Source organism: Ursus americanus, chromosome 2 (assembly GCF_024610735.1).
Source record: "Ursus americanus isolate L20-20 chromosome 2, mUrsAme1.1.p, whole genome shotgun sequence".
Taxonomy (NCBI): domain Eukaryota; kingdom Metazoa; phylum Chordata; class Mammalia; order Carnivora; family Ursidae; genus Ursus; species Ursus americanus.
The window spans coordinates 100,550,974-100,672,464 of NC_142128.1; the positions used below are offsets into that span (position 1 = coordinate 100,550,974).

The window sequence follows — 121,491 nt, forward strand, 5'->3', positions numbered from 1 at the left end:
AGAGTGTGACTCGATGTCAGGGTCATGAGTTCAAGCCCCACCTTGGGCAGGCAGCCTGCTTAGAAAAAAATACAAAAATAAAACATTACAGTGGAGTGTGCTGTATGTGAGTGTTGAGTTCTGCTAGAGCAGACAAAAATCAATAGGAGCGATGAAACTCATGAAGTGTGTCCAGCATAAAGAAGCAAGCTAGTAGCAAGAGAGGTGATGTTGAGTATTGAGTAGGCAAGCTCGTCGTGAGGCACAGGCAGGAATCTTAAGTTAGGTGTGTTAGTGGTGTCGAAGGTGAATAGAATAAGGGGTATGTGATGAAACATAAAATAATTTTACTTAGGGAGTAACCAAATCAAAAGACAGGATCGTTCGACCTCTGGGTTCACTCATTGGTGCTAACAGCATGGTCCCATTCTGGCTCCCGTACGCCCTGCCCAAGAATTGCAGATAAACCCTGTCTGTTCAGCAGGCTAACTGGCGAGCTACAGCTGTGGCCTGGCACACTTGCCCCCGGGTCTCTGCGAGTGGCCTCCAGGCACTTAGAGTGGCCTTGAGCACCCTTGGCTCTGGTATTCGTAACCCCACTGTTTGGCCAATGCAGTGGAGAGCAACAGAACATACGGACATACAAACATTGCCTAACCCTGGATTTAGATGGTGTGTCTTCTACCTAGCCTCTACCCGGTCCTGCGTGTGTCATCGACCCCATGTTGTGTCTCTTTCTGCAGGAAGTTTAAATCAGGGTTTCAAACTGATTCAATGAACCCTGTAGTTCAAGCATCTTAATTTGGTCTGTGAGGCTTTTTCTCTTTCGTGACTTCGGGGATACCATGCCTGATGTGTCTATGGGAGCTGCCACCGCAGTAGAGGTCCACGGACTTCACTGGACCGTCAAAGGGGTCCTGGGCACCCACAAGGGTTAGGAATTCCTGCCCTAGAACCCCGAGGAGAGCCAGCTAGATCCCACTACCGACTCAGTATTTTTGCTTGGATGTCTTAAATGTTCCTCTCGTGATGTCCAAAACCGCCCTTAGTACTGCCCACGCAGGATGTGGTCCCCGGTTCCCCCATTGCTTAGACCAAACACCTTGGTGTCAACTTGACTCTTTTCTCTCTTCTATCTCACACCCAATCCAGCACCAAATCCTAACTTCTGATTCTAGTAGTTTCTTTTATTTTTGATGTTTGGCTACTCATGTGCCCACAGCCCTGTGACCCTGGCACATGCCACATCTCTACCTTCTCATCTGCAAAGGGATGCCCACGGGACCCCTGAGCCCACACCCTGCTGTCTTGCAGGGGCACAGGGTGTGAGAGACCGAAGCTCTGGATGAGCTCAAGGAATTTACTGTGATTCTCTTTTGATAAAGGTAAACAAACAAAAATGATTAACATGACTTAAATAGAATGATGAGTGAGAATTTTTCTTCCTCTCCATCACTCCCCAATCAAGAGGCCATCACTTGTCCCTGTGTACCATTTGGGCTGTGTCCTGCGGGACACACACACACACAGAGTTTGAAATCTTTTTATGGACGCACTGTACCCTAATTTGTTTGCAAGGATGAAGTGTTATCTATATGTATTTTATTCATACAGTTTTCATATTTCCCACATGATGTACGTCCTTTTTGTGGCGGATTCAGACCCGCTCTCTGATACGGCGGCCACAAGAACATACACTACTGAGCACAGCTGAACAGAGATGTGCTGTCGAGTGTAAATGCACAGTGAATTTTGAAGACTTGGTAGAAAAAAAAATGAAGGAAAAGATCTCATTCGTAATTCCTTTATATTAATTACATGCTGAAGTGATAATATTTTGGGACTATGGGGTCAAAGAGAATATACGACTGAAATTAATTTTACATTTCTCTTGACTCTTTAAATATGGCTAATGACAAATTTGAATTATGTGTGAATCTTGCATTATTTGTCGTCTGGGCAGGGGTCCTTGAGCAAAAACAAAAGTGTGCCGAGCAAGAGAGGAAAGTTCTACCTCGTCCTCCAGCCCCACGTGCCGCCCTGCATTGTCACTTATTTTCATTTTTTTCCAGTGTGTATTTTTTTAATTATTTTTAAAAGATTTATTTACTTATTTTAGAGAGCGTGAGGGATAAAATGCTCGTGCATGAGCGGGGGAGGGACAGAGGGAAAGGGAGAGAGAATCTCCAGCAGACTCCCCACTGAGTGCAGAGCCAGACATGGGGCTGGATCTCGCGACCCTGAGATAACGACCTGAGCCAAAACCAAGAGTCAGATGCTTAACTGACGGGGCCACCCAGGCGCCCCTGCTATTGCCTGTTTTTAATGCTGTTTTTACTGATACAGTTTTTTTTTTTTTTAAGATTTTGTTTATTTATTCGACAGAGATAGAGACAGCCAGTGAGAGAGGGAACACAAGCAGGGGGAGTGGGAGAGGAAGAAGCAGGCTCCCAGCAGAGGAGCCCGATGTGGGACTCGATCCCATAACGCCAGGATCACGCCCCGAGCCGAAGGCAGACGCCTAACCGCTATGCCACCCAGGCGCCCCTACTGATACAGTTTTTGATTGCCGATGAGATTGAATATCTTTTTATATTCCATTGGTATCTGAATTTCTTCCTCTGTGAAGTTCCTACAGTACCATTAAAAAACATTCCCCATGTTGTTTACACTTCCCAGCTTTTTTTAAATGACATAAACATATCTTACTTTATTTCCCCGTTTGCTCCAAACTCCCAAATGCTCTTTCCCATACGTAACATTGCCTGGTTTATTAGCAAGGAGAGGAGAGAGCTGTTGCTGGAGGAAGGGAGAAAGAGGCGCTCAGGGAGGATGGGGGGGCGGGTGAAGCAGGGTTTTCGCCAGGGAGAACCAGAGGCGGCTGGGCCCTTGATGTCGGCTCAGGTCAGGATCTCAGGGTCCTGGGATGGAGCCCCGCTTGGGGCTCTCTGCTCAGCGGGGAGTCTGCTTCTTCCTCTCCCTCTGCTCCTCTTCCTGCTCACTCTGTCTCTCTCTCAAGTGAATACATAAATCTTTACAAAAATAAAATTTAAAAAACCCCACAATAGAAACAGCCTCGTTGTTTCTCCTGATTATATAAGTACATGCAGCATGTAAAAACAAAACCAAGCCCCATGACTTCGAGGATGGGGAAGAAGGTAGAACTCGCACAATGTCACTGCTGATGGTCTGGGGGCCCCCTCACAGGTGGTATCCACGAGTAGGGTTCGGTGGTCTGGCTCTCGGTCTGGCTGCGACCCTGATGCTGGAGCAGTGTCTGGCCCAAACGTGGCCGTGTGCACCTGCAGGCTCCCCCTCTTGGGGGGCTGCCTTCTTAGCCAGTTTGAGCTGAAGGAGCACCTTGGGCATTGAGGCCTCAGGGGCCCGGGGCAGTGGGGGTGGGGATGGGGGTGGGGGACAGGAACGGCAAGGAGAGTCTGGTGATTTAGTTCAAAATTCAGGCCACAAGTTGTACTGAACGGGCACCCCTCCCCAGTGATCTGAGCGCTGGCGTCCTTGGTGCCCTTGTCACATTGTTGCCCGTGGACCTCAGAGAGGAACCGTTCCCAGAGAGAGTGGGGGTGGGGGGCGGGCGGAGGATTGGGGTCCTGCCTGTTTCTCCCAAGTCTCCTGGACCCTCTGGCAGTGTAGTCCCCACCCACCTGGAACTGGGTCTATGTGCCAGGGAGCACTGGGCAGGGCACCTGTGTAAGCCATATGTCAGCAAGAGGTGACGGGGGTGGGGGGTGCTCTGAACTTTCCGAGTGGTGGACACACCTGAACATGGACCACTCCTAAGGGACACCTGAGACAGGCGATTAGAAAAAACAGCTTCTCTAGATAAGAAAGGGAGGGAGGGAGGGAGGGAGGGAGGGAGGGAAAGAGAAGGCCCTTATCGTGAGCATTGCCTTTCCTACTGTACATTCTTGGATAATGGCACTTGCTCCTCCAGACTTTTACTCCTTTATACGCCCAGTGCCCTGTGAATGAATGAATGAATGAATGAATGAATGAATGACACAACCCCCCTACTCGGCAATATACCTAAATTTTAACACATGAATTCTTTTGTATTCTTAACCCCTAGCTAGTACCTGGCACATGATAGACAGTAAACGTTTGTCGAATGAATGAATGATTGAATGAATGATTGAAGACACATAAATATGAAAAAAAAAAAAAGGTTTTCAACTTGCCTTGAAAACTGTGCCCCCCCCCAGTCCACTAGGAGGATGTGGAGCCGCTGGGGGTCCCTGTGTCTAGGACAATGAGCTGTTTTGAAGATTGTTACATAATTCTCACCAGTGAGGAACTCCCAACCATGTTTATGTCCTTATAGTTTATGTTTCAATAACTCTTCTTTTATTATTTATTTATTTTAAAAGATTTTTAAATTTATTTATGTGACAGAGAGACAGCCAGCAAGAGAGTGAACACAGCAGGGGAGTGGGAGAGGAAGAAGCAGGCTCCCAGCGGAGGAGCCCGATGTGGGGCTCGATCCCAGAACGCTGGGATCACGCCCTGAGCCGAAGGCAGATGCTTAACAACTGTGCCACCCAGGCACATCAATAACTCTTCTTTAAAAAAAAAAAAAATAGCATCGGGGCGCCTGGGTGTCTCACTCGTTAAGCATCTGCCTTCGGCTCAGGTCCTGATCCCAGGGTCCTGGGATTGAGCACCGCATCGGGCTCTCTGCTCGGTGGGGAGCTTGCTTCTCCTTCTCCCTCTGCCTCTATTGCTCCCCCTGCTTGTGCTCTCTCTCTCTCTCTCTGTCGAATAAAGAAATAAAATCTCTAAAAAAAAATTTTTTTTAATAGCATCAAAATGCCATGACTCTCTTTCCTCTGCAATTTCAGAGGGCGTGACCATTTGGTTAGAACTAAATACGCACACATCATTTCATGTTTTCAGATCTGATTTTTTTGAATTATGGGAGAACCCTATGGTGATGTGATTTATTTGACTTATTGAGAAATAATTGAGTGACATTTAATCCCCTGGAGTACAATACTGTTCAGCAAAACCGCTGGACTTTTTAAACAGGGAGGCCTCTCGGAGCTGTGTCTGGTCTCCCGGACTTACAGCTGGGCAGAGGTCATGTGATTTCCTGAAGGTCACCCAGCTAGCGAGTGGCAGAGTGGGAGAGCGCCACTGTCCTGCCGTGTTCCCCTGTGCTGCCCAACAAGGAACATGGTTAACCTACACCCTTCAAGAGGGATCGCATCCTGGAAAGAGGTATTCTCGGAGACGAGGCCGGGGACAGGGGTATAAGGAAGCATCAGTGAGCAAACCCTGATGATTCCAACTCAGGAAGCAGGTCAACCGTCCAGAACCAGGGACTATGCCCTGGGGACACAAGCAAAGCGCCTTCTCTCTAAGCGGCCCAGAACCTAATATAAACTCGTGCCCTCTCCCACCTAACCTGCAAACCCTGGAAGACGGAGGCAGGATCTGGCTCGTTTCTGAAGCTCTGTACCTTGCACAGTGACTCCATAAATGGTTGTACACGAAATGGCAACGGCCCCGTTGAGAGCCAACCCCAGGGCAGAATAGAATCAGGACCAGCCATTGCCTCATTCAGTTGAACTTGCTCGCCCCCCACCACCCCTACCTCTATTGCTGGGTGTGCTTGCGTCTGCGTCAGGAAGACCCGACATGACCAAAATACTTAGAGCAGGATTGCTCACAACAGCCCCCAGTGCAAACAGCCCAAATACCCACAAACGGCAGAATGAATGTGTTGCGGTAGACTCATTCAGGGGAGTACGATCCAGCAGGGTAAAGGAATGAAGTACAGCCCGCACATAAACGTATATGGACCGCAAAACACAGCCCTCGGGGAAAAAATTAAATCAGAGGGTAATTAATTTAGATTAGATCCATTTATATAAAATTCAAAATGAGGGCAAACTAAACCATCTATTGTTTAATTTTTTAAAAGATTTATTTATTTGGGGTGCCTGGGGGGCTCAGTCTGTTGAGCGTCTGCCTTTGGCTCAGGTCATGGTCCCGGAGTCCCTGGATCGAGCCCTGCGTCAGGCTCCACGAAGGAGCCTTCTCCTTCTGATCCTCCCCGGTTTTGTACTCTCTCTCTCTCACACTCTCTCTCTCTCTCTCAAATAAATAAATGAAAACAAAATCTTAAAAATTTTTTTAAAAGATTAATTTTTTTAAAGATTTTATTTTTATTTGTTTGAGAGAGAGAGCGCGAGCATGCACATGGGGGGAGGGTAGAGGGAGAAGCAGGCTCCCCGCTGAGCAGGGAGCCTGATGCAGGGCTCGATCCCAGGACCCTGAGATCGTGACCTGAGCCCAAACCAAGAGTCTGACGCTCAACTCTCTGCACCAGCCATGCACCCCTGAACAATCTTTTATTTAAAGTTCCTCACGTATGTTATAATACATTAAAGAAAAGTGAGGAAGTGATATAAACACATTTTCAGTAGTAGCTGTTTCAGGCGGATTGGAAGGAAGTACGTCTCGGCGAGATTTGAAGTCACTGGTATTACTCTATTTCTCAAGTCAGATGAGGAGCACATGCCCAGTACTATTCCTTAAAAGGGTTAAACATAACGCACGTTCACACCCATCATGATGAACACTTTCAGATAACGTGTCACCACCAAGAACTAGGCGGAAGTCCTCTCTAGCGCTTGACCTGGTCTGTCCTCAGAGGAGGGAAGTCCGTGGCCCTCAACAGTCGGACTCTACACAGAATGGGTTTGTCTGGGAGGCGGGGTCCATTTCAGTGCCAGTGTGCGGAGCGCTGTCCCTCTGATGGAAGGGGTCTGCCCTTTGGGTGAGCAAGGACCTGGAAGGGCAGGGGTCCCCGGTCCAGGGGGAATTGTGGGTCTCCCCATAGGACCATTTCTTTTGGAGCATCCTTAAAGGAGGAATGAATTGACAATCCCCCGACCCCATCACGGGGTGCCAAGAGTCTGTGGTTAGTAGGCACCGGGTCTCCATGAGCAGACAGTCTCCCCGGGGCTCAGCATTCACAGCTCTTTCCTCTGGGAGATCACAGAGCTGATCTGTAACAGGCCAGGCACATCATTTTCTCAGAAAGCAAGGGAGGAGGAAAGCTTTTGACCGGGTCCCTCGCTGCTGGGCCACATCCTCTTTCCGTCCCGTGAGGCATAGTAGTCAATGGCCCAGGTTCCCGAGTCCCAGGAAGACCTGGGGTTGAGCCTTGGCCCTGCCTCTTGCTCGCTCTGTCTGCATGCAAGGTGCTGGCCTCTCTCCTCTTCCATTTGCTTCTCTGTGGAAGTGATAATAGTACTAGCACCTGTGAGGTGCTTTGGGGAGCAAGACAATGCATGGGAAGCCCCTATCCTGGCCCACAGAAGGAGCTTAGTAGGTACTTGCTGAACGAATGGCCTCTGGCCAGCGCTGGGCCTCCTGGGACGAGCCCATGCTCTGGGCACTCACGTTCATGGGCTGTGACTGAAGAAGAGGTGACAAGATGGCCTTTCTACAGGGAGGCCAGCTTGCCAGTGCCCAGACGGGGAAGGTGACCACACCCCGACAGGCTCCACGCAAGGGCCAGTGTCTGTGGCATGGACAGAGGGTCTCCAGGGCCAAAGGCCGCAAGCTGTGAAGCCACAGACGGCCCCGTGTTCTGCCTCCTCCGTGCTCTGGCCCCATGTGGGGTCTCGGCAGCTCGCCTGCACAGGTGGGCAGCCATCTGGCGTTCCCTGCTGACTTCCCTTCGGCAGGTGGCAGGAACAGAGGTGTGTGTGGGAGTGGGTGGGAGGGGCCACACCCACAGCCTGCCCTGTGGGTGCCAGGCTGTGATTAGAGACCCGGGCCCAGCCAGGCCAGCGTGCTCCCTATGGCCAAGATGGTCCCAGCCGGTGCCCCCAGATCCTCCAATGTGCCCACCTCCGCCCTTGGTTTCCCAAGGTCATTTTGCATGCATGGAAAACAACACCCCGATGAGCACTGAGGAGTGTTACCTTTTGGGGGGGCAGGGTGTGAGTGGAAGGGGGGGATGCAGGAAAGCACAAAATCCTAGTTTGGCCTCCCTCTTGTCTGCGTGTTCCAGAGATTCCCCAGTAAATGGCTCCTCCCCTCTTCTCTACCCTGGGCTTTAGAAACGCAGAAAAATAAAACAAGAGGAAGGACAAATATCCCCTTTCTTACAGATGGGGGCCAGTGGCCCTGCTAACAGCGAACCGCAGGAGAAAGCAGACTTTGGACCTACCGTGGGGGTGAGGGGGACAGGGGACCTCCAAGTCCTAGGGACGGAAGTGTGAGGAAGGGAGGGGAGAAGGGCCAGGCCTGGGCTTAGAAAGTCATTCTCATGGGCAGTGAGGAAGAATCCTTCCTCCTAACAGGGATGGTGGTGGATTTGGGGGTGGCTCATGGGATCCTTTTATCCTTACAATCCGACCCTCCATCTTTTTCTTTTTAAGGATTTTATTTATTTGACAGAGAGAGAGCACAAGCAGGGGAGTAGCAGGCGGAGGGAGAAGCAGGCTCCCCACTGAGCAGGGAGCCTGATGCGGGGCTCGATCCCAGGACCCCGAGATCATGACCTGAGCCGAAGGCAGACACTTCACCGACTGAGCCTCCCAGGCGCCTCCCTCCATCTTTTTTTATCTAAGCATCAGGCAAAGCTATCTCTTCTTCCTTCCTTTTTTTTTCTGGAAACATTGCCTATGTGATACAGTGAAACCTTCCCCAAAGCCCAGCATAGCAGACTCTGTGGGCGCCCCCCCATTCTCTTGTATCCCCCACTCGGTTCATGCCCCCACCCCGTCCAGCAGTGGGGATCTGCTCCTTGCTGGTGGTTCCCCTGCTCTGTTCCTGTCCCACAGCTTTGGCACTGCCTTGCCCACCTGAGGGGCAGCCCTGTCCCCTCCACCCCCGGGAGTCCCCATAACCAGCGCTGCTTGATGATGTACAAACACCCCAGCTCCCTGGCCCGGGGATGGGATCGTTGTGGAGCTCCCGGGGTGTCCCGTCAGGACTCAGTGTCGGCTGCCCTCAGAGGTGACAGCACGTATGATGACTGTCCTGCCCCGTGTCACTGCGTCCCCACTCCCCTCCTGCTTCGCAACAGACATTACTCGCCTCCTTTCATCAGGTTTGCTTCCGGGGAACACAAACTAAGGCATTCTGGATGGAGGGACTCTTGCCCTTCTCATTCTGTCCTTGGGATGAGCATGGGAGGGCATTGGGTCTTGCCCTCATCCTGCGAGTGGCTGTCACTGATGGTTCCAAAGAGCTGACTCTTTACGGGGTGGGCGGCCATTCATCCCGGTTTACCCGGACAGTCCAATTCACACCTGCTTCGAAGTCATCAGTGTCCCGTTGATCTTACTGGGGGGTCAAGAGCATCCTTGTTTTTAAAACCTCGCTATGCTCTAAAGGAAGCCCCGCTAGAGCTTGGGGGGGGGGTGGTCCTTCCTTAGCCTGGAAATAAGTTGCCCGCTGTCCACTAGATGGTGTCCAATACTCACACACATCCCCACACGTGCAGAGACGGAACCCACGAGAGCAGATCCTTCCCGGTGGCGTCTGGTCTTGTTTGCCGGCCTCACACTCTGGAAGGGGTTTGGGAACTGGCAGGAGGGCAGGAAGGCATGCCTGTATATGATCCCTCTGGAGGCCAGGTTGCAAGACGGGAGACGGAGAAGTTCAGGGGCTGTCCTGGTAGGAGGGGAGGGTGGCCTGGGCCAAGGCTATGGGCACCAGGGACAGAGAGCAATGGACAAATGGAGGAAAGACAGGCCCCCACGGCTGAGTGCACGTGCCATGATCTGAATTCACTGGTTTCCTTTACAAGGTGTAAGGCCCAGGGGGTCAGAGCGGCTGGCTTCTCAGGGTGGGTACATCTCGTGCTGTACAGAGTGCGTATAGACTTTTCGGATAATGGGAAATAAAATAGCCAACATTTATTGAGTGCTTATGTGAGCCCTTCTAAGCACTTGACATGTATTAATTTCCTTTATTCCCCTGAAATGCACATCTTGGGTGCCTGCCCAGACCAAAATCTCTGGGACAAATGGGCCTGAGTCGGTGTGTGTTGAAAACCTTCTAGAGCCCCTGCCTGGTTTGGAGGAAGCCGCGGAGGCCGGGCAGGCTTGTCCTGGGAGGGTACGTGGGCTTCCGGCTGGCGGAGCTACGGTTCAGGGTCCACGGGTGGCCATGGGCCACGTTTCTCTCTTGCGCTCTGAGCTGCTGATCACTTCCGCGCTTCCTTCCGCTTTCTCCCTCTCTTGTGTCCAGGACACCTCCAGGCCCCCTCACTCTCTCCCTGTCCCTTGTCCCTCCTGTGAATTGTGCACAGCGTGTGTCTCTCCCCACCAGGGCCTGGAGCACGCCTGGGTCCAGACAGCAGCCGGTGCGGGAGGCGTGGACCCACAGAGGCCGAAGCTTGGGGCCGTGGGAGACTCTCTAGCTTTCTGCTCCGTCCCCAGCAAAAATGAGAACGCTAAGTCGACAGCCGTTCATCGGGTACCTGCTGGACACCAGGCGCTGTGCCAGGTACCGGGGTGAGGAAGACCCCTCCTGGCACCCCAGTGCCTCACCTCACCGCTCCTCGGCTGGTGGCAACAGGTGCGGTGTGCGGTGCTCACGGAGGCCGTGAGAGTCTCGGAAAGCACCCAAGGAACGCTGCTGCCCCTTAAAACTTGGCTCAGTGTCCCATCCTCCCAGGAAACCTCAAGCCCCCTCGGGCAGAGCCTGGGTTGATCTAAGAGCCCAGGGCCCCTGTGGCTTACTGTTCTGCAGGAAGAGCCCTGATTCCCAGGGTCCCTCTGCTCTGGGAGGGCTCCGGGCAGGAGCCATGGCTCCACTTGTCGATGCAGAAACCGGGGCCCAGCGCACAGTGGGTGCTGCGTATTTGCTCACCCATTCAGTGAATGGATCGGAGGTGTCTTTACAAACAGGGAGGATTTAGAGGGTGAGGGTGGTGGGGGTGCAGGGAGGGGGAGTCTTATTAGGAAGAGAGGAAGCAAAGCCAAGAGGCCTTCTTTCCTCCCCTCTCCCATTACTCTCTGGGACATCTGAGCAGCAGGGACCCCCTCTGCCTCCAGAAACCCTGAGCTTTGCAGGAACACCTCCTCCTTTAGGGCTGGGGACACTTGCCCAGGCCCTACACCTTGTCCCTTGATTCCCTGGACTTTTGCACGGCCTTACATGGGAGGTGTGTGGCAGGCCTGACACCCCTTTGCCCAGGGGTGCCCCCCACCCAGCAGTCACAGCTGGGCCTGTTGCTCCCTTCTCTGAGTGAACTTCATTATCACCAGGGAAGCTTTCGAACATACTGATGGCTTTATTTAACTGGCCTGCGGTGGTCCTGGGGCCATTGTGGTGGTCTCGGCCGATAGGCCAGTCTGAGAAGTCCTGAGCTGGCCCCGCAGGGGAGGCAGCCCTCCCTCCCACAGCGCCTCTCCCCAGTCCTGCCCCCACCCCCCTGCGTCCCCGCAGCGCATCCCAGAGCCCTGTGGGCACTGGCTTATACCTCCCAGCAGACTGGTGCACTAATGTCTCCTGTCAAATAAATGGAAGTGTTCAGTCATTCAGCCAAGAGTCACACAGAGAGACAGAGAGACTCTCAGCGCCTGGAGAGAAAGACTGTAGGGGGCGAGGGGGGCACAGGGCGAGTGAGTGCGGCGGGGGGGTGGCAGGGGGGCAGAGAGAGAGAGGAGAGTAAGCTGGCAGGGGCCCCTGAGGCAGAGGGAGCGAGCAGGTGTGCTAGGCACACCACAGCGACTGAAGAGGAGCCGTCCCGAGAGCCCCTCTTGGGACGACTGGGACAGCAGAGCCGCTCGGGAGTGGAGGCCACAGGCAGGCAGCCCCAGACGGTGGACAGGCCTCTCGGTGCGGGAAGTATGTTTTTAGCCCCCCAAAAGTGGGATGTTTGAATGCCACTTCCCGTGGAGGCCCTTGAGGGCCGGGGCCAGACATTTCCTTCCTGGGGACCAAGGATCTGGCCCCCTTGTCCTGAGGACACAGGCTTTTGGCACTCCCACAGGCAGGGGCTCCTGGGGGCTCTTTCACTCTTTCATTCACGCACTGCGTGCTGCTGACTGACACCCCCATAGCGGCCCTGGCTTTGGGCAGAGGACAGGGACATGATAGGAGGGCTTGGCTTCTCAGTGGGGGGCCCCGAGCTGTGGCCCCAGTTAGGCTCAGTGGTGCTGTGTGGACCCTTATGGAGTCTGAGGCTCGTGGCAGAGGTGGGGGGGTCCCCGTGGGGCAAAGGGACCGCAGGAGAGTGGTGGCGGCACGTGTGCTCTCACTGGGACACGTCTTTATTTCCTAATTTATTATTATTATTATTATTGAAGATTTTATTTATTTACTTGACAGAGAGAGAGAGCCCAAGCAGGGGGAGCGGCAGGCAGAAGGAGAAGCAGACTCCTCGCTGAGCCACCAGCCTGACATGGGACTCGATCCCAGGACCCTGGATCATGACCTGAGCCGAAGGCAGACGCTTAACCCACTGAGCTCCCCAGGCGCCCTGTTCGGAGGTTTAGATGCCAAAGTTCAGATTGCCTAATTGTTACACTGAGTCACAACTCGGATTGAACCACATTGAAGAAGTTTTTTGTTTTTTAAATAAGTGAAAGTAAAAAATATCAATCCCCAGATGAACGAGGAGGTGGGCTGTTCAAGTCCTCTGGTTAAGACTCGAATGCTGCCCTGCGTGTCGGGAACCATGCTGGGGGATGGTGGCAGCCGGAGGAGGCCGTCAAGATCCCTCCCAGTTTGGGCACCTGGACCCCCTGGGGGTGGGTTAGTGCTGTGTCCCTGGGATGGACTGGAATGGCTGGGACGACACAGTATCAGTCAGGAGAGGGAGCAGGGTTGCGGGAACATGGCTTGGAGTGAGGCCCCGAGGCCCTGGGGCTGGGCAGAGCCTGTCCCTCACCCAGAGGCTGTCATCAATTTTCAATTACCCGGAGGCTGGGCTGGCTCCTGCGGGCTCCAGACGCCAGCACAGTAATGAAGATGCTGTCCCTGCTGGAGACGGTGCGGAACAGGGATGGGAGTCAAATTAGGTTATCCCTGTGGAGGGACAGCCAGGCTTCGCTTTGGAGCTGTTGGCTTACCTCTGCGGGGCTGGGCATTTCTTTGGGCTCAGAGTATGAACTCTGCCCATCATTTTCCTCTGGGCCGAGTGCTGGGGGTCAGAGATTTTTACCCCAGGAGGTGAGCCTCACGGCTCTGGGTCTTCCTTCTGGAGGGCCCCAGAGCTGTGGGGTTTTCTGTCATCTTGGGCTTGCAGCAGGGAGGGGATCGCGGGGGTCCCAGAGCCTGGGAGGGCTCCAGGTGGGCGGCTGCATCCACCGTGGATGTGGATGAGAATGGCTGGCCCGCCAGAGTGATGGAGGTGGCCCAGACTCCGTGATGGGAAGTGTGTCCGAAGGCAGAACCAAGCAGGAACGGGAAAGAGGGACCGGAAAGCCCTGTGTCTCCATTCAGAATGTGGGATGGTGGCGGCAGGAGCCGGAGCAGTGGCTAGGGAGTCGGCAGGGCAGGGAGCAGCCCACACTCCCTTCTTCTGAAGCAAAGCCCTGGGGGGGGGGGGGGGTATCAGCTTTCCTGATGGATTTGCCCTTGCCTATCAGAGGCAAACGGGTTTTCATAAAACTCAAGGAGACGTCTACTGAGAAGAATTAAGTTAATGGCCGATCTACTGTTTCTCTGGGGAGCCCCAGGCCTGCTTTTGCTGCCCGTCGCCCCCCCCCCCCCACTGCTCAGGGGGGTCTGAGCTGTGCTGGAAATATGACTCCTGCCCCTCTGGGTTTGCCACGTGCAGGGCGGGGGAGGGGGGCAGGTCCAGCCCTGTGCCTTTTGCCTGCATCCTCGATGGGGTGCTGACATGCGGGACGACCTGGCTGAAGGGGTGGGCATGGGCTCGTTGTAACCCTCGGCACCCAGGTCACCCCCACGACCGTCACAGACCCACCCCCTTGCCAGGTGTGTCCAGCACTGGACCGGGAAACACGGGAAGGAGGCAGAAGGGAATAATGCTTCTCTGCTGTGGGCCGGCGGGGCTCGATTCCCCCAGGCCTGGCTTCCCGACCCCCAGAAAGTTATAACTCCCTGAGGTCCGGTGAAAAACCAACATCTATGGAACACACCTTTTCCCTCACGTGTCATGGGATCTTTACGATGTGTCCTGGTGCTGGGACAGGGGCGCGTGGGCGGCTCTCAGCCTGCCGGGCGTCAATGCATGAATGGGTGACCCTTTAGGGTGGATACTGCATTCTCTCCAGTTCCCAGGTAAGGCCTTGGGGTTTAAGGAGGCCAAACAATGCGCTGGAGGTCTCACAGCAGTAATGAGATTCGAGTGCCCATCAGGACTCCACCTCTGCCCTCTAACCGTCCTCCAAGTCTGCAGTCCTGGCCCACAGCCACCTGCTACGGCCACTTCCCAGGACGCGGGAGTTGCTGGGGGATGGTCTCCTGGTGGCGCAAGGGGAAGGGGGGGCTGGGAGCCCGTGTGAGATTTGCTATGTGGATTTTCACTAGTTTTGCTCTCCATGGACCAGAGAGGGTAAGAGGGCGGACAAGCTATATTCACTAAATTCTCTAATTCAACATACTCCATTAGGATACTTCCAATTGCTCGAAACAAAACCCACAGCTCAAAATGATCTAGACAATATGATTATTTCATGTAACAGGAAAGTCCACAGCTAACCAGGCTCTGCGGTCAGTGGCTCCCAGGGCTCTTGGCGTCACATGCGGATGGGGCCACTGGGCCTGCATCAGACCCTTCATCTGGGCTGGACTGGGGGTCGAGGAGTCAGCTGGGATGTACCCAGTCATTAGGGTGCACAGGCAGCCCAGCCTCAGGACCTCCCTGGAAACATTCTGGAAGATGCTGTCCTTCCCGCACGGCCACAGACCACTGCCCAGCGTGGGCAGCTTGAGGGGCCCAGCATATCAGCCACATCAGTAATGGCAGACCGAGCAGTGGCCGCAGGGGCCGTGGGGGCAATGGTGGGTGCGTGGCTCCAGCCACAGCACCAGCGAGGCTCCCCCACGATGCTGGGTCGTCGGCCGAGGCCCCAACAGCAGCCGTGCCTGGAGAGGCCTGTCCCTGGAGAGCAGGAGAGGGAGGAAGAGTGAGTAGCAGCTGGCATGGGACAGCCAGCACTTGCTCACTAGCACATCCGACACATCCCTGGCGAGCTGGGAAGTCTCGGCAGGCGGCTGGTGTCTGAGCAGAACAGATGGAACGGGCCGAGCGAGGGGAGCTTGGCTCTTCTTGCCCAAGTGACTGACTGGGCCCTGATACTGGGCACATGTGTGATGCCTGGGAGGGTTGGCTGGGGGAGCATTGCACCCCCCCCCAGCTCAGGCCCTCCCCGAGGGAGGACTTGTCACAGCCTGGACACACAGCTTGACCAAACCCTCTCTGTGTGCGAGCTGGTGGTCACATAATGTTAACACTGGCTGGGGGCCCCTGGGTGGCCCAGCTGGTTGGATGGAGTTCCGCCTCGAGCTCCCTGCTCGGTGGGAGTCTGCTTCTCCCTCTGCCCTTCACCCTGCTTGTGCGCGCTCTCTCTTTGTCAAATAAATAAATAAAATCTTTAAAACAAAACAAAACAAAACAAAACCACACAAAAAAACAAACACTGGCTATTCCTGGGTGGTGCCGGGAGACCCGGAGAATTTTCCCTCCCCTCCCTTCTTCCTCTCCCTCCCCTCCCCATACGCTTTCGTTTCTTTTTTTGTAATTACTAGAAGTAGAATTTCTGAGTAATACAAAACATGTATGTTTAAGCTGATAAGAAACTAGCCAACTGCTTTCCAAAGTAGGTGTACTGTGTTACACTCCCAAGAAGATTCCAATAGCTTCCCATACTTCTCGACACTTTGTACGAGAAGTGTAAAATTGTAGCCATTCTAGTGGGTCTGGTGGCTATCTAATCACAGAGTCGGTCTGCATTTCCCTGATGATTAAAGACGTCAAGCATCCTTTCGTGTGCATATTGGCGGTTTGTAACCTTTTCCGAAATGTCTTCTCAAAGCCCTGTCTCGTTTTTTTTTATTGAGTTATTTGTCTTAAGACAGTGTTATGAGAATTCTTTATGTATTTCTCAGTGAGGATGTATTTTGCATTTTTGTTTGTTATGCACGAGGTGGAGGCTGTTTGCCTGCTTAAGGGCCAATAGTATTTCCTTTTCTGCAAACGTTACAATCCTTAGCCCCTCTTCTACTGAGCTGTGAGTCTTCGTTTTGTTGATTTCCGGGTCTTTAATACGTTAGGCAGATTAAGCCCTAGTCTGAATAAGAATCGTAATTACTTCCCTGAGTTTGTTTGTGGTCTGACTTTGCCTAAGCCTATGGTGTTCTTATTTTTATGTATTTAAATTAGCCAATCTTCTCTTCTACGGCTCTGGGATTTTGAGCCCTAGCGGGAGGGGCCTTTCTCACCCCAGGATTACAAAGGAAGTCCACCAGGCTTTCTTCTCCCTTGTCTTAGCCAGGTTACCTAGTGAACAGCAGGAGGCAAAGCTAGACATTGCTTTATCGGGAGACGCAGCCCACCCTACCCCCCAGGCCAGGAGAGGGTGTGAGAGGAAGAAAGGCAGAAGGCACAGGCTAAAGATAGCATGGTATCCAGGGGCGCCTGGGGGGCTCGGTCGGTTGAGCGTAGGACTCGATTTTGGCTCAAGTCAAGATAAGAGGGGCATGAGATTGAGCCCCAAGTTGGGCTTTGTGCCCAGTGGGGAGTCCACTTGAGATTCTCTCTATCCCTCTGCCCCTTCCCCCCACTAAAATTAATAAAAATAAATTTAAAAAAAAAAGCATGCTATCCAGCAGACCACGGTACCACAAGAGACAGAACTGGTTGCCTCCCAATGGGGGCTTTCGCCGCCATGCTGCAGAGAAGCCCTTGGAGGGAGAAGGGAGAGACCTAATCCCCTGGGTCCTTTGTCTGTTATGTCTCATCAGTCCACGGCCGGCCTGGGGAGGTGCCTGAACTGGGCCCAGGACGTGTCGTCTCCTGGGTCCTTCTGTTGTCTTTCACGTCCTTCGATTTAAGCTTTTACATACAGTGTGTTTGGAATTTCTCCCGGCCCATGCTGTTGTGCGGTGTGAGGCCTGCCTCCGACTGAACGTTTTTTCCAGACGACCATCGAGTTTTCCCAGCCTCTTCACCGACTGGTTCATCTTCTCGCCTGTCCATTTCAGGGTCTCTTGTGTAGTTTACAAAATTAAATCCCAGTATTTGACAGCCCAGTGTCAAATGTCTTTTCTGTTCCATGTCAGTCTGTTCAAGTTGTTTTCATTATTGAAATTCTCCGATATGTGTCAGTATCTGGTATGTTTCAATAGCGCGTGTCCCCTCAGTGCTCTCCTTTCCAGCATCTTCCCAGTCACCTTTGTTAATATGTACTTTTTCTTTTCTTTAAGTAGGCCCCACACCCAGCGCAGAGCCCAGTGTGGGCCTTGAACTGATGACCCTGAGATCAAGAGTTGGTCGCTCACCCGACAACGGAGCCACCCAGGCCCCTCACTTAATGCTTTTAAGAAATGAAATAAACGTGGCTTCCCATAATCTGCTTACGTGCATTGGTGAGCCACCTTTGTTTTATTCTGTCTGTTCCCCAGTTTTATTCTTCATCACAATGTTTTAAAGGGATTTTGGTGAATATTCACATGTTAGGATTTTGCACATCAAAGAGAGTTTGGAGCAGTCTTATCTGGGAAGGGTGAGGCAGGCATCCAGGTACATTGGGGCTGGCTTTGGACAGTTTTGTGAGGTTTTTTTTCAAGATTTATTTTTTAGTGAGAGAGAGAAAGTGTGCGTGCACATGTGTGTGAGTGGGGGGAGGGGCAGTAGAGAGAACCTTGAACGAACTCCCCGCTGAGCATGGAGTGGGACTTGGGGCTCGATCTCATGACCTGGGATCATGATTGGGGCTGAAATCAAGAGTCTGACGCTCAACCGACTGAGCCACCCAGGTGCCCCTCGACAGCTTTTTTGGATAATGTAACTCTTGGTTTCCCTTCCCCTCCCTCCTGCTACCTCAGACAGAGCAGCAGACCCCTAGCCCAGGCCTGGAGCTCCTCCACCCCACAGGCTTTCTGAATCAGCCTTCTGGTGAGCTGCTTGTTGGCTGGAGCAACAGTTTGACCCCAAAGGCCACGCTGTCCTATGGAAAACCCTCCAGCTCTCCCTAGCATGAGTCTTACTATCTCATCTTTCCTCCTGTTCTTTTCCTCTTGGGTGTGTGCAGCTGGGATGGTGGAGGGTGAGACCACCTGCCTCTGGGGTCCCAGACAGAGCAGGTTTGGCCACTCCCCACAGACAAAATCAAAGGCAGAGAGTCGGGTGATGGTGAAACAAGAAAGGGATCTATTTCAGGGAGGCCAACACCGGGAGGACAGCAGACTTGCGTCTCAAAGAAGGTCTCCAAAGTGCTGAAAATACTTCTAGGTTTATATAAGGAAAATGTGGGACAAAGGTCCGTAGGTCTGTGCAGGTGGGTGGTGAGGGTCAGGCCCGTCATTGTCTTGGGATCCGCCAGGAGGCCCAGAGCAGTCCCTATTGCTAGGGGGTAGTTTCAGTTTCCATCAGCGATGCTTTGCCTGCCGGGTGTTTGCCTGAGTTAAGAGATAAGTTGGAGAGAAGAACAGTATCAGTTAGAAAGTACAGACCAAGGTCAAAATGGAGGTGGCTGACATCCTCTTTTGTTGAGAGGCTTATGAATGGGAGGAAATGAAGGTTATGAGCTAATTAGGGATTTGGTCGCAAGGGTCCTTGTTCTACACACATTGGCTCAGAGTTTAATGAAATAGCTCTGTGAAAGGAGAGGAGCTTATTATGCTCTGCCCTAGGATACCAAACAAACACACCTGTCTCCCCAAATAGTCCTCAAATGAGGGAATGTTTCAGCTAGGTTGCCTAGGGCTGCAAGTAAAGAAAAACACAGCTCCGCTGGCTTGAACAATGAAGACAGCTGCCGTCCTGTGTGCGCCTGTCCCCCGGCCCCGATATCCTGTCCATGTGGACACCACCCAGAAACTCTGGTTCTGTTTCCTCTCCCTTGGCCCTCCCCTGGGCTGGCTTCATCTTCAAGCTGGTGCAAGACGGTAGCCCCAATTCAGCCTCATGGTCAAACAGGAGAACATCCCACGGGAAGAAAGGGAGGCTAACTTCCCAGAAGCTGTGTACCTCTTTGGCTTAAATTAAGTCACAGTCCCTTTCTAGAACCAACCACTTCGAGGGAGACCAGAACACGCTGAGATTAATCAGACCTGCTCCTAGAGCTGGTGGTAGTTGGACTTCCTCTAAAGCATGTGGGTGGCATGGGGTCAGCACGACACCTGAGCTACGCTGGTGTTCTGTTGGGGGGGGGGTGAGTGCGGGGCAGGCAATCAGCAGTGCCCAGCAGAGAGGGGTTTGGGTCCTTCTTATTCTTGGTTGCCTTCTTCTGAGTCATGTTGAAGCCGGCCTTGGATGATGAAAACAGTCGGACGCACTGGAAGGAGGCAGAGGAAGGGAGCTGTTATGTGACTCTGTCTGTTGGGGCGGGGGCTCTGACCAGAGCGAAGGACCGTCTGACCACTGCACTAACACCGCTATGTGGTTCTTTCAGCTTGAAGAAAATAGGCCACGTGACCATCCCACACCACGTGTTTTGCTTTGTATTGATCCGGTGGCTTTCTTTTTCTTTTCCTTCTTTTTTTTTTTTTTTAAGATTTTATTATCATTTTTTTTAAAGATTTTATCATTTTTTTAAATTTTTTTTTTAAAGATTTTATTTATTTATTCGACAGATAGAGACAGCCAGCGAGAGAGGCAACACAAGCAGGGGGAGTGGGAGAGGAAGAAGCAGGCTCATAGTGGAAGAGCCTGATGTGGGGCTCGATCCCATAACGCCGGGATCATGCCCTGAGCCGAAGGCAGACGCTTAACCGCTGTGCCACCCAGGCGCCCCAGATTTTATCATTTTTTTAAATTATTTATTTGACACAGAGATAGAGAGAGCCAGCGGGAGGGAACACAAGCAGGGAGAGTGGGAGAGGAAGAAGCAGGCTCCCAGCGGAGCAGGGAGACCAATGCGGGGCTGGATCCCAGGACTCTGGGATCACACCCTGAGCCGAAGGCAGACACTTAACGACTGAGCCGCTCAGGCGCCCCGACCCAGTGGCTTTCTTAATTCAATGTCTCAAGTAGATTTGCTTACCAAGAAGACGATGTAAGTTTCTGAGCTTCTCGTCAGTTAAATCTTAAATGTCAAATTTCTCATTTTAAATTTAGTAACAGTCCTTCTGGTTCCTCAAATAATTCCTTTGGGATTTTGGTTAAATCCATTGGCCGAGGCCTCATGACCTCTGGAGAACTGGGGACATCTTGACCTCCGGAACTAAGTAACAAAACTGGATGTTAAAATATGCAGGTAAGTGTTGGGGCGCCTGGATGGCTCAGTCGGTTAGGCGTCTAACTCTTTTTTTATTTTTTTTAAAGATTTTATTTATTTATTCAACAGAGATAGAGACAGCCAACGAGAGAGGGAACACAAGCAGGGGGAGTGGGAGAGGAAGAAGCAGGCTCCCAGCGGAGGAGCCTGATGTGGGGCTCGATCCCATAACGCCAGGATCACGCCCTGAGCCGAAGGCAGACGCTTAACCCCTGTGCCACCCAGGCGCCCCAGGTGTTTGACTCTTGATTTCGGCTCAGGTCATGATTGTGGGCTCGTAGGCTCGAGCTCCGTGTCTGGCTCTGCGTTCACCATGGAGTCTGCCTGTCCCTCTTCCTCTGCTCCCCACCCCCACCCCCACTCCCTACTCTCTCTGTGTCTAGGATAAATAAATAAAATCTTAAAAATAAAAAGAAAATACCTAGGTAAGACTAAATATGCAATATTGTCCTGCTCGTGCTTGTGAGCTGTTGGTGTTGGGTTCTGGGTGACCCTAACAGAGTGACCACAGGCTGGGTGGACCCATTCTAAAAAGGATTTCCTCCTCCCAAGCTGACTACACAGACCTGAGTGGCCAAGGGGGCAATTGACAAGTTAACAGGTAGTAATACTGTCCGGGAAGCATTTGGACATCGTCTAGGTACACGTTTCTGACGAGTGGGGCAGGAGCAGCGGTGACTCTTTGGTCCCGCAGGGGTTAATTCAGCCGCCTTCCGAGGACAACCGTGGGGGCAGAAGAGGGCTTGCTGCTGTCTATCACTTTAATTAGTAAGTCAATGAGCACGTATTAATCATGGCCAAGTGACCACCATGAGGAGATAGGAGAGCCACAGCACGGATACACAATTATCAGAACTTTGGGTTTGGCAGAAAAACCGAGCTGCCTTGTAAAAAGAAATTCCGTTTGCGTGCGTCACAGGGTTCCTGTGGCTTTTGGCGCGGCGGGGTCCGGGTGCCCAGATAAGGTGCTCAGGATCTCCCTCTCCATTGGCCTAGCTCACCCCTGCTCATGTCACTTGCTCTGTGGCCGCTGACTGCCTTGCTTGGCAACTCCCGATGAAGGAGGCTCTCTCCCGGGGTTTATATATTAATCTCAGGAAGCCTAATGAGGTCCTGTGTCCCTTTCTAAACCAATTGTTGTGGCCAGGGGACAAGGAACACTGCCTGGTCCATTGTGGGCCAGTGGCGCCCAGACACACGGGCTTCCGGTAGAGGACGTGCTTTGCCAATATCGTCTGAAGCCATCTGGTGCCCCTGAGCAGCTGTTTGCAGGGGATGCCAGGCTGGGGATGCGGGAAGCCGGGCAGACGTGATCGCTGCGTGCTAGGGGTTTACATGCTCTGTCTTGGGCTGGGGGAGACCTGATTAAGGTCTGCTTTCATTCCGTGCTCGCTAAGGGGCTTGTCGGGAAGGGCAGCTTAAGAAGAATGAAGAGGGGCGCCTGGGTGGCTCAGTTAGTTAAGCGTCTGCGTTCGGCTCACGTCGTGATCCTGGGGTCCTGGGATTGAGCCCTGCATCGGGCTCCCTGCTTGACTGGGAGTCTGCTTATCCTTCTCCCTCTGCCCCTCCCCACTGCTCTCTCTCTCAAATAAATAAAATAAAATAAAATAGAAGGAGAACTAAGAGAACAAGACTTCCCTCAGAATTCTGGTTCTGTTCTAAGGGACAGGAGGACATTTGCGTCGAGCGCACGTGTCAGTACCAGCCCCTGAGGGCTGCCTGCGTCCTGATAAAATATCCTGTCTGCAGGAATATATTTGGGTACCTAATTTGCATGCCTGCAAGACCCCCAGCCAGACGGCGGGGTGACAGGGCCAGCACATACAGCTAGGGAACCTAGGATCAGTGTACCTGCGTTCGCTGTTCTCCGTGTGATCCACGGTCTCTGACGAGCATCTTCATACGGGACCCAGTCCCCAGGCTAGCCTCTGCACCTGCTGTGGCGGGGGTGGGGTGGGTGAGAACCTCGTTTTACAAGGTGACTAAGGAACCGTCCCAGACTTCACAGAAGTGTGTTTTAAATAAAGTTAGTTGAGATGACTTCATACTGGATGCTTTTTGTTACGTTGAACCAGTCCTGTGACAAACAGAAGTAATTTGAAAAGGCTGCCTCGATTGGTGTCCACGAGTGACATCAAAGCTGGTGACTGAAGAGGGTTCCTGCAGGTTGACCTGCACCAGCCCCCACCCCTGACTCAGCTGGGCCCCACCTGACACCCATGTTGGCTGGAGAGGGGTGTGACCAGCTCTCCCAGGAGAGAACAAAGGCCCACTCAGGGGGGTCCGGGAGTTCATCCCCAGCATTGTGGGTGCCCACACCCCCTCTCAGGAGGCTCCTTTCCCAGGAGGCACAAAGATCAGCATCTCCCCCGGGTTTTCCTGGGGAGGGCAAAGCTCCTGCATAACCGCTAATTCCGGTTTCTATCTCTCTTTGCAGATGCTCAGCAGGGCTGGGGGCATTTAGGAGACCTGTCCTTTTGTCCTCCAGGCAGCTTTAGATGAGGGTGGAGGGACCGTCATTGCAGAGCTGAGGCACCCGGGTGGGGACAGGGCGGTGCTGGTAATCAGTGTGCCTTACGCCCAACCCCGAGGGAGGGAGAAATCCCATCTGCAGCAGCATCTGGGCCCCTGAGGGCAGTTTTGGGAAAGCAGAAGGCAGCCTCGGGTCAGCCCTGCCTTGCTCTGCGCCCAGGCCCAGGCGGTGCCTCCGGCGCCCATCAGCCGCATTTCCAGGTGCTGGACCCCGTGAGCTCGCAGCTCTTACGGAGGGCGGGCCAACTGCACTGCGACAGAGCCGTGTCGGCTCTGCAGACCTCCTGCCTCCGGCACTGTGGGACTTCGAGAAGAGAACACACTTCAGGACTTGTGGGATTGGCTATTTTTACTTCTGCGTTGTTAGCTTTCGGACCTGCAGAGCGTTTTACCTTCACGAGAGCTGCAGCGGTCGTGACGCCTGCGGCTGGCCTGCACAAGGCGCCCTTTCTTTTGGGCAAACCCCACATCGATCCTGTCGTGTGAACAGTCCTGGTCATCCTCTCTGAAGCCTGTCCAGGGCATCCGGAGTCGGTACCGCGGCGGCCCTTGGAGTCCCAGGACCCTGGGGCAGGGGGCACATGTGTCCTGTGACCAGGGTGGACTCTTCCCTGGATCTCTCTCAACCCCAGCCCGGAGGCAGCTTAACGAATCAAGATGCTGTTTTCTTGTTCTGCCCTGAAACCCTTCAGGGTAAGGTTTGCGTGGTTTCTCCCCCCCATACTGTGGGATGGTGGGTCTATTCTGGGCCTGGGTGCCTGTGTGCTTGCAAGGCTGGTGTGCGGTGGCCGCTGGGACCGTGTCAGTGAAGACCCTGAGCTGGTGGGGAAGCGCCTCCCACCCGCTGCACCTGCCTCCACCGCCGACAGACAGACAGACAGACGCGGGCGACACACAGAGTAGCAGCAAGCTGATGCTGCGCCCATCGGGCCCTTGAGGAAAAGTGAAATAAACAAGTCCCATTGGAAGGAGTAGGGGAAAATCGGTGGAGAAATGAGGAATTCTTTAAGTGCGTTTTAAAAACAATTATTTTTTATTTATTTTTTCAAGAGAGCAGGAGAGGGGAAGAGAGCATGGGGTCGGGGACAGAAGGAGAAGCAGACTCCCTGATGAGGGGGAGCCCAACGTGGGACTCGACCCCAGGACCCTGGGATCATGACCTGAGCCAAAGGCAGACATTTAACACACTGAGCCACCCAAGCATCCCTTTAAGCGCATTTTTAAAAAGCAGGTAAGTGTAGGTGGCTGGGGAGTGAGTGAGCCAGATACAGTGACATGTTCAAACAAGGCTGCACACGCCCTCGGGCCCACTGGGGTGACGCTTGGAATTTGTGCTCCCGAATCACAGAGGCAGCGGTCAGGCACATGGAGACAAAAGCACACTTTTCCTGGGAGAGGAGGACGGGCAAGATCGGAGGGTGGGTGGCGAAGAAATTGAAGTGACTCTCCGAGCCGTGCAGAAGGGTGCCAGGCGCGTGAAAATCAGGTGAAAATGCACTTGACCCCGGGGGAGGGGGGGAAGCCCTCGATGAGGTGGGGCACTTCTCTGGAGCACAGCCTGGCTGGGAGCAGAGAGGGTGGTTAAGGACTGGGGGTGGGTAAGCTTGTGTCTGTCCAGGGAGCTACAGCTGCTGCGACCAGTCAGTGGGGCAGTCAACACGGGGCAGTCAGCTGGGCTGTTTTCCCAGGAGATTTCACTGCTGGATCAGAAAGGACCCCGTCCAGGTTCTGTTCTGTTTCTGCACGGGACAGAGCAGCTCCCGGAGACCTGGCCCGAGGCTCAGCTCACCAGAGCAGTCCTAGCTGGCATATACGGCACTGATGCCCAGCTTGGCAGGCAGGGCTGCCCGGAGCACTCACTGAGGAGTCCAGCCTACCGTTTCCCACTGGAGCCACCGGTCCGGCCTTTCTGCTGGGTGTGGAAAGCCTCGCGCCATCCCTCCCTCTCCCAGCCAGCACCTTTAAGGGACAGGGGCTAAAAGTGCCCCCCTGCGCACCTCCCTTTCCCCCAGCCCTCAGAGTTTTGGGAAAGGTATCACATACTTGCCGTTCCTGGACAAGCAGTTATTACATCTCCTTTGTCAAGTAACTTCATGTCCATAAGGCACTTTCAAGGATAAAGACAGCAGTAACAGCTTGTGCTTACAGGGGACGATTGCTCTCAGGGCACTTCTTTTTTTTTAAAGATTTTATTTATTTATTTGACAGAGAGAGACAGCCATCGAGAGAGGGAACACAAGCAGGGGGAGTGGGAGAGGAAGAAGCAGGCTCATAGCGGAAGAGCCTGATGTGGGGCTTGATCCGGTAACGCTGGGATCACGCCCTGAGCCGAAGGCAGACGCTTAACCGCTGTGCCACCCAGGCGCCCCTCTCAGGGCACTTCTAGTTCTATGATCTTGTGATTCCCTTAAGGAAACACCTAAGGCGGGAGAGGATGGGTGGCCCTGGAGTTGTAGATGGCCCCAGGCGCTGTGAGGCGCTTCTGGGGTGTTCTCATCCGGTCGCCTGCCCCCCTCCTGCCCGACACTGGGTGTCAGGGGCCCAACTGTCAGATGAGGAAAATGAGATTCGGGGAAATTAAAGCACTTGCCTTACCGTGGGTACTTTTTCTTCCTCCCTTCCTCCCTTCCTCCCTTCCTCCCTTCCTCCCTTCCTCCCTTCCTCCCTTCCTCCCTTCCTCCCTTCCTCCCTTCCTCCCTTCCTTCCTTCCTTCCTTTTTTTGCAAAGAGGCAGATATAAACTAATCAGTACTAACACAAGCCACTTGCTCACAGCGACCCTGCATTGTCCTCGTCCCCCCAGTCTGATCCAAGCTGGGTCACCTCCGAAGAAACACGAGAATAAGGAGTGAATGATGGAAGAGTCACTGCACCCAGTACTCGGGTCTCTTGGAGGGCATTGTGGACGTGTAGTTCCCAGCTGTACCTCCCGTGGCCCCTTCCCACTTCCCCAGGCCCTCCCTGGCCCCCCCAGCACCCCATGTTCACCGCCCTGCAAAACCCCACACTCCCCTCCGCTCTCCTTCATATTCTTCTTATTGCTTAGGCTTTTTCACTGAAAACTTATTGAAAGAGTTCTTCCGGGCGTAGGCAGATTTCCGTCCTGTGTCACTCTGTGCATATGTCAAAAGGAAAATATACACGAAACATACAAGCAGCGACACCACCATTGCCCCCCGGGGACAGCAAGTCTGTGGGCAGAGCTGGCGAACACCTGCTGCCCTCTGCCTTGCTTTGGTGTAATCCCCAAACCACGCCTCCTGACCTTCTCTCCGTCCTTTCTGCCCCAGCGGGTCTCGCGCTCATCACTCCTCCATTTTCCCTGCAGTTTCACCAAATAGTACCCTACACGATACATTCTTTGGTCTTGTATTTGAAAGCCTTCCTAAATGACCTATAGCACACCTCTTCTTCTGTGAATTACCTTTTGGTTATTTTTTAAAATTTATATTCAGTTAATTAACATAGTGTGTTACTAGTTTCAGAGGCAGAGGTCAGCGATTCATCAGTCTCCTATAACACCCAGTGCTCATTCCATCACGTGCCCTCCTTAATGCCCGTCCCCCAGTTACCCATCCCCAGGTGCCTGGCTGCTGGTGTTTACCCGTTCGGTTTGACTTACCACCTCGGACATCCCCCACTGCCGCTGATTTCACATGTAGAGCATAGGAGCTAATTGCAATGTGAAATGTTAAAAAGACAAAACAAGCATAAGGTATTGGTATATAAAGTACCAGTGGAGTCTCTGACTTAAAGCTCATGTTAAAAACAAAACCAGAGTTAAGGTACAGACCGACTTGAAAGCAGTCACTTGTGTTACAAGAATGTCTTCATCTCACAAGTCAACAGAAGTGGCTTAAGTAATCTCTAGGGGCGCCTGGGTGGCTCAGTCGGTTGAGCGTCTGCCTTCGGCTCAGGTTATCATCCCGGGGTCCTGGGATCAAGCCCTGCATTGGGCTCCCTGCTCGGTGGGGAGTCTGCTCCCTCTCCCGCTCCCCCTGCCTGTGCGCACTCTCTCTCTCTCTCTCAAATAAATAAAATCATAAAAAAAAAAGGAAACGCAAGGTAAATTCTGGATTTTGTTACTAAAAGAAGGGGGAATGGACATTGGGTTGGCAGATCTTGTCCTCAGCAGTTGGGTGATATTTCCAAGAAGAAGCAAGAGCTCACTGCTAAATCTGGTGATTTTACAGAAAAATCCTGTAGTTCAAAGCTGCAAGCCAAGGAGGTATTTCTAGGAGCTGATACTGCAGGTCCCATCCAAAGGCTGCCTGCTGCAGAATTGCATCCTGCTTAGGGGAGGTCAGTCTTTTGTTCTGTTCAGGCCTTCAACTGATTGGACGAGGCCCACCCACAGGATGGAGGACCGTCTGCTTTTACTCAACGTCACTGATTTAAATGTTAATGCCATCCAAAAACATTCACAGAAACATTCAGCAGAATGTTTGACCACATACCTGGGCACTCTGGTCCAGCCGGGATGACACGTAAGATTAACCGTTACCAACCTCAAGGTAAATTGCAACCCTAATCCTAATCTCTTCTGAAAATAGAACCCATTTTCTCTTCCATGCTGCCTTTTCCTCTGCAGATGGGCTGGTTGACAGGAGGCAAGGAGCCCGTGAGGCTGGTGGTGTGAGTGTGGACACCACAGGCCTCATGCAGCCAGCCTGTCTTGGCACAGAGGGCTTACCGGCCAGCCGGGGAGAGGGTGGCAGGACCACAGCAGGCGTGGAATCCGCTCAGACCCTGGCCCACCAGGTCGTGTGACCCCTGGTGGTATGTGCTCTGCAAGGAGCAAGTTCAGAATACGATCTCACCGATCTGGCCTTTACATGGAGTTCAGTACAATGGCAGTGAATTACACTGATTTCTACTTCCCTGGCTTGCATTTACTGGCTTTTGAATTCATCTTCTAAATGTATGTAAATGACCCACTCTGCTCCCAAATCCAGCGATTTGTGTAAGCGGACGGTGGTGTTTTCCTTGACGACTGTGATTTCTGGAGGAGGACTTTGTACCAGCTCCCGCCAGCCCCGGCTCTCTGGCAGGGGCCCCGCAGAAGATTCAAATGGGACCCAAAGAGCATTTGTGAAATTCACAGGAACGGGGACTTCTTCTCAGAGAGCGGAGGAAAAGCGACAGTCATGATGCTGGCGAGCTCAGCAGGTGAGAGAGAGCCGGGGTTCGCCCTGCAGGGGAGCGTGCGGGAGAGCCAGGGTTGACAGGCTTGGGGGTGGTGAACCTCGGGAGGACCGGCGAGAGCAGCACACACATCCCTTGTCACTCATGCTCAGTGTGACTGCATCAGCGAGGCTGTCCCTGTCGCTCTGGCGAAAAGGCAACCCTCCTGGGTGAGTCCGGGCCCCACGGGAAACGGGGTGCATTGCACGGGAAACTTGAGGGGCGCTAATGAAGAGCCCGAGCAGGGAAAGGACCTGACTAGGGATAGCGATTCCCAAGCTATTCCCAAGCCTGGGCCTGAGGAGGTGGGAGGAGGAAACGGTAGATAGCAGCTCCTTAGAGCCCTAGTGGTCTGAGCCGCACTGTTGCCAAGAACTGCGGTCCTGCTGGGAGAGAGGAAGCGGGACGACAGTCCCAGACCCCTCTCCCCTCTCCGCTGGTGTGTTGGGACTCACTCCTATTGGCTCATGAGGGCCGATCTTCCTCATGTCTCCAACCCCAATGTCAAGTTGGTCATCTGAAATCTCTCCAGGCGGAGTATTTACTCCACGGAAGCGGGTAAAAGCCACAGATCTGGATGTTTCTCCCCAGTGAGCTGGTTGATAAATATTTACCAGCACACCCCTGCCCCTCTCCCCTTCTCATCTCTGCTCGCTGTCTAATCCAATGGGAGGTCGGAGGCCAAGGGAGCTTTCCTGCTCTCAGCCTGCTGTTTTCAGGAGCACATCGCCACCTGCCCTATTGCAAAGTTCAGCGTTTACCATCTCTCTCTCTCCCCGGAATGGAAGCTCCTGGGAGAAAGAAGGGCCTTCGTTTTCTTCTCTTCACGTGCCCTTGGCCCTTCGACAGCTATAGCGGACGCGCACCAGCTTTCGCTGAATGAGGACGCACCAGGCGGCGTTTAAGTGGCGTGGTGGGAGCTGCGCGGCCTGGGTCACGCAGGGGAGAGATTCCACCCCGTGGGGGACGCGTCCACGCAGACAGCTGGAAGCAGGTCGGAGCTGAAGGTTCACGCTGCTCCTGCTGTCGCCGGGCTGCTGGAGGTGAGGGGGAAGACCCGGGGAGGGCACGCGGCCCACGGCGGCCTTGCAGAATTCCCGCCGTCCGAGGGAGGAGGAGAAGGGGAAGGCACGGGAGCCGGCCTGGGAGGCCAGGGCAGGCGAATGGCACTGGGGGGTGAAGTGTGGAATTTAAGGGAGGGGCATTTCAGGGAGAAAGAGATGAGTGACCCCCGCGAGAGCTGCCAGGGAGTCCACGCTCGCCCAGGCCTCATGCCGAACGCGCTCGAAGGGAAGCTTGAGGAATGGCCCCTAGACTGTCCAAGGGGGCGACGGCTTGGGACCAACACGGGTCATTTCAATGAAGTGTCGGGTTCAGCAGCCAGATTCCAGGGAGCTGAGGAGTGGATGGGCCACTTTGGAAAGGAAGTAAAATGCTACCGCACAGGGCAACCTTGAAAAGAGGCTAAGTGACAGAAGCCAGTCCCGAAAGACCGTCTGCTGTCCGACTCCATGGATGTGAGACGTCTGGAACAGGTGGGTGTGTGGCGACAGAGAGTGGGTTAGTGGCTGCCTGGTGCTGAGGGGGTCGAGAGGCATGGGCAGTGACGGCTGGAGCATGCGGGGCTTCTGGTGGGCGTGACGAGAACGTTCTAACATCAGCTGTGCTTGCACGGCTCTGTGAACATATTAAAAGCCACGTGACTGCACACCTTCCACGGGTGAATCGTGCTGTGTGTGACTCATAGCTCAATAAAGCGGTTACGTAAACACTTCTTAGGAAATACTTTTCCTTACAAATACATACCCTGGGTTTCCTCTCCTCGGAGGCACCTCGATTGCCAGAAGCATCATTATTTTCTGGGCCGCGAGGAAAGACAGCGCCTACCACGGAAATTATGCCACAGGACTGTTTTGTTCTGAGCAGCTGTGAGTTGCATCCGGATTTCAGAGAGATTAAACTTTAAAAATGAGCGTCTTAGAATCAATGAAACAAGATACATGGCGTACATATGAGGCTGTGGGGGAGGCAGGTGTGGGTGGATCAGGCAGTGAACTAGACAAGTCTAATAGAATGAACCCCGGTGCTTCCCGTGGCGCAGTTGTGCCCTTTATGCACCCCTCCCCCTGCTGTGACGTCATCTTCCTTTATGCACCCCTTCTGCTCCCCCTGCTGTGACGTCATCTTTATGCACTCCTCTCTCTACTCCTGTGTGACATCATTTTCCTTTATGCACCCCTCCCCTCCCCTGCTGTGATGTCATCTTCCCTTATGCACCCCTCCCCCTGCTATGACATCATCTTGGGATTTTTTTTTTGAACACGTGGTACAAATACCATCTTTTGCTGGTAAAATAACTGGCAATATCTATTTTTAGGATGAACGGTTCATAACATAAAATTTACCATTAGACCATTTTTCCGTGTAGGGTTTGGCGGCATGAAGCACGTTCACGGTGTCGTGCAACCATCACCCCCATCCATCTCCAGAACTTTCTCCTCACCCCAAACGGAAGCCAGAGGAGTTCAAATAAACATAACTCCTCTTTCCTCCCTTCCCCAGCTCCTGGTGACCACTGTTCTACTCTCTGTCTCTATGAATGCGACCACTCTAGGTGCCTCATGTGAGTGGACTCAGACAGTATTTGTCCTTCTGTGACTGGCTCCCCCCCCCCCCCCGGGCATGATGTCCTCAAGGTTCATCCGTGTTGCAGCGGGTGGCAGATTTCATGCCTTTTTAAAGCCGAATAATATTCCGCTGTAGGTACACAACATACATTTTGCTGACCCACTCATCTGCCGACGGATATGTGGGTTGTTTCCTTTAGGCGATTGTGAATCGTGCTGCTGTGAGCGTAGGTGTGCAAACCCCTGTTGGAGTCCCTGCTTTCAGTTCTATTGTGTATATACCCAGAATCGCAATTGCAGGATCACAACGTAATTCCATGTGCAGTATTTTGAAGAAATGCTGTGTGGTTTTCTGCAGTGGCCGCACCATGTTTACAACCCACCATAAGGGGCCCAATTTCTCCACATGCGGGCCAACACTTTTTTTTTTTTTTAAGATTTTATTTATTTGAGAGGGGGAGAGAGCGTGCAAAAGCAGGAGGCGCGGCAGGCAGACGGAGAAGTAGGAGTAGACTCCCCGCTGAGCTGGAAGCCCCTCGATCCCAGGATCCTGGGAACACGACCTGAAGGCAGATGCTTACCCACTGAGCCACCCAGGCGCCCCCCAACACTTGTTATTTTAATAGCGCGTGACCACCATCCCGATGTTTTGAGTGTGCGGTACTTCCACTCTTAGTAGGTTTACTAAATGCATGTACCTCTAAACAACACATCTTTTAATTTTGCAAGTTTTAAACCTTTATTTCAAGACGACAGTTATTCACGGGGTATCCGCTGAGTGCAGGCAGCGGGCAGGTGCTGGGGAAACACAGCGGTGGACTGAAGGGGCCAGGACCCCTGCCGGCGGGGGGGGGGGGCGTCAACAGCCTGGTGGGCAATTCCCAGCAGGTGCGCGCTCCAAACCCGACTCCTGGGAGTACGGTGGTGGGCCGATTAACCCAGTTTGAGGGGCACGGGGAGAGCTTCTGAGGATGGAACTTCCGAAGTTTGACCACAAAGCAACACTGCATGGAAGGACCATGTGGAGGGCAAGCAGGCTTTAGAGAGGGCTTTTGTTTGGGGAAGAGGGACTCAGCCCCAAATGGGGAGCAAGGGGAGAGGGGCGGGTTGCAGATGCTTGGCCCCCACTGCCAGGTTCCAGAGGCTGCAGGTGGGCTGGGGTGCAAGTGGCCAAGCAGGCCCCCCCCCCCGCCAGGCCACCTAGGCCCCCTGCCCTTCTGCAGCAAGAAGGGAGTTCTCCGCCCCCTTCTCCCCTGCCGTGCAGCCCACCCTGGCGGGCCTGGGCAGGACCTCGGGGACCCTGATGGGGCAGGGGGGCAGGCCGGGGGTGGAGAGCGGGGGCGGGGGCTCCTGTAGCCGCGATCTCTCACCAACCCCCCCAAAGCACGACTGAGGAGCCGCTCCGCCCACCCCTCAATCTGCCGCCTGGTCACCCTCTGCCGCGTTCTATTGATAGGCCCCCGGGAGCGTGTTCCGCCTCGGCTGGGAACCAGGTGGCGTCTATTAAAAATCTCCAGCAGACAGCGGGGGCTGCGGGCAGGAGCGGCTCAGGCTTGCAGGGGCCCCTGCTTTGACCTCCTCCCCTCCAAGGCCATTAAAGTCCTTAGCAACCACACCAGTGTCGTTCTGCTGGAGCTGATGATGTTGAGGTGTCTTTTTCCCACCACAGCCCTCCCCATTTGGAGAGGATCACCGTGCTCAAAGGAGGTGTTCCCCTGCAAGGGGGGGGGGTTCTGGAATATTCCCTTACATCTAAACATCAGCAGACTCCTCCAGGGTCCTAGCAGGGGAGAGCTTTGGAGACAAGTGACACCAGGGAAGGTTCAGAGGCTGCTTGGATGCAACCCCCCCTCCCCAGAAGAACTATGGGCAAAGGGAGCGGAAGGGAAGGACACCTGCTCCTCTTGGGAGACGTTCCCTCCCAGTCCCGCCCTGGTGCAGGGCACAGGCCCCTGGGAGCTGCAGGGGGTCACTGCTGTCCCTTTGACCTGGAGGCAGTGGACCAGCAGACTACAGCTATGGGAGTTCTCTGGGCTTCTTTACAGCTGAGCTTCTCTTCCTCTGTTTCTGCTTCAACGCATCGGTTGTACCCGCTGCCACCCTCACTAACAATGGTGGCCACTGCGGTCATGGTCTAAGGCAGGGGGTCCGAATTCCTGAGCCCAGGATCGGGGGTTCCCATCAGAGAAGGTGAGAGGGGAAGGGCAATTCAAGCTGTATTTGCTCAGGGGAGACAGAGTCCCAGGGCAGCTGGGGGGCTCTAATACTCCATAGTGGGTTCCTGGGGCTCTATCCACCGAGCACAGGTGGTCCCTCATCCCAGCCCCCTGGCTCTCCCTCCGAGGCTCTGCTTGCCAGCTTGGAAGGGCAGCTGGCCCCTTGTCAGGTGCAAGGGCTCAGCGGGGGGTGCAACATCCCCGGGGTGCTTCGGGGTCTGTGTGTGTGGAGGGTGTGGGACCCAGGAGGCTTGGAAGACTGCCATGCCAGGTTCCTAAGCCCCCAGGTGAGGGACGGATTCCTGGGTGTCAGCACTTCAGCCGTGGGCTTAGGGCGGGGCGTGCAGCCAGAGGGTGGACCACAGGCTCATTTCCTCAGATCCACACGTGTGTTGGGTTTTTTCCATTGCATTCATTGCCAGTATGGAAAAAACTGGGAGATTTCGATCAGAAATCTAGAGTCCCAGCTTCTTTGCCAAACCGGGAGATCCAGCATCATTGTGTCCACTTTGCTGAAGGACCAGAGCTGTGGGGGGCTGAGCCACACCTGTCCCTCTAGCAGGAACCAGTGTGGTAAGAGCTCTGAATGTGCCACAGTTCCCATGCGATTCATTCGCCCCCAGGACCTTCCCCTCCTGGTTGGGGTCTTGGCTTGAGGCCTGCAGGCTTCTGTGTGCAGGGCAGCTCCGGAGGAGGGAGGGAGGGAGGGCCTATGGGGGGAGCCCGGTCCCATGGACCGACCCGTCCTCCAGGCTGCTGCCCTGGCTGGTAAGCCAGCACGTCTCCCCAGCGCCAGCTGCGTCCAGATTCATCTTAATCTCACTTCCGCCACTTGGCAATGGCCATCACGTCCCCCTCCGCCTCCTCTGTACTGCTCTTTGTCACTTCCAAGCGACAGCGCCCTTGTGATCTGGGTTTCGGGAGGACAGAAGAGCTCCCCGACCAGGGCCAGCCCCACCGGCCCCAGATGGAGCAGGGGCAGGATGGGTGGGGGCCTCGCTGGGCTCCTGGGGGTGCTCTCCAGGGCAAGCCTTGATGGGCTCTCAGGTGGCAATGCAGTCTTGATTTCGGGAAGGCCTTTGAGGACGCTCTTGCAGCCACGCCGAAGACACGTGGGCCAGCAGATAGTGCCACCAAGTGGACTTTTACAATTGGGGAGAATGCACCTGGACAATTGTGGTTGTTGGACTAATGTCAGTGTGGGTCATCAGCAGGGCCAATGCTGCCTAGAAGGAGAATGGAAAACATGCTCGTTGCCCATCTACAGGATGAGCCCCACGACGCTGAGAGTAAGAGCCGTGGCCCTGGAGACCTGCAGACCCAGTTTAAATACAGGCTCTGCCACTTATTAGCCGTGTGACCGCAGGTGGATTGCGGGCACTGCCCAGAGGTCTAGTTTGCTCATCTATAAAGTGGGGATAATGGCGAGACTGTCTTGTAGGGTTGCTGCGAGGATTAAATGGTCTGATGCCCAGGGGGGCACTCAGTAAACGTCACTGACAATGACCGGGTTCATCCTGCAGCTTTGCTACGGAAGACCGGGGACAGGCAGCTAAGCAGGGAGGCCTGGTTCCCCAGCGAAGATGCTGCGTGCCTGCCTCACTCCTGCAGACGCTACTCTGTCGTCCACTTGGGATGGAGCCTGGTGGCAGATGGAGGGTCACAGGGTCACGCCCCCGCCCCCCCCGAAAATCAGGGGCTGTGTCATTGCTTGGTTCACAATCAAGAGGGACAAGTGGGGTGTCTTGCCTCAAAAGAGGCTTTTCGCTGGAGTCCCGGCCTGCAAGTGCCTGGCACAGAGCACATGCTCAATAAATGTTGAGCCGTTGAGAAGAAAAAGGCCTGAGTGAGACGGGGGCTGGCAGCTCAAAGCGACCCGGAGTCTTGTTCTAATGGTGGCGAGGCCAAGAAGGCTTCTCCACGTAGTCAGCCTCAGCCCCTGAAAAGATCCCATGGCCCTTATAGTTATCAAAGTAATATATATACAGAGTCAAAAAAACAAATCAAGTGGCAGTAAAAAGCTTACAATGAAAACAGAGGATCCCGTCCTTCCCTGTCTCACTCCGCAGAGGCAGCTCTGTTAGCAGAATGACCTCCCCTGGAGATATTTTTCACAGCAGCTTTGTTCGCCGCAGGAGAGGGCTGGAAACGAGCTGACTGTCCGTCACATGGTCAATGCATGCTGTGTAGCCCCAGCAAAACAATGAAGAAGTTCTTTATGTACAAATATAAAATGATCTCAGGATATATTAAGTGCAAAAGGTGAGGGTTGGATGCATTTGCATGGCATGCTACCAGGTATAGAAAAGAGATGCACATGGGTCTCGGGGAAGTCGTGGCTGACCACGTCAAATGTGGGCAGGGGGCTGAGGGAGTGAGCGGCGAGGAGTATGTGGACCTCTGTGATATACGCAGACTCGTGTGTTAGGTTATAAGAGAAACGGATTATGTTTGTTGCCTCCCAGGGTAGAGAGCTGGTTGGTTGGCTCGGAAATGGGTGGAAGGGGGTCATTAATACTCTTTAAGTATTTCAGATTACTCATTTATCAAAAAATAAAATAGTAATCACTTCTTGGTGGTGGACAGAATGTGGGGTGGTCCCAATGATCCCGGCCTCCTGGCATTCACACCCCTTGAGCGTGGCAAAGGTGATGGGTGCCGCCGCCATGTTTACTGTTGTGGGAGGTCCCATCATAGTGGACTAGAGCAAAAGGCTCTCCTGCGGCCTTGACAAAGGCAGTGGCCATGGTGGAGAAGCCCACATGGCAAGGGACCGTGGTGGCTTCTGGGGGCTTTCCATAGCCTGTAGGTCTGACAGCAGCAAAAAGCTGGGGCTCTGAGTCATGCAACCACCAAGATATGCTTCTGCGGACAACCTGAATGAGTTTGGAAGAGAATTCTTCCTAGGTTGAGCTTTCAGATGAGAATGCAGCCCAGACGATGCTTTGATCGGAGCCTGATGAACTTACAGAGGCTCTATGCCAGCCTCCTGACCCAGGGAAACTGCGAGATCACGAATATCTGTGGTTTTAAGCTGTGAAGTTTGTGGTCATTCACCATGTAGTAATGGGAAACTAATAACACATGCTTGGAGCTATTTCTTCTGGTATTCACCTCTGTATTTCTCAGCAACATGTTTATATTGCTTTTCTTGATTTATCAAAGTTAGGAATTATTTCTGGAGGTGCTGGGTTGCCAGACAAGGATTTGTTCCCCTCCCCCCTTCTGTCCTCCTACCCTCCCAGGATAGTGGCTTCAGTACTCCTAGTTAATATCAGCAGTCAGTGTTTAATTATTATGACGGTGCAAGTATGTTTATGGCAGAGCAAGCAGTATGCTGTGATTATATTTCCTTTTTATCTCAGGATTAATAATTATCTTAGCTAAAAATTTACTGAGTTGTCTAATGTACCTTGCCTTATTTGTCCCCCAGGGGCTCCTTCAGCTCTCAAGATCTTATTTCTGAATGGTAAGACTCACCGAGTGGTGTATGGATCCCATTCTCTCCGGTGGTCTCCCTCCCTCCCACTCCAGACTGCGCTGCACGCTCACGAGGTCTGCTGCCCAGCTGCCACTGCTCTGCTCACCCCCAGCTCTGCTGTCTCCCTATCCTCACTTCCTTCCTTGGCTTACAGGCCTAGTTTTGCTGGAGCACATCCTCCAGGAGGTTCTGAAGGCAGGGTGCAAGGGAGGTCAATTTGTTTGAGTCCATTTATACCTGGAAAATGTCTTTATCTACCCTCATGCTTATTGATAGTGGCCGAATATAGAATTCCAGGTTGAACCCCATCTCCCCTCCCCCGCCTCCTCCCTGCCCCATGCTGGAGTGTTGAAGCCGTTGTTCCTTGTCTCCTGGCTTCCAGCACTGCTGGAACTGCTTAAAAGCATAAGTTGAACAAAAATCAAAACGGCTGCTTTAATGCTTCAGCGAGGCTCAATTTTAGGCTAAGTAGCCTTTTCCCTCTCTTCTGCAAACCTCACCTCCTCCCTTCTCAGCCGTTTGTTTCAGGAACCCTGTACCCTGAAAACATGATGAAGGAGGCTGGCAGCATTCCCGTCAAAATGAGCTCGATCGTGTATTTCCTTATAAACCCCCAGCGCCTTCCTCTGTGTGGGCTTGCAGGTCGGAAGGCCTTGGCCAAGCCTGCTGCAGCCTTCTTTGCCTGGCAAAGCAATAAAGCTGTTGTTCCTCTTTACACCCAAACTCTGTCTTGGCGTTACATGTTTTGGCTCCAGAGCACAGAGGAGAACCACCGGGCTCCTGCCTCAGCCCTCTGCAAGCCTCGTGGTCCTCTCTTTATCTTTGGGGTTCTGAAATTTCAAAATCGCCGTAGGTCTTTTCTCATTTGTCATAATGAGCCCTCAGTTGGCCCGTTCAGTGTAGAAATTCGTGCTTGCTGTTCTGGGAATGTTTCTCACACATCTCTTTCCCATGATTTCCTCCCATCTGTTTTTCTTGTTGCCTCTTGGATTCTTGAGTGGTCTTCTCTCCCTGGTCCTGTTTTCCTCTTTGTCTTTTACTTTTCTTTTCTGGCAGATTTCCTTTCTTGCATTTTTATTTCAACTATGATTTTTTTTTTTTTTTTTTTTTTTTTTTTACTGTCTGAGAGCTCTGTCTCGTTCCCGATGATTTCCTTTCTCAGAGAGGGCAAAGTTTCCCTTCCTTCGCTGAGAATTTTCATTAGAATTCTTTTTGAAATCGTGTCTTGGTCCCCGCACTGGGTCTGGGATCCTGGGACCGTCCCAGCCCTGCCTTGGTTTTTATTTCTTTTTCGTGTTGGAGTCCTTCCTCAAATGTCCGTTAGTCCTTGACTGTCTGTTCATCTTTCAGAGAAGCTCTGGGAAGCCAGCTGCTCTGAATGCTTGGGAGAAGCACGAGGGCTGGCGGGCTTTTATACTGGAAACCACCAGATGGTTTTTAGAGATCTTTTAGAAGTCTTTAGAGATCTGTCTCTCTGGGGTAGTTCAACCACCCGAGAGAAGCCTGTAACTGCTTGCCTGGGGATAGGGTGCAGAAGACGGGAACCAGAAGCCCACTGAGACATGTTAGGATTGCAGTCTTGAACCTCACCCCCACCCTCACTTTGCCTGGGACCCCCCCAAGTTCAGAGCCATCATTCTGCTTCTCCAGGCTGTGGGCTTCTTGCCCGGTGTGTGACAGAGGAGGGAACCTGGGGTCCAACTCGGTACAGACGTCCACGCGAGCCTCCCCTTCCCGGCCCCATGCGTGACCACAGCTCTCTGCACCTGTTGCCCGCAGGTCCCGAGAGTCCCGGGTCTCCTGCGGGCGACTCGGTTTGCTCCTCATCTGGAGGCTCCTTTACAGAAGCCCTAGCTTCAAGCCTCCTCTGCCAATTTCCCTCCTCCATCTGCTTTCTGTCTTCTTAAAGCTTTGTTGAAATCTCTTATCTATAATTATCTCCTCTCATTTTCCCCTAGTCTTCGGGTTTACTTTCAAAGAATGCGTTTGCGTTCATCTGCCAGGGCGTCTTTGGAGGAGGACAGGACGAACACCTGTGGTCTTGTTCGGGGGGACTGTATCTCCTGTTCTCAGGGTGAGGTTCCAGGGCATCCCCCCATCTCCTGATGGTTCTGAGCAGTGGCTGAGCCCTCCCCGCACTCCTGATGGTGTCCTGTCTTTGGGGGGGGGGGGTCTCATGTCCGGAAGTTAGAACCTGTAAGAAATAAAATGCTGCCTCTGCTCCAGCACTGGGGACATTATGACAGTGACTAGCAGAAGCCAGAGCCTTTCCCTCTCGGGGCCACTTCTAGGCCTTCTTTGGTCCCAGGGCGATGACGAGGTTGCTCAGGAGTGTCCCAGCCTGAGTCTGGTCTGGCTGTGGGGGTGGGGGGCAGACAACAGAGGCGGGCTCAGAGTAGGGGACACTTGACTCTCCGAGTCAGGCATGGGGGGCAGCGGGCCAGGCTGACAGGCAGTTGACCTCAGGGACCTCCGTCCCCTGGGAGTGGGGGTTAGCCAGATATTTGGGGACTGAGTGTTGGGGAAGGTAGGATACCTATTCCCAGGGCATGGTTCAGGTGGGGATACTGAGGCAGATTGTGGCTATACAGTTTCGGGGACTGGGATATAGGAGGAGGGAGGGACAAGGGGAGAAGCCAAGTGTCCGGGAATCTGAGCTGGAATACCAGCAGGTCAGACACTCAGGCCTCCTGTGACAGCCTGGGATGGGATTGATTCTCAAGTGTGGGTCAGAGCAAGACCCTGGAGGTGACATCAGGTGGACACGGAGACCTGGAGGCCAGGGATCACAGAGGAGTCTCATCCACCAGCAGGGCTTGAACTCAAGCAGGTTGTTCCTCCTCGAGGACCTTTCCGGGGGCGGGGACTGACCTTGACCCCTCAGTGGCCCTGCGGTGGAGTGAGCAGAAGGCAGGTGCACCGCGGTCTGCTGGCAGCGCCGACCGTCTGGAGGAGCTGGGCAAGGGGAAAGGAGGGGCCTCTGTGGAGCTGGCCCTTTGCGGGCACTCTCTCATTTCATCTTGCCATCAGCCCTCTGAGGTGGTCTTGTCGCCCCCATTGTGCAGACAAGGAACGAAGGCTCAGAGAGGTGCATCGCACAGCTGGTAAGTGGCTGACCCAGAGCCAGCTCAGGTCTGCCCGAATCTCTCTGCGCTGCACCTTGCTGCCTCCCGAGAAGTGACTCATGCTCCTTCCAGGGATGGCGGGGGGTGGGGGTGGGTCGCAGGCCTCGATTGCCAGCCTCCCGTGCATGCTCCGAAGCTGCTGTTGAAGTTGAACAAGGCTGGGATTCCCTGGTGGGTGTCTAATAACCAGGGTGCCAGAGGCAGCAAGGCAGGAGCCCTGCGTCTGCCTCCCCTCCCCCCCCCACCACCCCCACAGCCCTGGGAGCAGGGCATGTGCCCTCTGGAGCCAGGAACAGGATTTAATTCGCAAGCCTGTCCTGAGCTCTCCTAAGTCTGCTGAGTTAATTGGGTCTGGAGCCGTGATGATGCATCTACTTTACCCAGAAAGGCAGGTCCTGTGTCCGAGTACCCCTCCAGCTGCTGCCTGGGCCGCCTCGGCGGGGTCTGAGCTCAGCGCTCGGCCGCGAGGAGGATTCCAACGGAGAGGGAGAAAATATGGACGTAGAGAGGTCGCACCCCAGGTGTGGAGATATAACAGGCATACGGACGCGGATGTGGGTACAGCCAGAGACAGACAGTTGGACACCAAGCGTCCAAGCAAAGGCACACTCCGCAGTCAGCTGCCGCTCACGGAGTTCACTCAATCCTCTGACCAACCCTGTGACCAACTCCGTGAGGCAGGAACTTTTATCCCCATTCTACAGAGGAGGAACCAGGGCGACTTGCTGCGTCACATGGCGATGAAGATGGGGGGGGGGTGGCTCCCGATGGGTCCAGGTGTGCTTGTCTCAAAGCCCCCACGGACCCCCAGCCTGTTGCTCTCGGCCTCCCCAGGCCTCGCTCAGCCTCCCGGGACAGCAGGGAGGCAGCCCCAAGCCTCATCTCAGTCGCGATCCCTTCAGTGCTGCTTTGGTGGTGGGGATGGAGACCCTGGGTTTGATCTTCCCCGAGCCCTGAGAGCCCACCCTGACCCGGCCCACTGCCAGTCCTCCCAGTGAAGCTCCCCATGCCCTGAGCCACCTCTCAAGCCTCTCACCAACTGTTCTTACACTTCCAGCTTCTGTCTTTGAGGCTCCTTTCCCTGTCTGGCCTTGCCCCACTCTGCAGACCCACACTCAGAGCCAATTCTCCAGCTTTGACTTCCCGAACTTTTGGTCCCTTCCAGGCCCCGGTAGACCCACAGCCGGACCCCTGCCCTGGCCCCTTCTTCCAGCCCACCTGGTTCACCAGGGTCCCGCAGCGGGTTCAGGGATGTATGGGTGTGGCCCTACCTGGTTTCCTGGGTTTCTGGGGAGAGACGGCTGGCCCAGCCTACTTCCTGCCTTGGGGACCGTCCCCACTGCACCAGCCGAAGCTGAGCCCCCAGCTGCAGCTTCCCTAGCGGACTGGGTGACGAGGGGTGAATCATCCCAGGGCTCGGGGCTGTTGGCAATACCCTTTCGGACCAGCAGCTCCCTGAGAGGTCAGTGCCCAAAGGAGAATTGCAAAGTAATGAAAAAGTGGTATGCACGGCCCGGACCCGGCACCGACCAGGCTCCCCTGCAGGGGGGTTCTGGGGGCAGCATGTAGGGCTGGCCGCTAACCCCTGGCCTGTGGGACCCAGGGAAGCTCCTGGGTGCCAGTGGGGGCTCCTGAGTGGCCAGGGTGATGGGGCCTTGGAGGAAATATCAGGCTAATAACACTTCTCACTGGGGACCTGTAAGGTCCATATGTTAGTCTATAATGCACTTGGTGCAGAGGAAGTGCTGAGTTTAACGGTAACTAATACTCTCTGTGAGGCCAAGAGGAAGGAGGACCTATGTCACCCAGGGTCAGGGTCCACAAAAAGGCGATGGGCGATTGGTACTGAGTGGGGCTTTGACCCTCCTCGAAGGTGGTCAGTCCTTGGAGAGGGGCTTTTCAACACTGAGCGGGGGGGCGGGGGGGTGACAGCAGGGTTCTCTGAGCTGGATCCCAAGGACAGACCTCCAGGGATCAAGGCAGCGTGGGTCCTGCCTGGAGGAGGGGGCAACGGAGGCTTTCTTCACCATGAGGACAAGCTGTTTGTTTGTGGTTTCTTTGTGAAGGAGAGCCGCTTATATTAGAGCTGATAGAGTAGGGCTGTTTTATTTCAAAAATGTGTGTTCTTACACAGACTACCCACTGTGTCTTCGCAGCTCCCTACCGAGCCAGCATTCAATCAGAGATCACAACTCCAGTCTGATCTCCCTGCGAAAACTGATGGTGTAAACCCTGTCGCGCCTGGAAGTTTCTACCTTATTTCCCGCAGGGCTGTTGGTACTTACAAGCCTGAGGCTGCTCAGGATGACAGCGGCAGGAAGAGTTCTCATACCTTGGACATGGAGAGAATCGCTTGATTTTCTAATACTGATAATCTGTAGAACGATATTCCTCTACACAGCCTGAGGCCGATGCTATCGGCAGACCACATCCTTTTAGAGACGCCCTGGCCCTGTCTGCACGTGCACCTGTGACCTGTGCGCGCCCCGGTCCTGGGTGGGAAGTACGTGCTGGAAGGCGGGGATGCGGCCAGATGCGCGGAGCCCCTACGTTTCTCACATTGGGCATGGAGACAGATGAGGCTGCATTTACTTCTTGTCAAGCACTAAAGCTTAATTGGGCCAGAAATACTCCCCAGTTCCTGCTTCTGGAAGACAGATCTCGGCTGTCACTAAGCATCTGTGGTACCCGGAAGGACTCGCGGATTTCTGTGGGCTGGAAGCTTTGAGAAAATTTTTTTTCCCCTCTGGGCCAAGTGTGTGCATGGCGTTTGCTTTTCTTTGAACCCCCGTGTCTGGAGCTTGGGCCCTAGTGGTGACGTTGTGAGCACGCCTGAGTCCCCGAGTCCCCACGTCCCTGGCACTGCTGCGCCGGGACCCGCCGGGAAGTGGGCCCACAGACCCCTGGTGCTCCAGCTTTAGAGCAAAGGGGGCTCCGTGCGGGGGGGGGGGGCTGCTCAGGGAAGGCTTCCAGAGGCAGGTGGGGGACTCTGAAGAGCTGGCGTTCTTGGAGGAAAGGGGGGCAGCCAGGGGCAGGTGCGGTGCTAAAGGGTGGAGGTGGCAAGTTCCTGCGGTTCCTGGTGTGGCGCATACCAGGCGCATGCGCAGATCCTGCCCTGCCGTCGCGCGGGTTGGGGGGGGCGGAGGGGTCGCGCACCCAGCAGAGGCAGGCTTGAAGGAAGAGCCAGAGAAGGCGAGGGGAGGGGCGAAGTGGGGCTTGGTTTGGGTGGACAGCCCCGGCAGACTGCACAGCAAGAGCAGCAGGGGTGAAGGGCCTTGCCAGGCCAGCGACGGGTCTGGAGGAACAGGGAAGGGGGCTGGCGAGGCGCCGTGCTGGGGAGGGGGGTGTAGACTGCACAGTTTAGATGGAGCCTGATGCGCAGTATGGGCACCCGTGGGGCACGAAGGAGGTCCCCGGAAGTCTGGGCCGAACCCTCTGTCCTCATTCCCCCAACCCCCCAAGCATGCCCGGAGAGGGGACATGACTCAATCAAGGTCACTCGCCCAGAAGAGGGGGGCAGGAGCCCACTCTCCACACAGATGCCTCTGCCTGGGAGCGGGGAGGGACAGGCCCCCCTGGAGGGCTGGCCTGAGGAAGGTGGAGAGAGAGAGGGAGTGCACGTCCTGGGGCCCTGGGAAGGTTCTCAGGGGGCTTGGTGTGGCAGGGCCGCCCCCGGCCAACTGACAAGAGACACCTTCCATGGTTCCCTCCCCGTTTCTGTTTGCCCTCCTCAGTTCTAGCCCCTTCTCTTCCCTGAGTCCCCTTCTGCCATGTCCTCCCTGCCCGGCAGGGCCCGAGGCTGGGGTGAGTCTGCGGACCTGGGCGCGGGTACTCCAGGCAGGTGCAGGGCTGGCTTCCCATCGTCACTCTCACGAGGCTGTTGGGCAAAAGACCGGCCCTGAAGCTGCCAGTGTCTTGAAAGGCCTGTTAAGGCCGCTGCGGGCCCAAGTCGGGCGGCCCCTGGCCTTTTGCTGCCGGCTCAGGCCATCCTTCAATCCACATGAAAGTCTAAAGGCCTCTCCTCAGAGACATTAATTAGCCCCCAATTAATGTAAGACAGAAGCTCACCCAGGATGGAGAGCAGAGTTAGCCCCGGCTCTGGAGTCTGTCCCCCGCCGGTCTGCAAACTGGCCAGCCAATCATGGTGAGGCCTCAGCTTCTTCTCTAAACAGCAGAACAGCTCAGTGTGGACTTTAGAGGGGCCTTTGGAGGTTCATTTGTTTCCTTGGCCTGTCGCTGAAGACTCCCCCTAGCACGGACCCACTTTGCTGGGCTCACACGGGCCCTCACCCCCGCACGTGGAGAGCCCCCGCCCGCAGCAGCTCGCGGCTTTAATTAGCAGCTTTGCCGCCAATCAGAGCACCTCCCCGGAGTGGAGATGCCAAGGTTTCTCTGAGAATTCTCCTTCGCGGGCTGTGCAGGGGTTTCTGAGGTGAGAGGTGCTGTCATGGTCACCCCTCTGCCCCAAGAAGAGAACCTTGCTGGCCAGTTCAGGCAGCTGGGGTGCCAGTGGGACTTGGGGGTGGGGGGTGGAAAGAAAGCAGGATGTGGTCCCTAAGTGGGCTTTCGTTCACAAGGCAGGCAGCTTCGAGACCCCCAGACTGCTCTCTGCGCCTGAGGGGTGAGCACTGCAGAAGCTCTCAGCCCAGGAGGGCGTTAGCCCTGCACACAGGGGGCCCAGGACGAGGTGGACCCGGACGGCAGAGCCTCGGGGAGGAGAGTTGCACTTCGGCCAGCTCACCGGGTCCTCCTTTTCCCTCTGCTGCCCCCTGCAACAGGTGCTCTCTGGACCCTCTTTCCTGGGGTGCGGGAGGAGGGAGCAGGAGCCCACAGAGGCCACCTCTGTGCTGGGCAGAAAGCGTTCTCCTTTCCCACCTGCTCCTGCCCCAGGCATAAACACATGCACGCACACACGCACACGAGCATGCACGCACGCACACATGCACGCACACACGCATTCTCAGATACAGCCGGAGGAAGGGAGGAGTGAGAAAAGAGGGAGACAGGCGGATGGAAGGCCGTGTGATGGGACCCTCATTCCCTAACCATCACTCAACTCTAACAACAAAGCAGACTGCGGGTCTTTTCACTGTTTTGAAATAGGATTGTAGTTAGCGAGCATCGAGAATCTTCCATGCTGGCTGTTCTGGGGAGCGCTGGGTGAGAGAGGTCTGCAGTAGGCCATCTGCAGTCTCTCCGGGGGAGAACCATCGTGAACTATAGTCAAGCTCACCCACCGTGAGTGCCGGGCAGGCAATGCGCTACCCAACAAAGAACACGCCTGCACTGAGAAATAGCTTGTCCTTTTGGATTTTTAAGCGTTGCCATTTATAGGGGCGCCTGGGTGGCTCAGTCGATTGGGTGTCTGCCTTCGGCTCAGGTCATGATCCCAGGGTTTTGGGATTGAGCCCATGTTGGGCTCCTCTCCCTCCGCCTGCCACTCTGCCTACTTGTGCTCTCTGTCTCTACCAAATAAAGATAAATTAAAATGAAATAAGATGTTGGCATTTATTTTAAAACAGGGGTTTATTTTCCAACCGAATTCTGAAGAAGGGTTTCGGTAGTTTCCTAGGGGCCAGAAGGGTCTGAATCATTTCCCTACTGTCCTGACGCTGCGGGTACCCTGAGCCCGGGACCAGAGGGGCTGGGCTGGCGTTCCCTGCCACCACCGGTGGGGGGCAAGTCACTGGTGGTCCTGGATTAGCAGAGGGAAGGGGAATCGCCTGAGCTGTCCCTCATCCTGCAGCTGCCAACAGAATTCTCCAGTGTTTCAGGTCTTACGACCTGTCAGCCCCAGAGACAGGTCCGAACCGGCTTCTCCTCTTATAGACCAGGTGCCCCAACACTTAGGCGACCAGCCTTGCTGCCCAAAGGAGGGGTGCTGAGCCTCACGCCCATTTTCCTGCCTGGTGGGAGGGCATCTCTCCCTTATTTATTATTTGTTTGTATTTAAAGATTTTATTTATTTATTTGAGAGTGAGAGAGAGCGACAGAGAGTAAGCACGAGCGTGAGGGTGGGGAGGGGCGGAGGCCCAGGGACAAGCCGACCCTGTGCTGGGCGCAGAGCCAAGACCCCGGACCGTGATCTGAGCGGAGATCAAGAGTTGAATGCTTAACTCACTGAGCCCCGCAGGCGCCCTGGGTATTTCTACTGGGAGTGTAACACGAAGCTGTGTGCAGAAGGCATGCAAACAGATTGACAGAGCACAGGCTACTAATGTAATCAGGACCAAGATGAGATTATCCTAAATCTTCGACGGTATGAGCAATCTGTGTGTGTGTGTGTGTGAGAGAGAGAGAGAGAGAGAGAGAGAGAGGTTCACAAAAGCGGCCAGTTCAGTGCTTTAACCACCACCCTCCGGGGCTCTTGGTCCCCTTCGCAGGCTCCCCTCCACACCCTGCCCGCTGGGGCTGGTCCGTGCGTCCTGGGGCCGGGGATGCCCGGAGCTGAGCCCTGACCTTGGGCACCAGTGCAGGCCCCCCTCCCACCAACCCAGATCCAGAATCTGGAACCTGCCCTGCTGTTCCTGAGCCCCCTCGTCACCTGAGTCAGTGATGGGATGTCTTTATGGCTTATCGAGTCATGGTGCTGGGCACGGAGACTTACCTCACGACTGCCAGCCCTTTGTTTTGTCCCGAAGCCCCTTCGTCCTCCCCATCTCCTCAGGCCTGAGACCGTGTGGCCAGTGGAGGACAGGTTTCCATCCCCAAGCAGGTCCGAAGGTTGCTTTAGCTCCCGGTGCCGACCTGTGCCTAGATGGTGCGCCACCTGTTTGCAGTGACATGTCTTCAGCTCGCTGGGGTCTCCCCGGCTCTTGACACGCCCTCCTTCCCAGAGAATGACCTGCCACTCCCTCCACGTCTGAGGTCTGGCTCGCTTCACATCTGATGGCGGTGATGAGGATGACGGAACTTACCACCGGGCCTACCTTGCCTCTTTTTTCCTATGAGAAAAGTTGAAACACACACACACACACATAGAAGAGAGAAGAGTAGAGAACCCCTGTGTGTCCATCACCCAACTCACGGCCAGTCTTGTAGCCTCTGTTCTGCCCACGTTGGCTGCTTGCTCTTTCGTTTACTGGAGTATTTTATTTTATTTATTTATTTTAAAGATTTTTGGTGTTTTTTTAATTGAGAGAGAGAGAATGTGAGCAGCGCAGGGAAGGGGCAGAGGGAGAGGGAGAATCTCAAGCAGACTCCTCGCTGAGTGCGAAGCCCGATGCCGGGCTTGATCTCACAACCCTGAGATCATGACCTGAGCGGAAATCAAGAGTCAGATGCCCAACCGACTGAGCCCCCCAGGTGCCCCCGTTTCCTGGAGTATTTTAAAGCAAATTCTAGATGTCATGATAATCCGGTCATAACTGATCTCAGTCATTTTGAGCTGATTTTGTATGTGTATGTGTTAAAATATAGTGTCATATTGTTATCACACCTGGCATAATTTATCTTAATAACCTTTATGCAATTATTTTAACCAGCTGGTTTGTCCAAATCAGCAGCCCCCGGAGGACTGCAGACTCATTCATTAGTTAAGTGTCCTTGGACCCCTCCATTCCTTTACCGCCCCCGCGTAGAGACCCCGGGCAATCTGCCTGTAGGATGCTCTGGATTCTGGACTGGGACCAATGCTTCCTTATCATGTCATTTGACTTGTTCTTCCATGTTCCATATTCAGGCAGAGCTGTAGGAGGGCTGGAGAACCACGGGGGACAGACCTCCTGGAGGAGGGGGTATTTATCACCAACATCGCTCAGCACTGCTGGTGTCTGGTGATGACAAAAAGCAGACCAAGGGGTGCCTGGCTGGCTCACTCAGTGGAGCATGCGACTCTTGATCTCGGGATCATGAGTTCGAGCCCCACATTGGGTGTCGAGATGGCTTAAACAAATAAAACTTATGGAAAAAAAAAAGGCAGACCAACTTTTAGTTGGTTTTATTATTGGTTTAAAATTCTCTACGGAGTAACCTATCGCCTGCACATAGGTGGATCCCTACCTCCCCTGACCCCCTCCTTGTCAGGCCATGGGGTCCCAGTTCCATTTTTCAGACAAGACGATTTTATAGGCGGTGCTATACGCTCCTTACCGCGTCCCAGCACGAGACGCAGGGTCTGCGTTTGTCTCTCAGGTGCCTTCAGATGATACCTGCGAGACGGGCTTAGAAGCTCAGCTTCACGATTTCCTTAGAGGTTACAAAATAGTGATTTTTCCTTTCTATCATTTCTTCCGATTTGTTATCTGAGGATTACCCTTTATAAAGAAGAATTTCTCTCCTTTCACCCAATTTTCAGAGCAAGGATTGTGTGCCCCAGCAGCCTTGAACATTGACCAATGACGTTTTTTGTTCGTAGTAGCCTTCGGGCACACAGATTTTTATGTGTGTGCTGTCTCCAATCTCCGCAATTCGTATTCTTTCGTGTTGCTCAGATTGTCTCTGCTTAGGTGGGCAGGTATATCCTCCGTCCTTCTGATGTGACCTTGGTTCTTCCTTTTTTTCCTTGTACAACAACATACTCCAAGCTCCTCTTAGGCAATTCCTGCCCCAGACCTAGAATCGGCCGTTTCTCCAAGGAGCCCGGGTTACTCTGGGAGGAAATGGTACTTAGAGACCCCCAGCTGGTTACTCGTGGTGCTCACGGCCGCTGGGTCGACGTTACCTGCAGACCGGACAGCACTGGAGCTCGGGGGTGTGTGTGTCTGTTTCTTTTCAATTAAACTTTTCATTGAAGCAGAGCACATATAACAGGAAAGTGAATAAATCATGACCATTCAGCTTGATGAGTTTTCACATAGAGTGAGCAAGAAATAGATGATCGGTACCTGGAAGCCCCCGCGCCTCCCTCTCCCAGGTGCTGCCCCCACACAAAGATCACCCACCTGACTTCTATCATCATAGGTTCTGTTTGGTTTTGAAATGGATGCAAATTTAATACAAATATAATGGTTTTATTCTCATATTTTTAAAGGAAAACAATTATGAGTTCATACTGATATTTCCGACTCAAATGTCACATTACAGGGTTTTGACTTAACTTGGTTGAATTTATGCTTTCATTTCTTTTCTCTTCGCTGAAAAGCTTGGTTTTTAATGACTTCAACATAATTACTTATTTGACTTGTTCTGCAATAGAACTATAATGGCTTCAAAATAGCTGTATGCGTATTGGGCTGACAATAAGATGACTGAATACAGTATAAGATTTCTTTGTGGTTTGTTTTGTCCTTAGAGTATATGTTACCAGGACCGTATAATCGAAATTCCATATTCTAAAGTCATTTGAATAATTATTTTCTCTGTGTTGTTATGCTAGTAACTTGATATGCAGTGAGGTGGATTTCTTTCCTTTTGTTTTCAATTTTTTTTGGAGTAAAAAAATATTAAGTAATCTCTACTCCCAATATGGGACTTGAACTCACAGCCCCGAGATCAACAGTCACACACTCCGCTGACTGAGCCAGCCAGGCACCCCTGTTTTCAATTTTTAAAAAGATTTATTTATTTATTTGACAGAGAGAGAGAGGGAGAGAGACAGCATGACCACACGTGAGTGGGGAGGAAGGGGCAGAGGGAGAGGGAGAGAGAGAATCTCAAGCAGACTCCGAACTGAGTGCAGAGCCTGATGCAGGACTTAATCCCACGACGCTGAGCCAAAACCAAGAGTAGGCACTCAATGGCCCGTGCCCCTCAGGTGCCCCACGTGTTTCCAATTTTTAAGACCTGTTTTTTTTGCCATGCTTTTTTTTTTTAATTTTTAGTTTTCATTTTTTTTTATTCAAGCATAATTTACATACAGTATTATGTTAGTTTTAGGTATATTGCCATGCTCATTATTGTTTTTTAAATTATGGATTCGTAGTCAAGCTATATAACGGACATATTCAGAGAAGCTCCTCCACCCTGAGCTCTCGCCCTGCATAGGTAAATTTTACTAACATAGGGGATTTTTATTACTTGATTTATCCATTCATCAGTTTAAAAAAATAAGTAAATATGTATATACTCCCATTACCCCCACCCATTTTGTAGTGGATTAGTGACGGTAACAAATTTTTTGTCACTCTCCCCATCCTTTCTCTTCCCCTTCGACCTGGGTTGGTCCTGCGGCCGCTTTCGCCAATAGAACGCCGAGCGAGGGACGCTTAGCCAACTGCACCTTTCACTTCTCCTTGCTAAGCTCACCCTTGGGATTCAGGATTCCGCTGCGAAATGAAAAAGCCCAAGCTAGCCGTGTGGGGCCTCCCAGCCTTCCCCGCCAAGGCACCAGACATGCGAGTGAGTCACCTTGGCCGGTCCAGCCCAGCCGCCATCTGACGGCAGCAGCACGAGAAGGGAAAGCAGGAGAACCACGGATTCGTGAGAGAGAATGAATCTTCGGTGATGGGCTAAGCCACTAGGTTTTGGGAGGGTTTGTTACGTAGCTGTAGATAGTCAAAGCATCTCATTTATGCAGAGGGATGCATTCTAGTTACCGACGGCTCCTTGCATTCGTCACTTAGTGTGTGCTGGAGATCACCGTGTAGCCCACAGTGACTATAATATTTTCCTGACGACCCAGGCCGCAGAGGGAGAGGAGAGATTTGGAAAGGCCCAGTGACTTGCCCAGGGCTGCACACGCAGCGTACGGGTCTGCTAGGGCAGCCAGAACACAATACCTAAATGACAGATGACAGCAATGTGCTTGCTCACAGTTCCGGAGGCTGGAAGTCCAAGTTCAAGGTGCCAGCAGGCTTCTTCCGAGTCCTCTCTCCTTGTCTTGCAGACAAACGCCTTCTGATGTGGTCCCTCCCCTGTGTGTGCATATTCCTGGGGTCTCTCCGTGTGTCCAGATTTCCTCCTCCTCTAAGGGCCCCAGACAGATTGGAGGAGAGCTCACCCTCGTGACCTCATTTTGACTTCATCGTCTCTTTCAAGGCCCCGTCTCCAAACCAGTTATGTTCTGGAACGCTGGCAGGTAGGACCTCGGCATGCGACTTCACAAGGATTGCCGACCCTCTCCTAGCTGCCACGTCAGGCTTACACGCGCCCCTTCCCTTTGTTTTGCTGCTGGAGATGCTGCAGACCGTTTATGACATATAAACATACTCTGCCCTTCACCCTGCTCGTGCTCTCTCGCTCTCAAATACGTAAGTAAAATCTTAAAAAAAAATAAACAACTGATTCCGAAAGCATAAGAAGAGAGAGTGAGGGGTCCTCTCCCCGCCCTCACCCTGCCCCATTCTCAATTAGAGAATGATTTTGGGGGAGAACTCTGCTAGGGGGTTAGGGAGGCCCCATATTTTGGTAGGTTCTCGATGTTCTCTGAATAGATGATTGATATCCTGTGATGTTCTCTTCAATAGCTATTTTATTTTATTTTCTGTTATTTTGAAAGATTTAACTTATTTGCTTGAGAGAGAGAGAGAGCACAGAGGGAGAGGGAGAAGCAGACTCCCCGCTGAGCAGGGAGCCCGATGTGGGGCTCGATCCCAGGACCCTGAGATCATGACCTGAGCCGAAGGCAGACGCTTCACGGACTGAGCCACCCAGGTGCCCCACGCGCGGGGTGGGTTCAAAGCTCAGGTGGAAAGCAGGGGTCAGGGGTCGGGAAGCCCAGCTTGCTGGCGGAGGAGTGATGGGCTGGGGACACGGGCAGGCACTGCCGGGACAACCTTTAGATGGGCTTGAGCTGCTGGCTATCCCTGCTGCCCTCTGTGACCTCTGATCCCTTGGCATTTTCCTCCTCTGAAAAAAAGTCGATACCTCGGTCTCCGGGTGTCTAGATGGGGATTTAACAAGGAGACAACGAGGGGGCCTCCCCAGTGAAAACTGTGCCTGAACCCCGGCCTCGAGGCTCCTTCCCCGAGGGGGCAGACTTCAGAGAAGATGGTAGCAAGAGGACACCCCAGGTGCTCAGGTGTCCCTCTGGCCCCCGCTGACCCCCAGCCATGTAGGGCCCCCCCACAGGGGAGATCAGGCCCCAGGAAGGCCCGTGGCAGCCGCTAACATAGAGACCCACCGTCTATCACTACAGTCGTGGGCGCTCCTGTCTTGACCCCTCTGTGACGCAGAGCTGCTCTGGCGTTTCCCACTAGTGTTGTCCCATTTCCCAGCTGAAGAACTGAGGCACAGAGGAGGGAAGTGAGTTGTCCAGGTTCACGTGGCCCACGGCCTGTGCAGCTGACACTCACACCTGGCCAGTCTGACTCCAGGACTGACGATCTTAGCCACGCCAGCCTTTTGTCTCTGTTTTTAAAAAAGGCCGAAGAAAAGAAGCTCCCTTGTCCCTGCTTGTGGTTTTCTGGACCCCTGCCTGTGGGCCCCTGGGTCACCTCCCGTTGACCACCAGGCCGTAGTCCTGTTTCCAGGACTTTAGATTCACTGCAGGCTAAACTCCTCCCCTCCTTCCTCCCTCCTCCTCCCCCTCCTCCCCCTGTCTCCTCCATTCTTCTTTCTCCCCTTCCTTCCTCCCCCTCTTCACCCTCCTTCTCCCTTCTCTCCCTCCCTCCCCTCCTTTTCCTTCCCCTACCTCCTCCTGCCGGCTCCCTCTCCTCCTCCTCCCCTCCCCTCTCATTCCTCTCCTATCTCCTCCTCTCCCTCCCCTTCTCTCCTCTCCATCCCCTCCCTCCTCCCTTCCTCCCTTTCTCTCCTTCCCCCTGCCTGCTCCTCCTCTTCTCCCTGCCCTCCCTCCTCTCCCCTTCTCTCCCTCCTCCCCCTCCTCTCCCTCCCACACCCCCTCCTCCATTAACATCTTGGGATATATTTACTTAGAACAGAGTGGTTTCTTTCTATCCTTGTTTCTAGCTTGATTTTTTTTCTTTTACTTATCAGTTTTCAAAATAAAGAATTCGTTTATTAACCTCCTTAACTGATAACCAATTAATCTCTCTCTCTTTTTTTTTATAGTATCCTGACAGCCTCAGGGACGCAAATACATTTGACCTGTTTCAGTCTGTTGAAGCGACTGTCCTTCCTGACACTCAGCGTCTCACCCTGGCTCCCGGGTCCTGTTGACCTGCCCCTGGTTGTGTTCGGGTGCGGGCTGGGGTGACAGGTTTCTCCACGCCCCTCACACCTCGGGCGTCAGGATGGGGGGAGAACCCTAATGTGAGTTTTAAAGGAGCTCCTTACCCCGTCCCTTTCCCCAAGGCCGGAGAAGCCATAGGAAGGTGGGAGGTAAACCTCTGTCGTGTTTCAGGCTTATTCAAGAGGTTTGGGCTGAATTCCTCTGGGGTGGGGGTGGGACGGGGGCTGGTGCTGGAGGGGGGCAGCCCAGAAGGGGGTGAGGAGGGTTCCCCAAGAAAGGTGAAGCGCTGGCTTTGGGAGCTTCTCAGGGTGGCTGAGGGCAAGTCATGTTCCCTCAGAGCGGGGAAGCTGTCAGACCTTTGCGGGGGTGGCCGGTGGATGCAGGGGGGCCACGGAGCCGGGGGCTTGGGCTGCCCCGGGGGTTCCTGTCCCCGGGCATAGCGCATGGACCCTGACAGCCTGGGCAGCAGGACTCTCAGGCACAACCCTAGAGACCTTTCCTGGTCTTCTACAAGTTTTGTTCTCTAACCTCGAACAGCTCGGGAAGTGGAGGCTGGATTTGACTGTTGGAGGCTGTTGTCACACACAAGGGCTGTCATCCGTGATTGGGGCCCCAATGCTGAGACACGCTGACATGGGACACTTTGTTCCCTAGTCCCGAGGCTCTGGGGACAGGCGGTTGTCCGTTCCCCAGATGTGGACAAGAGGAAGGGGTGAACCTGTTCTTTCAAACGCTTCATCAATGCCGGCAGTTTGGAGGCCCCTCACCACCCCTTCCCCTCCACAGACTCTGCGGACTGAGGACCGTGCGTCGGGCTCTCTCCCCTCTGGGCCGCGGCACAGGTGACTGGGTCGGTCGGGTTAGGTGCAGATGCACAGGGCAAAGTAACACACGAGTAGCTTAAATATTGTGTTCATCCCTCTTTCATGTAAAGCTGCTGGTCTCCAGGGCTGGTCTAGCGACTCCACAGCTGCCAGGGACCCAGGCTCCTTTCAACTTTCTGCCCTGCTGTTCTTAGCAGTTGGCTTCCCTCCTGAGGTTCACTTCGTGGTACAAAATGGCTGCTGGAATTCCGGCCATTGTGTCCACGTTCAAGGCAGGAAAACGGGAGAACCAGGCTGTGTCTCCTAGGTGAGACAGGACTCCTTCTAAGAAACCCTATACGCTTCCATTTATGTCTCATTATTCACTCTTAGCTACGAGGGGGTCTGGGAAATGCCATCTCTTAGCTGCACGCTGCCCACCAGAATAAAATGTTATTCTAATTTTAAAGATGAAGAGATGGACACATACAAGGCAGGAACGAGTAATGTCATAACCTCTGCCACTCAGTGTCCTTTCTCTCTTTCTGGAGTGCTCTATTGACCCATGAGCTCTCAATTAGATATCACTTCTTCTGGGTGCTTCCCTGGACCGAGACTCGCTGGTTCTCGCACCATCTGGTACCTGCTGACTTACCCCCCACTCTCCTTGCCGGCAGGGAGCTCCAGGAAGGCAGGGGCTGCAGGGGCTCCCATCCTGCTTAGGGAGGGCGGGGCAACATTCCTTCTGGAACATTTCACACTCATTCCCCTGTTGGGAATGCTGGTACAACCCCCAGTCGATCTTGCTGTGTTTTCACTTCTGAGTCATTACCACAAACATGTACCCAAACCTTTTTTTTTTTTTTTTTTTTTTTTTTTTTTTGGGGAAGAAAAAGCTTCTCTTCCCAAACCGCTGGGGCTGGTACATGATTTGTGCCCTCACAGCGCTGGGGAACAACCGGCATATCCAGAACAGCGTTCACGCCTGTCTGGCTGGCAGTTTGTAGGGTAATAAAATAAGAAGTAATTTAGAAGCGGCGAAGAACTTGAACTGAAGCATAATTCCATTTGGTGCAGAGAGCCAAGCTGTTCTGCATAATTTGTCAACCAGCCAGGCCTCCCTGACTTGCTCAAGCCAACGGCTCCCACCTCCTCCCCATCTCTCCCTGGCTTCTTCTAATTCAATTCTAAGTGGCAGCGGTCCAGGCTCCCAGCGTCCCCAGGAAAGACGTTTTCTCCCTCAGCTGAGCCCGCTGGTCCATTGTCTTTGCAAGTAGCTGACCTGAGATGAAAATTCTCGGCCTTTTGATCCCAGAAACTTGCCTCTGGAAGAATATCAGTGGTTTTCAGTAGCATCTATCAGAGCCTAGCAACCCACTCCAAACGCAGGGGCTTCGAATAACAATGTATTCCTTCTCCCGATTCTGTGGGCTGTCGCTTCGGTCACTCATAGGCGGTCCCCTGGGGCCCACCTGTGGCTGGCACATCCACGGTGGCCTCTCATCCCCCCCGGCCCCTGCCCCACCGCTACCACGTGGCCTTGAGCCATTCAGGCCTACCTCGAGCTTTCTCCAGCACAGCGGCCGGCTTGCAAGAAGGGACTTTCTAAGGGAGCAGGTCCCAGTTGGCAAGGGCTTGCTGGGCCTTGTGCCAGTCATATCCCGTGCAAGTCCCATGGCCAGTCCGGGAGTCACGAGTTGGAAACGCACAGGCCACAGATCCCGGGAGGCATGGGTCCTTGGGCCACCAATGCAACAGTCTACACAAGGGTGGTGGCAGGGGGAGGAGTGACTGGCTTAGGGCAGGCCACGCACGACTCCCTCCTGAGGCCCAGAGGCAGGGCCAGTGGGTGACCGAGAGCTTTCACAGAAGCTGCTCAGCAAGGAGAGGTCTGCTTTGTAAGATAGTGAGTTCCTCGTCTTGGGAAGCATCCAAAGAGAGCCTGGACCACCTCTTGGTGGGGATGGGCTGAGTCGGGGAGCTGGAGTAAGTGACCATAAGCTCCTTTTGTCTTGATCTGTTTAATGCCCTCTGTGGCAGGCCAGTCACACTGTCTCCCAGATAGTGGGTCCCCGCATCGGGCAGCTCGCCGGGGGAGTTGGGGTGCGGCAGCGATCCTAGTCTTCGGGTGGAAAATAGCTCAGGGGCCCAAACCTTAGGGACTCATCTCTGTGGACCGTGTTCTCACTGACTGACAGCCACGGTGGGGTGAGTGGGTGCCCTTTGCTGTCCTGGCCAGCCCCGAGGGAGACAGGCAGGAGGGTCTGAAAACAGACCGTGGGGGCTGCCGGGGCGGGGGGCAGGCCCAGGAGGGGTTGCCACCGAGGGCGGGCCAGCCAGGTGAGGGGGTGGCCGTGGGGCAGGGTCCCACATGTGCTTCCGCAACGCCCATGGGTCAGTGCCTTGAGTCTGAGGGTACCGTCTTGGGGGGTTCAGCCTATTTATTCAGGAGTGGCCCTGGGTCTACCCAAAGATGGTGCGAGGCCTTCAGGTGACAGAGCCCGCGCCAGAGCTGTCCCTGGAGCACGGAGGGAGAGGCAGGGCGCCGGGCCAGATCTGACAGGCTCTCCCCCTACAGCCCGGCGTGACGGCAACTTCAGGCAAAAGCTTCTAGGGGAGCAGATCCCACCAACACGGCCCCTTTCCACCTCAAGACAGGCTGCAATCCCCGTGTTAGCCCCTCTCCTCTCGAGCCGCAAGGAGTTTCTTTCCTGGAGGCTATGTGACTGAGGGCTCCTGCTTTTTGCTGGCATTTGGCTGAGGCTGTCTTCAGCTCCCTGCCACATGGGCCTCCTCCACATGGCCTGGGGCTTCATCAAGTCTGCAGGGAGAGCTTCTCACCTCAGGGAGGGCCCAGTCCTCCTGGAAGGGCTTTCGCCTGATTAGGTCAGGCCCACCCAGGACAACCTCCCTTTACATTAACTACAAATCAACGGATTTGGGACCTTAATTACCTCTGCAAAACCACTCTAAGGTTGCCATATTCCATTGGCTAGAAACAGTCACATGTCCCACCCAGGCTCAGAGGAAGGGGTGTGAACAGAAGGGGATGGAAATCATGAGGGCCATCCATCCAGGCTGTTTCCCTCACACCCTCTTCGGAAACCCCCTAGGCTGCAGTCCCTAATCCCTCCCCCTTATTGCTGGGGCCCATGCTCCCCACTTTCATCCCCCTGCCCAGCTCCTCCAGATTGCTCTTCTCAGCTGGTAATCCAAGACTTCTTTCCATCATGCCCGACTCAGTCTTCCCCCCCATCTGTCTGACAAAGTCCAGATCAAAGATGTAGGTCCTCCAAAGGGGACTCTGCCACCTCTTTGGGGCCTCTGCTTTATTCCAAAGAAGTGACCAGTGGTGCACATTTAATTTTAAGATTTTATTATATATTTATTTATTTTAGAGAGAAAGAAAGGGGGGAGAGGGAGAGAATCCCAAGCAAACTGCACTGAGTGCAGAGTCCCACGCAGGGCTCAATTCCACAACCCCGAGATCACCACCCGAGCCGAAACCAAGAGTTGGACACTCAGCTAACTGAGCCACCCGGGTGTCCTTGAGATTTTATGTTTAAGTAATCGCTACACCCAATGTGGGACTCGAACTCATGACCCTGAGGTCAAGAGTTGCTGCTGCATGGACTGAGTCAGCCGGGCGCCCCCAGTCTCCCATATTTTAGGGATCCATGACTCGTGAGTGGTAAAAACGGTTCATTTGGTTGCTGAGAAGATCGCTCTGAATCACTCTGCTTAGATGACCACCTACTTTGTGACTCTGAATCACTCTGCTTAGATGACCACCTGCTTTGTGACTCTGTGGGGTCATGTCCTGGCAGGTTCTGGAGGCATGTCTCCCTCCCCCCGCCACCCCAGAGGATGACCGGCTGATAAATCACCTATACTTTGTGTGTTTTTGCTTCGAGAATGAGATGACAAGCTGGTACCCAGGGAACTGTCCCAGGCTGCTCCAAGATGTGTTAGGAATGACAGCGGAAATACTTACCTAAAACGGAAAAGCTCCGTTTCCCCCCTTCCTGCGTATGGAAAAACCCCATCTTCCCCTCCCTGTTTCTTCCCTGTGTGTGTCCTTTTCCACTCACGCAGAACCCCTACTTGTGACACTCTGGCCACTGAATGTGTGCAGGTCCCCCCCGCCCCCCACAGTTGTGCGACACCAGCGGCACGTCCTACAGTTTGACTCCCTTCTGACTGTCAACCCGGGGATGGCATCAGACCCCACTGGGCTCAGCCCCACGAGACCGCCCTCCCCCCACATCCACATCAGACATGTCGCAAGGCCCGGCTGTCACCTGGGCTTCTGGTCAACCCGCTATACAGCAGAGGTTCCAAGGACGCTCTCTTTGCTGGAGCAGCTCACAGAACTCGGGAAACACTTACGTTTACTAGTTTATGGAAGGGTATAAACAATATAGAGGAAGAGCCAGATGCAGGGGTGCGTCGGGTGAGGTCTGAAAGCGTCCCGAACACAGGAACTTTTGTCCCGGTGGCTTTGGGGTGCGTCCCCTCCCCTGTGGACATGTTCCCCTACCTGGAAACTCTCCGAACCCTGTACTACTGGGATTTTACGGAGGCACACCCTGTGGGTGTGATCAATCTTTAACTTCATTTCCAGCCCCTTTCCCTTCTCCAGAGAACGAGGGGGGCTGAAAATTCCAATCTCCTAACCACGGCTTGATCTTTCCCGTGACCGTCCCCATCCAGGAGCCCACACAGAGTCGCTTCGTTCGAACATGCGACACTCCTGTCTCCCAGGAAGTTGACAAGGGTTTCAGGAGCCCTGGGTCACGAATGGAGGTCAAAGAACATTAGGACAAGAGACATTCCTAGTGTTCTTATCACAGGAGCCCTGTTCCAGAAACTAAGGACAGAAATATATATATTTTTTCTATGACCTTACAGTACCATTTATTGAGCACTTACTGTGTGTCAGGCATTGTGCTGAGTTCCCTCCAGGACATCCTCATGCCGGCGTTACAAGGTAGGTACTGCTGTTGTCCCATTTTACAGGTATGGAAGCTTCCTTCCTTCCCTTCTATTTAATCCAGGATAGTTAACACAGTGTTATATTAGTCTCAGGTGTATGATGTAAGGATTCCACAAGCCTCTACCTTACTCGGCGCTCATTACGACGGGTGCACTCATTTATCCCCACCCCCTGGCCCGCTCTGCCACTTTCTTAGTTCAACGCCAGCGTCATGGGCTTAACGGCGCATGAGCCCCCACGGATTACCTTCAGGGTAAAAGGCAAGCTCTCCCTGTCTCTGTCTCCCTCTCCTTCCCTCTCCCAAACCCACCTCTCTCTTTCTGCTCTCTGGCTTCTCTCCTCCTCTAGCGACTCATCAGTTCTAGGACACCCACTGCTTCCAAGAAGACATCCGTGGCTTGGGGGACGCCGGGAAGCTGAACGAGAAGATTGCATGTGGAGACATAGGAATTGATTGGTGCCTGCACGAGTGGGCGAAGTCAGTTCACATTGATCGAACACCCAGGATGTGCAGCCTCTGTGAGCAGCCCGGGGGTGGGGGTGCTGCAGGGAAGAGGGTGGGGGTGGGGCCGAAGGCTCCAGAAGCCCACGCTGGACCACAAGGAGCCTCACAGGAGGGCAGCACGAATGGTCAGCGTGCCTGCCTCAAGCAAGTGGCCTGGGTCCAACCCTACTTGGGCTTGTGGAGAGGGAGAAGGGAGGGAGACTGATTTTCAGCTTCCAGAACATCTTCTCATTGGTCCTCGTAGCCACCCCTCCCCCACTGCGGGTCCCCACTGACATGCCCCCTGCTGTCTGCAGTCCCCTTCTGTTTTGTTGGGAAAAGCCCAAACCAAATGCAGAGTTTCCAGACTAGTTAGGGGACTGAAAGCTGTCAGAAAGCCCCATCCTCTCCTGCCTTTGTACCCAAGCGGAGGGAGAGAATAATTACCCGAGACCTGGTGGAGGAGGGGTTCTCCTGAGTGGGACGAGGAACACTCTGCAGGAGTCTCGTCCCCCCTGGAGACCATCTTCTGTGTGACCTTCAGGGTACAGACCTCCGGCTCCAAGCCAGAGGTCCGTTCTGGCCCCCACAGCCTCAGCCTTGGGGACAGCTGGGGAGGAGGACAGCAGGGAGCCGGTCATCTGTGGCAGGGCCTGGCCAGAGAGCCCCCAGGGAGAAGAGGTAGGGTCTTTTGAGTTTCCCTCATTTTCCCTATCAGTCACTTTGCTTTTTTGCCTGAACCTTCAGCTGTAATTATAGGAAACGCAAACCTAATCCCCACCAGATATAATCAGGAGAGCTGATTTATAGATTGATTACAACTTAATAGATTTATTAGCAGGCCGAGTGAGGTGGCCTGCCGCGTTTGGAGGTAGGACAGAACGAACGTCAGAAGGCTGGTGGGGGGGGAGCTGGGGTGCAGGAGAGGGGTCAGTGGGAATCCCGGGGAAGGAGAGGGGGCCCCGGGGCAGGTTGGAAGCAGCACCAGTGGACGGTGGTGAACAGGGGAGAGAGCTCTGGGACCCATCTGGCCCCCACTCACTTTTTACTTTCCTGAGCCACAAGGTGTCCGTCTGTGAAATGGGTACAACGAACAACTTGCCCACACGGTGGCTGAGAAGGTAAAGTGAGATAAAGAGGTGCAGAGGGGCGAGGGGTATTAGGAGGAGGGGGAGATGGGAACGCAGGAGGGGAGAGAGGCCACACACAGACAGAAAGGCTGCAGGAAGGGAGGGCAGGCGGGCGTGGGCTCCCACTGCCGTAGCTGCCATGTAATATGGTGGCCGCTAGGCCCATGTGGCCATGGAGCCCCTGAAATGTGGCCGGTGCAGTTGGGGACCCGAATGCTCAATTAAATGGTAAGTTAATTTAACTTTACACAGGCACAGGTGACTGATGGCTACCACACTGAGCAGTACGCTACTACTCCATACTATGACTACTATAACATACTATGACTACTGCATACTATCACTACCGCCACACACGACTGCTATACGCTACTAGTATTAGATACTGTGACTACTGCATACTGTTACTACCGCCACACACGGCTGCTGTACGCTACTAGTAGTATTAGATACTGTGACTACTGCATACTATCACTACCGCTACACATGATTGCTGTACGCTACTAGTAGTATTAGATACTGTGACTACTGCATACTGTTACTACCGCCACACACGGCTGCTATACGCTACTAGTAGTATTAGATACTGTGACTACTGCATACTGTTACTACCGCTACACACGACTGCTATACGCTACTAGTAGTATTAGATACTGTGACTACTGCATACTGTTACTACCGCTACACACGGCTGCTGTACGCTACTAGTAGCATTAGATACTGTGACTACTACATACTACTACCACGAAGTACTACTACATAGCACTACTACTACAACATACTACCACTACATACTACTACAACATACTACTATTACACACAACTACATACTACTACTGTATGCTACGACCACCACATACTATTACTACATGCTACCAGTACTAGTAGCTACACATAGTACTACTACATATCACTACATACTACTCCTATATACTTCTACCACATATTACGACTATAACATACTGCTGCTACATGGTACTATTACGTGCTACTACATGCTATTACATACTATATACTACTACATACTACTACCGCTGCTGCTACTACTACACACCACTACTACTACTGCTATATACTACTACTATTATATAGCTACTATTACTACTACTACCGACTACTGCTGTTGCTACTACTACATATTACTACTACATACTGCTGTTACATACTATGACTATATACTATTACTACTACTACATACTACTACCATTACTGCTACTACTACATACCACCACTACTACTACATACTATTATATACTATATACTACTACGACGACGACGTATTACTACTACTACCTACCACTGCTCTTGCTACTACTATATATTACTAGTACATACTACTACGATGTACTACTACTATATACTATGACCACTATGATGACATGCTGCTACTACTGCATGCCACTACTGCGACGACATACGATTATTATACACTACGACTATGTGCTATTATATGTATACGCAGTATTTTATATGTATACGCAGTATTTTATATGTATACGCAGTATTACTGCGACTGCTTATTACTACTACCACCTCCTACTGCCGTTGCCACCATTACATACTACTCAGCATTCGGCTGATGCTTCAGCGTGCAGCGGTCGGGGAGTCCTGGGTTCTTCAGAGACGGTAAATCTGCCCGATTTTAGCAGTTTTTAGATCAGAAAGGCTTTTGCTGGCGCTGCTGTTCTCTCTCTTAACAGCATTTCACATTTTTCTTGGCAACCAGGTCTGTAGCTGCAGCCTCACCGACTTTAGAAAAATGTGACACTGTTGGCCTAGGAAGCAGGACTTGCAGGTGAGCTCCAGCTCTGAGTGTCCTGGGACCTTAAAGCGACAGCCGTCTCCTTCTTCCTGTCCTCGCGGGAGCTCATCATAACTAAGGTTTTCCTCAGGTCATCGAGACTCTGCGTTCAGTGTGGTAATGAGTCTCCCCTCGGTCCTTAAAGACCGGGTGCGGCAAGGAGCCGGATGGTTTCACAGTGGGCCTGGCGCTCACCGGGGTCCCAGGCGCTGCCCCCACAGACAGGTGCCGTGCCCCAGCCCTGCTTCCTGCAGGGTGGGCTAGCTCTGCCACCATCACCTGTCCCTGCGGGGGTGACCTCCTATGAGCACGAGCTTTCCAAATACTCCTGTAAACAGCTGGTGACAGATGGAGACAGCCTGGTTATTGTTCCCTGCCAACGTTACCATCATGCCCACCCTACTAAATGTACAAAGGACACCCAGAGAGGGGAGAACAGGACCCCCCTGGGAGTCCGGCAGAGCCCCCTGCCTCCAGCGTGCCTCTAGTTGGGATGTTGGCAGCACGGGGAACCCATACCTTCCCTTCTCTTGTTGCCTTTGGCCTTATCAACTTTCCCTCATCACGTTCCTCTGCAGACATGACAGCGCTGACACTTCAGCGGAGCAGTGCGGAGGGTAGACGTCATTTTGGGGAGGAGGGTGAGAAGTCCCATTCACAGAGGGAGCAGGGAAATAATACTTCTATTCTAACTTATGGTCCGAGTCCACCCTCGTGGTCTTCTGGAGTGGGAAGGCTGAGCATGGCCATTCCCAAATGGGTAAATGGAGGCACGGGGAGACGAAGTGCTCTGACCTAGATCACACAGCTGGGTAGAAGTGGTGTGAGATGTGGGGACAAACCAGGCTGGGCTCTGCCTTTAGGATTTCACGGGAGTATGTTGCTTTTGGGAAAGCAGCCAGGGGAAGTCAGCATGCGGAAGGAAGTCCAAACACGTGGCTTCTATAGGTCAAGGTCATTGACCGAGAAGGTGAATTATCCGGAAGCCCACTCACTGCCGTTCAGAGTAGACTGCGGTTACTAGGGCTGTTTGTCTGGCACGCACCCCACCCCCACCCTCCCATCTGGCTGTGCTTCTACCCAATTCTGGAGGCTGGCGGGGGTGATCAGTGCCAGAGCCCCCCCCCCCCCCATCACAGGCCTGGTCAAACGGAGTACCCAGCCGCAGTACCTTGCCAACAGTGACTGATCCAAGAGGACCCTCGGAGAGAAAGCCGTGTCTTTCTGCCGGGCTTGCTTGGGAAAATGTGAGTCTTGGCTGTTCAGGGGCCATTTTCCTCCCCACCTGGCGACAACCAGTTGACAGAATGAAGCCACACGCAGAGGCCAGCAGAGCTGAGACGGAGTTTGAGACACAGAAAGAGACAGACAGAGGCATTAATTGAGTAGATGACTCACTGACATAATTTGAGCTCATTGTATCAGTTGGGGTTTAGCCAGAGAAGCAGAACTAGCAGAATCATACCGATGAGAGACGGACAGACAGGTAGATAGGCAGAGGCATGGGTTTGTTCACTGTAGGGGCTGGCTCAGCAAGTCAGGGGTCCGCAAGGCAGGCGCTGGGGGTGGGAAGATCACAGGCAGGCTGGAACCCCACGGCAAGTTTGAAGCTAGGCGTCCACAGTTTGCAGTGAAGAAGGAAGATCGAGAGGGAAGGGAGAGCGCTTGTCGGCCCAGCAGCTGCTCGGGGGTCTCCTCCGGCTGATGAAGCCAGGCCCACCCAGGACAACCGCCCATTGACTAATATAAAGGCAAACAATTAGGGGCTTTCACCACACCTGCAGAATTCCTTCACGCAGCTACATCAGTGTTTAACCGAACACCTCGGAGAAGGCGCGTGTCTGCTACAGAGCGGCCGGGGCTTCCCTTCCGTCCTCCAGGCCATGACAGAGATCATCACGGGCAACCCACCTTGAATGCGAACAAATGGGAAAGGGGATTCTGGGGACGGACATTCAGCCTCTCTAAGCTGATACATCAAAACGCCATCATATCCATACATTCCTTTATTTTATCCTGAAAGCTAAATTTGTATTGGCTTCCTTCCTTTCTCCCTTCCTTCCTTCCTTCAGATTTATTTATTTATGAGAGAGAGAGAGAGCATGGAGGGAGGAGGAGAGGGAGAGAGAATCTCAAGCAGACTCCGTGCTGAGCGTGGAGCCTGATGTGGGGCTCGATCTCATGATCCTGAGATCAGGACAGGAGCAGAAACCAAGTCGGACTCCCAACGGGCCGTGCCAGAGAGGTGCCCCCGTGTTGGCTTTCTATCGCTTCAGATGAAAAACCTCCTCACTCAGTTGCCATTTATCGAGGGCCTTCCAAATACTCTTTCACTTAATCCTGATACACAGACAAATGAGGTAGGTAGTATTTATAATTTTGGACCCTGAGGCTGAGAGAGATCAAGACATTGTTCAAAACACAGAGCTTCAAGCAAAATCTGTCTTTCTACCGCCAATGCCACATGCCAGTCTTGGCCAGAAGGAGCCACCCCAACTGGTGTACGAATTTCTTGGAGCGAAATGAGTGAAAATGTGTAAAGTGCTTAAAACAGAGCCCAAGAGCAGTTTGGAACCGGATTTCAGCAAAATTGTTGTTTTTTTCCGCTAAAAAGGAGTCTAGGGAATGGTCCTGGTTGAGCCAGCTCTCAAGTACGTACCAGACCTGCGTATCATTCTGGACGTGAATCCCAGCTGCTCCAGCCGTCACCATCTGTGTCTTCCCAGCTGAGTCTCCAGGCATTTCCGGACCCACAGAATTTGCGATCATTACCTTTTTTTTTTTAAAAGGTTGGGTCAAGCCACCAAATTCTGGGGTAGTTTGTTAGAGTAATAGTGACTTGGAACACTCATGCCATGCCACACCCCTGCTGGAAATGTTCCAGAAGCTTCCACCTAGCCACTGGGATAAAATCCAGATTCCTTTGCCCTTCCTCCCCAGGTTCCTGCCCACCCGCCGAGCCAACTCCTGCCCCTCCCACACAAGCCCGAGCCCTGGACATACTGCAATCCCTGGAACGTTCCCTACTTTCCTAGACTTCCCTGCTTTTGTAAGTGCTGTTGTTCTGTCTGGATGTCTTTCTGACATCCAGACATTAAGTGAATCACCTGGCGAGCTGGGAGATGTAAATCCACTTTCTTCCCTGAAATCCTTTTTCCCCAGGAATAATAGTGTCTGCACGGGCCTAAAATAGTTCAGGTGCTCTGCAAGAGAATAGTCAAAGAATGTGGGTTATTTCCTGGGTCTCTGAATAAAATAACACTTATCCATGTGGATTCTGGGGCCAGATCGCCCACATTTCAATCCCAGCTCTGCCACTGACTAGCGGGAGACTATGTGCAAGTTACTCGACCCCTCTGTGCTCCTATGATTACCCCCATCTGTAGAATAGGGAATAAAGAATACTCCATAGAATTAGGATAAGGATTCAATGAGTGAATATGTGTAAAGTGCTTAGAACAGTGCCTGGCAGAGAATGCTCCGATAAAGAAGTGTTTTATTTTATTTTATTTTATTTTTTTTAAAGATTTTATTTATTTGTCAGAGAGAGAGCCACAAGTGGGGGGGGGGGCAGCAGGCTCCCTTTGGAGCAAGGAGCCCAACGTGGGACTGAATCCCAGGACCCTGGGATCCTTACCTGAGCTGCGGGCAGCCTAACCGACTGAGCCACCCAGGCGTCCCAAAGTGTTTGTTTAAAATAAAATACATCTCCTGCAAGCCGCTGGCTCTGGCCATTGCTACAACCACAGTGGGCGCTGCTCCACCGACGGGCCCACGTTCGCTTAGCTCCTTCATCTGTCGCTGTCTGACTCTATCACCATGACTCAGTTCATCCACGAGACCCTGGAAGACAGAGTCTGGGTTTTAGTCCTTCCTAACTCTCCCCAGAACCCGAGTGGTATTAGGCCTTCAATAAATATGTATTGATTCCTGCTTTGATGTTACAATCTGAGCCCAGAAAAGGTTCAACGAGTTCTTCCATGTAATACAGGTAATTAGTGGCCTAGTAGGGACTGAAACTTTCAGTCACGTTCACTCCGACTGCCAGGCCCGAGTACTCGTGTATGCGCGCACATGAGCGCGTGCACGTGAGTGTGCGACCATGGTATCATCACTACCCCCTGCTGGGCATCGGCTTTTACAATTATTTTATTCAGATACACGTAAAATAATCCGTGGTCTTTCAGCATCCTTCCTTTGACCCTGCGCGGTTTTAGGGTCCTCCGATCACTGTTATTCCTGGAGAAGGAGGGACACGGAGAAGGAAGTGGATATGCCTTCTTTCGATTATTCAGACGATTTGCGGAATATCTGGGTAATACCAACGTATCATCCGATCACCTTTTCCAGAAGTGGAGGTGAAGACCGCATTATTCAAAAACCCTAATTCAGGGGCACCTGGGTGGTTCAGTGGGATAAGCCTCGGATTCTTGATCTCAGCTCAGGTCTTGATCTCAGGGTCCCGAGTTGCAGCCCGCGTTGGGCTCCAATGCTGGGCAGGGAGCCTACGTAAAAAAAAATTCCCCCAAACCCTAATTCAGTGTGGGGCCTCCTGCTGCGGCTGAACCGTCTCGCTTCTACCAACTGTCTCATTGTCGACACTAGACGGCGCTGTGTCCTCGCTGGCTTTTTAACCACCACGTCGAGCACACAAAAGGCCAGGTTTTCCTCCAGGACAGTTCAGGGTTTGGTTTCCCACATCCCAGCTTCCCGGCAGCAGGCGCATTTCTTCCCGCCTTCCGCGCGCGCGTGTGTGTGTGTGTGTGTGTAGGGGACGGTCCCGTCTTAACCAGCCTTGAACCTGTTTGAAAAGCCGCTTCTCCTGCTTTCAGCTTCGTTATCGACTGGAACGAAATCCATTTACAACGCAAGGAGTTGAAGGCCTACTAGGCAGCAGGCATGTGCGCCCCTGGCCTCCATCCGCCCAGCGCTCATCCAGCCCATGAAAGCCCTTAGCTCCAGCCTATTGCGACAGGGCCCGCCGAGCACACCCGCCCCATTCGCGGTGTCCCGGGCCGAGGCTCGCGCCCGGCTCACCTGTTCCGGGGGGCGAGGTGCGTCCATCCCTCCCAGGAGGCGAACCGCGCGGGGTCCCTCCGCGGTCCTCTTCTACTTTCCTGCCTCCGCCCGGATCCGTAAGTGGCATTTTGTAGGGGGGAGGCGGGGAGAAGGGCGGGGAAGGGGCCCGGCGGGGAGGGGCGTCGGAGCGCTGTCGCTGGGTGTCGCGCCGCCCCCTCCGCCCCGCGCCGGGGTGTGGGCGCGGCGCAGCGCGCGGCAGAGGGCCGGGCGCGTGGGGACGCGGGAGTGCGGGCTTCTCGGCGAGCCGCGCGGCGCCGGAGCTCGCTGGCCGCCTGAGCTCGGCGCGCAGCCCGGGGCCCAGAGCCGCCGCCACCCGCCCCTGAGCGCGCCCCGCCATGGAGCCTTCGCACAAAGACGCCGAGACGGCGGCGGCGGCGGCGGCAGCGGCGGCGGCGGCGGACCCCCGCGCCGCGTCCTCGTCCAGCGGGGTGGTGGTGCAGGTCCGCGAGAAGAAGGGCCCCCTGCGCGCCGCCATCCCGTACATGCCCTTCCCGGTGGCCGTCATCTGCCTCTTCCTCAACACCTTCGTGCCGGGATTGGGTAAGACGCGGCTGTCGCGACCCCTGCGCCCCGAGCCCCGCCGCGGAGGGCACGGGGGACGCCCTCGGGTGGCGCCCGCGCGCGCCCCGGCCCGCGCTGCCAGCGCCCCCCCGGCGGGTGGCCGAGGCGCGCGGAGTGGGCGCCCCGGGGCTCCCTGACCCGCCCTTCACCTCCTCCCACCTGTGAGCGCGGTGGTCCGGCCCTGAGAGCCGGAACTTTGTTGGGGACCCCGGGGGCCCGCGGGCGGCGAAGCGGACTGCTCCCCCGGCCCCCGCGAGGCTCCGTGCCAGACGCCCCGAAATTCTGCCCTTCGTCGCCCGCGCGCGCGCCCTCCCGCGAGCCCCTTCCTTCGAGAGGCGCGAGGCCCGGAGGGGGGAGCGCGGCGACGACCGAGCTCCCGGGCGTTAGAGAGGTCGGCCGAGCTGGGAAGTGGGGGACCAGCCGGGCTTCGGAGACACCCGGCAAGCCCGCCTGCCTTCGCGGGGTGCGGACCGTGCGGGGGCGAGTGTCCTCCGCCTCCTCCCGGGGTGTCAGCGATTCCGCCAGCACCCGCAGGGCTCCAGGGGAGGGGAACGGTCTCATTAGTTTGAATGCCCGTGGGTTTGGACCCTCTCGGCCAGAGGTGACCCCATAGCTCCCTCCCGTCCCTTCAGCTCCTGAGAAAGTGGGGAACGCGCCGATGTAATTCTGTGTGGGACTCTGGCTGCCCGGAGAGGGCCCTGATGGTCCCAGTGTCCCAAATATTAAAACAGGGTCCCGTCACAGAGGGGGGTGCCGAAGGGTGCGGAGAGGGAGGGAACGAGAAGTTTCCCTGACCCTCCCTCTCCTGACCCCACCCCAAATCTCTGTCTGCGCGCCCTCCCCCAACTCCCGGCTTGCCTGCTTGGCACCAGTAGTTGTTCTTGCCGGGAGGCCCCCCCCACCCCAATTGCGTGCGGGACTGGGGCGGCCCGCACCTCGTGCCCTCCCCAGGAGAGAGCCTGCCCCCGCGCCAGCCAGCTGCCAGCGCTTGGCTCCAAGTTCCCAAGAACGGAGGTCAGCTGGAAGCCGTTTGCTGTTTTACTTCGGCCTTTCTCACGGCCTCGCGGTTCGCCAGTTCCCCGGGGCCCCCGCGGTGTCGATGGAAGCGAAGGTCACACCCATCCACGCAGGACGCGTTCACTTTCCCCTCGGTGCTTGCTTGTGCCCCCCCGCCCCACGGCTGCGGGGGCCAGGGCCGCAGATCTGTCTGAGCGAGAAGTTAGGTGGGCGGCAGCTGTGCTCCCCCCTCGCGGCGCGTCCAGCAGCCTGCCCCTCCCCCCATCCCCGGTGTCCGGGGCCATGTCGCCAGGCCGGCTCTCTGCACGCTTAGACGCCGCAGGGACAGCTAGCAGTTGTTAATTTGTCAGGAATTCCCACCTGCTGGAGTACAAGCGCACCGCCTAGCCACCTCTCTGGGGACGCGAAGATCACCAGCGGGGATGGGTCTTCCTTCCACTTCTAAGTGGTGAAGTAAATGGCACTCTGTATGGTCTTTTGAGGGAAAAAGAGCATTGTGTTTCCCCCTTGGGAGGGGCTGCCCCCAGCTGCTGCTGGGTGAGGGGATCCCCCCGCCCCCCCCCCCCCCGCGGCGGACCACCTGCAGGGGCCTTCCCGGCTCTCCCCTCCCTGGGTTATGCCCCTGCCCTGGGCATCCAGCTCCTTCCTCTAAGCACCTCCCTTTGTTAGATCAGAATCCTATGGGATTTTTCTAAGAAATCTTTCTGAGAAGCCAGAAGAAAATAAAGGGAAAATTAGCAAACTGCAAAAGTTAATAAAACGGGCAAGCCAAGGGTGTACAGGTTTCTGAGTTTTCAAGGATCAAATCCAGGCATTTTTCGCATTTTGTTTTGCTTGTCATTGTCCCATGGGCTAGGGCGCAGGCCCCCCCCCCCTTCTGCACACCCAGGGAGGGGCTTCTGATCCCGAGTGGTGGTTCTCACCTGTAAGTCAAGGATGCCTGTCGCTCCGGGCAGTGGAGAGGACAGCGTGAAATTCTAGAAAGCTCAGGGGCTGGGCGCAGAGGCAGTCCTCCGGGGAGGGTGGGTTCCTCTTGCTCTTGGCCCTTCTGCAGAGCTGAGCACTGCTCCCACTCTGGCTGTGCGGGGGTGCTCTTTGGGACCCTGGCCTTGAGTCCTTGTGGATCTCTCTGCTCCCCTCAACCTGCAGTGGAGCCCGGGGTGACAATGCAGGCCAGGTGAAACGCACAGGCGTTTTTTGCTTTTTGTTTTATTTTTTGTTTGTTTTTTTGTCCTCCATGGGTGGTGTGGCCCCAGCGCGTGGAAATCATCTCCTTGGCCTAGATCCCCTCCCCTAGGTCCTTCTGGCTCCTGTGAAAACTGAATATTGATGAAATGCACCTTTTTTTCAATGCATTTGCTCTCATTCATTCAACAAACGCAGAGCAACCACTACATACGTACCAGGCACTGGGGCGTGACGATGACTAAGTCCATTGAGGTGTCATAGACTGTTGGGGAAAATGGATGCAAACTTTGTTTGAATTTGATAAATGCTGTCATGGCTGCAGGGACAGAGTGTTTGCGCACAGCTAATTCTTCCTAGGTGGAAGTGGGGTTCAGAGAAAGCCTCCCAGAGGGGTCGTAGGAGGTGAGACCCTGCCCGGGAAATTAGCCACAGGGCCCCAAGCACTTGCTGTCCTCACTTTACTCCCACTCTTTGGAAACTGGTCAGACCTTTGGCCCAGGGATCGTTTCTTTTTTCTGGAAACTTCCTTCTCTGCAAGTCTTCTCATTTGCAAATCGAATGGGACAGAGGGGTGGGGGGTGGAGGAAGGCCTGTTTTTCCTCTGATGCGGGTGTTTCAGATTCATCCGGCTGAGAAGCCCAGTCCTGACCATCCCTGGGGCCTTGTCATCCAAGCAGCAGTGCTGTCACTCTGTGGAGGGATGTTTCCTCTCCTGGGAGGGGATGGGAAGCAGAAGTGATTTATGGCCGCTCTGACTCCTCACTGGAACAATACAAAACAAATTTTAAAAACGGATGACGGTAGGGGTGCCTGGGTGGCTCAGTCAGTTAAGCATTGGACTCTTGGTTTCCTTGGCTTAGGTCATGATCTCAGGGTGAGATCGGCTTCTCTCTCCCTCCCCCCCCCCCCCCCCGTTCCTGTGCATACACACTTTCACAAACAAACAAATAAATCTTTAAAAACATGGATGGTGGTAAAGAGAGTGCCCCTCTGCCCCGTTTTACTCAGTGACACGCTGCTAATACAGACTGTTGTCAGTCACTTCAGAGTCCAAAAACTAGGGCATTTATAAGTTTGTACACAATTATTCATATATATAGTGAAAGTTCATTGTTATGAACTTCCCGGAATGGAAGGAGAGTTTGTCTGTTGGTTACGGGCAAAGTTATACTTTCATATTTAAAAATTTTATCTTTCTTGATTGACTTGGTGAAACGAAAATGTTGATAACTCAGATGGTGACAGGGAGGTGGTGGGGGGAGAGCTTCCCTTGACTGATAACCATTCCTTCAGACTAATGTTGGCCATAAATCTCCTGTTGGATATTCATAAATAATTATCTCTAATATACTGCCTACTCTTTGACACCCAACAGAAGTCTTGCTTCCCTGGTAAGACCACGACAGCCTGGCTCAGCTTCTCTCTGTCTTTCCTCTACCCCCAATGCTCAAACTGATGATGAATATTCCCCTAACTTGTGGCATCTACTGCTAACTTTTTAATTGTTTCATGAGTTTATTTTTTTTAAAGATTTTATTTATTTATTCGACAGAGATAGAGACAGCCAGCGAGAGAGGGAACACAAGCAGGGGGAGTGGGAGAGGAAGAAGCAGGCTCATAGCGGAGGAGCCTGATGTGGGGCTCAATCCCACAACGCCGGGATCACGCCCTGAGCCGAAGGCAGACGCTCAACCGCTGTGCCACCCAGGCGCCCCTCATGAGTTTATTTTTTGCCTCTGTAAATTAAGTTCCTTGAAAACAACAACCATTTTAAATTTCTCCTTGGTATAGTATGCTATATGTGAGTGAATATTGGCTAGAATTATACTCCTGGAATAGGCATTAGAGATCATCTGGTCCGATGCCTTTATTTTATATGTAAGTGTGGTGGTCCTGAGGATGCAAGGACCAAGGAAGTTTACATCCTATTTAACCTTTTTAAGGAAGTTATTTAAGTATGTATTTCAGTAAAACCAGAGAGTAAACCAAGAGAGAAGATATGAGATCCAGGAAACAAGGGATCCATTTCAGGACAGCAATGAAAATCGAGGATAGAATTGTTCAGCAGCCTTGAGAGCAGGCAATCTTCTTTAGAGTGGGAGGACGAAGGCCCTAGGAAAGAGTTTTCTGAGAATAGTGTGAGAAGGGGACATTCCATAGAGCTAAGAGTATTGTTGGGACTGCCAGAAATTAAACCTTTGATAAAAAACAGAAGGCAATTAGTAACAGCAGTAAAGACAAAAGGCTATGCAAAAGCATTAAGATCCAAAAATTAAGCAAAAGGCCCAATTAGTTCAGAAGGTCAGCAGACTTCAAAAGAGAAGAATAAAAATATTCCAAACAATAAATGGAATGAGAAACAATTTGGAGGATATTGGGGATACAGTGTAGAAAACACATGTTTCTTCCACCAACAGTAAAAAAAGAAAGGTAATTAGCAACTTCAGGGAGACCAAAAATTTTTCATGAAAGGCATAGTTCAAATATGAAGCAAATCAAAATGTGGCCTGTTATGGAGCGAATGATGGAGTATAAAAACGGGGCTCTTTGAAGTGCATAGGGTCTGTGTCATTGGAACGGTGGTGCACAGTATGGGCTCTTAGCACCTCTTTGACTCTGCAGCAGGAATATTTGCTTAGTCATAGTAATATCAATGCTGCTCAGTGGTTTTCAACTTATAAAAGCAACCACAGACAAGGCACTGAAGACTGCTTAATAACAGCTATAAAGGAAGATGTAAAGTTTTTCTATCTTGACAATATAAAATGAAAACTATAGCTTGTAGAAGTTGGCAGGTGGATTGCGATAGATTATTGTTCCCAAGTATTCACTCTCCTCCCTGGAAAGAGGACAGCACATCCCCACCTGATTCCATATGGCTTGCCATGCTTCCTGTGGGAGGGGAATACTTCCTTCCCTGCCCACTGATAACGGGCTTGGCCACGTGACTTGCTTTGGCCAATCGAATGTGAGTGGCGGTGACTTATGCCATGACTGAGCAGACGCTTTAAGAGGCATTGTGAGGTCCTGGCATTGCTCTTCTCTTTCTCTCACGAGAATGGCAGGTCTCAGATGGGGGCTGCTCTTCGGTCTGCTTCCCAGAATAAAAAGGACATCAGAAGCAGGGCACAGCATGTTATATGAATAAGAAATAAGCGTGAGTTGCCGAGATTTGGTAGGAGTTAGCATTGTTCCTCTCCGAGCGCACCCTACGAAAGCTGACTGACATGAAGAGGGTAGGGTAGAGGTGTGAATACCCTCCTCTTATAAAGTGGGGGGATCAGGAGATGCTGTCTGTAGTGGGTAGACCGAGAGATAAAGGTTACCAAGGTGATCAGTGGATGCACTGAAATAGCGCTGTGTTGGGGCAGTGGGACGATCGTGATATACTGGGATGATATTGGAGCAAGAGCAGCAGGAAGACGAGGGCTGATGCAAGTCAGCTGAGCTTGCAGATCATAGCAGAAAGTCAATGTCTAACGTCGATAAAACATGAAAAAGCAATATAAGGATACTCTGGAGATGAGAAAAACAGAAGAATTCCGTCTCTTTCTGACATCACCGTTGTTTCATTCCCAGCAGTGTACGTCCATGCTGACATTGTCCCCCCCTTTTAAAAATAGCCTCTCTAGGTCTTTTCCCCACTGCCACTTCTTCCCTTGACAGTACGGTTCCCTGCAGGAGTTACCTGGGTTGGCGGTCACTGATCCCTCTCCTCTCGCTTTCTCTTGAACCCACGGTAGTCATTCTGCGTCCGTCACTCACCTGAATTGTACTTTCCAGGATCCCCAGCATCTCCGGGTTGCTAAATCCCGTGGCCAGATCTCTGTCTCCTTCTCCTGGAGTGCTCAGTAGCCTTGGACATGTTACCTCCCTCCCTCCCTGAAACACAATTTTCCTCTGGCTTCTGCCACACTTCCCTCTCCTGGTTTTTCTCTACCTCACAGCTCCTTCTCTGTCTCCCTTGCTTATCTTGGCAGCCTCCGAACGTGAGGGTCCCTGGGGCACTCGGGGCTCTTGATCTTGGCCTTGCCTTTGACCTTGTTCTTCTTCCCGCCTACACTGGCTCCTTTGATGTTGTCCGTCAGGCTTTCCTTTGCAGCTTTATACTGATCTCTCCCAAAGCCAGATCTCCAGCTCAGACTCCGGAGTCTTAGACCCAACTGGCTTCCCAGCATCTCCACTTGGAAACCACAAGGCATCTGAGACTTAACTTATCTAAAAACCAAGCTCGTGCTGTTCTTCCCAGACCTGCTTCTCCCTTCTTATTTCCCCTCGCAGCAAATGGCATCCCTCCAGGAGCTCAGGCCAAAAACCCGGACTCATCCTTGACTCCTTTTTTTCTCGCACCCCACGCCCAATCTGTCAGGAAACGCTCCTGGCTCTGCTTTCAAAATCTATTTGGTGTCTGACCACTTCTCACCATGCTGCTTCTGCCTTGCCGGTCCAAGCCCCATCTTCTCCTGAATGGTTGCAATGGCTCCATAACTGATCTGCTCACCTTTATTGATGTTTCTAGCGATCTCTCTTCAACAGGGCCACCAGGGCCATCCTTTGAAAACACGAGTGAGTCAGATCAGGTCATTTTTTGGACCTGGAAACCCTCCAATGGCTCCAAGTCACTCAGAGCAAAAGCTGAAGCTTTTATCATAACCCACAAGACCCCGGGCCAGAACTTTCCCGAAGAAAGATAACATGAGCCACAGGTATGATCTAAAATTTTCTAGTACCTATATCATAAAATACTAACAGGAACAGGTGAAATTCACTTCACTAGTATATTTTATTTAACTCAGTATAGCCAATATATTTAACCTCCAGTGCATATCAATCAAAATTACTAATGAAATGTTTAATATTTCTTTTTCACATGCTACGTTTTCACAGTCTTACAGCACGTCTCCGTTTGGACTAGTCCCGTTCCAGGGCCCGCAGCTCCAGAGCCTATGCCGTCCGCTGTCCTTCCGGTTCCCCTCCCGCTCCGCTCCGCTCCCTCTCGCTCACTCTGTTCCAGCCCCACTGGCCTCTTCGCAATTCCTCTAATATTTAAGAGGCACCTTCGCACCTCAGAGCTTTTGTATTTGCTGTTCTTTCTGCCTGACGGACTCGTCCCACAGATACCTGTGTGGCTCCCTCATTCGCGTCCTGAGGGCTTTGCTCCAGTGTCGCGGACTCAGAGAGGCCACCTGTGTTGGGGGTGCTGGTGCCCCCAACAAACACGGGAGACTGGGTGGCTTAAACAGCAGGACTTTATCTTCACCCTTCTGGAGGCTGGGCGTCTGCGTCAAGTGCGGGCAGGGCTGGTTTCTCCTGGGGCCTGTCTGCCTGGCCTGTAGACGGCTGTCTTCTCCCTGTCCTCACGCTGTCTTTGCTCTGTGCATGCATGTGTCTGGGTCCCAATTTCCCCTTCCTTCAAGGACACAAGTCATACTGGATTAAGTTCCACCCAAAGACCTCATTTTAACTTAAGCACCTCTTTGAAGATCTTATCTCCAGGGGCGCCAGGAGGCCCAGCCAGTTGAGCATCTGACTCTTGGTTTCTTTGGCTCAGGTCGTGATCTCGGGGTCGTGGGATCGAGCCCCATGTTGGGCTCCCTGCACAGCCTTAAGTCTGCTTAAGGTTCTCTCCCTCTGCCCGCCCCCCCACCTGTGTGTGCACGCGCTCTCTCTCAAATAACTAAATGAATCTTAAAAAAAAAAAAAAGGATCTTGTCTCCAAATATAGTCACAGTCTGAGGTGCTGGGGGTAAGGAGTTCAACCTGTGGATTTTGAGGGGACACAGTTCAGCCGAGACACCTTCCCACATGATCACAAGATCTTACTTAAGATAGCAGCTCTCCCCTCCTCCCCACACGCCCTACTTTCCCTACTTCCTTTTCCTCGAGAGTACTCTCCCTATCAAACATACTGGATTATTTAACGTATCTTCTCTATTGTCTGTTTTTTTGTTTGGCTGGTTTTTGTCTGCTCGTTGCTATACTCTGCACCCTAGAACCGTGCCTCGCTCATGACAGGGGCTCCACGTATAGAAGCTTGCCTTTGGGAAGCTGGACTGAGCAGGGAGAGCTCTGACTAGAGGGGACTATTGCTTTCCCCTAAAAGCCCATTTTTCCTATTGGATTTTTAAAAAACTGCAACACCCGTATTACTTGCTTTTGGGGGGGGGGATAAGAATCAATGCCACAGAAAGAGAAGGGGCTTTTGTGTCACTGGTAGGAATGTAAATTGGGACATCTTTTCTGGAAACCAGTTTGGCATTTAGGTATCAAGAGTTTTTAAATGTTCATACCCTTTAGGTCAGTAATTCCACTTGCAGGACCTCATCCTAAGAAAACAACCAAAAACAGGGACAGAAAGTCATGCATAAAGATGTGCCATGAAGCCTTGTTTATAACACTGAAAATTATAAACAAACCGGGCGCCTGGCTGGCTCGGTGGGCGGAGCATGCAACTCTTGATCTCGGGGTCGTGAGTTCGAGCCCCACGTGGGGCGTAGAGATGACTTTATAAAAATGTATAATAAACAAACCCAGATGACAACAATAGAAGGTGGTAGAATATTATTTACCCACTGCAATGGTGTTTACAAAGAGTTTCTGATGGTGGGGCAGCAAGTTTTAGGAGAAAACGGGAAAAACGCAGTTGAAATTGTGCGGTCTGTAAGGAGCTCACATCTTTGGTATTTCCTTGATTCTAAGACACCTCCTTTCCCCACGGCGTGGATGTTTCTGAATGTGAGACTGATATCAAGAGAAATGGTTTCTTTTTTCTTTCTTTCCTAAAACATTGTTGATAAATTCACGGTGTGTTTCATGATCAATGGGATCTTAAAATCAAGAACATACAAGGTAGAAGACAGATAAATAGACGGATAGATAAAACCGGATGACACTGAGATGTTAACAGGTGGGGAGCGCCTGGGAGCTGTTTTCTTCTTTATACTTTTACACGTTCCCGAAATTTTCTTTTTCTTTCTTTCTTTCTTTCTTTCTTTCTTTCTTTCTTTCTTTCTTTCTTTCTTTCTTTCTCTCTCTCTCTCTCTCTCTCTCTCTCTTTCTTTCTTTCTTTCTTTCTTTCTTTCTTTTTTCTTTCTTTCTTTCTTTCTTTCTAAGATTTTATTTATTTATTTGACAGAGAAACAGCCAGAGAGAGAGGGAACACAAGCAGGGGGAGTGGGAGAGGAAGAAGCAGGCTCCCAGCAGAGGAGCCTGATGCGGGGCTCGATCCCAGAACACGGGTATCACGCCCTGAGCCGAAGGCAGACGCTTAACGACTGAGCCACCCAGGTGCCCCACGTTTCCGAAATTTTCTAAAATGAACACAAAATGTATTACTTTTGTAATGAGAAAACCAGAATCAGCATTGTCTTGAGCAAACCTCCTTCTTGTAGGGTTACGATGGTCTAATGCACATTTCACAGTGTTTTCACAGCGGTGAAGTGCTGGGAAATGCCAGGGACAGTGGGGTCCCCGCAGGATTGTCTAGAGTCCAGTGTCCGCATGGTGCTGTGTCAGGTGTGGCAAAGGGGTCAGAGGCTCCCTGCCACTCTCGGAAGCCGAGTGACACCTGCTCCGTGAGTCTCCCGTGGGATGTGTCCCACTGTGGCTTGGGTCAGGGGTGACTGGGTCACGTTCAGTAACACCAACAGTGTCCCTGTTTCCTGTGAGATGTTGCAAAGGACCAACGTCTCAGAAGTGATCACCAGCGGATGCTACTGAGGAAGTCTGCATTTCAGGCGAGTGTGGCCAAGCGCCGAGCAGAGGAGAGCGACGTCCGAGGGCCTCCAGCAGCGTGTCACTGGCCAGGCATGCAGAGCGCTCCTGCTGCTGCCAGTCTATGCTCGAGCTGAGGACCACAGTCGAAGAAGACATGGTCCCCACCCTCGAGGAGCCGGCCGGCCGACGGGAGGTGCGCTGTGATAAGTGCGTGTGCGAGTTAATGGAGGAAGGGCCCCCCGATGTGGTCCACCAAGGTGAGGGAACGCTTTCCACCGACGCTGGCTAGCAGGGAAATGAGCAATGGGCTGAACAGAATGACCTGGAGGGCAGGGGATGGAGTGACATTTCCAGCTGTGTGTCCAGTTCCTGAAGCCCCAAGTGCCATGGACGCTGGAGGGCCTCAGAGTTGGCTCTGGTTCTCAAGAGCACGAACCCTGAGCAGGTCCCTTCCCCTCTCTGAGCCTCCGCGTCTCCGTCCCTAGACTGGCGCTCAGGGCTCCCGCTTGGCCACCTCCCAAGGTCATTGTGTTCTGTACCCACTAAGCACTCCGTGGTCAGGGAGGGTTCTCCTCACCAGTTAGCTTCGGCCAAATCTCCTTTGTTCCCAAGGTCATTTCTAGGGCTGTTCTTGCAGTGGCCCCCCCGGGTGGGCAGGACCCCCGTAAGCACTTCCTGGTCCCTCAGAGCCAAGACCTGGCTCACACATCTGACACGCTGGGGGTGCCCTCCAGACCCAGGGCTTGAAGCTGACTTTACTGGTGGGTAAGAGGCTTTGGGAGCATGACTGGTGATGGGTGTGTGTGCGTGTGTGTGTGTGTGTATGCACACTCAAATGCCACCATAGGCTTTACCTTTACAGGAGGCACACGTGGGTGGCACCAAGCCTTGAAACCCCGTGGCCTGGGCAAGGTGGAGGTGGCCTTGGCGGGATGTACGTTGGGTGGGTGTGTCTTCTGCATGGGAGTGTCCCATGAGAACGGGGTGCGGGGCCTCCGTGCTAACCAGGAGCGAGGTGTCTAAGGGGCCGCTGAAGCGCTGGTGTGGGGACAGTATTTTCTTACTCCGATGGCAGAACATGGGATATAGTGGGCATTTATTGAAATTCATCAGAGAGGCTGCTTTCTTGGCGGGAGTAGCGGACACGAGACCAGGGCTGTCCCGGACCCTGGAATGTGGGTCAGGCCCGGCCAGGGTGCTCTGGGGAGCCAAGCACCCCATGGGCTTTGGTCGTTGTTGACTGGGAAGCTCTACTCCCATGCCAAGAATCATTTGGTGTTTTTCGAGAACGGCCTGTCCTCAAACGGTGACAAAGGAAATGGCCCAACATTCCCAGGGCCGGGAAGCTTTAGGGCGGCCCCTGTCCCTGCATTTTAACCAGGAGGGGCCTCTTCCTCCCCCCTCCCCGGTGCCCTGACCCCACAATGTCACCTCGCCGACGCCTGCAGAGGCCCTCTTGCCACCTGGGTGCTGCTTGTCCTGGGCGCCTAATTGCCATGATTGCCACCTGTCGAATTAAATGTGCAGGCCTTAGAAAGACCGGAGGAGGGACAGCGTGCGGGAGACCTGTCACCCTTTCTGTCACCCCAGCTCTTCCTCCCTCGTGACACGCCTTGGAGAGGAGTCCCTGGGCACTGCCTCTCTTGCTCCCGCGGATGGAAGCCCGTCCAGGGGCGCCACTTTCCCGACAGCTTTGGCTCACATCCTGTCCGTGTGTCACGTTCTGGTGATTCTTGCGCTGTGTCAGGCTTCTTGTTATTGTATTTGCTCTCGCGGTCTGTGATCGGTGAGTGTGACGCTGAAAGCTCACGCGGTTAGCGTTCTGCAGCCGCAGAGCCTTTCAAAATTAGGGTACGTGCTGTGTTTTGGACCCAGTGCTGTTGCACACCGGATAGGCCGCAGGGGAGTGTGAACGTGACTCTGGGGTCCTGGAGGCTGAGCAGTGCGTTCGACTTGCTTTACTGGGACTCTCGCTTTGTTGCAGGGCTCTGGCGCCCAACCCGCCGGATCTCCGAGGGCCACCTGCGCACACCGTAACAGTCACTCTTTCACAGGGTCCCATTCCGTGGTTTTCAGCAAACCCATCATCTTTTGTGCCTTCCCCCTTCCAGTCTTGCTCTCTGACCGCGTTCTTTCAGAGCCTAGGACGCGCAATGCGACAGAGCCTATGAATGCGGGGGCTTTCAGGGACGCTTCTGGCCCGGCCGCCCGGGGTTGGCGGGTGCAGGAACCCGTGTCTGGGCGGTGTGGCAGTGGGACACACGCAGGCAGGCAGCCTGGAGGCTCCCGAGACCGAAAAGCATCTGGAAGCCAGGAAGGAAAACATGACAGCGAGACACTAGCACCAAACCTGAACCCCAGGGCCTTTCCTGGGTGGAGAGACAGCCTCCCTGTGGGGACAGGCCGGCTCTGGCCACACCTGTGCGAGGGACAAGTGTCCCCCTTGGGCCTGGCGGACAAGGGCCCTCCCGGGTCACAGGGCGGTCAGTGTGGCTGGGGCATGACGTTTCCGTGCCAACAGGGTCTGTGTCCCCAGATTCCACCTCTGCTCCCGTCTCAGCTCTGACCACTTCTCCCCGCCGTCCATGGGCTCGGTTCCTACTCCACGCCGGGCCCACGGCACCCAGTGAACTTCCCCCCGCTATCCCCCACTGGTTTCTTTAGTGCAGCCAGGCCCCTTGCTTTCACACGGTGCTCCTGTGCCTGGGACCGCCTCCCCCCATCGAGGGAAGCACCTGCCCGGCCATCAAGGCCCATCTCAGATGGCCTCCTGACCCCTCTGTGTGGCGAGCTCCTCCTTCTGGCACTGTCAGGCCACTTAGGACCACTTAGGACATTCCTCTTGCTCCTCGGAAATTCTGGTTCCTCTGTTGCCTTAATCTTTCATATATATATATATATATATATATATTTTTTTAGTTTTATTTATTTACATCATCTCTACCCCCACGTGGGGCTCCACCTCACGACCCTGAGATAAAGAGTTGCGCGCTTCTCTGACTGAGCCCGCCAGGCGCCCCTCTGTTGTCTTAATCTTGCGTGAATCGTTCCCTTGCGGGTCAGGGCTGTGTGTGACTTGCCTCTGCCTCGCCGGGCGCCTAGCACCCCGGTTGCATGCAAGCTAAAGTAAATGCATATTGATTTCCTGTTGTAAAGGTGGGACAGAGAGCGGCTCCCTGTTCCTTGAACCTAGGGACCCCAAGCCCAAGGGACACAGGCTTTCATGTCACTCCTCAGCCTTCCCAGCACAGAGGGAAGTGGGGGACAGAGTTCCAAGGTTGCAGGCAGCGTGTGTGTCTCTGAGGAATCCTTGGTGTCCCGGCCGCTCAGGGGAGGGACGTGGGACAGAGGAGGGGTGTTGGCTGCCCCTTTGCTGGGACAGAGCACCTGCTCTGTGGGGGGTCCATTGGGACAGTCCCAAGCTTACTGAGAAAAGCCACGCCACCATCCATCCTTTCAAGTGGTATAGCTAATCGCTAATGGCTGAGAAGTGGGGGGGTGGGCAGTGGAGACGATCTGTCTCAGCAAACCGTTTTAATAAAGATTGCTTTGGGCAATAGCCATCCAGTTAAATCTAGCGGGAAATTTTCATGGGGAGCAGGATCATTGCAGGATCTTGAAGTGCTTCCACAGAACGCTCGCAATTTGAAAAGGGAGTAATCATACAGCATCTCGACCGAGTGAACCGAATAGTATCACCTGGACCTTGAAAACATGACACCAGATGAGGGAAGCCAGTCCCAAAAGACCCCACACTGTACGGTTGCATTTATATGAACAGTCTAGAATGGACCGACGAATAGAGGCGGAGGGCAACGTGGCCGAGGAGTGTGGCAGGGAGCACATGGGGGGACTGCTAATGCCTAGGGGGGTTCTGGGGTGGCAAAAACGTCCTAAAACGGACTGTGCTTGGTTGCACGCTGCATTATGAAATGGGTGAAAGCTATGGTATGTGAATTATATCCCAATGAAACGGTTTAAGGATAAGCATCACGGAGGTGGGACAGCAGACATCTGCCTCCTGGTAGGTCCCCTGGGAGGGAAACAACATCACCTGTGCAGGATCCCAACCTGGGGTGCATGGCCCGAATCTACCGAGCAAGGACCAGAGGAGCCCACGCTGAGGGGCATTCTACAAAAACCCAGCCGGTATTCTTCAACGGCATCGTGGTCACGAAAGATTAAAGAAGACTAAAAAAACTTGAGAACTGAATGCAAAGCATAATCTTGGATTGGATCCCGTGCCGGAGGAGTAAAGGAGCCCAAGAGAGACGTTATTGAGACAACTGGCAAAATTGGAATATGGGCTGTCGATTAGATCAGTATTGTATCCATGTTACGATTTCCTAAAACCAGTAACTGGGCTGTGAATATGTACAGACACAACTTCGTTGCTAGAAACACATTGAAGTATTAAGGGGTGAAGAGCCGTGATGTATGTAGCCTATTCCAAGGGGTTCAGGAAAAATAAATAATAATATGGAAGAAAGAGAATGACAAACGTAGCGAAGTATTAAGAATTGGTAGTCTGGATAAAGGGGAGGCAGGAGTTCCCTGTATTATTCCTGAAACCTTTCTGCAAGTGTGGACGTATTTTAAAATGAAAGTTATAAAATTATATAGTTAAAAGCCAAATAACGCTCAGACTGTTCAGACATGGCAATTGCAGCTAAATCCTAAGTACTGTACCCTAAGTAAGTTCTTTCTTATCACCTGAGGTCTGCCGGTTCTCACTAACTCGGGGGCCATCTGGGGCCTCTGGGACAGAATCATTGGAGAGGTGGCATTGGTGTGCAGGGCCCAGATCCCCAGAAGAGGTTTTCCCCGGGACGCCTACCCTGCAGACCCCAAGGTCACGCGGAAGGTTATTGCAGGCCTTCGGGAGTGTGAGCTGTCCCTCTGTCCCATCAGCGCAGGCTCGGGTATGACAGAACTGAGTTTCCCAGGAGGCTGGGAGATACAAGGAGCACGTAGCGAGCTTCCCTTGCAGCGGCCGGTTGGGACTAAGCCCGCTGCTTGTGCAGCCTGCCTCTGGGGTCGACCAGGAATCTGAACGCTGCCGCCACAGCTGGAGCAGGTCCTGATGCCTCAGATCTCTTCTGGAGAAGTCTCATTTCTTGGTTATTCCTGTGTGACAGCTCCCTGTGGCGTCCGAGAATCATTCATGGACCTCAAAGAAGCCAACCTCAAACCAACCGCCAATGTGTGTGTCATGCCGTCACACAAGGAGAGCGTGGGAGAGCCTCCACTTATCCTTGGCTCCGAGGGGTCCTGTGGTTGAACATGCAAGTGGAATCTTCCAGAAATCACTCCGTGGCCTGACTCAGAAGTGGAAAAGAAATGAACAAAAACATAACCATCTTAGGCCCCAATAACTGGGGTTCTTAGAGGTCGGAAGCAGAAAGGGGGCCGTGGAGGACGCACCAAATCTCGCAGGTTGGGTGAGGCCAGGTTTGGTTGGTCTCGGGCCTCCATGCCTGGGGCTGGACTCCGAGTTTGATACATCCTGAGAAGAGGGGCCTTGGTGCTTGGGAATTGATCTGAACTGAAGGAAAGCTGAGAAAAGCCATGGCTTTGGCAAGATACCCGATCGCTTGCACCCACTCTTGGATGGGACTGTTGTGTGTTTTATCTTTCCTGAGAGCTCTCCCTTGAGCCCAGTGCAGCCGATGCTGAGGGATGTTCTCACGCTCCCTGTGTGGGCTCCCCTGAGGATTCAAGGGCCGGCTCTCCCCTGTGTACGTCCTCAGGCATGCTCGGAGACTGACCAGAGCACTCCTCGAAGGCAGACCAGGGGAAGGCAGCGGGCGAGCACCTAGGTCTCCCCAGTGCTGTTTGCATCCCATCATTTCACATTCTGTTTGGGGTTCCCCACACACCACCCCCGACCAGCACCAGTCGTGATTCTTACAAGTCTGGAGATCGATAACACTGACTGGGGGGAGGAGGTGGAGTGGTGGGTAGAATGTGCTTTAAAATCAAGCAGCTATGCTTTCGGATCATCTGGTCTACCTGCCGCTCTCATTTTCGGCTTTCCCATTTATCCTGTGGGTTGGTCTTGTCTCTTTGATGACACCTTTTCTGTGTGTCTCTCCTGACTGTTGGTCCAGCGCAGAGCACGCAGCAGGATCCCAGCATACCTGCTGGCCGATAATGAGCCGGGAAGGAGAGTGTGGCCTCTGCCGGGCTAAGAGCCCGTATCCCGGCTTCTCCTTCCGGCTCTGCCGTGAGGGCGCCATGCGCTGGTGGAGCTCACTGTCCCTGTCCAGGCCCCTCTTTGTACCTGTTCGAAGCAGGGGTGCTTATTAGTCCTGCCTCTTTGTGCCGAGATAGTCGAAGATATCAGATCAGGGCCATTGGCAGCCTGTACCTTTAAGTCAGGAGGCAAATGGAGGCTCTGCTCCAGTCGCTCGTCTTGCTGGTCCTGGCTGATTTCATGCTTTCATGTTCTGAAGGACTGAGCCCTGCCGTTGCAGAGGTGGGCAGGAGAGGAGCCTTCCACCGCCTGTCTCCCTGGCCCCGCATCTCTTCCCTGGCCTGCCCTGAGCCCGGAGTGCGGGCCTGCCTCGCCGGCCGCAGGTGTGTTGGACAGAGAGGCCTTGGGCGGGGATGGAGGAGAGGGGGAGAGAGGTCGGGCGTTGGCTCCTCCGGCTTCCTGCCTTTGACCATGGCTTCTGCCCTCCAGCCCTCTCCAGACTCAGACAACTCCCCCTTCCCTCTCCCTGGGCCTTCAGGCCCAGCCTGGGAACGGCCTCCTGCTGCTGCGGGTCCCCAGCATTTCAACTCTCCCTGTGGTCCCTTCCACCCCGACCTCTGTCAAAGCAACAGCCACTTCATTAAGAGCCTGGCTCAAGCCCGGTTCCTGCCAGGACCCCCTGGGTGCAGAGCTGGTGTTGCGGGCTTCACGGGGCTGGGGGATCCCGACCTGCCAGCTTGGCACCATGACCACCCCCACCCCCCATTTTCCTACAGAAGTTGGTTCTAGCACAGTCTTCCTCCTGGAAGCTCTGGAACAGCCAGTACACAGAGCTGGAGCTTCCTGCCAGCTGAGTGTGGGCGTCCAGCTTCCAAATGGCTCTCGTGCTCGTGACATGCCGCGTTCCCAAGTGGGCCGGGGGGCCGGGCCGAGCGCGACTCCCTGGCGTCCCGGCGGGGGGTCCTCTTCCGTGTGTCCTGTACGGTTTTCACACTCTCGCCTCCTGACCAGCCAGGTGCCCCCTTCTCTTGGTTTCCCTCTGGACTGCCTCCCATGCTGCCTCCCCCCTTCCCGCCTTCCCCACTGACTGCAGACGTCGAACTTGGAGGAACTTGCTCCCCACCCATCAGTGATACTTCTGGATCTGTCTCTGCTGTGATGATCACTTCGGAAGAGGCACCATCTGGCTACTGCTGGCACCCCCTCTTTCGCTTCCTTAGATAACCAGAAGGCACCACAAGCCGATCACCACCTCTGTCCAGCGTACTCTCCGCTCCCTAAGACCCAGCGTTTTGCTTTTCGCATCCCCATTCCCTTCGGCTCCCTACCCCGCCCCTTTGGAGCCTGGGACCCGGCAAAGAATGAAGTCCTCACTGCGTGGTTCGATGTTTCTTCCTCTTCACACAGAAAGAACCCCCAGTGTTTGAGTTGCTAAGGCCCCCAGTGATTCCTCATTATGAGAAGAGTCATCAAAACACACCCGTTACGTGTAAAGTCTTCACAAAAGACACGGAAAATTAGCATGCCGTCTACTTGCATACTTGCAAGGAGCCCCTTTGCGAGCCGCACCAATTGCATTTTTAAAAAGCAGAGAGGTCCGAGCTGGGTTCTTCTGAATCCGGTTTGCTCCCCCTCCTGCGTGATCTGTGTGCAGACTTCTGAGAAGCAGGCTTTATAATAGCGATCCAGCCAGGCGAACTCACAGCGGCAGAAGCTTATGCAATGGCTAAAAACCTATGAGTTAAAAATGGAATAGTCTTGCAGGGTGGGGAAGGTAATAATATCAGCGATGTGAAAATAGCAAGTAAAAAATTAGTATTTCAGCAACGCAGGTCTCTTACCCACATTTTTCTGCACCCGGAGAGCTTGGTGTCATTTTCCAGAATAAATCCAAAGTGCGAGCTCTCACTAGAAAAATAAAACTTTGTTTTCATAGGTTCAACCCTCCGTCCCCGTGAACCTGGGGTCGGGAGCCCTTTTTACTGACTTCCGGCCCTCACGCCGCAAAACACATTTTGTGTTTGTTAGAACCTGTATGTTCACTAATGCTCATAAAGGAGCAGATTTTAGATTTTTATAAGTGGGTTTTGTTAATTTGCTATTTTAAAAATACTTGTGAGACCTTTACAGTTGCCATGGTGATATAATTTCCATAAACATGATTTTTTTTGGTGGGGATTTTTGCACATTGAAGGCTGAGGTTGATACGCAGTGTTGGGGGGGAAGTAGGTGGTGAATTTGGCAGCCGCCCCATTGCTGCCTCCCTCAAATGCTGCAAATCTGATTCCAGGGGTCCACGTCATGGCAGAGACCTAGCCCCCTAATCACCACACCCGACACTTGAGGCTTCTGACCAGGCCCAGGGGAGAAGGGGGCCCACCACCGGGTGGTGGGTCACGGGCACCTGCTTGGCCCATCCGTGGTCCTTTCCATGTCAGAGTGACTTGCACTCTCTCACCAAACCTTCCCAAAGCCTTGGAGGACCCGACCTTGGAGCTGCCCGAGGGGTGGTAGAGAGCCTGGAGACTCTAACCCCTTGAACAAATTTCATCCCCCCCCCAAAAAAAATTCCATTTTAATTCACAATACTGCTAAGATGCTGAACGTTTGCAATGGAAAAGAATACGAAGTAAAAATGTAAAAAATATTAGCTGTTAAAACAAGAAGACATTGAATAAGAAAGCATTTTACAGTCCTCTAGAATGCCTGTAGTTGAGAAAAAGCAGGTTTAATTAGAAGAAGAGTTTAATGGTCTCAGTGCCACCAAACTTCGTATCAATGATGCTAGACATTTGCTTTGGCTCACAGTCTTCCCCATTAAGCTTTATTTTCCAGAGAATGGAATATACAGAGAGATGAAGGGAGAGGCAGAACAAATAAGAGAGAAATTTCTAATAACTAAGAATGTTTGGGGAGAAAAATGGCCAGAAGAAGGAGTTGCAGGTGGAAGTGTGTCAGCCTGAGATGACAGAACAGAGGCTCTGCGGTGTCGGGCCGGGCACTCGATGCCAGGCTCTGCCTAACTGAGCTGAGGGGTTTGAATCATACAGAGTCATGAATCATAAGGAATTATGAATTACTAGAAAGCCGTTGTGTTGACTGTTTTTATTTATGTAGTACCAGAAATTCAAACAGGGCCACCCAGAGGAGAACGTGCCAGACTCCCCGAGTGGCGGAGTTCCCCCATCTCCATCTCTTGCAAGCCGAACCACGGTGTCCGGGAGAGGTTGCGTATGCACGTGTCCGCTGGCACGCTGATGGATGCCCGAAATGTGCACTGAGCAAGGGCGTGTTGGGAAGTTCGCTAGAAAGGCGCAGAGCGCGGCACACAGTCTTGTCCTCGCGAAGTGGGAAAGGCCAGTGGACTGGCCCGTCTACAGGAGTCTGTGGCTACAGCGGCTGCTGCCGACCTAGGGTTCGTTGAGTGTGTCTGTCGAAGAGGAGGAAGATGAACCCGGAGCGTGGGCTGACATTCTGTGCGTCTGGAATAGTGAGGCAGGGCTCGCCCTGGGGAGGTCCGGGCTGAGCCCCACTGTGGACGCCAGGCCGTGAGCTGGTGCCTGGGCTGCGGGGCTGTGGCAGGCTGGCAAGGTTGGGGGGGATGGCGTGCTGCTTAGAGGGCTCCCCAGGCATTTTTGTTTGCCCTGAATTGCCGGAGGAGTTTGGCAGGTCACGCGGCCGGAAAGTGGCTCACCGTCCCAGCCGGAGCGGGCCCCAGCGCCCGCGCGACGCCCGCCTCTCCTTGTAACACACATTTAATGTAAAGGGTTTTTTGTTTTTTTTTTTTTAAATAATGCCTCGGTAGCAGGCAGCTTGGCTCTCGGCTGGGGCTGGTGGGAGGTGAGGAGGAGAGGGGAGGCTCCTGCTGAGCAGTATTGCAGCATCCCAGGACTGATGCAGGGGTGGGGGGTGGTGGGCACCTCCCTCCTCTTTGGGTCAGTGCGTGGTGCAGTGGGGAGCTTTGCCCTCTGGCATGGCCTTCTGAGATGCTCTCCTCGTCAGGAGCGGGAAGCTTTCATCCTTTGGCAGGAAACAGTCCAACCACCTGCTGCACTGCCCAGAGGAGGGGACGTGGGAGAGAGAGAGCCCCTGCGGGTCCTCAAATGGAAGAGCATTTGATGATGGCGAGCCAAGGATCCAGAATTTTCGTGCGCAAGTGCTTCCCTGAGTCTTGGTGACCGCTTGCCGGCTATTACTAATTTGTTTTGCTGGGGGAATCCCTCCTGGATCCCACTGTACCACGGGAGAGCTGTGTGACCTTGGGCAAGTGACTTAACCTCTCTGTGCCTCAGTGTCTTCGTCCGCAACACGGGGGCAATGACAGGACCCGCCTCACAGGACTCTTGAAGATGAAATGGGTGGTTACACAGAAACTGCTTGGAATAGAGCCCGGAGCAGAGCGAGGATCCCATGTCTTTTCCAGGCTCCAAAGGCATTGATTCTTGTCTCTCCCCGCTCCCCCGAGGTGCAGCCTCCCGTAACCACCATTCTTCTCTGTCACTGAACTTGGTGCTTTTTTGATTGCACACGTGCGATCACGCAGCGTGGGTCTTTCTGTGTCTGGCTTAGATCACGGAGCCGCAAAGCCTCCAGCTTCATTCATGTCGCAAACGGCAGTTTTATTCTGATTTTGAAGCGGGATAAGATTCCACTGTGAATATTCCACATTTTCTTTGTTCGTCTGTCGACGGACGTTTAGCTTGGCCAGTAGGCTGCGCTGAACATCTCTCTGAGACGGTGATTTCATTCCTAGATGTGAAATCGCTGGGGCATACGGTGCTTCAAGTTTTTGAGGACCCTCCATGCTGTTTCCCAGAGCGGATTCCCAGTCCGCATTCCCACCGACTGCGCCCCAGGGTCCCTTTCCTCCACATCCTCGCCAGCACCTGTCGTCTTTTCGATGATGGCCATTCAGACAGGTGTGAGGGGAGAGCTCCTCGAGGCTTTGATTTGCGTTTCCCTGGTGATTCGTGATGTTGGTGTATCGGTTGGCCACATGCACGTCGTTGTTGGAGAAATGTCCGTTCAGGTCCTCTGCCCATGTTTTAATTATTTTTTTCCGGTTAAATGCTACTCTCATCTGGGAATGTGTGTTGGGGTGGGGCCAGCCCTGCCGCCGTGGTAGCTTCGAGAGGACGGATGCTGTGGGAACCAGCAGGACCCCTAGACTGCGGGCTGGTGGCACCAAGGACGGTCCGTCCTCCGCTCTGCTCCCCCCGAGGGTGACCCCCTGGCTCACAGCAGGTGCTCAGTCATTTCGGAACAGACTAACTAGCCAGGGACACGGCCAATGTGAGGTCCTGTGAACCTCAGGGTGCATCAGAATCTCCCAGGAAGGCTGTTCAATGTCCAGTTGCATTTTTGAAAAAAGAACCCCCTTTGAGAAACACTCACTGCTGGGGAGCCTCAGCCTGTGACGCCCTCAAATGCCCCCGAAGCCGAGCCCGGGGAGGAGGAGCAGGAAAGCAGGAGTGGGCGCGATAGCAGGGTCTGCCGCCCACCCTCTCTGCCTTCAAGGCTGGGAGGCGAGGGTGGCATCCCACGCCGGAGGCCTTGGTCTGCCCTGTGTGGTGGAAACACCAGGGAAGCCTGGGGCCTTCCCGGGAGAGAAGCTGTGGTCAGATTTGGTCTAAAGCATGTTTTACTTGGAACCGCTCTGCAGGGAATGGTGAGCCCAGTGGTTCCTGGAAATGCCGAAAGGACAGGACAGCCCAGGACAGGGCTGTAGCTCGCTGGTCCCTTGAGCTGTGTCCAGCTGTCAGGGCCCCTCTCGCCCCCTCCGCCTGAACGGGGGCCTTCTGGGGTCCCCTCTTCCCAAGTACCCTCCCTGCTCGGAGTCTGCAGGCTGCCGCGGCCAGGACGGTGCCCCTCTTTCTGCCGACGGCCCTCGCCCTGAGCTCTGACAGTGGCGCCTCTGGGTAATTAAAGCAGCTAATCGGGTTTTCCTTGAGGCTCCAAATGAGACCTTTGGAGAACAGCGGCTGGTTTAACCTCAGTAGCCCAAGAACAGGCAGAATGGAGCCGGGCATGGAGGAATGTGCTTTTATGGAGATGTGTGTTTGAAGATACATCTGGGATTTGTTTCTTAGCAACGGGGCTCCTCCAGAGCACGCGGCAGTGTCAGAACACCCAGCGGTGCCCACAAGCACCATATAAAATACAATAAAAATCTGGAGAGTAGGAGAGAAGATCTAAGCAGAGTGCCTCCAGCAGGAGAAAAAAGCTCAGAACCTTGAGTCAGTGTTGTAGACTCAGGTATAGACCAGAGACGGGGTGTAGACCAGAGTGGTCTCGGGGGTGGGTGGGGGAGTTTGCTAATCTACCTGCTGAGCCACGTGCCTCCACGGGGTTCCCTTCCTCTGACCAGCATCCCCTGGGAGCTCCTCTCTGGTCACACCTCCCTCCTTCCCCGGCACTCGGAGCCTCCAAATGGCCTTCTAGAGTCTGAACTGGAGGAGATATCAGAAAGACCCAAATCCAGGGGCGCCTGGGGGGCTCATTTGGTGAAACATCCCACTCTTGATTTTGGCTCAGGTCATGATCTCAGGGTCATGGGATCGAGCCCCGCGTGGGGCTCTGCCCTCACTGTAGAGTCTGCTTGTCTCTCTCTCTCCCCCTCTGCTCCTCCCCTGCTCACTGTCTCTCTCAAATAAATAAATAAGATCTTAAAAAAAAAAAAGACCCAAATCCAGAGGTTCCGAACCTTGTTTTGGTGCTGTTGGACCCTTTAACTGTCTGGTAAAGACTGGGACCTCTTCTCAGAATAGTGGGTCTTTTAAAAATGCATTTTAGGGGCGCCTGGGTGGCACAGCGGTTGAGCGTCTGCCTTCGGCTCAGGGCGTGATCCCAGCATTGTGGGATCGAGCCCCACATCAGGCTCCTCCCCTGGGAGCCTGCTTCTTCCTCTCCCACTCCCCCTGCTTGTGTTCCCTCTCTCGCTGGCTGTCTCTATCTCTGTTGAATAAATAAATAAAATCTTAAAAAAAAGAACTTAAAAATGCATTTTAAATGCTTTTAATACTTAGAATCACAAAGGAAACCAAGGATACTGAAAAATAATTTTCAAAATATCAATAATTATTAAAAAAAAAAAACCAAATTTGTATACTGAAAAACCATGCTTCTCTATTAATACATTAAACGGGAAGATCCAGCCTTGGGTCGAGTATGTGCCGTAACTTTGAATAGTGATTCGCGTCGATGATATTTTGAGACATCTCCCCAGCTGCGCTGTGGCGCGGAATATCTGATTTCTGTTGATGACGAAGCCCAGGTTCTACTAATATTATTGTGGCTCTTGTCTGCATCTGTAGTGAGAGGAAATGCGAACATTGAGTTAGAGGTTAGAGTAAATACAGAAGTAATGCTCTTCAGTCCCAGCTCATGGATCCCCAGGGGGATTGCGGACCCCGGGTTTACCCCTGAGAACCTCTTCCCTCTCCTGCTCCCCAATTCTGTGTCCCGGAGGCCTGTTAACAAAGTTGCTTAAACACCTGCGTGGTCGAGGGCACCTGATGGCTCAGTGGGTGGAGTGCCCAACTCTTGTTCTCAGGTCTTGACCGTGAGTTCAAGCCCCGCATTGGGCGTGGAGCCTACTTAAAAAAAACCCAAAAACCCAAAACACTGTGTTGTCAGAGCTGCTGTGCGGGCATGGACAGACAGACAGGACAGAGAGGCGGTGAGATGCTACGGAACAAACACAGCCAGTAACTGGCTACTCCAGGGACCCGGCACCCTGCTCACTGAAGAAGCCCGTGCAGTCCCCTTCCTCCACGGAGGGACATTCACAGCTCCGCACAGGTGTCCAAGGTCAAGGTCACCGAAATGGCATTTGATCTTGGGAACACGAAGTTTCTCGGGAAACACGAATGGGGGCTCTTTTCGGTCTGTGTTTCTAATAATGTCCACTGTGCTCACTTAACAGCACACAGCAGGTGTTTTACGAAATGCCTCGGATGCTGCGGGCTCTCGGCGCCGTCCGGGCCCCTGTGCCGGCCTCATGAAGCCGGGAGACTCGAGGTGGGGAGGTTACTTGTCCCCTGGCCAGGGGAGACGGGGAGACGGAAGGCAGAGCAGGTCAGGGAGCAACAGGGCAGTGGCTGTAGGCCCCCACTCAGAGGCGGTGCAGGGGGGTGCCGATCTGTAGGCGGGGTGGGGGGGCCGGGACAAGCACAGTCCCTGGGTCTGCCACTGGGCAGGATTCCTGCGAACCAGGCCCTCTGGCTGCCTGACCCGGGGCACGGCCACCTGCTGGCTGCTGGGACAGCCTCTGAGCCAACACTTCAATGTCCCCCAGGTGCTTCCGGCCCCTCGCTGAGCGGGAAGGTCGTAGACCCCACGGTGTGGCTTCTGCCAGAATGGCATTCTTCCGTTTGGCAGGACCACGGTCACAAAATCTTAGAGCTGGAAGGGCTCTTGGGGAATGTGCCTTCCAGGTGTCTCGTTTTGCAGACATGGACCCCAAAGCTTGGAGGCAAGAGGGAGACTGTCCCAGGTCACAGGGCAGCGTCAGAGCCAGGGCGAGAGGCAGTAGTGGGAGGTGACCACGTGTCCCCCCCCCCCCCCCGCCTCCCGGGGGAGGCAGGCTGGAGGTCGTCCCGGGCCCGGGGCCCGTGGCGGGTGATGCCGTTGGCCTTGTGCACAACTCGCTGAGTCAGTCTGGCAACCACAGCTGTTATCTGGGCAGTTCCGATCCTGGCGGTCTAGACGCCCCCACGGGTTAGTTACCGCGTGCCGCTGCTTTCCCAGAGTGGGGCACTGCCTCGCCATCCCTGGCTCTGCCCTGTCTCACTTTGGCCAGGTCTTTGTGCCTCAGAACCTGATGTTAACAATACCCACTTCACAGGCTGGTTGTCACGTGAGGGTTAATACACATAGAGCTCTGGGAACAGATGGTGGTGGGCGATCATCTTTCCTTTGGAAGATCAGGAAGCCAGCTCGACTGGCTTACACAGAAGAGGGACTGTATTGTTTCACTGACCTGGTGGATTTCAGGCCTTGCTGGATCCAGGCACTCAGGGATGTGCTCAGGACTCAGTTTCTCTTCCCATCTCTTGACCCTACTTCCACTCCCCTATATTGTTTGAATTCTAGGTGGGCTATTTCTGCATGGTGGCTCCCAGATGCCCTGTGGTGACTGTCTAAACTAGCAATTCCAGTGGAAGGAGGGGTTTCGCCCCACTTGGTCCGGGAAAACTTCTGGAACTGACCTGGTTTGAATCATATGCCCATCTCCGAGTTGGTACTGTGGCCTGGGGACCGGAGTGCTTGGATTGACCAGGCCTGTGGCATGGGCCCACCTTAGGAGTTGGGGGCCAAGATCTGTCCCCCCCCAGATTTCGTGGCTGGAGAGTGAGGGACAGGTGGACCCCCAAGGAAGCTATACGTGTTGTTTCCAGAGTAAGGGGGACTGAGTGAAGTTGGCAAAAAGAACTGGTGACCAGACACAGCAAAGGTCGTGGTGACCTCACAGAAACACCCATCTCGGGGAGCCCAACGGGGGAGCTTATCGTTGCCAGGAAGGGACACAGTGTTGGAGATATTGTCCCTGACCCAGTCCCAAGGCAGCCCTGAGGGGTTTCCTTGGGGACTTACTCACTAATAGACTTTGGCCCTTGAGTCTGGTTCCTGTCCCCCAGTCTCTGCCCTGTGAGCAGCGGGTGCCTTTCTGAGGGCAAAGGGGTGGGCCCTTGTGGAATTCCTTATCGAGCAATCTAACTGTCCCCAGGGCTGGATCTGGGCTGCTGCGGTGATAGGATTCCTGCACCCTAGAGGGGGTGGGAGTCAGGGTCTGGCGTTGAGCCAGCCAGGGAGAGGGAACGGGGGGCATGGGGCTGGGGATCAGGGGCCCAGAGCCAAGGGCCTCACAAGCCCCCAGGGAAAGTTTTGTCCCGTACTCGTGGGCGACAAGCAGACAGAGTGGTATGGACCATTGCCCCCATCCCCTCCCTAGTTACGAGATGGGCGGAGAGTGTCCCCACTATCAGGGTGAAGGGCACGGGTGTGGGTCGCATGCCTGGACTCCCATGTGCCTGGCTCTGTTGCAGGAGCTCTGCGTGTATTAACTTGGTCATCACATCCAGCCTGTTGCCATGGACTGAATTGCATCCCCTCACAAATTCACATGTGGGGGCCTTCACCCTCGAGGTCTGTATTTGGAGATGAAACGAGGTTCTGAGTATGGGGCTCTGATGTGATGGGATTCCTGCCCTTGTAAGAAGAGACACCAGGGGGCCTGGGCGGACAGTCGGTTGAGTGTGCGCCTCTTGGTTTTAGCTCAGCTTGCGATCTCATGGTTGTGAGATCGAGCCCTGCGTCGGGCTCTGCACTCATCTCACAGTCTGTTTGGGATTCTCTTTCCCTCTCCCTCTGTCACTCCCCACCACGTGCTCTCTCTCTCTCTCTCTCTCTCTCTCAAATAAATACAGCTTTAAAAAAAGAGACCCCAGAGAGCTTGCTCTCTCTCCCACCTGCCAGATGAGAACACAGAAGGTGTCGATAAGCCATGATGAGAGCTCTACCAGAAACCACACTGGTTGGCGCCCTGCTAGCAGGCTTCCAGCTTCCAGAACCGCGAGCTACGAATGTCTGCTGTTTACGCCGCCGCATCTGTGGTACTGGGTTCTGGCAGCCCGAGCAGACACCTGTGAAGCAGGTACTGGGGACGTCAGCCCCGTGGTGCGGAAGGAGAACTGGAGGCGCTAAGCCCCTGATGGGCCGGCTCCTGGTTAGGAGGGGGCGGAGCCGATGGACAGGGACAGCCTGGCAACCACCGACGCCCACCTGCACCCCACCTTCCTGGCCTCCCTTGCAAGCGGCATCCACCTCAAGGGGTTTATAAGGACCGCGTGAGGCCTTGCAGGCAGAGCTCGTGACTGGGCCTGGCACAGCGCAAGCCCGCGGGGACAGCGAGCTTCGTCACTCTGCTCCACTGCACGAGTAGGACGGGAGACAAAGCAGAGGGGAGCTCAGTGAGAACCACACCCGGCTGGTGGCAGAGAGCACCTGCAAAGACAGACTGGCCTGGCCTGATTCTCCAGGCGGGTGATGTGAGAGGCAGGCAGGACACAGGTCCCCAAACCCAGTGGCTAGGCCTGGCCGGTGTCTGGAGCTGGGGAGCTCAGGGGGAGTGGTGACACTCCGTGGGAGCGGCCAGGTGACAGTGGGGCAGCATGGGGGGCAGTGCGTGGGCCAGCCTCTGCCTGCACCGTGGCCGCCAGGGGAAGACGTGGGGGTGCTCTTGGGAGCGTAGGAGAGGACAAGATTTTCCTCCAAGAGGAAGACGTAAGCAGTCGTTTCCATGTGCACTGTGCACCTTAACTAGCCGCCCATTTTTCAGCCCCGCGTTGGACGGATCGGAGCCCACAGCGGGCTGGTCTTCACTACCAGAATATCAAAGGGAGCCATGCTCTGAACACAAATTCAGCCTGTCACGTTGCAGTCTTCTTGCCCTAATAGGAAATGTCTGCTGGTGAGCTTCTCCCCAGAGCCTGCCTTGGCATCTGGCCCAGGGCCGAGTCCTGCCCGCCCCAGCTCCAGAATGTACTGCCTGGGGTTGCAAAGCCCCAGATAAGTCTTCCTCCACCTAATGAGCCCTGTTCAGAGAAATCCGTCTGCTGCAGTGGTGGCTGTCTGGTCGTGTCATTCCCTCCTTGGCTCAGCAATGATACCGTCACCAGGAGGGGCACTCTGCTCCCAGTGGCTCCCTGGCAGGTGGATGGATGGCTTGTCCTGACGGCAGGGCTCAGAAGGACCTCATTAAAGGGGGCGACCACACTCTCCTGGAGCGGCTGGCCGGGGTGGCCGCAGAACAGAGTTAGGGGGACATGGCTGGAGCAGTGTGCCCTGGGGTCCCCAGCCAGGGTGCCCCCGGGTGGCCAGGAGCCCTAATTTGGATGCACACCCTCTGTCCCTATGCACTGGACCTCTTTAATCAGGTTGGCTTGCTAGTCAGGGAGGAAAAAGGGATTCTGTCCCGACTCGAGAAGCCGCGGGAGAGTGGAGGTCAGTCGTGGGGAGATGGCGCATGAATGAGGCTCCCGCGGGCTGCTGCGTGGGGCGTGAGTGCCCAGGTACAGACCCGCCTCTCCCTAAGGTTCCCGGTAACCGCTGAGCCAGTGGATGTCCCCAGGGCCCTTTTCTTCCTGTGCTGAAGTACACATAACATGAGACATACCGTAGTGGACATTTTCTGTGGACAACTCCGTGGCACTGTGCGTCCATCAGCAGGGTGACTTGGAGTGTCTGGCTGCCTGGGTGGGGGGTGCCCAGAGGCAGGAGGAGAGAGGGGAGCTGCTTCCAGGGAAGCACCCCGTGGGGCGGGAGCAAGGTCGAAGGTCAGTATCCTCTCCTCCAAGCTGGCTCGGCCACGCGTCTCATACCTGCGCCCTCCTTGTGAGCGACTGGTGCAGACGCGGACAGGTGACCCAATGATCATTCATGCCTAAGAGAGACCATCAGTGAGTAGCAATATCTCTTTACGGGTCCTTCAGTTGCTCATCTTTGGAAACAATGCATAGAAACACGGGCATTTGACCAGTCACAATAATGACATACACCTGCTGTTCATCGTAAATACAGATAACGTGGCACAAATGACCATTTTTGTTTGATTCATCAGCCAGTTGCACTGACTATACACGCTAATATCCCCAGGACCTCAATGGGCTGAGCGGCATTTGTGAACGGCAGGCGCCGCTCTCCCCTTGCACCTGCTTTTCTGAGCCCCGTGGAGGTGGCCTGGGGCTCGTCAGCAGGTGACATGCCGAGTCTGAAACGCCGGGAGGGCCTGACTCCATGCTGATCTCCCCTTTAGAGATGAGGTTTCAACGGCTCCCCGGCCTCCAGAGGCCCTGGGCGCCCATCCCCACTGGTGTGGGATGGAGTGTGAGAGAGAACAGAACTGCCTTCGAACGCCGTCACCCTTGAAGGGGACTCAGAAGTGGAATCAGTTCACATTTACGAGATACGCATTTATGAAGATGCTCTCGTTCTGAGTCTCTCGGTCCCAGCAGGGCTGCTGCTGCTCCGGACACGCTAAGCACCCTCCCGGGCTCTGCTGTTACGGTCAGCAGCTCATTCTTTTGAAAATTCTAGGTTGTTCTAAAAACACACCCAAAGAGGGTGAAATTCGTGTCTGGAAATGGCCAGAGACGTTTGCAGCCGAGTGAGGTGAACAAAGTGCTGGTCAGGCAGAGTAATTGGACTCCTGTCAAGGCGGCCCCGCGACCCCACCCAGAATCTGCATCCTGACGTGGGTCCCGGGGCTGCTGCGCGGGGTTCGAGTTCTGCCCGAGGGAGTGCGAACCGTCAGCTGCTCAGAGAGGGAAGCCTGCACCTCCTGTGGGGCCAGCTTCTGTGCGAAGGGGGTTCCCGGATCTTTGGTTGTTTGTGGCATCTCACTGGGGTGGTGGTTTGGCCTCCAGACCCTTCGGGGAACTATCCCCTGATTTGTGCCCCGGTCTGTTTGTGACAGTTGGGGACACACAGTCCTTATGCTGTCTGGTAGCCCTTCTGCATAGAGCTTCGGTGTCTTGTTTTCAGGCTGTCTGTCCCCTGAGGGCTTCTGTCCCTTCCCTGTCCCCTTTCCAGGCCCAGCCAGGCCTGTGGGAGGGGGAGGAAGCTACTTGCCGAACTGGGCCGCCCCAGAGAGGGGGGGTCCTTTCCAAGTTCAGAAGGCAAAGTGGTGCCCAGCCCAAGCATCCCATGCCCTGAATTCTATGGGGCGCCAGTAATAATAACACCAGTAAGAACCATCTCAGGGGGCAGGGGGGGCAGGGGCAGTGCTCCCAGAGGGGGGAGATGGCCGAGGTCCTGTGTGGTAGGGGCTCAACGAGGGCCAGGAGCCAGGACTGCAGCTCCGTGTTCCAGAGGGCATTGCAGACGGCCTGCTGGTCTTGGCGGGACCTCGGTCCATCCCTCACCTGGGATGGGCGGATCAGTCTCCTCGGCCTGAGTACCATCGGCTTCTCACCGAGTATGGGCTGCGAGGGTACCATTCTCCTGTGCATGCCGCCCGCAGGAGGGGAGGCCGGTGGGGGGCGGTGGGGAGCTCAGGGAGCCTACGGTCCACCTGGTGCCAACCATGTGACACCAAGGACAGCTTGTCCATTCCTGTAGACACGGATCTCGGGCCTCAGCTGATGCCTCTGCGGCAATCCAGTCCTTCGAGAAGCCTCACTAAAGGCCTGCTTCCCACTGGTGCCTGGGATGGAAAGGGGGGGAGTGCAAACCTGACGTCCAGCTCGGCAGCGGCTAACACGCCACTTGTGCAGTGCCCCCGGGTGTGCGCTACCGTTCTGAGCTCCTGCACATCCTATGATGCTCCGGACAACACAGAGAGGTGGAGATTACTGCTCTCCTGCTCAACCGAGCAAACCAAGGCACAGAGTGGTTAAGTGACTTGTCCACGGTCACGCAGAACACTGATAAGTGGCGGGGCCGGGGCTCAAACCCAAGCAAGCTGTGTTCAGAGTTGGTGTTCTCAGCTGTACCGCCCCAAGGGGCTCTTAGCTGGTGCAGAGAAGGACCAGCTGTACCTTCCTGGAACCACCTTCCACCCAGGAATTGTCCTCACCCTGGTCACACAAAGTGATTCTAGGAAATTTAGATTCATTAGGTGCTTCAGTATCTTTGATGTGCTGGTTCTTCTTGTAGGCAACTGTGGGGGGGGGAGCTCAAAGAGGAACAGACAAGCCTTGTGCCGTGGTGAGAGCAGATCTGCACATAAATAGCATGAAGGGGTGATCTGAGCTGTGGGGCCAGGGTGGAGCGTGGGCTGCTTGCAAACCGCCCGGGGCTCTGGGCTCCGAGCTGGAGCGCTCGCGGCTTGTGCAGTGGGAGGGAGCATAAGCAGGGAGGATGGGGAGCACGGGGAGCCAGCCAGTGGGTGGGGAGAAGAATAGGAAACCAGAGAAGTCAGCTGGGAGTTGGTGGCTGGGGTAGGAAGCGGGGTCCTCGGGAAAGAGCTGGAGCTGACGGCCCACCACCCTGCCACCCCGCTAAGTGAGCTCCTTCCTGCACCGGCCTGGCCTGGTCCCTAGGGTCTCTGAGCATCTACCATGACCCCGAGCCATTACCTGGACTTGCCGAGTGGCATTGTATGCTTTCCCTCCGAAGCTGCCAATTCTCTGGGATTCCACTGAAATCCTCCTGTTTTCCATTTCTAACTGCTGCCCACCCAGCTCCTCTCTTCTTCTCCCTCCCCACTCATGCGTCTTCCCCGTTGGACATCGCTGCCCCCGCCCCTCCGGTGGCCCTCGGCCTAGTTTCCCCACAGCCTCGTTGGCCCCAATGTCTCCAGCCTCCTCTTAGAAGCTGTGGTCCCAGGGACTCCGCCCTGGCGGGGGTCAGGTCCAAGCCGCCTGGATCTGGGGATGGAAGGCCTCCGTCAGGACAGCTGGTCATGATTCTGGGTCCTTCCCTGACATAAGTGTCCTATTAAAAAGTAGGTTTATCAAATCCATTCTGTTGTTTGCGCCGTTCAGAAATCAGCAAGTGAATCTTGAAGGGCTGCCCCCGGGGTGGCCCCTTTGAAGGGACAACCCGTGGGAAGCCAGACCACATTCGTTCAGATCTTATTTTCTGGAAAGGTGTTCTCCAGGCCCAGGGTCCGGCAGACCCCAGTCCTCAGCCTTTCCTTCCCCTTTCCTGTGGACACAGGTTTGGGAAAATGGGCACCGTTGGTGCTTGAGTTGGCGTTGCTCCCCAAAACTTTGTGGCTTAAAACCACGATTGTCCACAGAGAGGTGCCTTCCCAACCCCAAAGGACAGCATAAAGCGGTTCCTCCTCGGTGGCCTGTTAGTCCGTCCCCGAGCCTCTAGAAGGGTCTTCAGGGAGCCCCCCCCCCTCCTTCCCCACAGCCTTGTGGTCCACGCAGTCCTCTGCTCCCCAGCCAGCCTGTTGTCCCTCGAGGGAAGGGGGGCTGAAGAGGGGGGCAAGAAGACGTCCGGTTCTGTGTCCAGGAGGCCCAGAAGTCACAGTGGCCCAGCCTCCCTGTCCCAGGCTGCAGCCTGCGGCAACATCCAGTACTTCCAGTAGCCTCGCTCTCCTCTGTGCAAGCGTGGCATGCCCCCTGTGGCATAAGCGGCCACGTAAGGCCCACTTGGAGAGGCTGTCCTGAGCCCGGTCCTGCGAGCCGCGGCAGGAAGCTGTCCCCGGCCCGGCAGCCTCCAACCCCCTGCATGGCTTGGCTCCGCGAAGGAGCAGGTGTGTCTGCCAGGAGTGTGGGGAGTCCCCGGCCGGACAGGGAGCCGCTGAGCACGAGGCTCCTTCTGCTTTCCCTGCTTCCCCCCTACTCCTCTGGGAGGCTGGGGCACCAGCGTGGCCGGGCCACCCCCTCTTCCGCTGCCATTACGCGGCCACCTAGACGATGCACGGTGGCTCCTTGGGGGCTCTTGGGACGGGAGTCCTTTCCTGGCTTCCACACAGAACCCTCAGCGTCCTTCCTGTCGGGCCGCCTCCAGCGCGGTGAGCTCAGACCGTCTATGTAGCTGAGAGCCTAGCTGCTTCTGCTTAACTGGGAATGACGCCTTCCCACCGGGGTCTTCCTGGAAGTTCGGGACCCTCTCGGCCCCGCACGGTTACACAGCCTCGTCTGTTTTCTGTCTCCTGTGTCCGCATGCCTTCCATCCCCTAGCTTGCTTGACCGCTATGTGGCCGCCTCCGTGGCCAGTGAGATGCTGTTTGCCAGTTGGCCTTGCAGACTTTGCGCTTGATAGGTGCCTGAAAGTTTTTTAATGGAAAAGAGCACCTTGTTTTGAAAGACAAAGAACCAGCCACCTGCAACTGTGCACGGCAAAACAATTCTCGTGCGCCCGGGTGCTTGTCCATAAGCGGGAAGGGACTTCGACAGTCCCGGGAACAGCATATGTGCTACTTTTATAATTCACTTAAAGCGCTTGCCTGTCTTGCTGCTCGGCCCTCATTATTCCCATTTTTCTGGCCGTGTGATGCCCCGGCGTATGGTGAACACCGGGCCTCAGGCTTCAAGAGGCCGACAGTGGAGAGCAGCGGCACTGGCCATAAACCACGATGATGACGGGCTTCACTGGGACCTTCTGCTCCTCGTCATATTCCCCCTGAATCACTCCTTATTTCCAGGCTCTTCTCGGGCATTGCCTCCTGGGGCCGACTTTCCAGATGGGGCTGCAGCCCCGCTTATGCACCCATGTAGTCCTCACCGAGGGCACACTGTTCTCAGTGCTACGCGCACAACATCGGTCTTCACGCCTGCCCTGTGAGGCAGGCTATTGTCATTCTCTTCATTGCACAGATGGGGAAACTGAGGTCTGGACAAGTCCTGACACTGGGCAAGGCCTTGTGGCGTCTTGGTGGTGCAGCTGGGCTTTGGGCCCGTGGCGTTGCAATGCTGGGCCCACCCTTGTAAGCATGGCAGCATCCTGCCTCCGTCCCTCTCTCGGGACTGGCCGCACGGCCTTGTGTTCCGTCGCTGACTCGTCCCTCGCTGCTCTGGGAGACCCTCGAGGGCCGGAACGCCGTCTTGTTGTTCCCGGTTCTTTGCAGCCAGAACGTGTTTCACAAACGCCACCAGAATACGAACAGACGGAAGGAATTGGAGATGATTATAAGGAAGAGACAGCTTTGTGCCCAGGAAGGCAGGCCTCCAGGCCGAAGTGATGGCAGCCTGCGACGCCTGTGGGAGGCTCATGAGGCCTCTGTCGCTGTGGGTTCGGGGGCAGGATGCGAGGCTGCCCTGTCCTCCTGGTGCCCGGGCTGTGTGGCACAACTCGGGTGTCTGGGGACAGCCCAGCCCTGTACTCCCGGGGGTTGTCACGCCAGGCTGTGAGCCTCCCTGGTGCCCGGAACACCTGGCCTCACACGCACTTGGTGCTGGAGGCCCGGGGCATCTCGCCTCCATGGCTTGAGTGGGTAAGGACACAGCGACTCCTTTCACAGGCTCCGTGCTGAGGACACGGTAGGGGCGTCATAAATGACAGATGTGCCTTGGGGGCTCGAACGATTGAGTGAGGCTCAGCCGTGAGCCCACAGGTCTTAGCCGAGCCCCTGTGGATAAAAGACGCCCTCGAAGGCCACTGGTGGCTGCAGGGCTCGGGGACCCCTGCTCTCATTGCCGCGTGGCGGGTTCTCCCTGCATGAATCTCAAGGCTCCCGGTGGCTGTGACCTTGGGCCGAGCCCCTCTCCGTGTTCAATCTCGGTGGCTGCCCATCCATGGAAATTTCATCTTGTCAGGCTGCAGATTCTGAGCAGACGGGAACGTGTCGTCCCCTCCAACGCCTGTCCTCCGGCTGCCCTTGCCCACCTTCCACCTGACTGAGCAGCCGTAACACCGGTCCTGCTGGAAGGTGGGGAGGACACAGCCCAGCCGCCAGGGGCCTCAGAGCTCTTGTCCCTGCGCAGCCCCTCCCCTGCCCCCTCCCCACATCCCCCAATTCACTCGCTGGCATTTGCGCCGAGAATCTGTTGTGACCCGGCTCGGAGCTGGGGAACCGAGAATTCCACGCGGTTAAATTCTGCTTGGGCGCAACATCCTGGGGAGATTGGGGGGCCTCCACGGACGCCCTGAGAGAGACCTGAGGTGTCCAGTCCTGCTCTGCATCGATCTGGGGGTGTCGGCCACGGCGGAGGACAGGGGAGCTTTTCAAACAAGCACAGGGAGGCTGATGCAACACCAGCGCTATTAAAATTAATGATCAGCTCCCATCAACCTGGCCTGCAGAGGAATAATCAGCCTGGTATCACGGTGGCGGCTTGGAGAAGGACAGAGGGAGCCGGGCTCGTGTTCTCCGTCCCCAGAAGAAGGGGGACAGATTGATTTAGGGCAGCCAAGGGGGCTTCCCGCCTTTACGCCACAGGGCCTTTGCAGTTGGGGAACTCAAGGCCCACCCCGTGGCTGCGGTACCCACCGAGGACTGTCACCCGCTGGGTCTCACCTGTAAGCCCCCGATCCATCTGAAGTCTTCTTCCCGCCTCCGTTCCCCGAGCTGCTCAGCGTTCGCGGCGGCCCAGGGAGAAATAGAGCGTGTGTGCCCCGAGCTGGTGCTTTCTGCCTCTGGGGTGGGAGGGGGGGTCCTGGGCATGGAGCAGCAGCTGAGGCTAAGGGCCTGGAGGCTCGTTCGGGCCTCCCCGGGGAGGGATGCAGGGCCCACCTGTCTGCCCTCCATTACTTGTCTTCTTTGAAACCTGTGCTTGGGAAGATTGAAGTCATAATAAACTCACTTCCCCGTCTCCGAGTGGTCAGAGGTGGATAGAGGGTCAGTAGGACGTGCTGACTGCAAGGGACAGCCTGGTCACTGCAGGGAGATGATGTGCTTCCAGTGTGCGACGGGCCGGCACAACCTCATTGAAGAGTCTGTGTGCTGTCAGGACGTGGGAGATCGTCCACACACGCTTGTACCACTGGTCCCGCATAGACGGGTCCAAGTCACTGGCAGAGTCATTCTCAGGAACTTGGAGTGACAAGAGACCAGAACTCTCCATGTTTTGCCCTCCACTCCCCTGTCTCTGGCTTTTAGAGTCTCCGCTTGGCAAGTTCCCCGCCGGGCAGGTCACGAGGTGCAGGCCAGCGCTGGGTCCACGGAACGCTTCCTGCCCCAGGATACAGGCGCCCCCACTAAGCTCCGCAGCCTTGAACTGTGGGCAACCATCCTTCGGCTCCCAGCCCTTCCCTCACTCTCCACGACCCGCACTGGCCCGCTTGACGTGGTCTGGGCACCCCTTCCTCTCTGCTTTGCCCGCCTCGTCCTTGCACTCTGCTCCGGGCGGAAGCCTGCCAACGGGCGGCGCCTTCCCACGGCGCATGTGAATGCAGGTGGCCCAGGTCCTCCCCTCCTGCCCCTTCCTGAGAACGGCCTTCAGGTGTGTGCATGATGGACGCGCCGAGCCCTGTGGAGGCCCGAGGGCTCGTCTTCCACAGCCCACGCCGGCTCACCGGGGCTGGTATGTGTGTTTTCAAGCCACCCTGAACTTTCTTCCAGAATCCTTTGTGAGCTTGTCCTTCCCTTTCGGCCTCCGGCAGGGGGGATAACTGATACGCCCAGATGTGCTGCATCAGAGTCTCGGGGGGCTGGGGCCCAGCTTCTTGTGCCCCCCAAGGTCTGAGAGTTGAAGATCCTTGGGGCTGAGTGTGACCTTTCGTGCTCTCGTTCTGGCCCGGACTAGACAGCAGTCGGCAGTGGGACCTTGTCCTAGGGCGTGGCGTGTCCTCCCAAATCGGCTGTAAGGCCGGGGCTGAGCTGTCCTTATATCCGCCCCCCCCCCCCGAGTTCCCTGAAGCTCAAGTTCAGGGTCTGCCCGAAAGAGGCATGGACGATGAGTGACTGCAGAGCCCGCTGCCGGTGGCGTCTGGGATCAGCCTGGACTGACTGCTCGGGGCCCGGGGTCACACTCCTCGAGACCCCCTCTCCAAATTCAGCACCTTCCACAGCTCCCACGGGAATCATGCGAGAAGCTGAACTGGCGGCAGGGGGTGGTGGTGGGGGGAAGGTTTCCAGCCCCCCTGCGCACTGTCCGGAGGGAGCAGACAGTGGAGGTTTCCAGAACCCAGTGCCCCCACCCCCGCCCTGGCCGGGAACAGTGTGCCCAGGGCCCGTCCCCTGCCCCCCACCTGTGCTGCACAGGGTGATCTCCCCAACTCAGCCCTGCGCTGTGGGTGTCGCTGTGGGGCAGCCTGAAGGGCCAGAATCGTGCAGGTTCCCTGCGAGGGGTGTGACTTTTGGGCTCTGTGTCTCTGAAGCCGGTCTCCCCTCCCCTCAGAGAAGGGGTCTTAAAGCGGATGGTACGTGAGAGTCAGATGCGACAGCTGTTATTTCTTTAAACAAGCAATTCCGGGCTTGATCCCTGTGCCTTTGGTGGTTTGGAGGTGGGGCCCTCGACCTGCATTTTTAGAAACCCCCGTTTCTCCTGATGTGCGAGTTGGTCTGGAAAACGGCGATAGCCCCCTTCCCCCGCCCCTCAGATCCTCGTCATTTCGGGAGGCTCGCACGCACCTGCCCCTGTCTGGTTACGGCCTCGGCCTCCCCCCGCACTCAGCGACTTCCCCGCGGGTCCCTGGCTTATGCTTCTTGAATGTACTTTTTGAAAGTCGTCCTCACCCTTGTCCCGGAATCTACACCTCGTTCTCTCCCAAACCTCTGACCTCATGCTTCCACCTCGTCACCCTCTCGGAGCCCCCGCTGGGGCCACTCCTGGCCTGATGTGGCCGGGCTCCCACCCCCAGTCCCCACCACTGGCCATCTTGCGGAAGGGGCCCGTCCCCGGCTTCTCTTCCCTGAGTCGGCCTGCTGTGTCCGGGACCCCAAGCCTCACCCCTCTGACCTGCTTCTCCACCTTCGTGCCCTCATCCCTTATACCTTCTCTGTCCTTGCTCACCCGAAGATCTTGATGTCCCCCCAGCTCTGGCCTTGATCTTCTTTCCCTGAATTCCGTGCCCTCCTGGGTGACTTCCACGGCCTACAGCCCACCCTCCCGAGTCCCCGTTCACGCTGTCCTGGCCGATGGTCCCCAGGGTCCCCCCTGGTTCTTGGCTCCACACTATGGTGCCATGTGGAAAACCGGGAGCCCACACCTGACTGGGCCCCCTCCCTTCCGCGTCCTGCAGCCGGTCGCCCAGTCCTGGGGACGCTACCTGCTTTCTCCTTGGGCTCCTTTCCACCTTGTTCCCGCCGCCACTCCTCGCTTCCCACCTCTGACCTGTCACGGGGATCTTGGCCATGTCTCTCCTCTCGGCCTCCTGCCTCAACCCTTCCTCCCCATCCACCCCTTGGGGTCACAGCATTTGTTCTAACATTAAAATCCGACTGTATAATTCCCTGTTGAATCCAGGGGCTGCCGTCACCTAGAGAGGGAAGCCTGACCCACAGCAAGGCCCTTGGGGCCTTTCCAGTCTGACTATGGCCCACCTTGGCCCCATTCTTCTACTTTATGAAGGTGGTTTATTTTTATTTATTATATTTATTTATTTACTTATTATTTATTTATTTTTTATTTTTTTTAAAGATTTTATTTCTTTATTTGACAGAGATAGAGACAGCCAGTGAGAGAGGGAACACAAGCAGGGGGAGTGGGAGAGGAAGAAGCAGGCTCCCAGCAGAGGAGCCTGATGTGGGGCTCAATCCCATAACGCTGGGATCACGCCCTGAGCCAAAGGCAGACGCTTAACCACTGTGCCACCCAGGCACCCCGATTTACTTATTTTTTAGAGAGGGGCAGAGGAAGAAAGAGAGAGAATCTCAATCAGGCTCCATGCACAGCACGGAGCCCGATGCGGGACTCGATCTCACAGCCCTGAGATCATGACCTGAGCCAAAATCAAGAGTCAGATGCTTAGGGGTACCCGAGTGGGTCAGTCGGTTAAGCGTATCCCTCGGCTCAGGTCATGATCCCGGCGTCCCAGAATCGAGTCCGGCATCGGGCTCCCTGCTCAGCGGGGAGTCTGCTGCTCCCTCTGACCCTAGCCCTTCTCACGCTTTCTCTCTCTCACACTCTCAAATAAGTAAATTTTAAAAATCTAAAAAGAAAAGTCAGATGCTTAACTGACAGAGTCACCCAGGCACCCCAATTTATTATTATTATTATTATTATTATTATTATTATTATTATTATTGTTTTAATCAAAGTACGAGCCAGCCTTGTTTTCCTCGATCCCCTCTATGTGCCCAGCTGTCCTGTGCCATCGTCCAAGCCCCCAGATGGACGCACTGGGTTCTGTCTGGGATGCTCTTCCTTTCTTTCCTGGACCGTCACCATCAGCTTCCAGACCTCTCCCCACAATCCTTTACTCCTCTGTGAAGTTTTCCCTGATACAAACAAACAGAATTTGTCACTGTTCCTTTCGTGACCTGGGGTGCCCATCAGAGTGTGAGCTCCCGAGCTGGGGGTGGGCCAAGCCCCCCGCCTGGCTGGGCCCAGTCCCGGCGCTGGCACGCGCGTGGCACGCAGTGGGATGAGTTAGAACTAACGCACTGTTGGGCAGGGCTCTTTATTTAGCGGGTAAGACTCATTTCAAACAATTAACACGTCTTCATAGGAAAATGTGCTAAAATCATTCTTTAAATTTACCTCTGAAAAGATTAAGATGATGATTTTATGTTCTAAATCCGTTCGCTTAATCCGTACTTTCTAGGGCACACGTAACGTTATATGGCAAAAGGGACCTGTTACCGTCATTTCCTAATTAGTGAAATTATTGATCCTAATTAATAATTGATGCTTAATTTACCCAAATGAATGCGACTGCTGGTAACATCTGTACCTACACGTGCTGGGCAAATCAGTAAGTGTGCGAGGCGCTCGCGTTTCTGTGCACGTCCCAGAGGAATCCCGAGCGCGTCCACGCGGGTGAGAGACGGGGGTGACCAGAATTCTCCCCACACCTCACAGATGTAAGTGTGCCCCCTTTCTTTCCCCTCCCTCCCTCCCTCCCTCCCTTCCTTCCTCTCTTTTAAAGATTTTATTTATTTATTTGAGAGAGAGTGAGGAGGAGGGAGAGGGGGAGAGAATCTGAAGCAGACTCCGCACTGAGCTCAGAGCCTGATGTGGGGCTCGATCCCACACGGCGAGATTACAACCTGAGCCAAAACCAAGAGTTGGACGCTCAACCCACTGAGCCACCCAGGCGCCCCGGGTTTGCCTCCTCTTTCAAGCAAAACGTGGGCCAGCCCGTCTCCTCCCAGCAGACGAGCCTGGGTTTCTGCTGGTGTCACCATGTCGCAGAGCTCCGCGAGTCCGCAGAGCGGCCGTTGCATCGGGCCGTCCTCTCCCCGTGGCAGGCGGGCAGGTGCATGTAGACGCCCAGCGGCCTCTAATCAGTGTGGTGATGCTGGTGAGTCCCATCTTCTGACAGGAGGCAGACCGGGTGGCTTTCTAACTCGGAGACCCTCTGAGCTCAGGGACAGAGTTTCTTTATCCTCACAATGTCCATCTACGTAGCGGCCGAGCCGTAGCAAATTGCCGTTCTTCGGCTCTTCTTGACCCGCAGAGATGGTCATTCCTGTGGTTCAGCCTAACGAAGCAGGCGGGGGCTGAGGTTTGGCCACAGGTCAGGGCACCGTCTGCTCCACGGCCTCCCCTGGAGGACTCTGGCCGGGACAGGCGAGGAGGTGGAGAGCTTCAGGGTTATTTTGAAAATCATAAAGGAAGACACTTCTTTACTTATGTTTTTCATTTTTTTTTATTGTGGTGAAATGCACGTAACAAGAGATGGGCCGTGCGCAGCGTCGTTTCATGGTTTCATGGTGTGGAGTCTGTTCGCGCTGTCCTGCCGTCATCCCCACCGTCCATCTCCGGGACAATTTTGTCTTGCAAAACTAAGCCTCTGTCCCCCTGAAACACCAAGCCCCCAGTCCCCCCTTCCCCAGCCCCTGGCCACCACCGTCCTATTTTCTGTCCCTATGAATGCGACTGCTCCGGTCTCCTCGCGTAGACGGAATCACGCAGTGTCTGTCCTTTTGTGACTGGCTTATGTCACTCGGCGTGATGTCCTCAAGGTTCCTCCAGGTGGTAGCAGGGGTCCGGATGTCCTTCCTTTTTCAGGCTGAAGAATATCCGGTGCATGTATCCACTGCCTTGTGTTCATCGTCTCATCCACCTGTCGGCACTTGGGGCGCTCTCGGGCCTTGGCCACTGTGAACAGTGCTGCTGTGAGCACGGGGGCACACAGAGCTCTTTGGGGCTCTGCTTTCCATTCTCTTGGGTACAGACCCAAAAGCAAAATTGCTGGACTAGCTGGTAATTCTGTTTTTAATTTTTTGAGGAACTTCTGCACGTTCTCCCCAGCAGCCGTACTAATTTTCCTTATTTTTTAGTGTAAGGACGCAACCGCCTGAAAAGAGCTCAGACTGCTAAACCAGGCAGATCTGCGTCTAAATTGAGGCCGGGCGGTGTGGCCCGACCATTCAGCCTCTCTGAGACCGGGCCTGCCTATCTTGCTACTGCTCTGGTTTCTCCTTTTTAACGGTGTCAGTGCATGTTTATCTCATTTCCCACCGTGCACGATAGGCCAGCAGAGGCAAAGGACGGAGGCACACTCTTCCCAAGGGGCCCCAAGTCCCCTGTTTTCTCCTGTGTCTACTCCCAAGCCCTGAGTCCATGTCCCGTCATTCCCCAGCTGCTGCTTGCCCGTCTCAGACCCTTCCAGCCCCCCCAGCACACCGCTGACACACCATCGTCTTCAGTCACTGCTTCTATGACATCCCTGTCCAGCTCAAAACACCGCCAGAGCTCCATTTCCCCAGCTCAGGGGCATGCGCCTTCTCTGGGCATTCAAAGCCCTTGGCCAGTGCCCCGGAAGCCCACCACCCCTGCCCAGGTCACCGGTCCTGCCCCCACCACAGCAACCCCCCTGTCCCCCTGGAGGAGGAGGCTGGGGTTCAAGTACCAGCTCCCATCATCCCCCGTCTGCAAACCGGGGTGCACCCCTAGCCCCCTTCCTCCTCCGCCAGGTGGGGAAAGGAGCTTCCCCACTCCTCTGAGGGCTCCCCAGGGCAGGGACCGAGTCAGGTGTCTGGATGGGCTGCCTAAGTGCTGCCACCAGCCATATCCCCCAGAAAGGAGGGTCCAGCAACGCTCTGCGCCCCTGGCCGGGCTGTCCGTGGGTGAGTGAGGAGAACCACCCTCGGCTCCCGCATCTCCCAGCTCTGTGCCGGGAACACGGAGGGGCCAGCTCCTCCGTGGTTCTCACACTTGAGTGGGCATTTGCGTGGAGGGAGAAACTTGCTTAGAAATGCAGATTACACGCCCCCCCACCCCCCGCTGCCCCGAGATCTAAATACGGATCTTAGGTGGAACTCAGGCATCCGCATTGTTTCCAGCTTTCCTGAGAAATTATTGAGACCCATCACGCGGTGTAAGGTTGAGGCGTTTGATGGTTTGGTTTATATTTGTTGTGAAATGATCACCGCAGGAGGGTCTGCTGACATCCAGCTTCTCATACAGATGCGATACAAAGAGAGAAAACACTTTCCTCCTTGCGGCGAGAGCTCTGGATTCTAACTTCCCTCCATGTCCCCCAGCAGCAGCAGCTGTGCGACACCCTCTGTGCTTCCTTACCTTGCACCTGGGGTTTGGACCCTCTGACCCCCTTCCTCCAGCTCTCCCGCCCCCACCCCCCTCTGGTAACCACGTGTCTGATCTCTTTTTCTGAGTTTGTTTTTCGTTTTTGTTTTAGATCCCACATATCAATGAGATCCGGCGGTATTTGCCTTTCTCTGTCTGGCATATTTCACTTAGCGTAAGGAGGGCATCATGTTGTCATGAGTGGTAGATCTCCTCGGTTTTCTATGGCTGAATAGTATTCCGCTGTGCACATACGTACCACGACGTCTGTATCCGTTCTTCCATCCGTAGACGTGTCGTGGCTACTGCTAATAACGCGGCAGTGACCGTGGGGTGCAGATATCTTTTTGAATGAGTGTTTTCATTATACACAAACACACACACACACACACACACACACACACACACACACACCCAAAGGAGTTGCTGGACCATATGGTCATTCTGTTTTTCATTTTTCATGGAACCTCCATACTCCTCCACAGGGGCTGCCCCCATTTACAATCCCAGCAGCAGAGCACAAGGGTTCCTTTTTCTCCGCATCCTCGCCAACACTGGGTATCTCTTGTCTTTGTCTTTTGATCTTGTCCACGCTGACAGGTGTGAGGTGGTAGCTCATTGTGGTTTCGATTTGCATTTCCCTGATGGTGAGTGATGCTGAGCATCTTTTCATGTGCCTGTTGGCCATCTGCGGATCTTCGGAAAAATGTCTCATGTCCTTTGTCCATTTTTCAATTGGGTGGTTTTTCCGGTACTGAGTTGTAGGAGTTCTTTCTGTATTTTGGAGATGAACCCTTTCTCACATTTATGGTTTGCACTTACGTTTTCCCACTCCACAGGTTGTCTTTTCACGTTGTGGATGGTTTCCTTTGCTGTGCAGAAGCTTTTTAGCTTGATGTTGTCCCACTTGTTTATTTTTATTTTAGTTGCTTGAGCTTTCGGTGTCCCATGCAAGAAACCGTCACCAGGACCTACATCAGGGAGCTTTGTGTCTGTGTTTCCTTCCAGGAGTTTTGTGGTTTCAAGTCTTACATTTAAGTCTTTGATCCATTTCAAGTTAATTTTTGTGAGTGGTGTGAGGTAGGGGTCCAGCTTTGTTCTTTTCCATGTGAATATCCAGTTATCCCAGCACCGTTGATTGAAGAGACTGTCTTCTCTCATTGAGTCAATGATTAGTTGACTGTATGAACCACTGGGTTTATTTCCGGGCTTTCGGTTCTGTTCCACTGGTCCTTTTGTTTTTTGCCAGCACCGTATTGGTTTGCTTATTGTAGCTCTACGTACATCTTTTTAAACATTATTTCTTTATTGGCGAGGGAAAGAGAGAGAGCACGGGAGCTCTTCTGGGCAGATGGGGCTGTGTCTCATCCCTTGTCTGGGTGGGGGGTAGGGGGGCTGCTCCAGGCAACTCTCACTTTCCCAGACTCTCCATTTGGGAGGGACTGGGAGCTACCCTCAGCCTTGGCCATGAATTCACCCTCCTGCCTCTGCGGAGTAGGGAAACCCTCCACAATGGACACAGGCTTTGCGGGTGATTAGCTTGCCTGCCTGCCTCTCCGCACGTGTTCCTTCCTGCCCTGTGGTCACATGGGGCTGGGAGACCCTGTCCACAGCAGGTGGGGCTGTGACAGTTCCCTGCCTGGGTGGGGGCAAGCCAGGCTCTAAGTCCCGCAGAATCCCCCATTTGAGGAGCAGAATCAGGCAGATCTGGACCCCACCGAGTCCCCTGGTCAGAGTGCGTCACCCACGTGCTTCTGCAGATGAGCGAGGCCACTGTTGGGATGACGACTTGGGTCCTGCCGCTGGGAACTCCGTGCCCAAGATCTGTGCCCGTTGTCGCAGGTTGCCCCCATCCCCATCACTGGCAGATTCCAGTGCTTGGGCCCCATGGATCTGCCTGCAATCCCTGTGCATCGAGATCAGAGTGGGGGGCCCCCAGAAGTGACCCACAATGTTGGGTCGGGGGACGGGCCTGGGGGAGGGGCAGGGTGGTCAGCAGGGAGCCTCAGAAGGCTGCCCCTCCTGCCTCCCCCAGGGACATTCGTCTCGGCCTTCGCCGTGCTGTGCGGAGCCCGCACCGACCTCCCGGACAGGCACGTGTGCTGTGTCTTCTGGCTGAACATCGCGGCGGCCCTCATCCAGACCCTCACGGCCATCGTCATGGTGGGCTGGATCATGAGCATCTTCTGGGGCATGGACATGGTCATCCTTGCCAGTGAGTAGCCGCCTGGCCGAGCCTCCTGGGGCGGGGGCGGGGGCGGGGGCTGGGCCGGGATGCGGGGCAGGGCTGGAGGAGGGGCAGGGCCCCACGGTCTGGGTGGCTGGGATCCTTCAGGTGTAGGCGCTTTGCCACGGAGGGCTGGTCCTCCCCGGAGGCCGGGTGCTGGTCACTAGAGTCTGCAGCTGCCTGGCAGAGGGGACCCTTCCCCCCCGCCGGTCCCCTGCTCGCCCAGCCTGATGCCTGCGGGGTGTCCTGAGTGCGGACAGCCAGAGACTGAGCCAGAGAGTGTGAACAAGACAGGACCGAGCTTCTGATTGGCTCAGACACCTTACACATCCTCTTTGTCAAGGAAATAGCCCTGGACCACCCTGGGCTGTGTGTGAGGTGACGTCCCCTGTTCCTGGCGGCCCCGTCTCCGTCATGCAGTTTCCAGAAAGAAGGAAAAGCCATGTGGCATCCCTGCCCGTGGGAAGCCCTGTAACAGCGGGCTGTTGTGTTGTTCTGTATTTTTAGCTGGGACAGCACGATTATCTCCTTCCGTGTTGAGGGGACCTTCGCCAGTCATTTAGCAAAACTTGATTCAGACACAGAACTCTTCTGTGAAAGTGCCTAATGTTACAAAGATTCCTGAAATGTCTTAACATCTGTGAAATCACCTAGCGAGCTCTTAGAACAGACCCCGCACGTGCCTTGGAGCAGCCCCCCACGTGGCCTGCGTTTTCACACGTCTGTCTTCCGCACCGCGGATCGCCACGGACAGGGACCGCGTCTCCTTCCGCACCACGTTGCCTTCTCTTCCCGCCCCAGGCCCCTCGTGGTGTCCTACGCAACCAAGCCACTCATAGGCAGGACTGTCGGTGTCAGAGGGAGAGACGGCAGAGGCAGGACGGGAGTTCGGGGGCCCTAGAATGATCTAGAATGACCTGTAGCTGACTCCGTCTGAGTTCAGGATCCTCGGAGGATGCAGGGCACACATAAATGCCAGGGCCAGGTGAGGCCTCGAGTCAGTGACCAGTCAAGCCACTGGGAAGAGAGAACGCAGGCCCTGGAGCCTGAGGGATCCAGGAAGAGCCGGTGGATTAGACAGACTGGCTGCCTGGAAGCAGGTCGTCTGGCAGCAGAGACCAGGGAGGAAGTGGGGTGGCTGTTGGGCCAGGACATCCCAGGCAGATGGCAGCCAGAGAAATGGGAGGGGAACAGCAGTCCTGGCCAGCGGCTGCGGGGTGGGCTGGCCCCAGGGAGGGCTAGGCTGGGGAGAGGTCAGGAGGCTGGGGAGGGCTGCTCTCAGAGCAGGCGTGGCCCGTCAGGACGTCAGGGAGGACAGGGACCCTGGGAGGGGAGCAGGCAAAGGTGTCAGAGACCCAGGCAGGTCCAGCATGGGAGCCTCACCCTGTGCCCTTGACCGGGGACTGCAGAGCCCTGCAGGCAGGCCGGGAGTGCCGCAGAGTCCAAGGTGTCCCCAGGGGCCTGTGGGATGGCCCACAGCCTCCTGTCCCTTTCCCAGTTGGAACCAGGGAGGCCTGCTCTGGGATGTGTCCTCAGCCAGTCAGAAGGCCTGACCCCGAACAAGGCCTGACCCCTTTGACTGCTTCCTCCCACATCAGCCCGTGTCCGTCCAGGCACCTGGGCACTTTAAGAAGAAACTTTCCACTAAAGGGGAACGCGCCTACGTCACTATTGTGGGTTGACGCCTAATCCCTAGAGCTTTCTGGTTATTTTTATCTTGGTCACCCTTAAAACCCAGGGGTTTTAAAAACCACGGGGTCTGTATCTTAGAGATGACTGAAAGGGCCCCCCGATCGGGTCCTAGATGAGGAAACGTGGACCCCAAGATGAAGGAAACTTCTCAGCTGGAACAGTCCAGGATGAGTTTTTTGGTTTTTTTTTTAAGATTTCATTTTTATTTATTTGAGAGGGAGAGAGAGAGAAGGAACAGGGAAGGGGGCAGAAGGAGAAGCAGGCTCCCCGCTGAGCAGGGAGCCCGACGCGGGGCTCGATCCCAGGACCCTGGAATCATGACCTGAGCTGAAGGCAGACGCTTCACCAACTGAGCCACCCAGGCGCCCCAGGATGACCTTCCACACGGCATTGTCCAGGGTGTCATCAACACACACACCATCCAGAAAACCGCTAAGAGGACAAGCAGGGAATTCCAGATCTAATAGACGTTAAAACCAGGGACTTACGATCTGTTGATAATAATAACAAGCCAACAACAGCCTGTCCTGGTCGAGGGTGAAGTACGCGATAGTTCTCCTCGCGCGCTCTGCCCCGTGCCCACGGCAGGCATCGCCGACCTCATCACACCAGCGAGGGAGGAGTGGGCTCCGCTGAGCTGTGGGGCCAGGGGCGGCCCGCAAGGGAGCTTCTCGAGGGAGCTTCTCGGGGGAGCTTCTAGGCGGCGGGGCTGCAGGCTGTGACCCCAGGGCAGGGAGAGCCCTGGCCACGCCCCTGCAGCCCAGCACCCCCACCTGCTGGTCCCTGGACCCCTAGCACAGTGCTCACGCGTCCTGACGCTTTTTAGACTCTAGCCAGTCCCTCCGGCCTCTGTTTTCACCCTGTTTTCTCTTTCTCTTTTCCTCCTCTCCCTCCTGCGGCCTCACATCCCTGTGTTGCTCCCAAGTTTCCCAAGGTGAGTCTGCTGATGGGCGCAGGGCCCCCAGCCCGGGCTGCTGCCCCCCGCGCCCCCGCTGCCCCTCTGTGCCCCCCCCCACTCTCACCCCAGCTGGCTGCTGGGCTTTCATCTCGTTTTTGGTTTTTATGTATTTTCATTTATTGTTGTGTTTTTGTTTATTCTGTTTGTGTTTTCTTTTTGTTTGGATTTCTAGCTTTTTAGTTTGGAACACGTTGAAGCATAGACAAAAGTTGAGGGCCTAGCACACGGAGCCCCTCAGGGCCCACCACGGCTTCAACAACACATAGTCACTCTCGTGTCATCTGTGACATCTCTCCTGCATTTTCCACACATTATTCGGACTTAAAATTGGTGAATAATTTGGTAAATAGAGAAAACAACTGTTAGGTCCTCAGAAGTTCCTCTGGGGGCTAAGTTGCCAGCTAACAGTGAGGTGGGGGGCATTTCGCCAGTTCCAAACTCATAACTTCATCCCTAAATATTTCAGTGGCTCAGTTTCCCCGGTGGGCTCGTGAAGGTCAACAGTGTTTTAAAGGCTCGGCATCGTAGGTCATGTTTGTCTGTGTCCCAGACGTCCAGCTGATTAAACACACCCATGGGGATGGTCTTCTATGTCCTGTCTTCCTGTTTTCCTTTCCATCCTCCCCTTTCTGTCCACACGTCCCAGGTGCCCAGCGCTTGGAGATGGAGGCCTGCCCTGCAGTCTTCTGGGCCAGGGGCATGTCGATCACTGTGCGACCCCCACACCGGATGCGTTCCTGTCCTGTATCCCCACTAAACCCAAAGTTGCACAGCTCTCCCTGCATCTTTCCATTCCGCCTTAAAAAGTTCATGTCCTTGGGAAAAGGTAGACCCTGAGTATAGTAGTCATTCACACCTTAGTGTGAATAAGATCTCAGGCCCATATTGCAGTTCGCAGGTGCCTCCTGGAGAAATCCTGAAGGAAGTAGACATCTAACCATCTCTCTTCTGCTTCTTCCCCACAGGCTACAAGGAGCAGGGCATCCCACAGCAGCTGTGAGCCCGAAGGAGCCGCCGAGAATTCCAGGGTGGTCCCATGAGGGCTGCACCAGGCCGCGGTGGGCACCAGGACCTTTACATATGCTCTTCTGCCATCTCCTTGGGTTGGAGTGGAAGAGGGGGATTTAAAAAACATTATTTATTTTGAAAACGCCTCTGCTTTTCTCGGCAGGCTGCAAGGCTGCCAGCCCTTCCCCCTGCTCCAGAAAGACGCAGGCCCCCAGAGCATCTCAGGTGGGGTGGGGAGTGGGGGGGCAGGATTGCGGACAGAGAGGCTGGGATGCTCAGCTCGCCTCTGCCCTGCACGGCTCCCTGCCCACTGCAAAGATGCCCCAGAGCTGCTGGGCTGGGCAGCAGGGGCTCATCGAGGGGCAGGATGTGGTGGACCCTTCTTCTGGGTTCCTAGCCTTGTCTGAGTGTTTGCACTGTGGTCTCCTGGGGGCCGAGCCAGGGCAGGAGTGAGGATTCACACACCCCAGCCCGGTGGCCCTGGGCTCCCTAACTAAAGCTTGCCCTTTACCCACCCCTCCTCCTCGCCACTGAAATCTCTGGGCCTGGGTGTGTTTTTGACCTTTGTTTCCCTATAAGGCGGTCGGCGACTCTGTCCTGGGGTGAAGCGGCTAGAGTTGCCAGGTGTTGGTCCATAGAATCCCCAGTGCAGGTGTGAGCGAGCACGGGCCAGCAGCCTTTCCCTTTATACTGAACCCACTCCTGGCCTACAGTCCTCCTAAAATCCTTGGGGCAGGACAGGTCTCTGAATTCAGAAAACATGGGTTTGAGACAGAATAAGACCCATTTACCGTGCATTTCCTAACAGCCCCGCAGTCTGGAGCGCCTCCCGACCATCGAGCACATGACTGTTTTTGCAGAAAATCCTGTGAAAAGTCAGACTAATTGGGATCAATAAAAACCATAAATAGCCTCACCTTGCTTGCTTCAGGTCAGATTTTGGCCTAAATAAGCTATGGAAGAAAAGTTAGCATTCAAGAGCTTTTGTGGTTTTAGAATTGGAAAAAAAAAAATTTATGGGGTGGTGGACTTTTATCTGAAAAATCCCTCTTGCAGATGAGGCCCTGGGGATCTTGCTGGCGTTATGCAGGGATTCCTCCCTTTGCAAAGGGACGGTCGGGGCCTTCGTGGCGCCTGCCTGTGTGATTGGGAATTGGATCCCGATGGGGGAGGAACTCAGAGGAGGTGCTGGGGCCACTGTGGGTCAGGGATTGCTCTGAAACGGAGAGAAAGGCCATCCAAAGTCATGGCGGACATCTACACGTCTGTTTTCATATGCTTCCTAATGTGGGAATTGCTGAACTGTGGGACTGGCCCAAAGCTGTTTGCAACCCCACTGGACTCCCCGAGGGGGCTTTTCCTGCCTGTCGGAGACTCAGAATGTGCCCAGGGCTGCAGCAGTGACCTGTCTGGCCTTTTCCCAGTTGCTGGACAGGCCCCCTCGCTCCCCCAGCCCACTCACCTTACCTGCTGGGCTTTCTGATGATCGTCTTACCAGGGGAATGGGCCTCGGGGTCCCTGGGGATTGGGCAGCTCTCGGCATCCACGGAGAAACAAATCCCCTGCCCACCCCACCCCCGTCACCTGATCCTGCCCCCCTTCCCTCCTGACCCCAGCCAGGCCTCTGCGGCTGCTTTCGTGTTTGGAATCTTGTGCGTGTTCAAGGCGTGGGACCAGCTTTGGTTTTATCCAGAAAGCAAGCAGCTTTTGGCGTCTGCATACGGCAGCTCTGGGCCCAGAAGACAGCAGGTGGCTGCTGGCTGTGCCCTGGGAAGCTGCGTCAGAGAGGGGAGCCCCCCTGCAGCCAGGTCAGAGGAGCTCTGGCTGAGGGACGGTAGGGGCCCAGCCACCCCCCGAGGCCCTTTGCCCCCACACGTGGAGGGACGACGGGCCTTGGGCGCAGCCCCCACCGCTGGGAGTGGAGGATCTTGCTTTCCTGGCTGGGGCTGGGGCGGCTGCTGAGCGGGAGAGGAGAGAGAGCAGGTTATGTGGCATGTTTAGTGGCGATCCAGGCACGGGGGGTTTCTTGAGTGAACCCCGTTATGTGATGGCTAATACAGGGGTTTGTGGGCTCCGAAGGATGGTTCCCCTAGGCACCCACCTCTGCCCCTGAGGCTCCCCTCAGCCGCCAGCTGCTTCCACACTTGCGGGGACGTCGGCCTCCGGAAGAAGCCCTTTCCGCGTAGCTGATGTGTGCGAGGAATGGGGGCACCCCCGTCCTCTGAACCCCCAGTCTGTGAGGATTGCCACGCAGGGGAGCAGCTCAAGACAGCCACTGTCTACATGAGACTGTGGCCTTAGTGTCACCGGCTCAGATGAGGGACAGGGGAGGTGAGGAAGGACCTTCGCTCTGCTGCCCCAGGACCACGCATCAGCCCCGACAAGGACAGCCTCCAGATGTTGGGCCCTTGCCAGGCTCGGTGTGGCGCATTGGACCCCCGATGACCCTTACCAACAATCCTGGCGGGGGGACGTCTGTATGCGGAGTTTCCAGATGTCAGGACTCAGGCGCCGGGAAAGCAAGGCCCTGGACACGCGCTCACAGCGGCCTAGTGGACTCATGGCCTGCATCGCAGCCTTGCTGCAGAAGGGAAGGGGTCTCAGGGGCTGCAAGGATCCTCTGGACGGCCTTGCCCATGCGGAAGTAGCAGGTGACAGGAAAACCCCCTCGGCGAGGACTGAAAGGCTCCACCACGCGCCGTCCAGGGCGGCCCTCCACCCCACGCCCCGAGCAGCGGCCGGAACTGCTCCAGGCCCTCTGACCCCCCGCGTCCCAGAGGCACGGCTGGGACTTCAGCCTCACGCAGACACCACGAGGGCTGAGGAGCAGTGGGGAGCACGCGAGCTCTAGGAGGTTGAGGCCGCCACTCGGTCAGAATTTCCCCGGGAAGTACAGGGACCCAGACCTCAGCAAGGAAAACGGAACACTGAGCCCCGAGGCCAGCGCAAGGTGGGGTGACCCCCAGGCCCAAGAGAACGCCTTTCGAAGGCCTGAGGCTCTCGAGGAGGAAGCCACAGGTCCACTGCGGGGGTCCTTCTGTGCCAGCCCAGCTCTTTAAACCCCCCCCACAATCTACAATGTTTTCTTTAGTGAACCCCATGCCTGCGCTGCAGGGGTCGCTCGGGTGTGGGCCTGAGCCAGCGTGGGGCCCCATCCTGCTCCTGGGGCCTGAGGCACTCATGACCCTGGATGTGTTTTTCCCGTTGGTGATGGTGGCCGCCGCGGCATGCTGGCGACAGCTTAGGGATGGATGTAACTGTAAGCCCCCGGCCGGTGGCTCAGGCCCCCCCCTTGCCGGTGTATTTGGAGGGCTTTCAGCAGAGGGATTGGAGGCGGACGAGCACGCTTAGAGCACCCCAGCTGTACTGACCCTCCCTGGAGACCGTGACCTCGCGGGGGACAGGGGGAGCCATGTGAGCTGCTCCCCACGAACCTGCCCAAGGCTGAATGGAGCCAGGGTTCCTTCTTCTCAGCAGGGCCCCGTGTGCTGGCGTCAGGCAGTTCTCACAAGCAGGGCTCCCCGTTCCACATTGCTGCACCCCGCAAGCACTCAGCGGGCGCTGATGTGGCCCGAGGGGGGCTCCCGGGAGCAGCGCCCTGGCCGCCGCACCTGCCCTTCCCGCATGCACAGGTGAGCAGAGGCAGGAGGGGCGCTGCTCCCTGCGGAGGAGGCTGCTGCACGTGGCCCGGAGGCCAGGAGGCCAGGCTGTGGGAAGGGAGGCTGGGGGCCGCCTGAGTGGGTGGGCGCTGGTCGGGGTCCCGCGTTTTTCAGTTGTTGGGCGCTGAGAGCTTCAGAACGTCCGTGGGATCACGGAGGCGTGCGAGGCATGCTGGACTCGCGAATCTGCCCTAATCCCCGTGCCGATGTGTGGGGAGCCCCACGCCCCAAACACTGGGGCGGGTTCCAGCCTCAGTGCTGTTTGTGTCTCCTGGCGCGTGCCTCAGTTGGACCATCCATTGGGCGGAGCAAGGAGGGGCTGGGCAGCCAATGCCGGTCCCATTTCTGTCAGGCCAGAGGCCTGGGAGGACGGGCCCAGGGCCCCGCAGGGGCAGAGGATGCGGGCCTCACGGATTTGGAATTAGGGATTCTTCCTGGTGACACAGACATGGGCGCTCGTTCCTCTCGCCCCTCCCGATCCTGTCACACGAGAGGCCGATGACAGGGCCGTCCTTGAAGGTGTCCTGAGTTTCCAGGACAAGTTAGTTGTCTCTGAATTTAGCCCCCAGTCCCTGTCCCTTCCTGCCTGGATTTGCCAACATGCCAGCCACCCCCAGGCCAGGCCACTGGCACCCTAGGCGGGCAGAAGCACAGACACGTGCACTCTCTTACACATCCGTGTGCACACATCCCCGTGCACGCACGCACACACACATGCATGCTCACATCCGCTCCGGCTGCTGGGTGAGGGCAGGACTCAGGACTGGGACCTCAACATCCACGGAGGGGTCTCTCACACTGCCTGGGAGCCATCCCTCCAGGCATGGGCCCTGGCGGGTGACATTTGCCCTTGTCACCCCACCCAGGGCCCAGATGCACACAGTTCCCTTGATCCAAAGGCCCCCTGGCCTGGAGCCCTTCCTCCCAGGGTCCATGGCTCCATACCCTGGCCTCCAAACCCGCCTGGCCTTCTGTGGGAGGGACGACATGGGTCTGCCCAGAGAGGAGGGGACCGTGATCCCTTTCTAGGCTCTTCTGGGGCTGCAGACAGTCCTCCCCACCCCCCACCCCCAGGATGAGAAGCAGTGAGGAGAGAAGGGGGCAGAGGTCATGCCCACCCTGCTTTCTGGGTGAGCGTCTGGCCGGGTGTCCCAACCAGGGAGAGGGTGGCGGTGGCCACAAGTGGCCGGGCGCCCCGCGGGAACACTTGGCTGGCCCTCTGCACGGGCTAAGGTACACATGCTGTCGTAAATGGTGCCAAAGTTTTGAAAACGCAGTACACGAGAACAACACCGGCTCTGTGCATATCAGCTGGACTCATATGTGGCTGCGTGTTGTGCTGTGATTTGTACTTTTTGATATGTGATCGACTTCGTTTGGGTCTCTCTCCCTCCTGTTAAAGGAATCGCTGTTCATTTCTGCTGTTCTCTGCCAAAACCCTCTCCCCGACCTCCCAGGGCTTCCTCGTTTTACTTCTGCCCAGACCCGCGGGGGCTGCTCCCCACCCGAGCCACTTCCCCTGGGATCCTAGCTGGCCGAGGGGCTCTCCAGCCCATCCCAGTGACTGGAGCCTTCCTCGGTTCCACGAGAGGAAGAAACTCTCCGGCTGGGGACCTAGGGAAGCTTTCAGACTTGCCACCTGGGGCCCAGACCTGCCTGTGGCTTAGCCTTTCCGGTGCCCTCAGGACGGAACCCCCTGGCAGGCCTGCCCACCCCCACCGCTGCCCAGGTCCCCACGGCCCCTCGAGGCGCTGGGCAGGGTCCCGACCTCCCCAGCACCCTCCCCAGCACCCCGCCAGCTTCAGAAGTCCCAGCTCAAGCACTGTTGCCGTCCTCGTAATGAGAAGCAGCACGCATGACCGTCGAAACCCGTGTACAAACCTCCGTGTACATATTTATATATTCCGATTATAAATATACAAAGTGTAGCATCTCTTTGGCATTCCAATTTTGTGTTTTTTTAAATCCTGAAAAAACGGCTTTAGAAACTTTTTCTTCCTTTCCCTCTTTTCTATGTAATAAACATTCATGTGACCTTTCTGGCAGCTTCTCAAAGCCCTTGTGTCTCTCGTGTTTCCAGCTGGTCGGACCCCTACTCGCGCCTTCTCTCCGTGACCTTTGCTCGTGCGGTGGCCTCAGCACGAAGGCTGCCCTTCCCCAGATCTGGTCTGGCCCCCCTTCAGACCTTCGCTTGCAGCCCCCCTTCTCCTGGGGACCCCCATGTTCGGCGATCGGATCCCTCTGCAAGCAGGAGTCTGCCCACCGAGTCAGGCTTCGGGTCCTCGCTGGGCTTGACCAGGAACGCGGCGCAGAGGAGACTCAGCTCCCGCTCGACCGCGGCCCGGCTGATGAGGGAAACGTGTGAAAGCGCTAGGACGCGGCTAGGCGG

At 54.8% G+C, this 121,491-nt stretch overlaps 1 protein-coding gene and 1 long non-coding RNA gene across 4 annotated transcripts; one reads left to right on the top strand and one right to left on the bottom strand.

The window, feature by feature from the left end:
- Positions 1–59,648: 59,648 nt before the first annotated feature.
- Positions 59,649–64,974, bottom strand: LOC123792598 (uncharacterized). Its single transcript, XR_006779741.2, has 5 exons — positions 64,876–64,974; positions 64,428–64,540; positions 63,547–63,679; positions 62,940–63,103; positions 59,649–62,106 (listed from the first exon to the last, which is right to left on the bottom strand). It is a non-coding gene; the product is annotated as an uncharacterized LOC123792598 (long non-coding RNA).
- Positions 64,975–66,429: 1,455 nt separating this feature from the next.
- STUM (stum, mechanosensory transduction mediator homolog) lies at positions 66,430–116,359 on the top strand. 3 transcript variants are annotated; one of them, XM_087859381.1, is made up of 3 exons: positions 66,430–66,903; positions 111,594–111,773; positions 115,401–116,359. In XM_087859381.1, exons 1-3 carry the CDS (start codon positions 66,711–66,713, stop codon positions 115,433–115,435), a joined length of 408 nt encoding a protein of 135 aa, XP_087715507.1. In that variant the 5' UTR covers positions 66,430–66,710; the 3' UTR covers positions 115,436–116,359. The 3 variants fall into 3 exon arrangements, with proteins under 3 accessions (XP_087715507.1, XP_045652598.1, XP_087715509.1); XM_045796642.2 differs by lacking the exon at positions 66,430–66,903 and adding an exon at positions 67,052–67,387; XM_087859383.1 differs by lacking the exon at positions 66,430–66,903 and adding an exon at positions 76,732–77,586.
- Positions 116,360–121,491: the final 5,132 nt, after the last annotated feature.

What these genes read in the sequence shown, in the direction of transcription:
- STUM (XM_045796642.2), top strand. Translation starts at nt 67,183, where the DNA reads ATGGAGCCTTCGCACAAAGACGCCGAGACGGCGGCGGCGGCGGCGGCA. An exon ending in CACCTTCGTGCCGGGATTGG is followed by an intron (nt 67,388 to 111,593) that starts GTAAGACGCGGC and finishes TGCCTCCCCCAG; the next exon opens with GGACATTCGTCTCGGCCTTC. An exon ending in GGACATGGTCATCCTTGCCA is followed by an intron (nt 111,774 to 115,400) that starts GTGAGTAGCCGC and finishes TCTTCCCCACAG; the next exon opens with GCTACAAGGAGCAGGGCATC.